At 60.6% G+C, this 124,709-nt stretch overlaps 2 protein-coding genes across 3 annotated transcripts in view; one reads left to right on the top strand and one right to left on the bottom strand.

The window, feature by feature from the left end:
- The first annotated feature begins 11,283 nt into the window (after positions 1-11,283).
- PPP2R2C (protein phosphatase 2 regulatory subunit Bgamma) lies at positions 11,284-88,090 on the top strand. Its single transcript, XM_090267099.1, has 9 exons — positions 11,284-11,465; positions 58,470-58,567; positions 60,602-60,767; positions 61,889-62,001; positions 62,471-62,650; positions 72,270-72,432; positions 80,881-81,050; positions 82,117-82,208; positions 86,829-88,090. Exons 1-9 carry the CDS (start codon positions 11,396-11,398, stop codon positions 87,118-87,120), a joined length of 1,344 nt encoding a protein of 447 aa, XP_090123225.1. The 5' UTR covers positions 11,284-11,395; the 3' UTR covers positions 87,121-88,090.
- A 21,244-nt stretch (positions 88,091-109,334) lies between these two features.
- WFS1 (wolframin ER transmembrane glycoprotein) overlaps positions 109,335-124,709 on the bottom strand; it is a 16,635-nt gene continuing 1,260 nt past the window's right edge. The window contains exons 2-9 of one of the 2 annotated variants that reach the window (XM_090267097.1): positions 124,559-124,629; positions 121,545-121,777; positions 118,965-119,047; positions 118,239-118,383; positions 117,141-117,311; positions 116,293-116,373; positions 115,101-115,246; positions 109,335-111,242 (exon numbers count right to left, since the gene is read on the bottom strand). In XM_090267097.1, the coding sequence (XP_090123223.1) occupies positions 109,437-111,242; positions 115,101-115,246; positions 116,293-116,373; positions 117,141-117,311; positions 118,239-118,383; positions 118,965-119,047; positions 121,545-121,776 (2,664 nt within the window). In that variant the 5' untranslated portion in view covers position 121,777; positions 124,559-124,629 and the 3' untranslated portion in view covers positions 109,335-109,436. The remainder of the gene's footprint in view (positions 111,243-115,100; positions 115,247-116,292; positions 116,374-117,140; positions 117,312-118,238; positions 118,384-118,964; positions 119,048-121,544; positions 121,778-124,558; positions 124,630-124,709) is intronic. The other variant, XM_090267098.1, reaches the window with a different exon arrangement.

Below are 124,709 nucleotides of genomic sequence, written 5' to 3'. Positions count from 1 at the left end.
CCTTATCTGGACCCTGGGTCTTTGCTGATGTCATTAAATGAAAGGATCTCAAGGTGAGCTCATGCTGGATGTAGGGGGCCATAAATCCAGCGACAGGTGTCCTTCCAAGAGAAAGGGGGGGGGGGCTGGGGAGAGACAGAGAAGGCTGGACTCAGACTGATGTGTCTATAAGCCAAGGGACCCCAAGGATCGTGGCAGCCACTGGAGCCAGGAGAGAGGCGGGGAACGGAGACTCCCCTGAAACTTCTGGAAGGAAGCAGTCCTGCCAACCCCTCGATTCTGGCCCGTAAGCCCCACTTTGGCCGTCCGGCCTCCGGGAGCAGGAGAGAACAAGTTCTGCTGTTTGAAGCCGCCGGGTCTGTGGCAGCTTGTTCTGGTCACCCCAGGTCACGGGTACACTGCGTGGAGATTACCCGGAAGGACAAAGTGAGCCTAGTCACCTCTCTGTCCACCCGGGAAGCTTTCATTTTAAAGCCTTGGACACCCTCTCCTCTGGCTGATGTTCCCCATGGCCGGGGATGAGCCCAGATGGGACCTTGTGCCTGTCCCTCACTGGGAGGACAAGGGGGCAGGCAGGACGTTGCTCAGCCCAAATGGGATCAGCCATCACTCAGTGCCACGCCCTCAGTCCCTACCACGTACCAGCACCCCACGCGGCACGGTCCCTTCTCTGATCCTTCAGACTCAGCGCAGGTGACCCCTCCTCCAAGAAGGCCTCTCTATCCTGGCCTTTGTGGTCTCATGGCCTTTCTCTGGCCTGGTCTACGACCCCACAGACTCACGTGGACGGAGCAGCTTGGAGCACTGCGTGCTTCCTGGACCCCCAGCTGCCACTGCTGGGGGCTGTGTGCGTCTGGAGCTCGGGACTGGGTCACCCCATTGCCTCTTGCAGCCTGAGTGGCAGCACCGAGTCTGGCCTCGGTCTGGGGTTGAGACGCTTTTGTGTCGCTGTGTTCTGGGCCGCTCCTCCGCACTGGAACACCGACTCTCTGAGGGCCCGAGGTCAGTCCTCGCTGCCTGCAGGGCCCGGCACCGGGAAGTGCTCTGCTGTTTGTTGAATGACTGAATGATTGAGTGAATGAGTAAGAGAGTGCAGGACAGGCTCCAAGGCAAGGACACCTAGGGAAAGGACGTCTCCCTCCATATTGGCCACCCAGGGCACTATGTCGCTGGGCTGTTTGCAAGGCTCCCCGCTCCACACGGCTGACCCAGGGCCCCTGGCTGGAGGGCTGACGCGGAAGCCTCCAGGCTCATGGACCCACCTGTCCCTGTCCCTGGGGGCTGGCCAGGGTGCTGAGAAACCAGATTCGTGCTGAAAAAGCCAACAGGCCTTAAGGTAACTTAAAACTGCAGGCCCCAGGTGGTCTGTGGAGCTGCTGCGGGGACAGGTGACTACAGGTGATACCTGGGGGCAAATGCACCCTCCGGGGTAAAAAAGGCCGAAGCGTCCGACAGCCAGGGGTCTCTGCTGTAGCCTTCCAGCAGGTTCTGTTGATGTGTGGTTGCTGCTGGAAACAGAGCACACTAGGCGGCTGTGAGTCTAAAGCTGCGAGCACCACCCGACCACAGTCACAGAAAGAGAAAACCAGTAAGTGGGCGGGGGGCGGGGGGCTGGGCGCAGGTTTCAGTGCAGCCCCGAGGATGGGCGCTGCTAGAAGCACCCAGAGGACGCTCGCCGCTGAAGGTGCCGCTCCTCCGCCTTTGCTTTCGCGGTCCTCGCACTGCCAGCCCGAGCCGCCGTGGACATGGCTTCTCCTGCAGCCAGAACCGCGTGAATTTATCTTTTATTTTGCAGTGAATGGACCGACACGTGTCAGGTTCTAACGCAGCGCTGCTAGCGTGCCACGTAAGGTCCACGGTGTGTCATCTTGACGGGCAGCATTAATTGTCTTCATTTTCTGTTACAAACGGTTCCCGCCTCCCGCCAGCGCCATTCATGTGCTGAACACACCCTGATACCTACTGCGTGCCCCCCGGGGCTCCAGTGTGACAAAACAGAAGTCCTCCCCTCACGACGCCGACATTCGGACTGGGGGAGACAGACACTAAATAACAGTCATCATGAGGAAGTGAATTATACCTTATGTGAAAAAGCAGAAAGAAAAAGCAAAGCTGAGTACAGGGACTGGGAGTGGAGGTGTGTGTGGGGGGCTCATTGCCATTGTCAACAGGGGTCCTGACTGGCCTCATTGAGGTGACATTTGAGCAATGTTTTGAAGTGAGGGACTGAGCCTTGAAGATGTCCAAGGAAAAAGTGACCAAGGTGTAGGACTAAGTTAGCAGGTGCAAAGGCCCTGAGGCAAGTTGGAAAAAGAGTGGGACGCCGTGTGGCCGGAGTGGAGTGAACTTGGGCAGTGGGGAGGGAGCAGCAGGCTGCGGAGGGTCCTCAGGCCGCTGGGGCACTCGGTGCGGGGAGGGAGCCACCACTCCCTGGGCGGTTCCGTGCCAGGAACTGTGCTGGGGCGCGTGCACCCGAGAGGTGTGTGCGCACCCACCCAGTGCACGGATGGCAGGCTGAAGCCCCTGGGGGCAGGCGGCATGCGGGGCAACGGTTGCTGACTGGCTGAGCCTGGGTTCAGGCCTTTACCTGTTTGTTCCTTACCTGCAGGATCCTGACCTGCCGGCCAGTACCACACGGGGTGGGACATGTGGGGACACAGGGTGACAGGGCACGGGCATCAGGGACAGGCAGCTCGGGGCAGCTGCTGACCCTTCTCAGGGCTTCCCTGTGTGACTGGGGCTGTAACTCCATCGCCCTGTCCCTTATTTTCCGCCCCTTTCCTCGCAGACACAAACACAGTTACTGAAGGAGGCCAGCAAGTCTGGGGCAGGGCAGGGAACGGACAGTCGTGGAATACACTCCTTCCCGTTCGCACGCGCACCAAGTGTGCGTTGGCCAGTGCGATTCTGTTTGCAGGGTGATGAGTCTGGAGGCAGGCCGAGGTGCCCACCACCTGCCGCTGGGTTCACTGTGCCCCGTTCTGTGCTCCCCCAGGCCCCTGCATAAGCTGGATGAATACAGCGGGCCTCTAAGATTCCCTGCCCACCTCTCCCTGGGGACTGCAGTTTCTTTGGGACCTTGAGGGCAGGAATGTGTGTTATTCACTGGTTTCTGCCCCATGTCCACTGCAGGCCTGATCCTTGAGGGTGATCGATAATTTCTAATTAAATTAATGAATGCTGAATCGATGCTCTTAAGGACTTAGCGATGACCTCAAGCACTGAAGTCATCGAGAAAGGCTCCATGGAAGAGGTGTCATGAGAGGAGGGCTTGAGCTGCTGGCAGAGAAGAAGAATGCCGTCTCTCTGGAGCAGGCTGGGTCCCTCACTTCCGCTGTGGTCCCCCCTTTACGGATGAAGAATGTGTGTCCCTGCAGGAGAGGCTGGTTCTGGCCGCTGCACTGAGCTCCTGGGAGCCTGTCCTCGGGAGGCTGGGGGTCTCCTTCCCCTGCCATCGCCAGGCCCAGGAGAGAAGTGGCCGCGAGCATCGGGCCTCCTGGGCCCTGTCACAGGGGCAGGGCCAGCTGGACGGAGAGATGGATGAGCGGAGGCCGCACACTCGGTCGGCAGCCTGCGAATCATTGATCAGCAGAGTAACACGCGGGCGAGGCCACTTCACGCTCAGGCCACACTCGATCCTGCTTCATTGCCTGTTTTCCAGATTTCCCCAGGGCTTAGCTCTGTGCCCACTGATTTTGCTAGAATCCAGTCTATGGGTGAGAAAGGGGTGCCACCCATGGGTCTTTGGTGTTAAGTTCACAGACTGCGTGGGATGAATTCAGGTGCTCGCTGACAGGGAGCTCCTGTCCCACCTGGCATCACAGAGGGGTGCGTGTTCGTGCTCCCCCCACCCCCAGACTTGGCTGACTTGTCTGAGTGGTGCGCGGGCAGAGCCTGAGGATGAGGGGCAGCGCCTGGGACGCGCCAGGCTCTGTGCACGTCACCGCCTTTCGTTCTCACCCAGAGGTCCCAACAGGACAAACACAGCACAGCCCAGTGGGGAACCAGATGAAGAAACAAATTCTCAAAGGAAAATGTCAGAAGCCAGTTGCAAGGACTCTTCCACCCCTACCGCCCTGTGGGCAGGGAAGCGTAGGGTGGGGGATGAAAGGGCGCTGCTCCCCGAGCGCTGTGCTGGGGCTCCTCCCTGCGGGGGGGGTGGTGTTGGGGCCGAAGGGGAGGTGCTTGCCTGTGCTCTGCAGCCCACATGGATGGATGACTCAGCGCTTCCAGCCAAGACGGACTAAAAGGGACCAGGTTCACCTGCCCACCTGCAACGATTCAGAGGACAGAACACAAAACAACTCCAAGAGGTCGGACGTCAGGTGTTGAGGGATGTAAACAAACAGGTGAGATCACAGATCACTCCAGCGCGTGCCTGGGGAGCGTCTGTCCCAGCCGCACCTGGTTGGATCACCCAGCTGAGGACACGAGCCCGGAGGGGCCGCCTGAGAGCTCAGCTGGGGACTGACCGGCCCGTGCGTGGAGCAGTCACCCACCGGCAGGGGACGGGCCCCCAGGAGGACAGGGGAACGGCGCTTTGAGCGCACACAGGGTTAAGAACAGTGCCTGCTCTCACCAGCCAGCCTGGAAAAACCCACAATTCATGGGGTGCTGGGGGTGCTACTCAGGAAAGTCTTGCTTCAGGAGCCGAGGATCATTCGTCCTAGATCAAGAGCTGCTCCAAACACGCTCCGCGCACCACCAGGGCCAGACTCGAAAGGGCCCAACTGTTTCTGAGTTACTACAACCCAAGACAAAGCTCAGGAACGTGGGGCGGATACGAACGTGCCCAGCTCCCCACGAGGTAAAGGCCACAGGGCCCGGCACCTGGAAATAAATCACTCGCCGTGCAAGAAGCGAGAAAATACACCCCTTAATGAGGGGGGAAGTCAACGCACTGAAACTGACCCAGAAGGGACAGAGGCTCGCGTCCGCAGACAGAGGTGCCCGACCACGGACGACCCGGCCGGTGGGGACGCGCTCCGAGAAACGCCTCCTTAGCGGGCCCTGCTGCGGCGCACGCACCACGGAGCGCGCTCACTCCCGCCGCGACGCCCGGCCGCTTGCTCCCGGGCCGCGGGCCTGTTCCCTGAACAACACGGGCCCGAATCGGGGCGAGAGCAGACACGGCGAGCAGGGCGTGAGGCTGCTGCTGGCGGGACAGGCAGGCTGTCTGGCGGCGAACTTCTTTACAAGTAGAAAGAGGGACCCCAAATAGGGACCAAAGGCACAGTATGGTAAAGGCATAAAGCAGCCCCACAGGCGCCATCGTCACTTCCGAGCATCACGTGCTGCGCAGGACGGGTGCGGTCCTTCCACGTGACCGGCAGCGCCGCAGGTTGGTCACACCAGCACCGTCAGGGGAGCCCCTCGCTGCAGGCGGAGAGTTCAATAACCACCTTTTAATAAGTGGCAAAACAAGGGGACCGAAAATGTGTGAAGAAATAGAAAACATGAACAACGCGATCCATCGACTGGGCTTAGTTTCCGTTTCTAGAACACTCCACCCGACAGGGGCAGAATACACTCTTTTCAAGTGCAGACCACGAACACTTACCAAAATAGACCCTATCCTGGGCCACAAAACGCATTTCCATAAGTGTAAAGGGACTCAAGTTACAGAAAGGATGTCCTCCGCTATAACTGAATTGAATCGGAATCACTAAGAGAAGATGCTCTGGACAATCTCCAGATAGTGGAGGTATCGGTGTAATGATATGTCTGTGGAATTCATGCATCCAGCAAGAGACCAACAGAGAAATGAGAAAATATTTTTACCTCAACCAAAATGAAAACATAGTGTTTCACAGTCTGGGACATGTCACTAAAATAATAGCTAGAGGGAACTTTGTAGCATAAAACATCTATATCAGGAAAAAATTCTCAAATAAATTAAGGTTCCCCCTTAAGGAATTAGAAAAATAGGAGCAAATTAAACCCAAGGTAATCAGAAGAAAGGAAATAATAAGAAGCAGACCACAAGTTAACAAAACATAAAACAAAAATAATAGAGAAAAGCAATAAAGCCAAAAACGGATTCCTGGAGCTTTTTACCAACAAAATTGATAAAGCTCTTGCCAGGCTGCCCGGGGCAACAGGAGAAAAGGTGAGGTTCCAATATCAAGAATCAGAGGGTGATGGTACGACAGGTCCTACAGATAGTAAAAGAACAATAAGGGAATATTATGGACCACTTTTTGCCAATAAATCAAACCACTTAGATGGAACTTACGAAGTACTTGAAAGTCATAAGCTACCAGAGCTCACTCGAGAAGAAAAAGATATCCTGAGTAGTCCTCTAACTATTAAAGAAATTGGATTGATAATTCAGAACCTTTCCACGAAGAAAGCGCCAGGCCCAGATGACTTCACCGATGATTTTTACCAAACATTGAAGACATAAATAAGTGCCAGTTCTACACAAGCGCTTCCAGAAAGTTTAAGAAAAGAAGACACTTCCCAAGCCGTCGCTGTTCTGTGTGGCAGCATCGCCCTGGTATTAGGACCAGACACAGACGCGGTGAGAAGAGAAAACGGCGGACCAAACCAATGTTCCTCACGGGCATTGCTACAGACAGACTTAACAAGTCTAGTTCAGCAACCCGGAGAGTGGGCGGCACACCCCGACCAAGCGGGGTTATCCCCGGCATGCGGGGTGGGCTTCCCATCTGAAAATGGATCCATGGGAGTCACCATATTAACAATAAAAAGACCTGTACAATCACCTTCATAGACACATAAAAAATATTTGACATAAGCCAACCTCTCTTTCTGATCAAAATGTCTCACTAAACTAGGAACAGAAATGACCTTCCTCAATTTCATAAAGAACATCTCTGAATGCTTCCCTCGAGACTGGGGACAGGCGAGGATGGCCACGTGTGCCATGACAGTTCTGCATCCTGCCGGAGGTTACAGCCAGCATAGTAACGCAACAGAGAACAGATGGCATGCAGATCAGAAAGGAAGACGTAAAATTGTCTTCACTTACAGGCGACAGGACTGTCCGCGTAGAAGTCTGATCAGATCTACAGAAAAGCTCTGAGAATCAATAATGATTTTAGCAAGTTTGCAGGATATAAGATTGATCAGAAACGAACATTAAAAAATACCATGTACAATATGAGCTAAGGGAGGAATGAATCTTGCAACAGACGTGAAACACTTGCATACCAGAGGAGACCTAAGTAAGTGGGGAGGTGTACTATGTTCATGGGTTGGAAGACGCAATATTGCTCAGATGATATTTCTCCATAATTTGATCTATAGATTCAACACGATCCGATTAAAATCTCAACAAGCTTTTTTGGGGGGGAAACTGATAAACTAATTCTAGAATTCATATGGAAATACAAAGGACCTAAGATAGAACAACTTTGAGAGAAAAGAACAAATTTGGAGAACTAAGATGATCTAATTTCAAGAACTTATTATATAGCTTCAGTAACTGGTACAGGTGGTATTTGTGTCAAGATAAACAAATATATCAATGGAACAGAACAGAGAATCCAGAAATCGACTCGCACAGATCTGGAACTTGGTAGGAAGAGACCTGGCATTATAACCAAGTGGGAGAAGAGCAGGCTCTTCCACGGATGATTTGGATTTTAGGTTATTTATGGGGAAAGTGTATCATTAGATCTCGACTTCACCCCAAACAGAACAGGATGCTCTAGATGGGCTAGATTTAAAGGAAAAGACAGACATTCCATAGCCCTTCTCTATGACTCAGGAGGTAGAGAAGGATTTATCGCACAGGACGCAAAAGGCAAAATACTTAAAGAAAAATACTGATAAACTTCTCTACATCCAAAGCAGTGACTTCTGTAGGAAAAGAGTACGTACCATAAACAAAGCTAAGAGAAAAGTGACAAATTAGAAGAGAATATTTGCAACACACAGAAGCAGACAGAGGATGGGTAGTAAAATTATTTAAGAAGCTCCAGGAGATCAGCAAGAAAAAGCCAAATAACCTCACGGCGAAATGGGCAAAGGAAAGAACAGGCCGTTCACAGAACGGAAGTGCCGATGGCCAAATGGAAAGCCTGCCAACCCCACTAGGAATCAGCAATGCAAGGGAAGCGATCCTCGTAGAGCGCAGAGCGGCTTGCCCGTGAACTTGCCATGCACTTGAGTCAATTCCGAGCGTTACTCAGTACGTGACACACTATTCTCGGTGCTAGGACTCAGCGGGGTGGTGCTGGGGTGGCCTCCGAGGCTGACTGTGTCCCTTTTCCTACTGTGGGCGGCAGTGGTACAGCGGTTACTCCGTGAGGCGTCCAACATCTCCCTTCTGTGCACTTTTCTGCACACGGATGTCACGCCAGTTAAAACGACGTTGGGCAAATGGCTGCTGATGGAGACACAGCATTTCAGGGTCCATGAGAAAATGCGTGACTTACAGCGTTTCAGGGTCCACGAGAAAACGTGTGACTTACAAACTAGCTGAGCCCCGGTGGCTGCCGTGGGAGTGAAGGGAAGGAGCGGTGGGGTGGCCCACAGGGTGGCCACTGCTGGGCCAGCAGCTAAAGGAGGAGGCCAGCGACCCGTCCACTGTCAGGAACAGGAAAGTCATCGCCCATACCAGGGGGACCAGCGTCTTTTCGGGGAGGAGGGGTGGGTGGTGGTAAGAAGTCAGGCTGGTGGGGCTCCGGGAGGGGGAGGCATGGGAGGGGGAAGAGAGCAAGGCGAGTGTCGTGTCCCTGTGACACTGGTCGGGCCGGGGAGGCGAGCCCTATGCTGGCAGCTGGAAGGGGACGTGGAATCAGGCTTTGCCATGGGGAGCCCCGGAGGGATGCTGACGAGTTTCACCACAGCACAGAGACCTCTCCCTCACCTTCAGACACAGACCGCCCCCCGCCACCACCCCACCCCTGCACCCCACTCTCTCTCCTCACCCCCATGACCTCCAGGCTCCACGTTCATTCGCATGATCTGTGGCTCTCGCCCCATGAGGAGGTCAACCCCACCAAGTGGGGGTTCTGTCTGTTTGGTTCTGCTCTCTACTCCTGTGTTGGGAGCGTGTCTGCACATAATAGATGCTCAACAAACATTTGTCATGAAGGAGTGAAGGAAAGGGGAGGAGTCTGTACAGAGAGAGGCTGAGGATGGAGGACAGAGGGGTGGGATCAGGAGCTCAGCCTGGTGCCCGGATGGCAGGGACAACGCAGAGACTGAGGAAGCGATAGATGGCAGGAGGTTGGGAGGGGGCAGGAGGTCGAGGTAGGGGTCTTGGTTCTGATGGAAGGGGCGCTTCAGGAGAACGGGGGAGACTGCATGGGGCGTGGGTAGGGGGAGTCGGGGCAGGGCTGCCCAGCGAGGTGGGGGATCACCAACTCCAGGGTGTACCGCCTGGCTCAGAGGCCGACTCGGGGGTGGACTGCTGTGCTGGGTCAGGGCTGGCCCCTCTCACTGAGGCCCAGGGCCTCCCAGAAGGTGGGTGGTGTTTCAGCAGAACTGACAGGTGGAGAACATGGGTCTCCCTAAGATTGGAGAGGAGGGGTGAAGGACCTGCATGAGGGCGAGGCCCAGTGCTGTGACAACTCGGAGCATTCTGGGCACCGGCAAGGCCAGCTTCTGCTAAGCCTGAACTGGCCACGCCAGCCTGGGGAGGCAACTCCTGCGCTCACCTGCGTTTCGCAGGTGACTCCGTGCTGGCCCGGCCCCCTTGTTAGCAGCACTTGGACCCAGCCTGCCTGTCTTCCCAAGGCTGAAGTCGTTTTGCTCTCCTGAGCTAAGGAGGCGAGGAGGGTACGAGGAGGGGGTGGAGGAGGGGGTGTGGGGAACCTGAGCAGCCCAGGTGCGGCGAGAGAAGACGTGGACGCCAGCTGCCTTCACTCCCGACGGGGCCCTGTGCTCACCTGCTCCTTGCACGGAGCCTGCGCCCCCAGTGTAGTTTGGAGAACTGCCTGACGAGCCAATTAAGCAAAGAGCATCCCAGAATTGCGGATCTCGGGGAGAAGGGTTCCACCTCCCACCTGGGGTTTCAGCCCCTAACGTCTTGGCCCCCTCGGTTTCCCCTCCCAAAGGGTACCTTCCTCCCCTCCCCTTCCAAAGAGGGTTTGCTAAGCACCTAGGAAAATACTGCGTGGGTTGATCCATTCCTTCCCCAACACCTCTAAAGCCTCCACCTGTGCGTGTGTTCCATGCAGGGGACCCTATTCAGCAGGCAGGGGGTCAGCCTGGAGGAGGCAGCCAATCAATGAAAGGGGGACGACTATTTTAGAGGGCCTGTTCTGTGCCAGGCACTGTGTACCCTGTGACTCAGGTTACAGCCATGACAAGGGAGGGCAGGCGGGGAGGTCCCTGCCTGGATGGGGAGGAGGAGGGACCCCCATATTTACAGTCTGATTTTTGGAGTGTACCCAGGGCTGTTTCAACACTTCCTCATGAGTCAGTAGAAAGGTGAGCATGAGGAGAGATCATGGAGCTCTGCCTGGAGGAGGCCAACCACCCCAGCCAACTCATCCAGAGCTTTCTTTTCTCTACCTTGTAGAGTGCTGACCGTCCCCGTTCCCCTCCCAGCTTCGTACCTCGGCTCCGGTTTTGCGCTCCCGAAAGCCCTCGGAACGTGTCCTCCTCACCCTCTTCTACCAGTGAAGGGGACCCTATATTCCCCCTCCCTGTCCTCCCAGTCGCTGCTCTCCGCGCGCGTGAGCGGCCCACCTGCCCTCCCCTCTCCTAATCCCCCTCCATTGGCCATCTCCCCCATAATCGCAGCACCTGGACGCTCAAGGTGTCCGCTCAAAGCGCAGCTGACCGGCGCCCCCTCCCCAGCCTGGCCTCCCCTTCTTCCCCCCTCCGCTAGCGCACCCGGGCACCAAAGGTGCCCACCCGTGAGGGTCGGAGTGCCGAGGTGCCGCCTCCGCCGGGGCGCGGCTCCACCTGCAGGGTGCGGGGCGGCGGGCGCGCGGCGGGCGGCGGGGCCGCGGGGGCGGAGGAGCGGGCGGCGTGAGGGAGGGGCCTGCGACAGCGGCAGCCGCGGCGGCCCCAGCCCGCGCAGCCCAGCTCGGCCCCGGCTCGGTCGGCACAGCGCCGCGCGCGTCCCCTCCCGCCGCCGCCGCCGCCGCCGCAGCCAGGCGCCCCGACACCAGGCCGCCGCCGCCGGGCGCAAGGACGCAGCGCGCACCGGCCGGGATGCGCGCCCGGGCCCCGGCGCGCCCCCACCCGCGGCCGCCGCCCGCCCGCCGCGCGCTCGCCTGACCGCGGCGCCCGCCCGGCCGCCCCCGCCTGTGCCCGGCCGCCCCCGACCGCGATGCCCGCCCCCCGGGGCCCCGGCGGCCCGCGCCCTTGCTAGGCTGCGGCGGCATGGCCCGCGCGCCCGGCGCGACCTCTGCGGATTGCATCGGTGAGCGGCGGCGGGGCATGCCCAGGGCACCGGGCACGGCCTTCAATGGGCGAAGACACGGACACGCGGAAAATTAACCACAGCTTCCTGCGGGACCACAGCTATGTGACCGAAGGTAACGTACGTGTTGTCCGAGGCCCCCTCCGGCCGCGGCGCGGGCCCGCCGTCGCACCGAATGCCCTCCGAAGGTTTGGACCGCGCGCTGTGTGTCGTGTCCCCCCGCCCCGCCCCGGCCCGGACCCACGAGGGAGGGAGCCCCAGGCCCTGGCCGCCGCTGCCTGGCCGCCCGAGAGGGCAGCGCCCTCCTCCGCGTCGCCCTCCGGCTTTCCGCCCCCGGGCCTGGTGGCATTCTGAACCTGCCCTGGCCATCAGTTTTAAAAAGGCCATCCCTGCGGTTAATCTGGGGAAGAAATCCCGGGGAAATTTAATGGCTTAGAACCCCGGATTTGCTATTTCAGCCCTGCCCAGAGCCCGCAGAATTTTCTAGGCTGTTCACTCCCCAGAGACGAAGAGGGACCCAGAAAAAGACAGACATTGCCGGATTCCCCGGAGAGGCCCTGTCCTCGCCCCGCCCTGTGCCTCCAGAGACTGGGCCGGGCCCCAGTGGGTGGGAGAAGGTGGCTGGTTTGGGGTTGGTCTTTTATTCCTGGTGAATTATCCTGAGATAGAAGCAGCTGGCCCCAAACTGTCAGAATTTGCCAAAATAAAGTGGGACGTGCCACCCCAAAGGGGCCCTGCCTTTGAATTCCCCTAAATTGCCTCTACACGCCCAAGCCCAACCCGCCCAGAGGTGGTGGCAATTGGAGGGTGAACGTCTCTCTCTCAGAGGCCAGAACTTCCAGGGGTCCCCTCTGCCCACCTCCAGCGTGTGGGGGGAACGGTGGGGAGGGCCGCTGAGTGGCTGCCAGGGGCCTGCGGAGTGAAGCCCGGTTTGGGATGGGGAGCGCTAGCGCGAGGCGTCAGCTTGCTGCGGTAGGGACACGTGCCGGAGACCTTCCGGGGCTTAGGGACCCTGGGGGCTGCTGGGCTAGCTGCAGACAAGTGTTTGTGGATTTTTGGCAAGAGGTCCTCACGGATGCTCCAGGCCCTGAGCATGGCGTCCGTGGGGCTGGTGCGCGTGGGTGCCTGTGTTGGGGAACCTGTGTGGTCTCCGCACCCGCGGTGACGGTCACTCCCGGGTGGTGTCCCGCCGCGTTGTTGCCTGGCTCGGCCGGAAACGAAGCCGCGGGTCTCGGATCCCCTCGGAGGCCGGGGTAGCGCGCTCCCAGGGTGCCCTGACCCAGAGTGCAGAGGCTGGGTGTGTAACCTGGGCCCGGGAATGCTGCTCCCTAGAGGAGAACCGTTGAGTCATGCTTTGCTGCTGGGCGTGCGAGGAGAGGGGGCTGGGCAGCCGGGGGCCAGGGGCGGGCTCTGCCCCAGAGCTAGGGCTTTCTGGAGCCCAGGGAGCCGGAAGCGGCCCTTTGTCCCTAGCCTGGGCGAGGTTGAGGAGAGATCAGCGAGTGTGGCGAGTGTTCCCTGAATGGCAGAGGGCGAAAGGCCTCTGGGTCGCTGGCAGGTGCCTCTGTGGTCTGGCGCTGGCCAAGGGCATCTTGGCAGGCCGCTCTGGTCTGGCTTTCTGAAGGAAGCCTCCGTGGTCCCGTCCCACGGGGAGCGTGACAGGACAGTGCACAGGGCTTAGTGATGAAGAGTAACAGCCCCCTGCCCGACCCACAGGAGACACGTGCCAACATTAAGTCCTTCTTCACCCCACCTGCCCCCCTTCTATCATTCACTCGCCAGCTCTTGGCAGGGGCACGTGCAGAGTTAGAGTGGAGGTGACGATTTTTAATTCCTCTTTATTCAGGCAGCAGCTGGTTCCTGAGCACCGACTGGGTGCCAGTCACGGTTTTAGCCCCGGGGCCTGGACGGGGATCCTGCCCTCGGGCAGCCTGTGCTCTAGAAGGGAGTCCTGGGGTATTCAGGAGACTGCTCACCTCCTCAGCGTCCCCATCTGTAAAATGGGCGTGACCGAAACCATCCTGCCTACGGGTCTGCGGGTTTCTGTGAGGGTCAGAGAGACGGTGGGTGAAGGAGCCGCCTGGAGATTACAAATGGCTAACTGGCAGCTGAAGTGTGTTGAGCTCCCACGGTGCTCTGGAGCCTCACACAACGTCCACATGCCCCTCATCCCCATTTTATAGATGAAGAAACTGAGGCTTGGCCGTGGTCTGCACCCCAGACTGAGCTCCAGCTGTTTTAGGGCCCAGGGCCCAGGTGCTAGGGGTGCAGAGAGGGACAAGAGCAGGAGCCTGGTAGAGGAAGGTCTAGTAGAGGGAGCAATAGCGATAATTATTAGAATTAGAATTAGAATCAGATGAGATTTCTGTCCCCGCCTCCCAACCCCCGCCCCCCGCATGAAAGCAGATGTTCACGCTGGTGCATCTTGCCTGCAGTTTGTGCTCAGAGCACAGGGCAGTCACGGGTTTGGAGGTCAGAGGGAGCAGTGTTCAAATTCTGCTTCTGAGGCTTCCCGTGCTGGGCACCCTTGGACAAGTTACTAGATCTTTCTGAGCTTCACTTTCTTCCTTTGTAAAACTTCCAAGGTTGTCGGGACAGCCGGCGATTATGCCAATATGGAAAGCATTCAACCCGGCGCTTGGTTTCATAGAAGCATCGAATGCACCGTGCTATTAGAACCTAAAAGTCTGGTTCCTGTAAGAGCTTCGTGAGCAAATAGTGGATGCTGGGGGCTGGCAGAAGACCCAGTTGTACAGCTGCCTGTCCCACCTGGTCATCTGGTCCACAGACACGCCTTCAGTGCCCTCAGGGGCCCCGACCCGCTTCCTTTCCCTGGAGCAGGCCTTCCCTTATGTCCCGGCTTGGTGCCCTCTACCTCTTGCTCCTCTCATGGCTGACTCATTCTCAGCCTTTAGGTCTCAAGTTCAATGCCATCTCCTCCAGTGGGAGTCCCGCTGGAGCTTCTGAGGCTCTTGTGAACCCTCAAATACCTTGCGAAGGGCTTGGCTGTCCTTCGTCATCCACACCTCGGTGTGAATTAGAGCAGTATTTTGTTTTTGTTTTGTTTCCCCAACTCTAGGCTCAGCTCAGCGGACTGAGCATTGAGAGTTGGGCGCGGGTGCAGGACACCTTGGAGCACCGGGGACTTTGCAAGGATGGGTGGGTGCCGGGGAGAGGCTTGCATTTGAGGCTCCCAGGGCAGGAGAAGGACCTGGGTCTTCAGGGGGCCCCAGGGCTGGGAGAAAGCCAGGAAGCAGCTGTGGGTTCAGACTTTTATCAAGAGTCAGACACGGCCCCAGGAAAGACTCGTGGCTCTGCTCTCTGGCCGCCAGCCCCGGACTGGCTGTGGGGTGTTTGAACTAGGCGCTCCTGGGCTAGGTTGGATTTCCAGCATCTCTCCGTCCTGCACACAGCAGCGCTTGCCCCGCACAGCTTCCTCTGGGTCTGGCACTGGGCAGGCGGTGATGGACCAGATGCAGCTCACAGCCAGGGAGGTGGCAGGTGGCTCAATCCCTTTGGGGAGAAACGGTCACTCCAACGCCTGACGGGTAACACCTTTGGGGCATGCTCTTCTGTGGGGGACCACCCCACCCCCCCGCTCTCCTTCCATCTAGCCTCTCTGCCCTTAAACTCCATCCTGTGCACATGCCTCTTCATGTGTGGAAGGAGATGTTCCTCTGTTTCTCTAGCCCCGTGTCCTTGCAGCCCTTGTGTGCCCCGTGTGACTTCAGAGTAGTCGTTCATCTCTCCGGAGTTGTCCTGATTTTGCAGTTGGGGACGCGGAGGGGGAGCTCCGAGGAGGGGAGTGACTTGTTTAAGAGTTGGTAAGGTCAGGGTGGGGGGCACAGGCCTCTCTGCGTCCCGCATTTGGGGAGTCTCTATCGCATAGAATTGTCTCCATGTTTGGAGCTCATGCCTCGGAGACCGTCAGCGTTCTGCCCTGGCCTAAACCACCCTGGAGAGGGGCTGCAGCCTGTGGGGAGCCCCAGCATTCAGCCAAATTTGCTCCCGGTGGAGGGTATTGTGGCTGATCTCCCAACCGTTAGTGCTTCTCGCCCCACTGAGAACTCGGGGCATTCCCAGCAAGAGATCTGTGGCTGTGGCCTGGGCCAGTGTGGCCAAGGGTCACGTCGCCCCCTTGCATGGACTGATTCTAGCAGGGACATGGCTGTCGTTCTGGAGGTCGGGTGGAGTGTAGAGAGGGCCGCAGGAAGCCAAGCCTGTCCTGCGATGGCACGTGGAAGCCCTGCTGCTGCCATCAGCTACCTTGAGACCATGAAGGCAGCCAGTCTTAAGCCAACAGCACTGTCAGTGGCGGGCAGAGCGTGATGAGCCCCGGGGATGCTGGTGGCATCTGAGACTTCCCGGTGAGCCAGGTCTGAGGTCCACCCAGCCCCGATGCACCTGTTCCGTGCGCTGGTGCATTTCAGACCTTCCGCTGAGTCTCTGCCCCTTGCAGGCAGCGGCCTCCCCCTTGCACAGCCTTGACCGGTTCCCCGGGAACTCAGGCAGCTCCTGTCCCTTGCCACTAGGATCGGAGCCACAGAAATCCTAGAAGGATTTGGATTGTTTGCTTTCTGTCGTAGGAATCGCCTTTGATCTCGTTTATTGGATTCCAATCAAAGCTTCCAGTCCTGGGGGCTGAGGAGCTGTGTTTCCAACCAGAGGAGATAGCCAAGGTCTGGAGCCAGGAGACCCATGCTCAGTGGCGTCTGGCCCAGTCCCTCATCCGGGGCGGCCACGCAGTCTCTCTGAGCCCTGGCTTCTGCTGTGGGTTATGGCTTAGGTCACTTGAAACGAGGAATGCCCAGTTGTTTGATGCTGGACCCTGTTCTCCCTGACCCCCCCACCCCCGCTCCAGGGAAGCAGCGCTCACAGTGAACTCGGCAGTTAATGGCTCGGTGTCTGTGAACGCGTCCCCCTACCTCCCACGCCCGGGCCTGGGGCACAGTCAGCATTTAATAAATATTGTCCACGACCAATGATGTCCGCTCTTCAGGGGTCGGAGTCAGACCAGCCCTTAGAGCTGTGCTCAGACGGGCCACCCGACCCCGTCCCCACCCCCCCGGGAAGCCACAGCTGGGAGGGGGAGCCCCCGGTGGCAGGGGCCTAAGGCCAGCTGGGAGGGGGAGCCGGGAGAGCTGACCTTTGATTTTTGAAAATCAGATCTTGGTCCCCTTTGCTTCGGTTTAGGAATGTTATTTGCATAAGCTTGCCTGGAATTTTACAAATGTCTATTGTCTCCATTTCAGTGGAGGGGGAGGCACGGAGGTTGCGATGGGGCACCTTTGGGTGCTCTCCGCTGAAGCACATCGCCTCTCTGAGCCTCAGTTTCCCTACACTCTTCCTGCCCCGGGTTGTCACGAGCTCTGTGGAGCGAAGGCCTTGCGGACTCCGAGGTCTGCCCTGCAGAGGGGTCCCTGTTGCCGCACCCCCTCTGTCAGCCACATACCTGCTGACTTCGTTCTCCCTCCCGGGGAGGCTGGCGCACCCCCCAGAGTTGGGTTTTGCTCCTTTTCTTTCTGCGGGGCTGACGTCAAATTCTAGTACCTGGTTCCACATCATCTCCTGGTGGTTCATACTTGCCCCAGCTTTTGGTTTCCGTCCTTCCATCTCGCAGAACTAAGGGGTGTTTTTGTAAGAGGTGTTGGAGGTCTTGGGGAGACGCCAGGGCTTCAGGGCGGGGGTTCCGGGGCAGCCTCCGGCCCCTTGCAGAGGTCCATGGGAGCTGCTTGGGACCGTTCCTGCCCGTGTTCGTTTCAGCGCCCACACCCGCCTTTCAGAAAAGCTGCCATCTCTCCACGTAAACCACTTCGAAGGCTACTTTTCAAATTAAGCCCGAGGGTGTAAGGATTTCCCAGTGCCTCGCTCCGGGGCTGGCTTCTCGGTGTGCAGCCGTGCCCTGAGAGAGAACCCCACGTTCGGAAGGACCCTGCGCTGGGTTAGGTGCTCTGCTCTTCCCATCTTGAAATTTCTAGCAATTGTACCGTGGAGCCCATGTCTTGTAAGTGGCGCCTGATGGGGCAGCGGAGTGTGCGTGTGGGCGGAGGTGACACGTGCCGCAGGCGTTTCCTCAGTTCCCCGCTTACCTCGTGTTCATTCGGAGGGCGGCCGAGCTCCCATGCACGGTGGGGTCCTTGGGGGCGGCCACGCTGCTCTCTGGGTGAACCAGAGCTCGTTCTGAACGCGCAGAGGAGGCAGGGACATTCTGAACGGCGCCAAGCACCGAGGACCCTGACTGATCCCTTCCTGCTCGGGCCACTTCCCTGCGGTAGCTGATCACTGATGCTGACAGCAGTGTCACCGTAGGACGGGAGGCACAGGACAGCCACGGCCCCTCCTCGCTCGGCCGTCTCCACCGCTGCGTGCAGACCGGGCCGCGTCCACAGGTGGCCCAGGGGCCGAGGGGCTGGCTTCTGGCCGCCTCCCCGCCGGTCTGGGAAGAACAAAGCGCAGATGCGTGTACAGCTCCCAGCACGAACTGCGTGTGTCAGTGATCCTGCATTCCGGCTCACAGTGCTTCCATGTGGGTTTTACACTAGGCTGCACCACGGAATGATGAGTGATGCAACTCATGCCCATAATTTCAACGTTTTTCTTTATTCCGACTGCCATTAAATAGCAAATAGCTGACACCATGACAGGTCATGGCGAACGGAAAGGCTTTCTCTTTCAGTACCTTTGAAGGACACTTTTCCCCTGCTCGTTGAGCAAGGGGCTCTTGTTCCGGTCCCCACAAACGACATAGGTGGGCCTACTATGCGGGCAGGTGGGGGAAGGCTGGACGTCCTGGGAAGGGGGCGACCTTGGCCTGCCTCCCACCCCCTTGGCTTTTGTGATTGATGGAAATGGTGAGAGCCTGTCGCCCATTGGACAGCTTTTCCCTCTTGGGCGGGGTTATAGTATTTAAGGGACCCCTCACCCCACCGGCTGTTCAAGAAGAGGCCATGGGCGCTGTCATTTCGGAGTCCACCCTTCACACCTCTCTCCCCTCACAGGCCTGAGGGGAGGGGCAGCGGAGTGGGAGTCCCCTCAGCCCCTGCCCCCCAATTCCTTCAACGGCTGCGCACTCTTCCTGTGATAGACGTGCCGTGGTTCAGTTCATCACCCCTGATTGCTGGGTACTGAGGGTTTTTTTTTTCCTTTTATAACCAACACCAAGTGAGTGAACACGGTTTGAGCATGAAGCCTCCCTGCTCCCATCCCTCCCCCACAGTTTGGAATAATTTTCTTACGAGAGAGCCCTGTGCGTGCAATTTTCTGTAAAAATTATGCCTGTGTTTAACGTTCCTGACATGTAGTGCCAAATTATTCTCCAGAAAGTTTCTCTCTTCCACCACATGGTGATCAGCATTAGGTATTCTAATTTGTTTGACCTTTGCAAATATCATGGATGGAAAATATTTGTTTTATTTCCTGTCTGAATACCGATGAGGCTGAACATTCTTTTCACTTTTGTTCAACAGACTTTAGTGGTTTCCCGTGTCTGCCAAGGGGGATGCTAGATTCTGGACGCGCCCCGCTGAGGGGCAAGGTCATTGCTGTCATTCACTCATTCATTCACTCACTCACTCACTCATTCACTCACTCACTCACTCACTCATTCACTCACTCACTCATTCACTCACTCATTCCCTCACTCATTCACTCACTCATTCACTCACTCACTCACTCATTCACTCACTCATTCACTCACTCATTCACTCACTCACTTATTCACTCACTTATTCACTCACTCATTCACTCACTCATTCACTCACTCACTCATTCACTCACTCATTCACTCACTCACTCATTCACTCACTCACTCATTCACTCACTCACTCATTCACTCACTCATTCACTCATTCACTCACTCATTCACTCACTCATTCACTCATTCACTCATTCACTCATTCACTCACTCACTTATTCACTCACTTATTCACTCATTCACTCACTCATTCACTCACTCATTCACTCATTCACTCACTCACTCACTCATTCACTCATTCACTCACTCACTCATTCACTCATTCACTCACTCATTCACTCATTCACTCATTCAATCACTCACTCATTCACTCACTCATTTGCTCACTCATTCACTCATTCATTCACTCACTCACTCACTCATTCACTCATTCATTCAGCAATTACTTCTGGAGCACCCACTCTGTGCTAGGCAGAAAAGTGAGTGGGAAGAGCTGAGTCCAGAGGCCCCAGGTTCACCAACATCTAAGGGACACAACGTTCTAGTATATTCCAGGCAGGAGGAACAGCATTTGCAAAGTGCTGTGTGCTGGTTCCTGGCAGCCCCCAGGCTCCCCTGCCTGAGCCCAGCAGGCACTTGCCAGCCTGCCTGGGGAGCAGGGCCCACCTGGGACCCGCTGTGCTGCCCCGGACAGACGCAGCTTCTGTACACAGTGGGGACCTTTGTCCTCCAGAGCCCTGGGCTGAATGGGCCCATTGAGGCAGAACAAAGGCGGCTCAGAGGTCCCGGCTGCCCCAGGCAGGGATGGGATCTCCAATGGCAGGCCCAGGGCCACCTCTGGGCGGGCCTGGCCGCCTGCTTCCCCCGTCCCGAAGCGGCTGCGGCCCTGCCACCTGGAGCTGTGTCCTGAGGCGGCCGGGAGACTAAGCAGGTGCTTCAGCCTCTGACTCAGCTTCCCCCTCCCTCCATAAGGCAGGGATGGGACTGCCGGCCACACGAGCTTTGGTACTGAGTGAAATAATGCACATACTGTGCAGACATCTCAATAAAAGGGAGCTACTTTCATCGTCACTGCCAGCTTTTGAATTTTTGTAATTTCACAAACATCTTATGAACTTGTTGGAAATGTACAAACGTCGAGGAAATGAGCTGTTGAGTGCCCCCCCCTCTCCAGCTGCCCCAAGATTTCGCTGTTCTTGCTTCACTTACTGTCCCTCCTTTTCGCTGAAGGGTTTTAAGGCAAACTCAGGGCCTCCGTCCTTCACCAGCACACACCTCTGAGAGGCAGGGGCACTCCCTGCAGAGCTGGGCGCCACCCCCTCACAAAGTGGGGACAGGTTCCCGTCCTCTGAGCTCCGGCCCGCCTCAGCACCGCCCTCAGTTGTCTCTCCAAACCGGCTTTTCTTGGCTGGTGGGTTGGGCCCGGACCCAGAGTCCTGCACCTGCACTTGGCTGTTCTGTCTCCCCCGTCGCTTCGCATCAGGCCCATCCATCCCATTTCGGACCCTGGCTGCTGAAGGCATTCACTGCTGCTCTGGAAGGATTAGGGTTTCCCCCGCACTGTCTGGTTCCGGTTACCTGGGGAGGTTGCCTAGGACCTAGGAAGCAGCCCCTGGGGCGCCTTCTCTCCTTATAGAAGCCCCCCTCACTGCTCACCAAGACCCACCCAGACTGCAGGCTCATGAGCAGCAGAAATGGCTTGTTTTAAGCCTTCAAGCTTTGAGGTGACTTGTTGCACCACAACAGATACATGTAACAGTTGGGGGTTCCTGAAACAGAACCCCCAGTCCTGCCCAGCTTCTGCTCTGAGGTCCCTGGTCCCGCTACTGTGCCCGTGCCCCCAGTCTGTGGCTCCTCTAGAGCCCCCCAGTAACTTCCTTCTTGCTTACAGTAGCCTGCGCCAGCCGTTGCCTGAGCTGAAGAACCCAGTCCCAGCCGGGACGGGTGCCCAGCTCAGATCCTAAGGCAGGGCTGGACCCCAGGCCTTTCTGACGCAGGGGACTGGAGCCCTGTCCCATGCAGCCTCAGTAGACACATACCGGGGACCTGTCTGCTCTGCACACAGCTCAGTACCTGGTCCCCACCAGGCGCTGGGCGTGTGTGTGAGTGACTGAGTGGACAGATGCTCCGCCTTCCAGTCTGACCTCAGAGCAGTCCAGAGCCTTTTTTTTTTTGAACCAAAGACCACACCTTCCCTGGCCGGACTCCCTGAGTAGAAGCACTCTTCACTCTGCACAGGTCCAGCAGGTGCAGATCTCAGCCACCCCTGTGCAGGTAAATAACACCGGTCCCCCAACCACACAGTCCCAGTTGCAGCTGCCTGCGTGAGGGAGTAATTGCCCGAAGCGCAAACCTCGCCCGAGTCCTTCAGTCCACAAGTCACTGACCAAGGAACCGACTGCATCATGTGATCCGTGACCCAGTCCCCTTTTGCCACGTCCGTCCCTGGCTGGTCACCGTGCTTCTGTTAGTTCCCCTGCAGACAGCGAAGCACCCAATGACGTTGCCTCCTGGCCTCTCCGTGATAAACCCACGCGGCGTTTTACAGAAACGCAAGACCCAGAGAGAGACTGGCCCACAGAGTGCACGTTCAGCACGGACGTGAAGGTCACGCTGCCGGAAGAGAGGTCCGCATGGAAGGCCAGCGGGAGAAATCGCAGACCCTGGATGGAAGCCGCTGCTGTTCGGGACACTCAGGGCGCCAGAGGGCCGAGACTGAGGGAACGTGGACCTCCAGGCGGAGTCAGGAGCGTGGCCGAGACGGGAAGAGTGATGGTGCCAGAGGAAGTGACACCGGAAAAGAGCACCTCACGCCAAGACACTCTCTCGAAGGCAGGTCGGGATGTTGAAAGTACAAAGAGTAAAACCTTGGAGCTGATCTTGGCTTAGAAAGACGATCCTCAGAGGCGTGGGGCAGAGGTCGCCCACCATCGAAGTGACGTGACGAGCGGAAGAAGCCGGCGCCGTTCACGCTCCTCTGGGTGTGTGGTACAGGAAGCAGTGAGATACGTGAATTCTCGCCCTGGCTGCTGTGGCTCAGTGGATTGAGCGCCAGGCCTGCGAACCAAAAGGTCACAGGTTCGCTTCCCAGTCAGGGCACAGGCCTGGGTTGCGGGCCGGGTCCCCAGTTGGGGGCGTGTGAGAGGCAGCCACACAGTGATCTTTCCCTCCTTCTCTTTCTCTCTCCCTTCCCCTCTCTCTAAAAATAAATAAAATCTTAAAAAAACAAATAAACAAAAAAATGTGGATTCTCTGTGTGTCTAATGTTTTAAATCAATCTGCAAAAAGGACATGACACAATGCTCCATCAATCTCAACACATGGGAAGTTCAAGCAGACGACCGCCTAGCCTGGAGGCTCGCGGTCAGGCAAGGTACGTCACGGGCAGAGGCTGCGCGCAACGAGGAGGCGATCCAGAAAAGATCGAGGCGGAAGCAGCGTCAGCAGCAGCAACAACAGCCATCTGCCTTCACCTGTAACAAGTGCGGCAGGGATTGTCACTCCCGAGTCGGACTGCACAGCCATTCTCGGCGGTGCAGATAGACTCTCGGGAAGCTACGCCATCGTCTCTCGAGACGGACGGCTGCCGACGACGACTGAGTAAATACTGGCTTTACTGTTTTTATTTTTCATCCATTTATAACCATCAGTAAGGGAGTTTTTAATGTCTCGGAAAAAACGTCCAGGCCACGGAACGTTTGTAGTGTCGCATTGACTGCTAGTATCTTTCTGAGTGGTTTTGGTGCACGGTCACGCCTGTGCCACGCGAGAACTCCCAGTGCTGATGCTGACGGGCGGTGTCCATGCTGCGTGGCCTGTCCACATGTCAAGGTGATGTTTAAACCCTGGCAGGGGAGGGAAGTCAGTGTTCTCTGTTTTGAAGGTGACAGTTCCAGAATGTTAAACACCTCCAGTTCCTCACTGCAGAGGGGGTTGGGTAGCCCATGGGTCACTGAGTGAGGGACACGTGCCTCCGTTCTCTGTTCACCGTGCACACCCCAGCTGGCTCGTCTGCTTGGGGACCCATCCATCACAGGATGAACGGGCTGCAGGAGTCAGGGCCTGAGCCCTGGGGGTTCCTCCCTTGGCTTTGATGCGGAAGGTGGTAAAATGACCCTGAACCGTTTGTAACCCCGAGGACAGGTCAGGCCCTTTGTGAAGCTGCGCAGACTTGCTCCGCCATTGATGTGGCCTGTGTGTCAGGCTCGGAGCCTCGCTGTGTATGGATGCTCCTCGTGCGGAGGTTTTGATTTTATTTCTGTATTTTATCTCATTACAGAAGCGTTTGGAAACACAGCAGTAGACAAAAGAGGGGAAAGATAACATCCTGATTTCACTGCCCCTGAAACTTTGCTTCAGTTTTGGGATATTTCCTTCTTACCAAGCCCTTGTCAGTTGTCACAGAAACATAGTTTTGTATCCTTTAAGTATTCAACACACTGGAAACCGTCCCCTTGTTATCACACGCGCTGAGTAAATACTTTTTTATGGCTGCATAGTAGTCCGTCGTGGATATAATTACTGATTCAGTGACGGCGTGTGGATCTGCCTGTCAGACTGCGGCTGAGTGCCCGCGGTGGGTGTGTTGGTGTGAGGGTGTGTGAGTGGGGAGGGGGTAAGAACAGAACCTCCGGAGCCGGGGAAATATCAGCAGGTGCTCGTAACCCCGTGTGGCAGGAGCTGGGGCGCGGCGGGGCCGTGTCAGAGCCTGGGAGCAGGTGGGCAGAGAGCTGAGTCTGGAGCAGGGAGCAGCCGGGCCCGCACTGCAGGGGGTGGGGGAAGCACAGGGGTGAGAAACGGCGCGGCTCCAGGGTGCTGGGCTGTTGCCTGGCGGGTCTTGGAGCTCCTGGCAGGCTCTGCGGGTAAACGGACAAAACAGGCTGCTGGCGGGGGAGGCTGTGGAGGCCGAGGTTTCCCGGGACAGCCAAGGCACGTGGTGTGGTGGCGGACGGAAGGCTGAGCTTCGTCCACGGGCTTCGGTCAACCCAAGAGCCTGTCAGAGGCTGGCAGGCGCAGGTGCCAGTGAGTAGCGGGGTACACCGCGCCCCCTACTTTTTCGCACCAGAGGCACCAACATTGAGTGTTTTAAGACGTGAGCAGCATCCTCGTGAATGTACGTTTTCCTGTATTTCTGGTTATTCCCATCTCTGGCTCTCCAAGACACGGTTTCCTGGTGAAAGGGTAGGGCTGGTCTTAAGGGCTTGACCAGAGAGTCTAATACCTTGTTGTCTACGAAACTAACAATTACCCAGTCTTTTAGTTTGTGTGATCTTTCAAAGAGTGAGACCACGGATGTCATGCAGCCGGGACTCGTCTGTGGGTCACGGCAAACCCATCCGTCTCAGCCCCCCTGGCTTTTACAGAAAGAGAAAGGATCAAGCTCAGCTCCAGCGCATGGTGACGGGAGTCTGTGTTCATGGTTCCTTGGTGTGCCTGCCGGGAGGTGCCTTGGCTGTGCCACTGAGGACTGCCTGAGTGGCCTTCACGGGGAAATATAATGACACTGACCATGACGAGGGCGGCTACCCCTCCTGGACGGCTACTGTGTATCATCATGACGTCCCTGGTCTCGCTGGAAGGGTCTACCCGCTCCGGGAGGCGTGGAGATGACCCCTTCTCTGGGTCAGGAAAGAGAGCTGCAGGGAGGGGGTCGTCCCGTGTCCAAAGTCACACGGTGAGTGATATGGTTACTATTACTGGGTCACTAACCACTCTGCATCTCAGAGACTTAAGACAAGAAGCATTTCACTATGACCTCTGGGTTCTGTGGGTCAAGAACTCAGGCAGGGCTGCTCTGTAGGGTAAGTGCTGAGACTCCCTTTCAAGCTGGGGGGTGGGGGTGGTCAGAGGGTCGTGCTGCTGGGAGGTGATTTCCTCCGAAGGTCAGTGGGCGTGGGATCGAATGCGCCGCATGTGGACCGCGGTTAATGCGACATTGTATACTTGAAAGCGGCTGAGGAAACAGATCTTAAATAGTCTCCCCACCAAAGGGAAATGGTCATCTGCAACCTGATGGAGCTGTTCGCTAACCCTAAGGTGGTGATCTTCTTGTAACACGTAAGTGTGTGAAATGGACACGTTGTACACCTTAATTGGATACGATGTTCCATGTCAATTGCAGCGCGAGGGAGAAATAGTACAGAAGACAAGAGGAGAGGCAGGTCTTCCTTCAGGGGTGGACTGGCTTCCTGCAGCCTGGCCTCCCTGCGCGTGGGCCTCGCGAGGTTATCCACTCTGCAGAGGTCAGCTGGGGGGTGGCCAGCCTCTGGCCCCCGACTCCTCCTCTGCAGGTTTGCTGTGAGGAGCCCCCGCTGCGGATGGCGGCCCCTTCGGTAGGTGTAGGGCTGCAGAGGGGACACAGGTGGGCTGGCCGGTGCCTCTGCTCCGCCGACTCTGTGCATTTGGCTCCGAGGCCGCGCTGACCTCCTGGATCATCGCGTTGGCTCAGCCTCGTGGAACAGCTGTGTCAGAATCCACTGTGGCCCTTAGCACCCGTGACACCCACCCATGGGTGACAGGGACCTCTCTCTGAGTGACTGTGCCAGGAGGGAAGGAAGCCACCCTGCTGTTTAGTGGGAGCACACGTGTCCCTGCCCTGGGCAGGTGGGCAGGGCCCAGACATTGTCCCTAGGGGATGTTGTCATTGTCCCCATTCAATAGACCTGGAGCCAGGAGCTCACCCAGGAGAAGGGACCCGCTGGTCTCAGGGAGTTAGGGGAGGAGCTGGGGCTGTCTGTTCCGGCCTTGTTCTGAATGAGAGGTGAGCCTTGGCACGAGAATCATCGCTGCGAGTCCCAGGCAGTGACCTGCAGGCCCTTCCCTTTGGAGGGGGGCATGGACCCACACTGGAGGCTCCCCTGGCCCCGGCCCCTGGCCTCAGAGTACACGGGGGCCCTTTGCTCAGGGTGTCGGCAGAGCTAATGGAAGTCTGCCCCCCCAGGGTGCGGCCGTGGGGCAGGCAGGTGCGCGGGGTGTGGCCAAGCGGATCCCAGCCCACTGCACCAGTACCCGGCCCTGGCGGAGGCCCTGTGGCAGGTCCCCACACCTCTAGGTTTCCCTAAAACCCAGGTTTATTAAAGCTATAATTCACATACCATTCACCTGTTTAAAGTGCACGACTCAGTGGGTTTTTGATATATCACATAATTAATTTTCTAAAGATTGCAGTAAAATCTATATATAACATCAAATTTGTGCACTTGACTGTTTTTAAGGGACCCCTTAGCGGCACGAATTGTGTTCTGCATGGGTGCGGCCTCAGCGCCGTGCAGTTCATTCCAAAACTCATTGCTCCAGACAGAAGCTCTGTGTCCCTGGAACGAGGCCCCTCCCCCATGCCTTGTCCTGGGCGCTTGGGCCTCTGCAGGGTGGGGGCACCGAGGGGGACCCGGTCACCCTGCGCCTGCCTTCCTCTGCGTCCGCTGCCCTGTGAGCGGTTGGCCTCTCGCTGCCTCCGTATCCTCAGCTCTAAATCGGATCAGAAGACGGTCCCCTTGGGTCTCTTCAAGGGCGGACTGTGATAAAGCATTAGGTGTACCTGATACTCCGAAGGTCATTCGGATGCTCGTCTTTCTGCTGACGGTGGAACCGTGGACGGCGGAAGCCACAGCCGTCCCACTCACGCTTGTCAGCATCCCTGGGGAAGATACCACAGGGTGACTCTGATGCCTTGACCCTCCCCTTTGACCCACCTCAGTCCCGGCCCCCCCTTAACCACGGAGGGCAGCCTGCAGTTCAGCCCAGAGGAGCTGGAGCCAGGGATTGGGGGGCAGCGTGTGGGGGAGGGCAGTGTGGGGGCGTGGCTTGGGGGGCCTGGCTCAGGGCCCACTGCTGTGTTTCCAGGAGGGCCCAGTACTATGCCGGGCCGCAGGGAGACCGCTGGGCTGGGGCGTCCAGCTGGGACCCGGGACCCCTGTGAGCTTCACAACAAGGACTCAGTGGTGATGTTGCTTTCAGGTGACTCCCTGAGTATCAGGCTTGGGAACGTTTGGGGTGGAGCTGGGGACCCTCAGGTCCACCCTGTGACTCCGGGCACACCTTTACGATGGTACCTTCCTTGCAGGTGACCCAATTTTCAAAACCTCAAACTGGGACATTTGTTCAGGTACAGGTGCACGTCCATATGGGGACAGTGGGGTGACAGGTGATAAATTGGCCCAGTGGCTGAAAATGTGGGGGTTGGGGTTGCTGTAGCTGCATGTTCGTGAGGAGCCATGCTATGTGGTGACAGGTGGTGATGGTGGCCCGGAGACCCCCGGGCAGGTCCAGGCAGAGCTTGTGCCCAGCTGTGTGACGCTGGACCAGCCGCTCGGCCTCTGTGGGCCTCAGTTTCCCCATTTGTACAATGAAGGCCCCACCTTGGACAGAAGCGTTCAGGTGTTGTCTGAAGCAAGGGTGTCTGCAGAAGGAACCACACTGGGGTATGAGGCCTGCCCCCGGGAGCAGGACCCATGCCATCCCGGGGGGACGTGGACAGGACGAGGGTGAACCCGGGTCCCTCAGAGCTACATCGGTGCCTACCCATCTGGGCTCTGAGCAGGGACGGCAAAATGATTCTGAAGGGATGCAAGCCCCCCGGCCAGAGGGAAGCGGCCGGGCTTATTTACGAATGGGAGGAAGGCAGTCTGCTCTGTCAGCGAAGTGGGCCTGGTCCCTCCTGTCTGCCTGGCCGCTGCTGCGGGCCCTGTCCCCAGCCCTCATCCTGTGGGATGAGCCTCCTGCCCTAACCACCCCTCCCACCCCCGGCCAGGCTGCCCCAGGGACAGAGGGCTGCTCTGATTTGTGGGTTTGGGACAAGGTGGACGTGAGGGCATGGGCCCACAGTTGGGTGGGGTAGGGATGGGGTGATGAGGTCAGCTCTGGGTCCTGCTGGTGTGAGGCTTATATCCCACCCTCCCTGGGGACCTTCCTCAGGAGCCCTGCGCTCTGCCGAGCCCAGCTCTGCACGGACCTAACTCTCGTCGTCCCCTTGGGTGAGTCCAAATGTAGGCAGGAGCAGGGGTGCTATTTATTGGGCCCGAAGATACCCCAGCCAAGTCCCTGAGAGGACTGAGGCCTAGAGGAGGGGGAAGTGATGGACACTCAGGGTGCCCCCTCCCCCGCTTTCCTGGCTCAGGGGTCGGCTGGGACTGAGGGTGGCTGAGTGTTAATTGTGCTGCCGCTGTGTAATCAGGGGCTTGGAAAGCCTCTTAGTGCCCAGCACTGCCCCAGGCTGGATGGATAACCCAGCCCCTTCCCGGGGCTGCCCCCGCCAGCACCCCCCAAAGCCCGCCCTCCTGGTCTGGAAGCACAGAACACAGGGAGCAGAGAAGAACGCACACCAGGCTTCACGTTTTAGATGGAATCGGTCACTGTAAGAAGTCAGATTGAATTGGGAGCATGGGGTGTTTAGGGGAGGAAGGAGCCGGAGGGGTAGGGAGACAGACCCATGCTGAGAGGCCTGGCTGTGAAGGGGAGAAGGGGGCTAACGTGTTTGGGAGAATTTTCCTGAGGTGTCTCATGTGTTGATGCCCCTCGACTGCCCACAGTTTATTGAGCACCTACTGTGTGTTGGGTGCTTTGCTGGGTGGGGGTAGGGAATATGGCTGACAAGGTCCATACTCCAGAAGCCCCAGAACAGTCTAGATGGACAGGGGACCAGCGCTGGGGCCGTGGTGGGGAGCACCTCTGGGCTGCCCAGAGGAGGGCCGGGTGGTGGGAAGTCAGGGAGGGCTTCCTGGAAGAGGTGAATTCATTCAGCACGTATTTATCGGGGCCTGCTATGTGTGGACATGGAGATTGGTGTTGGGGTTACAGGAGACACAGAGCCCTGAGGGAGTTCTAGGATCTAAGGAGAAGCAGGAGTTGGGTGGAGGGAAAGGGGAGGAGGATCCCAGAGCCAGGCAGTGTGGAGGTGCAGGCAGGAGCTGGTCAGCAACGCCTGGGGGGTCCGGCTCAAGACCCTCTGTGGCTCGTGGAATTGTTGTCTCCAATTGACAGACAAGAAGGAGGAGGCAGGGGTTTCACAGCTTGTAGTGGATGGGCTGGGATTTGAACCCAGGCCTGCAGAGGCCAAATCCAGCCCTTGCTCAGGTCTGCAGAGACCGCCTTACACCTCAGGGCTGTGGGGCGGGTACTGTGTCGGGGGTGACTCGGGGCCCCTGGCCGGCTCCCCCGCCCGCCTGCCCTCATTACTGGCTGGGACGCTTCGCGCACCCTGAGGCCTGAAGGGCCGGAATCCCCCGAGCTGACCCGCTGTGCGGTCATCTGGCGCTTCCCGTCCAGCACCTGGCGAGCTTGGAGAGGGCGGCGGAGCCGTTGCTTGACTTTTCTCTGACCCAGATGGAGAAGCGCGTGGCCATTCTCCTGACTCCACAGACCCTGCCTGGGTTCAAGGTGAAAATGGGAGCACGGGTGGCCGGCGAGGGGAGGCTGGTGTCTGCGGAATAGATGTCGTGAAACGGGCCAGATACAGGCCTCATCGTAGGACCCACCTGCAGTGGGTGCTGGGACCCCTCAACCCCTCATGCCCCACAGCAGCTGAGAAACCTGAGGCTTGGTGGGGCCAGGCTCCTTGCCCCAGCATTGCGGCAGCAGGGTGGTGGGATTGGGGTTCCACCCGGCTTTGCCTGACCCCATGGGGAGCACTATTTCCACCCCAGCCGGGGTCCCCCAGAGCTAGTTCTGTGGCTGCAGGAACTCCACCCCGCAGAGCTTCCTGGGATAGGGACCCCATGAAAGAGAATTAAGTGCCAGCCCTAGAAGGACGGGGCTGGCAGCTCTCCCCGCAGCCTGCACCTTCCTCCGCCCTCGCGTGTCCCCGGGAAGCCTTGTTCCCGCACCTGGGAGCGTCACCAACACCTGGCTTCCGGAGGAAGGGGAAGAGCAGATTCTGGTTGCTCAGCCCAGGCCTTTGTGGGGGATGAAGCCCGGTTTCTGGAACTCTCAGGCAGGGGCCGGAGGGAGCCTGGGTGGCCCGCGTCCCAGGACTTGGGGATTTGCTTCCCTGCTGAATGTCCTGCTGTCCTGCTGAGTGCACGCACCTGCTGTCCCCACAGGGAGTCCCTTCTTACAGACACCAGGCAGGGGACGCCGAGGGGGTGCAGGGCCATCTGATGGATGGGGTTCCTTATGTCTCGTATCTCTATAATTCTGTATTTTCACTTCTCTCAAATACATATTTTTGGGGGATTTTATCAATTGCTTTTATAGTCATTGAAAACCAAACTCACTTTACTTTTTATTTAATTATAATTAAATTTATTTATTTTTAGAGACGGCCACCCAGCTGTCTAAGAACAAGAGACAATGACTGTCACTGCACACAAAGGCACAGCTTCCTAAGTGGGCTGGGGAGGCTGCAAAGTTCAAGATTTAAGAAAAAATGGAGTTTGGAATGAGTCGCTTTCACTAACCCGAGTGGCTCAAGAGGCCATTGTAAGCATGAAAGCCCCCACTTGCTCCAAGCGTCCTCACACCCATGTGATGTCCTGAAGGAAGTGCTGGGACCCCCAACCTCGGGTCCCCAGGTGTGACTCTGAGACAGGAGTCAGTCTGGTTTCTGGGCCTGGGAGACTCTCTCTGGTCGGCGTGGCGCACTCAGTAGGGATCTGTACAGCTCGTCTCTCTCTGTCCATTATTATGTTCTGGGCTGTAGACTTTCTAGCCTGTCAGCTCTTTCCTCATCAGGTGTGTGACCCGGTGGGGTTCCAGACTCAGTCCCAGGCAAAGGCCTGCAGGCAGCTCCCGTCATGACCGGGGCGGGTGGCTTGCGCTGCTGCTGTGCTGGGCAGGCCTGACACCCGCCTCGTCATGCTGCCTGCACGCCTGCGTGGGCTGAACCAGGCAGCGGCAGGATGTGCCCAGGAGCCATCTGTCGGCAGCCCTGGGACCAGATGGCCTGCAAGGACTCCTGGGGTGGGGCAGTGGGGAGGGAACACATTTGCTGAGCACCCCGCTTCTGCCAGGGCCTCTCACAGCCCAGGAACATGGGGCTCAGAGTGGCCAAGCTGCCGGTGAATGTCACGCAGCCAGGAAGTGGCGGATGGGATTTGAACCCAGGGCTTCCTGACCTCTTAGCTCCCGTTCTGCCCACTAGACTCTGAGGTTCACGGTCATCGTTCCAGCTGAGTGCCATGGCGGTGACCTACAGAAATATTCCTAAGTAGGGGTCACTCGTGCAGGAGTGAGCTGAATCCTCTGCCAGTGACTGACGACCTCCAGGTCTGGGGGCGTCCTCAGGGTTTTGCATGCCAGTTGGGGCCGCTTCCTGGAGCATTGTGGGACAGCCAGCAGCGAAGCTTTGGTCTGTGTGTCATCAGATACCGTTTGCCTGTAGGATGCTTTCTAATAAATTCAGTGGAAGATGGATGAGTTTTGGGGCTGACACGGACCCTGTTAGGGTGGAGCAGGCTGGAGCGCGTGTGGAGCTAATCCTGCTGGATGGCTGCGGGATGGCTGGCTGGGATCCTCAGGAGAGCAAGGCCGAGGAGGAGAGAGGGAGAGCCTCACTGCCTCTGGAAGTTTACACACTGGGATGCCCCGTTAGGGCTTTGGGGCCTCCAGTGGAGAACAGGTTCCCCACAATGCGTGGGAATGAGTGGTGGAATGGAGGTAACCAAGCGGATCATGACCTTCGGAGCTCAGCCGACTCAAGGTCAAGTCCTCTGTGTGGCCCCGGGCTGTGACAGGAGGAATCCAGGTGCCTCCCGGGGGTGGGAGGGTGGGGATTCTGGGGACCCAGAGCTCCCTGTGGAGCATGCTGGGCCCACCCTCACACTAGCCTCTGCTCCGTGCTGGGGCAGCACCAAGAGCCTAGACTCTGGAGTCAGACCATGTGCATCCAAATCCTCACTCCTCTTACTGGCTGTGTGGCCTGGGGGGAGTTGCTCAGCCTCTCTGTGCCTCGCTTTCTTCATCTGTAAAATGGGATTGTTGGAAGCCTAAGGGAGTTAACTTATGTAAAACACTGGGTGAATGCGGAGGACACAGCTAGGGCTCAGTTTATCTTGGCGGCTCTGGTTACGGCCGCGGTCACTGTCATCCTCCCCACGTCCTCTCCCAGCCCCCTGGAGCCACGCTGTGTGCGGCGCGCAGTGGGGCTGATGCCGCCGAAACTAACCAAATGGCTAGCAGAACGTCACGATCATGGACGGGTGGCTCCAGGGCTGAAGCAGGTGGCCGAAGGCGGGTTTGCTTCTCTGTGTGGGCTCCGGAGTATCTAAGGAGATTGGTCCTGAGCCCGGACTTCTGCCCACTCGCCCACCTTCCTGCCAAGAGCAGGCGGGAGCTGACGCTGCCCTCCAGGCGGAAGGATCATCTGCAGCCCCAGGCTCGGCGGGGAGCGTAGGCCTTCCGCCGGCGGGGACAGATGGCCAGGAGGGGCAGGCCAGGTGCTGGGAACCAGTGCGGGAGATGGCGCGTTAGACAGTCCGGTGGCCTCCTTACCCTGGGCCCGCCCCAGCCGCTGGCAGTTCCATTGCTCTCCAAGATGCCACATGTCACAGCCTTTGGAGTGACATCAGAATGTGACAGCCCGAGCTCAGCAGCTCAAGGAACAGGATGCATCTGAGGACGAGGGGGTCATCTTCGCCAGCTGGCCTCTGCCACCCACGGTCAGTGTTTGGCTCCGGTAGGCCGTGTGCTGGGCCATGACCCAGGTGTCGGGGGGCTCCTGCCGTGGCCCGTGAGCTGTGCGTGGAGGGTGGAGGAGGAAGGGGCCGTGAGGGGCTGAGCGCTGCAGGCGCCAGACCCTTAATTCTGGCGGCAGCCCTAGTGGGAGGGTCTGCGACCTGAGTTACAGACAGAGCTGCTGAGACTCAGGGGCTGGGTCCCTGTCCAGAGACACATGGTGGCACCGCCATCTCGCGTGGGTGGGGGCCCACCCACTCTCTTTCCACGGCACCACCACCCCTCTGTTAGGACCCCGTTCACCGCGAGGTCCCTGCCTTCCTCTCTGGGCTGGTGACCCGGGGAGCAGAGGCCTGGGCGTGGGCGAGGGCGGGGGCCGGGGCGCTCAGTGGAAGGAGACATGAGCCAGGCTGTGGACCGCAGCGTGGGGCCGAGGGCTGCCGTGTGGGGCCTTGCAGGGCGGCGAGGACACGGGGCCGTCCCTGCAGCGGGTGGGCCCGGAAGGGCGTGGGGCCCAGGGGTGAGCAGGGTTGGTGCAGGGGCTTGAAGGTGCGGACGCAGGAGGCAGGGCCGGGTCGATGCTGCGGAGGTCTGCCGCGTCCGCTCAGACCCCTGCGCGTGTTCATACACGAGGACCCCCGGGGTGCTTTCTCTTCCCAGAGCCTTGCCCGGGTCTCCCTCGGGCTCCCGGCATGCCCTGTGCCCGTCCTGGGGGAACTGGGAGTCCCTGGAATCTATGTCGTCTGAGGGGCGGCCCTCACCCAGTGGCAGACGTGTGTGGTGGTCCAAATACCCCCCCCTCGCTCCCGATCAGGACACCCTGAGGGGTGACCAACACTGTCCCCAGAGCTCCCCACAGTCCTTGGTCCCACGCCCTACGGCTTCCCGGGTTTTTCTGGGAGCAGTTCCGCTGACATCCGTGCGTCAGGGTCTGCTTCTGGACCCAGCCTCACACAGCAGCGAAGGGAAGAGGCCGAAGAGCTTGCTCAGAAGGAAGCGCAGGGACGTACGATGATGAGTCGGGGCCCAGGCCGAGGCGTCAGCCTGGCCCGGAGGCTCTGGGGCCACCCAGACGGGAGGGAGGCACGGCGGCCGGAGGAGGAGCCGGAGTCTGGGGCTCAGCACCATGGACAGCGCCAGCGACGCTCCCTGGTTGCTGCCCGTCTCCCCACTGGCTGGGCTCCAAGGACCACAGCGAGCCTGTGTCCCCTCTGCTGGAAGCCTGGTCCCTCTGTGGTCCGTGCCCCGGTGCCTGGGGTGTGGCCTCCCTCAGGGAGCTGGTGACCCACCCTCTCACACCCACCCTGCAGGTCCTCGGCCCAGGGCGGACAGGGTGGGACAAGACCGGGTTTCCTTGTTCCTGCTTTTCCTGGCCCTGGGATTGGGATTCTGGCCTGAGCTCGCCAGGACATGGGACTGGTGGTTCAGGCACGAAGCTCTAAAGGTAGATGCCTTCTGGGACTCCCCGGAACCTGAATCCATGCAGTGTGTGGTCCGTCTACCTCCCCCGGCCCCCATACAGTGTGGTTCGCTTTCCAGTTGTTTGTCGCCCCCATGCCAGGCCCTGGGGACCTAGAGATGGCTAGGGTGCCCTTGGTCATGCTCTGGGGAGGGAGAGACAGTTGTCCCAGAGACGACTGCAGGGTCATTTTGACAAGTCCTAGGAAAGGGGGAGCTGTGAGCCCCTCTGGGTGGTGAGGGAGGGGCGGAGAGCGGGGACAATGTTCCTCGAGCTGCTGTGAAGAGATTAGCCATTTTCCAGGCAGTGAGGTGGACGTGATGGGCAGCTGGTGGAGGCACTGAAAGCGCGCTGCGCAAACGCAGGGCGTGGTTTAGACCCGCACTGGCCAAGACGGGGCCGACCCGCGCACGCAGTCAGTAAGGACTCCGGGAAGTGGGCCGGGCGCTGAGGCTACCCCCGGGGGGCCCAGCCGTCCCGCAGAGGTCTTTAACCTGGAGTGTGGGGCAGCCAGGTTCTTAGCTGAGGAAGGTCTGTCGACCTGGCAGGGAGAGTGGACAAGATGGGGAACCTCGAGGGGGGCGGGCAGTGGGGGAGACGTTCCCAGGAAGGGGCACAGCTGGCCGCTGGGCCTCGCTGTGAGAGGTTGTGACCAGAAGCGTCCGTGAGCCCAGACCACGTCTCCCCAACTTAGAAAAAAAGGAGAGGGAAGATGCTTCTCGTCTCTGCTCTTCTGGGATAGAAACGGGCTGTTCTGAACCAAGCTAAAGTTAGGTTTCTAAACTCCTTTTAATCTGTGTCTGATTTCGGGCCGTAGGAGCTGAAAAGGCAGCCCCGTGTGAGCGTGGTGCCATAAATGAGCGCGCGTCACAGGCTGCAGAACAGGCCGTCTCTATAAGCGCGCACGTCCTTGCACTTGTAATAAATCTAAGTTTTTATCTTTTTAGGCTCCAGACGAGAGTAATTAGTCATTTCTGCTGATAGCGGCAGAGCAACGCCTGTGCAGGGTTAACGGGACGCAAATCCACTAGAACGGCCTTTGCTGTCACTCGGAATGTCCCCGTGGGCCCTTCTGCCTGTTTCTGGAGAGGAGACGTCCTGTTGATTTCTTTGTTGCTGTTTCTAGAAATAGGGTGGCAATAATAGCAACAAACAACACTCCTTGAGTTCATACCACCCCCGGGCGCTGTTCGAGGATTCAGTGTGAGATTCAGCATGTTGGTCTAGTGCCATCTGTCCCGTGTGTTCTGACTCCTTGGTCGACCTCTTTGCAAGCTCTGTTCACGCGGGGCCCACACTATGTCGTGGGTCAGGGACCACCTGGCTACCCTCATATTATTATTTACTTAATATTTTTCTTTAAAAGTTGGCTCTCTACCATAAATGGAGAACCAGCCCCCGCCACGCCCCAGTAACTGTAAAGAGCAGTGCAGGTGGGTTAGCTTGAAGGGGTTACGTGCGTTCCTGAGAAATGCCTTAATCTGCCAAATGGCAGATTAACAGCGTCCAGGCTGACGGACGGGATGAGGCCAGGCAGACCCCTGGCAGCCTGGGCAGTGTCACCAAAACAATACAGAAATGCTAACAATCCTGTAGGAATTGAGCATGGTTTAAAAAAAGCATGTCCCATTCCTAAAGAATAGTTCAGAAATTGCAGAATTTTATCTTAGAAGAAAGGGTGAGCGTTGTTTGAAGGGAGGGACTGTAAGGAAGGGAGCAAAGTCCGGATGGAGACAAGTCCCAAGTGCAGGCGAGAGCCTCACCACCAGCCACCTCCTGCTGCGCCAAGGGACGCGGTGGGCGGCGTCCTGGGCTGCGTTCCCTGGTGATGGCTGCGTTCGGCCGTTGGTGCTGATGCAGTCTGTGTGCAGCCGCTTCCGTGGCTGGCGCAGAACAGGCACACCCCGAGAAAAGTTGCACTGGAACCTGACTTCCACATGACACTGATGTCACGCATGGCCGAACTCGCTTTGCCAAAGCAGCCGTGCTAGCAGGATGGACTGCACCATGGCCAGAGGCGTCATTAAATGCGGGCCCCACACTGCTGTCAGGGGGCTGCGGTCAGGGACGGTGAATCCGGTTGCCGGGGTGGACGGGGGCAGGAAGGGCCGGTTCACGCCAGGCCTGGCCCAGACCGGAGCTGTGCGCTCCGATCAGCCTTCCGGAAAAGCTAGGAAACCTGCGACGAAGCCAACAGCAGCGGCGTTTGCGGGTGGGTCCAGAAGACGGGAAGAAGAAAAACCAGCTAGTAAACTATTTCTGTCCCGTCCATCACGAGGGCCCACAGCCCTGTCATGGTGAGGACACTGACGTACAGAGGCAGCAGAGAGCCGCCCGCTCACGCAGACCTGAATGCGGTTCTTCCAGGCTCGGGCTTGGCGTGAGGGTCAGGCGAGATGAGGGGTGGGAGAGCAGACAGCGGAGCAGGTGACGGCACCGCGGGCTAAAGAGGATGTCCTCGCACCGCGTTGGGGGCGCCAGCAGTCGCCTGTGCCAGAGGTGGAGTGAGGGTACCACCCGGTGTCGGCTGCTGCGCCGTGCTCCGTGTGCCAAGTTCCCTGGCGTATCTGTGAGTCTTTACAAGGACATGGCAGCAAGCACAGGAGTCAGATGGCACAGCGTGGCTCCTCCTGCTCTTCCTCTTTGCCTGGGTTGAGTGCGGTTTTGCAGGTGATGGCCCTAGCGGACGTGTCAGTGATAGCGTCCTGGATGCAGACACAGCTGATGAGAGCCCTGTCCCCAGCTTCCTCTGGCTCTGGTCTAGTCACACCCCTCTCTGGGCCCCAGCTCCCCGACTTAGAAAGCGAGGGGCTGCGTCAGGTGGCCTTATGTCTCGGCTCCCCTGTTGCGAGCAGGACAAAGGGGTGGTGTAGGCCGGGATGGAATTTACTCCCAAGCACTTCCAGTCATCTGTCTTGATGTCCACACCTCGCACTTTACCGGGTTTTTAATGAAGACATGGAACAAGACACTTGTCCTTCTTTTTGGTGACCATAAACTTGGATGTGCAAAGAAGCCAGGCAGGTTGTGTCAGGGAGAAAAGTGAAAAATGTATAAGGAAGGCACAGTGCAGAGTGATGCCGAGAGTGGCCAAGTGACATTCCGTCGGGGCATTAGGGAGTGGTGGGGACTGTGGCGTGCTGGCAAGCATAGCTCTGTGGGACTCCAGCGGGGCCAGCTCTTACCATTTCTGAAAAGAAATCAGAATTTTTGGTTTTCATGTCAAGTTTTCCATTTTAAAATGTTCACCGAGAAGTTTTAGAATATCATTTGGGCCGAAGCACAGCTGTGGGCTGAGTTGCCCTAAGACAAGTTGGGCATTTGCGCTCCGTTGACCTCTGCTTTTCAGTCTGAACTAGGGTTGGTAAACCATGGCCCACGAGCCCAGGTGCACAGCCTCCTGCTCCGAGCGTGAGGTCTGGGTGGAATGCTGTCACGCCATTGGCTGGCTGCTCCAGGCCACAGCAGGGCTGAGCGGGGTGACAGAGACAGCGTGGCCTGCAAAGCCTCAAGTAGTCACTGTCCGATCCTTTCCAGAAACTGTGTGCTGACCCCTGACCTACATCGATGAACCATTGAGAGGCAGGGAAAACATGGTGGATGTGGGGCCAGAGGGACCCAAGTCAGAGCCTGGCTCCGGGAATTCCAGGTTTAAAAGCAGAGGCAGGGTTTTTCGCCTCTCTCCTTTTGGAAATTATCTTGAAGTCACAGAAGGCACACGCGGAAATCAAATGCCATCCCCACCTCATGGGTGGGAAGTTCAGTAAAGGTCAGAGGTGGGTGCAGGGGGCTCCTGAGGGAGACGGGATGCCCAGGCTGCAGAGCGCAGAGAGAGCCGGCAGCATAGAAGTGCACGCGCGGCCGCCAGGCAGGGAGGCCCATAGCAGGGAGGGGGTCGTGGCGGGGGCGGGAGCCCTCCCAGAGAGAGTTGTTGTTTTTAACGGACATATCGACATGTGACGTTGGTTCCAGGTGTACAGCACAATGCTTCGCACCTTGTGTGTGTCTCCTGCGACCGCAGCATGTCTAGGTCACGCCTGTAACCTCACGTCGTCACAAACGGCTCTTTCTTGGGATGAGAACTTTGACGATCTCTCGGCAACTTTCAAACACACGACAGTGCAGTGTTGTTGGCTGGAGTCTCCGTGCTGCGCGCGGCTTCCCTGTGACTTAGGCGTTTTGTAACTGGATGTTTGTACTTCTTGACCCGTTTGCTCATTTCAGCCCCCTCTGGCGAGCACCCCTCTGTTCTCCGTATCTCTGAGCTTGTTTTTGTTCTTTTAGAGTCCACACATAAGTGAGATAAGCCAGTGTTGGTCTTTCTCTGACTGGCTTATTTCACTCAGCACAGTGCCCTCCGGGTCCACCCATGCTGCCGCAAACGGCGGGATTTTCTTCTTTTTGACGGCTGTGTAATATTCCAATGCCTGTACATTTTCTTTATCCACTCATCTATGCGACCTGGTTTTCTATGAAGTTTTATTTTGTCTAGTCTGGGCTGAACGTGGTCTCACACGGACACACCGTATTTTTATGGACCCGTCTCCTGGTGGGGGGCAGGGCGGAGGAGGGAAGCTCTGGGTGGGGTGCAGCCTGTGGCCTCTGGCCTTTGCCCAGGAAAGCTTCAAGTAAAGGCCAGAAGAACTGACCCTCACGCACAGCTGCGTCTTAAGAACTGTGTCACTTTTTGGACTGTCTTGCCTGTGTCTCTTGTATATACATTGATGGGTCAGGAAGAACTCACCTCATGCTAAGATAATAACACTAATCAGTAAGAACCAGCATGTTATTCTAAAAAAACAGGGAACTCCCAGGTGAAGAACAGGCAAGAGAAAACAGTTGCCGTAACAGGGACGAAGATTTCCACTATACAGGAAGTCCTGAATGAAGGACAAATTACTGGGGTCAGCCCCGACCCCAGGCTCTGCCCTCGGTCCCCTCAGGGACACAGACTAGAGTGGGCGGGGTGGACACCAGGGGGGGAGTGTGGCCTAGCCTCGGGGGCTGCAGGGCCCTGGGCGCGGCTCAGCCAGCTCTGCCTCAGGGTGGTTTTGTGAGCCGGTCCTCAGCTTGCTCGCGCTGGCATGGGCCACGGTAGGAGTCCTTACACCGCGGATACTGGCAGACGCTACCGTGGGGGCCTCCCCGACCCGCAGGCAGTTGTAAAGCCTCAGCGCGCATCGCCCAAGCCTCGGTGACCGCCCCTCCTTGACTCCCTCCCCCTTTTCTGGGTTACGCTGACCCCGGAGTTTGAAAACACAACACTGTCCATCATCTGGAGTCCTCTCAGGCACCCTCCCCCATGAGTGGGTCCCCCAAGGTCGTGCTTCTCAAACAGGGGGCAGGTGGCAGAGTGCCTGGGGCCATAAACATCCCCCTCTTCTCATCCTGACATGAAAACCGATGAGAAGCAAGGAACAGTGGCGACATCGGCCTGGGTTTCCTAAGTGATCACGTCACAGGCATTGACGCTGGCAGAGGCCACTCTTGCCGCATCCCTGCCGGCGGGTCCACTCTGAGGGTAGGACTCTGAAAGCCAGGTGTCAGCAGCACCCCGAGGGGAGGGTGGTCCTCTCTGCCCGACCTGTGACCTCTGTGACATTTCACGGATCCGCCGCGTGGAGGGCAAGCAGAGGAAGCGTGGACTTCGTAGCCGGATGACTGGTGTGGGCCGGGTGACCTCGGGGAATGTGCTCCCCCTCCCTGGGCTCGGCGTCCTTCTGGGAAATCCGGATGATCCTCGCGGACCCTGCAGGGTTTTGAGGGGGTCAGGTGAGACCGTGCAGGTGGCGGCCGGGTGGCACCATGCCGCACATCGGGGACATCGTTGTGGCAGTGCTCACTGAATTGGGTGCTGGGGACAGGGCAGCTTCCCACGGAAAAGGGAATGGATTCCCGTGGCCACGTCTTAAGGAGAAGTTCCGTCCCCAAGTTTGCTCTTGGCCCAGATACAAGGTGATATGAGCCGTTGAGCCGGGGGTAGCAGCCCAAGATGGTGGAACTGGAACATTCAGGTGGGGACGAGGCCCCTGCGGTGCGTGGGTGACCTCGGGCAAGGCATGTGGCCTCGCTGGGCCTCGGTGTCCTCCATGCGCCCTGTCCTGGGAGGAGCAGGCCATCTCCAGGGAGGGTCCTCAGGCCTTCCTGGGTGCCTTGGGGCCGGCTGGCCCATCCACGGCGCGCTTCCCAGGGGCCGCCTGCGCTCAGACCCTTCCTTCTAGGGCACGACTGGGCGTTTGTGTTCCCCCGGCAGCAGATGCCGTTCCATCAGGGGTTGACGGCCATGGTTCTAGCGCGCGGTAAAGCTCCGGAGCTGCAGAAACAGGACGACGCGGGTCATCCCTGTCAGAGCTTCTTCCTGCAGGGCTTGGGGGCGGGACGGAGTGGCATGGAGACCGCAGAGGGGGGTTCGGAGCCGCCGCCCGGCTGGTGAGACCCGCGTGCTGTCGGGGCACGCACTGGACAGAGCTGGGCTTTCCGTGATCGTACCTGACTGCTTCGTTTGGGCTTTCCTTTTAGAGTTCGTTGTTGGTTTTTTTGACATTTTTCTTTGTGTCCTTCAATTAAAATACATCTTAGCGAGGCCTTGGATCTTCGTTATTGTCTTTCTACCAGGTACGGGGGCCTGAGCATCTCTATTGATTGATTGCTGGTTATCCAGTTTGATCCATACAATGATTTTTAAAAGGGGTATGAAAAATAGACTTAGAAATGAAGACAGGAATGTGGTGTTTAAGCTACAAAGGCAATGCCACGGTCAGCAGTGAAAGCCGCTCCTGCAGTGTCGCGCGGTGCAGAGCCGGGGTCGGCCGCCGCAGGCTGGGGGCCAGCCCCACCCCCACCCCCGCTTTTGTAAATAAAGTTTTACTGGAAGACAGCGACCTGTTCATTTGCAGTCTCTGCGGCTGCCTGTGCGCTGCGGCGGCAGAGGTCCTGGGGTCCCTGCGCCTTCCGTACTGGCCACCTGGTTCTTACTGACAGACAGCCACAGGGACAGCAGGCGCCCACCCCGGCGTGCCCCACGTTGTGCAGAGGGACAGGGAGGAGGTCCGACTGGAGAGCTGTGCTCTGTCAGGAGATGCTGCAAGTGTGGACTTTGGAGCCAGACCACGGGTATAGGCTGGGTGCTTGGGTTATGCCTCGTGCCCTTCGTCCCAGTGATCCTGCTCCCGGGAAGACCCTCTGTCCACTTCGGGGCCCAGCCCCTGCACGGCCTCTGCACAGAGCGCTCCACCGAAGGCAGCAGCAGCCTCCCCCCAAGGCGGGCAGAGGGGCTGAGCAATGGGGAGGCTTTGCAAACAGATGATGGCGCTGCCCTGACCCAGACAGTGCATCGGGAGCACGCAGCACACGGTTAGCGCCCGGGCATACAGCGCAGTCCTGGCCCCAGGCACGCCGTGACCGTCAGATGTGTGTTCGCGCCCCCATTGCACTGTGTGGCCACGCCCTCTTGTGTCACCAACCACCTGGTCCTGGGCAGCCGTTCCTGTTTATACTCTGTTAATGCCATCTACAGGGCCCCAGTATCCTCTGTTAATGCCATCTACAGGGCCCCAGTATCCTCTGTTAATGCCATCTACAGGGCCCCAGAACCATCACTCCGTCAGCTTGCTCTGGGGTCGGCTGGAGAGCACTGTGACCAAGTCATGGGTGACCGTGTCCCTGGGAGATCATAGGTACTCAGCCACCAACGATCCCCTCTGCAGACCTCAGCAGGTGACAGTGTGGAGTGGGCGGAGGGAAGCAGTGAGGGTGCCTGTCCCTGGGGCTCACAGGCGGGGCCCCGGGACTGGCGCGGAGTGCGCAGCTCGGCATCCCAGGCGTGCCGGGGAGAGAGAGCCCAGCCGCTGCTCGGCCAGGGGGAGCCGGGGACGCTCCTGGGCCACGCACAGGGAGTGAGCCTTTTCCCACCTTTGTCCCTGGTGCCTCCTTCTCGAGCAAGGAGACACGGGCAGTGGGGCTTGGCGAGAAACAAGCTATTTGTCGTGGCGGGGTGCCAGCCCACGTGCTGTGGCGCAGCCTGTCCCTGGGACGTCTTGCCCGCCTGTCACTTGGAGTGGAATCTGTGTGAGAGGCGGAAGTGCCCGCATCCCTGGTAACGCAGTGAGGGCTCCGGGGGGTGCAGCGTTAAATTGGGGGCTCCAGAGAGTAGTGGGTAGAACAATGTCCTTCCAAATTCACGTCCACCCAGAGCCTCTGAATACGGCCTTATTGGAAATAGGACCCTGGCAGATGTACTGACCTAGGAGGAGGGCATGCTGGGTGGGGTGGGCCCGGACCAGGTGGTGTCCGTATGAGAAAGAGACCAGCACACAGAGACATACGGGGGAGTGCCAGGTGGAGACTAAGGCAGAGACCGAGTGATGCACCTGCAAACCATGGAACGTGCGGGGTGGCTGACACACCTGTGGCTGGAGGAGAGAGGCAGAGGACAGGCTGCCCTCAGAGCCTCCGGGAGGAACTCGCCGAGCCCTTGACTTTGAACTTCCAGCCAGCAGAACCGAGAGAGTGCAGTTCTGCTGTCCTCAGCCTGCCCTCCTGGGGTGGAGGAGGAGATGGGGTGCAGACCCAGCCTAGCCCCTAGCTCTGTGACCCCAGTTTCCCCCTCTGCAAGGGAGGGGGGGCTAGATCAGAGACAGGGTTCCGTACACTGTCAGACGGGGAGCATTTCAGGCTTTGCGGGCCGCCTGCAGCATCTCTTGCCTGTTTCTCTTCGCTTTGTTGTCACTGACCTTGGGCTGGATTAGTCCGCTCGCTGTGGTTTGCCAGCCCCTGGCCTCGGGCCTTTAATTCTGTCTGCGGGAGCCCCGGCCACACACACCAGGCCAGATGCTCCCAGGTTCTGCGGGGGAAGTGGGTCTAGAGCCCCCAGGCTTTGGCGCTCTCACCTGCCTGAAGGAACGTGCCTGGTTTTCCCGTGGGAGGCGGCGTGTGCCTCCCGGCCATCACGCCGCGCCTGCCTGTCCCGGCTCCACTCCGCGGGCCGGGCACAGCGCCGGGCACAGGGCAGCGGCGCAGGGGCACGCGTTTGTTTGAAGAATGAAGGAACCTTTCTGGAAGCCCTCTCGGGGTCGGGAAGTCTCTGGGTCCCCTCTGTCACAACGGTGACTCCTGTGGTGTCAGTGACCCTTTGGGAGGGCGGGTGCTCTGCCAAGCCACCCTGCACGGGGCTTGATGACAGAAGGAGAAGCCAGCCCAAGTGGGGCGTGTCCGGCTGGCGGGACGGTTGGAGGGCGGGAGGGCTGGGCCCGGGTCGTCCCGGGGGTGCGGGGCTGGGGGGAGACAGAAATGGCCCTGAAAACAGCTCGAGCTGGTGAATTCTGGCTTTGCCGCTTGGCAGCGGCGTGGGCCCGAGGGAGGGCTGGCCTTGCTGGGCCTCAGCCTGCCCCCAGGGGGCTCCGCACGCCCTCCCGCAGGCGCGCCGGGGACAGGTGAGGTGGGCGCTCCGTGCAGGGCTGTGTTCTCAGCTACAGCCCTGGGGTTCAGCGGCTGGGGTGTTGGTCTAGTCCTCTCTCCGTCCAGAGTGGGCTCCTGTCCCCGTCCCTTGAGTGCTTCCCATCCTGGCACTGCCGAGGGTCGCCCCATTCACAGATGAGGACACAGAAGCTGAGTGAGGCAGGACCGGCCTTCTCCCCGGCCCTCCGGTCACTGCTCGCTCAGGGCCTTGTCCCAGCTGGCCACGTTGGCCAGAGCAGAGGGAGACCTCCGCCATCTCCAATCATTGGATTGAATGGCACAAACCTTCCGGGACCGCCGTCACTTGAGGTGCGGTGACCCCCTGAGCACCTCCCTGGTGACCGCTCCCTGCACCGCCGCCCACCCCCTTCCTGGGGGGCGTGCATATGGGGGCCTGGACCCCACCCTCAGTCAGGTCCTCTGGCCGCAGGCAGACTCCTTCCCAGGAAGGCCTGTTTGATCGCCCTGGGCTGGGTGGCATCTTTGAACTATTGTGCAAGGCCAAGGCCATGGGCGAAGGTCCTGGGGGCCCCCTTACCTCAGAGCCTCCGAGAGCCTCTGCAGGAGAATGTTTGCCAAGAAGCGGAGCCGCGCGTCCAGAGGGAGCCTGGCAGGCTGGGCCCTGGAAACAACTGTCCCCAGTTGGTTGCCCCTGGGATCTAGGAACAGGGGGAGAGGGGAGGGGGACAAAGCAAGGTCACAGAGAGGAGGAGCCAGGAGCCTCAGAAAGGGGGGGTGCTTCTCATCAGAGGATTCCTGAGGCCAACAGGCAGTGGGGGTGGGGGGAGGGCCCCGCTCCGACTTAATGCAACTTAGAGGAGGAGCCTATGGAAAGCTAGTCCATGGGGCTGGGGTCTCCATGCTCCCCTGGTTTTCTTCCCCGTTTTCTCAGGGGCGTTCCCGCCCCCATCACCCCCGACCTTGGCCCTTTGCACTCCCTCCCTCCCCCGCCTCATCCTTTATGGTGTCCTTCCAGGGTGCCTGAGGGACGAAGCTCAGGCTCTGACCCCGTGGTGACATCGGCTAAGGGGGCGGGCTGGAGCAGCAGGAGGCTCTGGCAGCGCTGTGAGTGTGCAGCCCCCGGCTGCCGTGTCGGCCGGAGCGGCTTCCCAGTAGTGAAGCCCAGGGTTGGGCTGGCATCCCCGCCCATTGCCCACCGCGGGGCTCTCCCTGGCAGGCGTGCAGGGCGGAGCATCGTGGGCTCCCGGGCACTGGGCGCCCCGAGTCGGGGGCTGGCCTCTCCTGCCCAGCCCTCCTTCCAGAGGCTGGAAGTCACCCGCCCGCCCGAGAGGCCAGGAGCATGCACTGGGGAGAGCCTCCCATGGGAAGTTCTCCAATGCCCCAGCCCCCCAATCCTGACAGATGGTCCCCGCCATCCTTGGGGCTGGTGACAGTGGGGTCCTGGGGTGGGAGCCCAAATCTTGAGAAACAGAAGGATCTGGATTCTGAGCCCAGCTCTGCCACTTGGCATCTGTGCAGCTAGAGGGCGTGTTGGCAGCCCAGGCCTGGCCAGCAGGCCGGTGTGATGGAGCAGAGGGGGCGGAGGTGTGGGGAGAAGGCCAGGGGAGAAGCCTGGGCGGGGTGCCCGGGCTGGAGGGGGGCGGGGGAGGAAGCCTGGGGGCAGCAGTGCTGAGCCGGACAGAGGCGGCGGGGTCCCAGAGAGCACACTTGAGCCTCCGGTTGGACGAGCGTATTGAGGTGTTTTCTTTTTTTAAAGCAGAAACAATACACCAGGCACACAGATTTGCCTTTAAAATAAGATGCTGTGTGGCCGCCAAATGCAAATGGATTTTAACATCTGGAAGCCTGACCTTGAGAGGCGCCCTTGGTCCTTTCAGAGAGGCGCAGAGCCCCCACGTGGCCTGTGATGGCAGCCAGGCGGGCACTGACGGGGTCTGGCCCGTGAATACCCACCAGAATTCCCACCTTGTGTGCGGACAGAGCAGTGGCACCCCCAGATCAGGGTGAAAGAAACACCGAGGGCTTCTGAATAAACTGGGCCTGCCCCGCCTCCCGCTGTCGCTTACCAGCTCTAGCCAGCTCTAGCTCCGGCCAGCAGCTGGGAAACGAGGCAGAATTTTGCTTCTTTGAATATGTATTTATCTGATAAAACACACTAAACACACAGACCCATGTGCACACACACACACACACACACACACACACTATCTGTGTCGTCCAGAGCGTAACCCTGTAGCTCTAGCTTGGGCCCCGTTGACCTGTTACTGGCCATGACTGGCAGCGCCAGGGCGCATGTGCAGAGCCGCCGGCGAGGATCTGGTGCTGATGCGGGAGTGTAGCCAGGGCTGGAGGGTCAAGCCCAGGGACGGGAGGAGGGCTTGGTGAGCAGGGGTTTCCGGGGGTGGCGGTGGGCTGGGAGCTGGCTGGCACTGGGTGGGGACCTCAGCTCTGTTACTTCCTAGCTGTGATCTCAAGCCAGTCGCTCTGCTCCCTGGGGCCCCCGTTTCTGCACCTGCAGTGAGAGGGCTATTGGGGTGTCCGACTGTGAAGATGCAGGTCACACACTGGCTGGCGGTGGAGACCTGCCTCAGCTCCTGCCATCATTGCAGGAAACAAGGCTTGTGCCCTGGCAAGGCCGGGAAGGCAGCAGGGTCTCCTCGGGTGGCCCTGGACGGCCCTTGAGGTTCTCCATCCTGCATCTGTCTGATGGAAGCTCACTCCCACCTCCCCCGAAGCCTCCTCCGGTTGCGGAGTTTAGGGAAATCTCTCGAGAAGCTCTTTATAGCAAGGAGCCAGCCTGGTGTCCCCATCTAAACACAACCTGTGTCCCTCAGATGCCCTTAATTAAACAGAGGGCCCAGCTCTGCCCCCAGCAAGCTGGCAAGGGAGGGTCATGCCTACTTAGAATTGGCGGTAGCCCGCCTGGTGCCTGGCCAAGCTCATGCGCGTGAGCTGTAATGACACCTGCTCAGGAGCCTGGCGCGGGGGGTGGCAGGAGCACAGCAGGCTGGGCGCGCTCACTCACGCGGGGCCGGACGAAACCTCTCCTGTCCTGCAGCCCTGCGCTCCGGGGACACCCTTATCACCCACGTCGAGCGAGGCAGGAGACCCTGACCCAACGTGGGGAGCAGCAGGGACTTAATAACCAGGATGTGCGCTCATGTGCCAGCCATGGGGTCTGGATGGAGGCCAGATTTACATGGGAGATAAAACACCAGAAAGATAAGGGGGCATTCCCGGTGACAGGTACTGTTGTGGGGCAGGGGCAGGAGGTGTCTGACATGTGAAGGAAGGGGCCATCGAGGAGGGCATTCTCGCTAGTTCATGGCCAGGGCCTGGTTGAACATAAGGTCGCCTGGCACCTGCCACTCCCCACCCAAGTCTGGCAAGTCACCCCCTTTTCAGATACTCTTATGCAGGGTTTGAGTCCTTCACTGGCATGTCACGTGATTCTCACTAGCTTCTCACAACGGCCCCGTGGAGCCGGCACTTCCGTGACCCCCTTTTTAATGACAAGGCGTCTGAGGATCAGAGAGGGCAACTGAGGAGCTCCCCATCACAGAGCAAGTGGTGAGGCCAGACTGCCAGCCCAGTAATCTCGGACTTGCGGCATTCTCTAAATCAGCGCTGAGTCTGAGCAAAGTAAGGGGAGTCACGTGTGTAATTATAAATTTTCTAGTAGCCACATGGCACAAGTAGCAAGAATAGGTGCGATTCATTGTATGATGCAATTATAGATCCAAAATAAGATCAATATATAATCAGTACTGAAATTTGTAATGAGATAGTTCACATTGTGTTTTTCACACCAACTCTTTGAAATCCGGTGTGTATTTTATGCTCATGGTCCCTCTCAGTTCAGCCTAGCCATGTTTTAGGGGCCCCAGCGCCCCATGTGGCTGGTGGCCTTGGTACTGGGCGCATGGCTCTGAATGGTGACTCTGCTTTACATCCTTTTCAGTGTATTTTGTACGCACTTTTGAATAGTTTAAAATAGCTTAAGGACTTTTCAGTTTATTGTCTATGAGTCCCTGACTTAAAAATGTTGGGTTTCCAGTAATAAATGCGCATCACGTATGCTGGAGTTTTGGAGGGTTAAGTCCCTCGGTCCTGACTGTCTGGGTCCTGTCTTTGCTGGTCCTTGCTCACCAGGCTGGGTAGGCCGTCCTCAGTGTTCCTTTCTGAGTAGTGAGTGCCTGCGTTTTCTCTGACTGCCATGACCTTGTACCTCAGACGCAGTGACCTCAAACAACAGAAGTTAATTTTATCACAGTTCTGCAGCCAGAGGCCTGAAGGCCCGGGGAGGGGCGGGGGCGGCGCGGGCTGCATTCCCCCTGGAGCCCCTAGGGAAGAATCTGTCCTCGCTCCTCCCGGCCTCACGGCTGCCCGCACTCCTTGGCTTGTGGCTGCATCTCTAATTTCTGCCTTCCTTGGCACTTTGCCCCAGCCTCAGCGTGTCCCTTATGAGGACATGTCACTGGATTTAGGGCCCACTCAGATTGTCGCGGGTGATCCCATCTCGAGACCCTTCCCTGTATGACATCTGCAAAGACCCTCTTTACAAATAAGTCACGTTTACAGGTTCTGGGGACTAGAATGGGGACATATCTTTTGCAGGCCTGCATTTAGCCCTCACAGTAAAACATCGGTGTCTTGACAGTAAGAATGAAGACGTGAGGACGATGTGACAGTTGTATTTTTTTACTGGTATGAAATACACCCAATAATAGTGGGCCATAAGAGGCAAACTGGTACTCAGCGCCGCCTCTCAGCGTAACGGGCACCGCTGGCCCACGGCGGCTGGGGCTGCTGAGATCGCTTTGGCCAGGTCTGGATGCGCTTCGCTTGATGACATGTATGTCAGCTGCACTCTGGAAGGCAAACCAAAGGACCACAGAAAGCCAAGACTGTCTTCGATTGTTCCAGCATAACTCTGGGAACACTTCTAACATGCCCTGAACAGGCCGGGCCCGGCGCTGCGCTGATGGCTGCTAAGGTTCACCATCGGGATTGTAATGATGCTTGTGTATTCGTATGCCTGTTGCCTGCTTCTGTTATTAATGAGGAGGAGGGTGGGTAAACTAAAGGAGATGGTACAGAGACTGGAGCGGCACCCACACGTGACCCAGTGGGTTCCGATGACGGAAACCTTCCTGACGTGTCCTCGGGGCTCCTGGTTAGGCCATTACTGTGGCCCCGCTTGTTCAGGGCTCGCGTCATGGGCCGGACTTCTTTCATATGATCATCAGGATGGTGCTAATGGGGTTCGCAGACGAGGTTTTCTTGATGTTGTCATGTCAGCATCTGGAGTCGGGGCGCACGCTGCTTCCCAGACCGGGACGCTCCCCCAGCTCCCCGCCCCCAGGAGTCTGGGGGTTTGCTGATGAGCCCGGGAAGCCATGAACAGTAATGAAAGTGTTTAGTTCCCGCTGGCATGGAACCACCCTCGGGGTCCTGTCCCGTCATTAAATTGGGGGTACGCCTTCTGCTTCTGAGCTCGGAGGAGGCTTTTCCTCCCGGTGACGTCCCTTCATTCCTTCTCCCCTGTTCATTTGTTCATTTACTGATTTACCCGTTCATTTGTTCATTGATTTACTTACTCATTCATGTGTTCAGCAAACCACTATCGAATGTCTGCCAGGAGCCGGTTTTCAGCACTGCTGCGCCGGGCGCAGAGGAGGGAGAGGAAAGAGGGCCGGGGGTCGCCATGACCATCTCTCCTCGAAGCGCTGAAGGAACTGAAGGGCTCTAACTGCCCTGCGGGTCTCATCAGCCCAAGGTGGCTCCTCTGGCCTCCCAGTTTCCAGCTGGTCCCAGAAGCCATGTGTTACTCCAGAGACTGAGGGGACGCACGCGTCTCCTTGCTTGAGTTGAGCCCTGGAGAGGGGAGCCCAGGGAGGCTGGGACTCGCTGCCACCAGGAAGCAAGGCAGGAGCCTGGTGACCTAAGGCGCTCCCGCCGGTGAACGGGGTCCCTGGAGAGCAGGGCCTCTGAGCCAGGTGGGCAGCCAGGCTGGGCCCCGTGCTGAGCCTTTGCCTGCTGCACCCCACTTCACAGTGACCGCCATGTGGGAGCTGCCCGTGAGGGAGCCGAGCCTTACGGAGCTGCAGGGCCCCGCCTGTCCACTGCCAGGCCCATGCCCTCACCCTCTGTTGCCCTTGGATGTCCCTGATGATGGGCTGCCACTGCTGTTCCAGCCCCTCTTGCGGGGGGTGTCCTGGACACTTCCCACACCCCCCCGCCAGCCCTCCACCAGACTGCCACCCAGAGGCTGGGGCACGGGGCCTTTCCACTAGGAAGGGGGCGGGGAGGCGCCTGGCTCCACGTGTACAACATACAGTTTGCTCAGTGGGGGGCGGGGGGCTGCACAGTGCCTGCTTGGCCGCCTCTGAGCTCTGGTTGCCTAATACAGGGTCTGGCACTTAGTAGGTGCTCAGTAAATACTCACTGAATGAATCAATGGCCCGGTTTGGGGAACTGCAGAAAGTCTGGGCTGGCTCAAGGGGAGGGTTGTGTTGGGAGCGAGGGCTGGAGAGGGCAGTGGGGAGCCATGGGAGGGTTTGGGGGGCTCCTGATAGGATGAGGTTACATGTCAGAAGAGTCCCCCTGGCCTCTGGGAGCCCTGGGCCTGGACAAAGGCAGGAGAGTCAAAGAGGAGGCGGCCCGTCTCCCAGGAGAGAGGTGACGGTAGCCTGGGCCAGGCACAGGCAGGGCAGGCTGACGGGCTCTGCTGGCTTCGCCAGCTGTGACCTCAGCACGCAGCTCTGTGCCTGAACCCCATCTGCCCCCCCCCGAACGTCACAGGCTTGGCGAGGGGCCTGATGCGCATGCTGATGTGATGAGGCCTGAAGGTGGCTTCTCCTCAGGCCATTTGGCCCCACCGCCCACCTGCCGGGTCTGAGGAGCTGGGCGCAGCCGGAGCAGGGGACGCGGCCTCCGGGAGCCGGGGCGGGGACGACCGAAGCCCACCCAGGCCAGCTGCCCAGACCCGGGCGATCTGTCGGGGTTACACCAGACCTCCACGCTCCTCCCCATGGCGGCTCCTGGTGCGGGACAGCATTTTACGAGCGGCTCCTATCGTCACAGCTACCCCAGGGGGGAAACTGAGTCTCAGAGGCGCGAAGTGACAGCCGGGAGAGGGTGGGTTTCAACCAGGGCCTGAAGGCAAGGTCACTGCGTCTCACAGCCTCTCTGCCTCCGTCTCGTGTGTCAGTTCCTGCCCCTGCTTCTTCCACTGTCCACGCGGTCCTGCGACTAGATTTGCACGCGTCGTGATGGTGACGGAGGACTACGTGCAGGGACTGTTTTGAGCGGCTTTCCAGTGCCAGGCGCCTGGATCTCTGTTGCCTCCTTACACCCTCGCAGGCCTGAAACCGTGTGCTGCCCACTTCAGAGAGCAGGAGGGCTCAGGGGACGTCGGTGCCTTGCTGAGGAGCAGGTGGCTGTTCGAGCGGGGTCTCCCTGTCCCAGCCCGGGCAGCGCTGGATGGTGGCTCTGCAGCTCCAGCGCTCCCAGGGGACTTTGTCAAAGGCAGATTTCAGGTGCCAGCGATTCTGAGCTGGGGGGTCCGGGCGGGACCCCAGGAGCGGAGCCCAGGTGACTGGGCTGTGGGACTCTCAGGGGCTCGTGCTGCAAGGAAACAGCAGGCGGGTGCGCCTCTCAGTCCCCTTCACCCCGACCCTGTCGCTGCTGCCTCAGGCCACCTGCCCCCCTGGACGGCCCACGGGGGTCTGAGTGTGGGGTGGCACCTGGAGGGCTGGGCTGGAGTCCGATCTGGGTGTCACCCCTGCTGGGGACACAATGAGACCTGGCCTGCGATCCAGCCCAGCAGGCTGACCAGGTCCTGCTGACCACAGGCAAACCCACAGCTGCTCGGTCCCCTGTCCTCAAGCCCATCTGCCTGTGCGCCGGCCAGGCCCACAGCTGCTCAGCAGGGGCCGTCTGGCCCGGCAGGGGGCAGCTGGCAGCCACTGCCCGGCCTCCTGGCACCCACCCAAGGGGGTGGCACTGGTCCCCGCTCGCTCTTGCTCCTGCTTTGGCTCAACCACGGTCAGGGGTGCAGGGCCATGCCTGGCCCCCCCCCCCCAGGCCCTCTCCCAGGGACTGGATTTCTGCTCGAAGGGACTGGGGCCTGTCTGTAAAGCCATTGTGATCCCCACGGAATGTTCTTCAGCTGTCTAAAGGACCGTTGTGCTGACGGCGTCTGCAGCCTGGGTGGCCCTGTCACGTGGTGCAGGGTGGAAGAAGCCAGACACACGAGGCCACAGGTTGGATGACCCCATTTCTGTGAGAAGTCTGAAGAGGCAGATCCACAGTGGCTGGGGAGGGGCATGGGGGTGACTGCTGAGGTGCAGGATTTCTTTTCGGGGTGATGGGAACGTGTAGAAGTAGTGAATATACTGAAGACCGCTGAAGCTACGCTGTCCATGGTATCAGGGACTGCCCAGGGGGCTGTTACCGTTGCCGGTTCTGGTCCAAGGTGTCCCCAAGTCCTGGAGCAGGTTCTGTGGGCTACACACCGTCCTGGCGGTCAGGACACACTCGGACCCCTGCCCTATGGTGCCTCCACTTAAGCGGGGGTACAAGGAGCCCCGTTTTAGCCTCCTGCCCTGTTTGTTAACCCTGTCCTCACCACGGCCTGCGTGAGCCCGGAGAGACTGTCTCTATTTTACAGGCAGGAAATGGGGTCTCGGGGAGATGGGGCTTGCTCCAGGCCACACGATCTGTGACCCGGGGTGCTGGGCCTTGAGCCGGCGTCTGCTGTGGTCAGGGCCTCTGTCCTCTTGCTGCCTCACACTGTCTCTGTCCCCAGGGGCTGTCACAGGTGTGACAGGAGGCGCTGTGAGGCAAAGGAACTAAACGCTGGCACGGAGGACCTGGCGGCTTCCCTGGGGGAGGGGCAGTTGGGTGAAACCTGAAGGGTGATCGGAACTGTCCGGGTGACCTGTGAAGGGGGCAGTGTGGTCCTCACAGTGTAGACGAGGCCCCTTGTGTGTGTTGGGGGCGGGAGGTGCACTCCAGACTGCAAAGCTAGACTGTAGCTGAAGCGCTTTCTCTGGTCAGGAAAGTCTCTCTCTTTAAATGACGTCCCCACCTCTACAACAAGGTAGTCACCTACAAAGCAGAGGCGGGTGTGGTGGCCACGCTTTGCGCTCCAGGCTCTGTGACGCGCTGTGCATGGCAGCCGCTCTGTCTCAGTCAGCTGCTGCTGCATAACAAACTACCCGGAGCTTGGAGGGTTCAGACTGCACATTTACTTCTGCTCCCACGTCTGTGGGCCAGGAAGGTGTCTCAGCCGGTCTTGCTGGGCTCTGTCCCATTTGGGGGACTGGCTGACTGCAGCGTGGCCTGGGGCACGTCAGCTTCGGTGGCTTCTCTCTGCTCCCTGTGGCCTCCCATCATCCAGCAGGCAAGCCGGGGGTTGTCTTCCTGGCAGAGCAGGCGCCCGACAGAGGGCAGACACTTGGGCCTCTTACTTCCTTCACCATCTGTCCGCTAAGGCGCATCCCAGGCCAGGACAGGGTCAAGGGTGGGCAGTCGGCTCTGCCTCTGATGAGAGGGGCTGCGCAGTCACCCGGTGCAGGGTGTGGCCACAGGGAGCCACTGGTTAGGGCCACCGTTCCCTGCTCCTCCAGACCCCACTCCCGTGTTACTGTCTCCAGGAGGCCCTATTGCCTCCCCGCCCTGAAGGAGTCATTTCCCCGGCCACCTCTTCACCTCCGACATGCGTCAGCCCAGACCCAGAGCACCCTTGCGGGCCGGCTTTCTTGTGTCCCCTCCCCTGGGGTCCTGCCTGGCTGCTCCTCGCGTGGGAGCCAGGGAGGGTGCTGAGTCCCAGCCCAGGCGGCTGCCTGGCTCCCACGCCTCCCGCGTGTCAGTCACCACGCCTTCATTCAGCAGCGGCCCACCCCCTCCTCTCCCACCTCCCTCCTCGTCGGCCCTGAGGCCGCTGACATTATGAACTACATACAACACTCGCCCTGGAAGGGTCGGGCTGCGCTTTCTGAGTCCCCACCTCCCCACCGTGAGCTCTGATGTCTGATGCCTCATTAATGGCACCGACAGCACTTACTGTGACGGACAGAGACAGACCCGCAGGCAGCGCTCACCCGACGGGCATCTTAATCTGCCCTCCTGCTTGCAGGCCTCTGTGCGAGCTTCCAGGGAACCCGCCAGTCCACAGGTCACGTGAATGTCACAGAAACCCTAGGAGGACTGTGGCCAGGCAGGGATGACAGTTCCCATGTCAACAATGTGACGATCGGGGCTCAGAGGGTGAGTGATGTGGCTGAGGTCGTGTAGCTGCCATGTGCCAAGCCTGGGACTGGAGTACCTTCCTCTTGAGGACAGGCACCGTGGGCGTCTGTCCCCACGCAGCGGAGCAGGCGCCACAGCCCGGGGTGCGGCTGGGTCCCTTGGGGCTGGTGCCAGCACAGCCTCGGCACAGCTCTGTCCTCTCCGTGGGTGGCTGGGTGGGCCAGGGCCGCTGCGGCAAATGCCTACACCCTCACCTGACCTAAAGCAACAGAGGTGTGTTTGCTCCCGGCTCTGGAGGTTGGAAGTCTGAAATCATGGTGTCCGGGGACGAATCCGCCCCAGGCCTCGTCCGGCTGCTGCTGGTGGCCAGCACGCTTTGGCTGGTTGTGTGACAGTGGGGACTGTAACGGCGGGGAACTGTAACGGCGGGGAACTGTAATGGGGGGGAATTGGAACCCACCCACCATCCTTTTGACATTATTTCTGTAAGTGCCGACTCTGACTAATATGTAGCTTGTAGATACACAGCATATTTGTGTAAGAATCCTAGCAACTAACTTCAGAAGATACAGGCTCTGACCTTCATGTGTCTCAGCTCTGGGACATTTGCTGACCTTCAACCATGGAGCCAGGATGACGTGAAGTCAGGGTGACATGAAGCCAGGGTGACTAAGCCAGGATGACGCACACACGGGACCATCACCTGCCTCATCGGAGTGGACTGTGCTCGTCTGCATGTTGAGAACTTTGCAAGCCCCTCCCCTGATCTCTTTGTTCTGTTCCCCTCTCCCTCCTTATAAAAACCTCTGCCTCTGCTGAGGGGAGGAGACGGGCTTTGTGACCTGAGTCCCCCCTCTGGCGCGTAGCCAGCATCTGAATAAACCACTTTCCTTTACCCCAGCACCTGCCTCTTGAATATCGGCTTTCGTAGCGCAGGCAGTCGGACCTGTGTTTGGTGACGGTGGCGTATCACTCCAGTCCCTGCCTCTGTTGTCACGTGGTCTTCTCCAGGTGTGTGTGTGTCCCTGTGTCTTCACATGGCCTTCTCGTCAGGATGCCAGCCATTGGTGTGGGGCCCACTGCTGTCCAGCTCAGCTCAGTCACCTGCAAGGATCCTATTTCCAAATAGGTCCAGGCCATGGGGGCTGCGGGTTAGACTTCAGCATGTATTCTGGGGGACATAATTCAACCCACAGCTGCGTCTTTGACTTCCTGGCTCTGGCTGTAGCTCCCTCTGTGGGCCTGTCACTGGCCTGGTCGCTTGGGACAGCACTTCTGACTTCCTCCTGGGCTACACTGGTCCTCAGGGTGGCTGTCCGGCTCCCTGCCCAGGTGTCCTCACAGGTAGGGCTGGCAGTGCCCAGTCCCAGGGGGTGGCTGGTGCCTCTGGTCCGGCGTCCATCCTGCCTCCTCCAGCTCTGCCATGCCACACGGGGGAGTCCCCAGAGCTGCAGCAGAGGAGAGGGGACCTCACAGTGCAGGGACAGCAAAGGGTTTCATGGGGCGTGTCCCGGGGAGACACTGGCTGTGACTGGGAAGGGTTACACACCCTGTGCCCCAGGGCCCGAAGAAGCGACGGCCGGGCCTGCGGCAGAAGTCGCTCCATAAGCGTTTTGCAGGACGGACTTGGGGTGGGGCTTGTGGTCTGGACCCCCAAAGCTGCACGGCGAGGTTGAGTCACTGCGTCATCGCTCGTGCCTCTGAGCTGCCGCCGGGAATTCCGCGGAGGCCGGAAGGGAAGGTGAGAAAGGACCCCAGCTTTCCGGTCAGTAAATGGTGGTGGCTCCTCAGAGTTGTGGTTCTTCCTCCCCCGCCCTCTGGCCTCCCCTGCCTCACTGGGGCCCCTAATCCTGGGCAGGTGCAGCTCCGCCCATGCTCCAGATGACAAAGCTGAGTCTCGGAGAAGAGGTATGACCAACCCATGGCCGCACAGCCGGGACACTGGGGCCCAGTCCAGCCCAGGACGTCTGACGGGTGCACACAGCTCAGGGGGATGTCGCCAGGTGGGGCCCCCATCTCTGCAGCCGCGGACAGAAACGGGGGTCACGCCTCCTTCAGGGGCTGGGAGGGGGCTGGGAGGGTCAGAGGAGGCAGGGAGTGTGAAGCGGACGTAAACTGTAAATTGCCCGCAGACGTTAGTGTCCGTTACTGTGGCAACCGCCCAGCACTTACGGACCACATTGGCTCTGGGTACCAGGGGTTACACTGCCATTTTAATTTAATAGCATTGTTATTATCCATCGTAAAAATAATATAAATTATGCATACGTCCAATCTCATCAAACCATATATGTTAAATGCGTGCATTTTCGCATATCCATTGTACTTCATACATTTTCATATGTATGAAAATATACATGCAGTACAGAAAAATCTAGAAAGCAGAAAAGTAGAAAAATTAGCGAAAGGCAAAGACCATATGATCTCTCTTACAACTGGATCTCATGAACAAAATAAACGAACGGGGAAAATAAACCAGAGCCATGGAAACATGGAGCAGACTGACCGGGTAGGAGGGGAGGGGGATGAGGGGCGGAGGGGAGCAGAAGGGACTAGTCAGAGGACATGTATGAGTGACCCACAGACATGGGCAGTGCGGTGGGGACTGACTGTGGGCCGGAAGGACGGGCTAGGTGGAGGGGAGCAAAAGGGAAAGAAACTGGGACGACTGTAGTAGAATAAACAATAAACCATTTTTAAAAAGAAAAGTAGAGCAAGAAGAAAGAATCTTTTATTCCAGTCCTTGCAGCAACCTTTGCACTCATGACAGAAAATTCCCTTCCAGCTCTTTCCTCTCTGCCTGTTCAGTTTGCTGTTGAACGTGGCTGTGATCACTGGTCTATATAATTGAAAACATTTTATATACAATTTTATAGCCTGCTCTTTCCCCCTTAGGGGTCCCTGATAGAGAATAGCAGGCACCAGAACCACGTCCGGGAACCCCAGCGCAGCTGGGCTGCGGCTCTGGCTGGCGGCCGTCCCGTGTCCCTGGGCCGGGACGGAGGGCAGCGTCAGGCGGTCCCCGCTCACTGAGCCTTTCCCACAGGGTGGCTGTCCTTGTCCTGTCTTTTTAAATGTAACGAGATGTGCTTTGCTCTTGACTGGTGACTACATCCCGATGTCACCTGCTTCGAAACTCCTCCTTCCTCTATTCTTTGCTGTCAGAGCTGGCGTTTACCTGTGGCTCTGAAGGCCCACGGTGGCCAGGGGCCACCTCCGACAGCCGCTGATTGGAAAAGAAAAATGCATTTGTTGAGCAAGAGTGGGAGAAGCACCTGAGGCCGAGGGGACAGCTCTGGAGACGAGAGGTGGCCGGTACTTCTGAGAAAAGCAGGGAGCCCAGAGTAGGAGAGGACCTATCAGGGGTGGGGCGTGGGGACAGGTGAGGCTGGGAGAGGGGCGCCGGTTACCTTTCACCGAGACAGAAACATGGAACTCCCCGGCATTCAACATGAAGTATGTGTAACCACCCGTCTGCTGACTCTGCGGATGGGGGCTTGTCTGGGTCCCATGGACCCTGCCTGGGGCGGGCTTGGCGGAGGCGGGGTGGGCTCTCTCACAGACAAGAGCTCCATCCTCTTCCTCCGCCGGGACCGATGGGACAGTCTGGGTGGGTCCTCCTCCTGGAAGTGGCAGAGACCCAGGTCAGTGGCTTGTCTGCCGGTGTCCCACCGGCCCAAGGAGGTCCCAGGGCCCAGCCCAGAGTTGAGGGTGGGGGCAGGTCAGCCATGCTGGCTGGGTTCCACGTGCAGGCGCAGGAGAGGCGGGGATTTGGGCTCCTGATGTGCTCCGCCTCCAGGGACTGCAGGCCTCAAACAGCCTTATACACGCGGGGACCTTTGCTTTACTCGAGATAAGATGGGGAGCCACTGGCGGCTTTGGGGCGGGCTCCCTCTCGCCTCCGCGCCGTCGAGGCCAGTCGTGGCTGGGCAGAGGGGACACGAGGATGCCACAGGAGCTGCACAGCCATGCATCTGGGGAGAGGCATCCCGGAACCAGCCAGGAGGATGAGAGGGAGAAGGGGCGGTGGCGTCAGGGTGACTCCCAGCCTTGGGCCCAGACGATGGAGGGTCAGGGTTGGGTGTGGGGACCGTGGAGGGATTTGAGCAGAGACACTTGCTGTCACCCTGGCAGCTGTAAGAAGAAAGCAGGGGGCGGGGCCCGCCGAGTACCCACCTGGGTCCTCGGGGAGGTGGCTCAGATCGGCACTTTGTTTGAAAGTAGATCCGGTGGTTCAAGTCGGATGAGAGCCCTCGTGCCTACAAAGGCTGACCAGGGGCGTGAAGACCACGTGTGTGGCGTCCGTGGGGAGCTGTGGGGGCCGGGCAGGAGGAAGGGTGTGGCTGGCCTCCGTGACCCCCAGGGTTGGGCCTGTAAGGGTCAGGTTTTCATCCCAGTCACCTGGTTGGCACAGGAGGGGCGCCTCACCTGCTCTGGAAGGAAGCACGGAGGCAGGACGGGGGCAGAGTACAGCTTGCCCGAGAACCGGTCCCTGTTCTGCAGCCAGCGGGGAGCGGGCGAGGGGCAGATGGACCCTGGTCAGGGCTCCCCACCCCTCGCGCTCCCTCCGCGGGCGATGGCCTGGCTTAGGGGCGCGGGGCCCCTGGGGGTGGGGTGGGCGCAGTCCTGGCGAACCGCACAGGACGGGGGTGCTAACGAGCCCCGCCTTCCTGTCTCCCCTCCCCCAGCTGATATCATCTCTACTGTCGAGTTCAACCACACGGGAGAGCTGCTGGCCACCGGCGACAAGGGTGGCCGGGTCGTCATCTTCCAGCGGGAACCAGAGGTGCGGCGGGGCCTGGTGGGTGGGGGGCTTCATCCTGCAGGGTGCCACCCTGCCTCCACCAGTGTGGGTCCCTGGGGAAGCTCGCCTGCCTTCAGGCAGGATCCCAGGGCTGGACGGAAAGGGTGCGCTGGGGTGCGGGGAGGGCACCCGGCAGGTCTGGGCAGGGCGCCCACTGGGTCCACTCGGCAGATGCTTGTGGATTGTTCACTGTGTCCTGGCTCCCGGGGAACTAGGACCAGCAGAGCCAGCCGCTGCCCGGGGACAGGCCTCCAGTTAAACTGCCCCGTGCCTGGGGGAGCTGGCGCTGTCCCTGCCCCGGCCCGGCGGGGAGGACAGGAGGGGCCTTCCTGCAGCTGTGGGGCCTGCCTTGGGGCTGGGTTGGTGGTTGTGCTTGGCCCTGGGTCCTTCTCCGGTGGCCGTTGTGGTCCAGCAGAACTCGGGTAAGACGGGGGTGGCCTGGAATACCCCCCCAGGGGCACTGTTTCTGAACCCCTGAAAGGCTCCCATTTGTTGAGCACCTACTATGTGCAGACACCTTGCTACATTCTCTATGCACTTTCCTCATTTACTCTCATTCCCCACCTCAAAGGCGGGGATTGACACCCCATTTCACAGATGAGGACACTTGGTGAAGTCACCCCAGCTAGTGAGCAAACTCCAGGCATTGAAACCAAGACCGAGAGGACATGGCTCGGGCCTCAGACACGGGCTGGGATTGTGGGCTGGGTGTGAGGGCGGGGTGGGGGGAGGGGGAGGGAAGAGGGGCGTCACACTCGGTCCCTGAGCGTCACCCCCAGAGCTGGCATTCCTTGATGTCTGACTTGACCTGTGTTTGCTCCTGGCCCCTCCCTCACGACGGCCCGAGTGGTGCCATTGTCACCTGCACTTTGCAGATGGGACACTGGAGCTCGGGGGCTCAGGGGCAGCGTAGTGAGGACACACGGCCAGACGGCCGACGGCGGAATCGTTGCCCAGACGCGGGCCTGTGGCTGGAGCGCGTTGATCCGTGAGAAGGGTCAGCGAGTCCCACCAGGGATTGCAGAGCCAACACTTCTTTTTGCCAAACTACAGAAAAAAGGGAAGAGAGTGATGCCAGATCCCTGGTTTGCAAGTCTTCTGCTTTAATTTTTCCTTAATCCCAGTCCGGCTGACCTCTGCCATAGCCGGTGCTCCGGGGGGATGTAGCAAATGAGAGGCAACAATACTGAAGAAATGTCAAGCTTTCTAGAAGCAAGGCACGTAAAAAAATGTAACAGTAGGTACTTTTTAAGAAATGAATATAACTTGACATCATGCTTGGCTGAATGTCTTGGATTTGCTCCCAGGCGACTATGTTTCTGGTTCTAGTGTGTGTTGTCATGTGAACCTGAATTGTCCACTGGGAATGTGGTCCCTGGTGCCCGTGATGGACTCCCCGCCTGCTGATTGGGGGCTCCATCAGGAGGGTGCTGCCCACACCGGGATGGGACCTGCCCACCGAGGAAAGCCGGGGAACAAGATTCCATCTCAGGTCTGACGTTACAGGACGTTCTGCCCCAGGGGAAAAATCTGCTTTAAAACACATTCATGCCTCTGCCAGGCCCCAGCTGGGCGCTTGGACGTGAGGGACAGGTCAGACCCCGGCGGAGTGCGTTACACTTAGTGGACATGTGGTTTTGGCAGGTCCAAACACCCTTGAGCCTCCACCTGTAAAATGGGGAGTCATGGCGCCCACACAGAGGGGCCCCGAGGGAAGATGAGGCATGAGACACACTTAGCTCGGTGTCTGGCACATAGTAGGTGCTCAGTAAACACGAGCCAGCTCTGTTGCTGTTGTCCTTACTTATTGGGCCCAGGAAGAGCTGGGGCTTGGCCGCAGCACGCAGCCGGGGCTTCCTGTGACCCTTGGCTGCCTCCAGGGGTGCTGCTGGATGCCCAGTGGCCGTGGCCTTCGGGCCTGCGCGGGTGTGTCCCACCCACCCGGCTCCAGCCCCGCCCTGTTCCCCGCCAGCCCTGCCGTCCTGGAGCTCAGGCCCCGTCTGGGTTTCCTTGCAGAGCAAGAGTGCGCCTCACAGCCAGGGCGAGTATGACGTCTACAGCACTTTCCAGAGCCACGAGCCGGAGTTCGACTATCTCAAGAGCCTGGAGATAGAGGAGAAAATCAACAAGATCAAATGGCTCCCGCAGCAAAACGCCGCCCACTCGCTCCTGTCCACCAACGGTGGGGCGGCGTGCCCTCGCGCGCGCGTGTGTGTGTGTGCACCTCGGGGCCCTCGCATGTGTGTGCATGTGTGTGCGCCTCAGTGCCTGAGCGTGTGTGCGTGCAGGTGTGGGCATGGGATGGAGCAACTGACCGCCAAGCGCTGTTTCTCATCTCCCTCACACGGGAGCCTTTCTCTCGGCCTGTGGCGCTCCTAACCAGCAGCATCTGAGCGGCATGTCAGTTCCATGCGTGAGTGTGTCGTCACGCCTGTTTACCGTGTTGGACACAGCTGTCCCCACGGTTATACATGGCAGAGCCGGGAGCTTCATTGGGAATACTTCCCTCTGGGGTGGAGGGTTGATACTCCCAATGAAGGAGGCCAGGCCAGGGAACGGGGACACCTGGGCAAACCTAACTCTTCCCCCGAACCCCGGATCCCCAGGCTGCCCAGAGTGGGGGTCATCTCTAGGTGGTGTGACCCCGCACGGGTTTGGGAACCTGGCTGGCCCTTTGCCATGGAGGCCCCTGAGGAGGCGCCCGGCTGGACTCCTGCTTCACCAGGGCCCACTCTGGGGGTGCGGCCCCCGGGGCCATCCTGCCTCGGCTGGTGCTGGGCCTGGGGCCGGAGACTGCGCACCCCGTGCTCTGCCTTCTGCTCACCCCCATCCTCTCAACCCCGCCATCAGAGCTGCCTGGGGGCACCGGCGGACCGGCCTGGGCTCTGTCCCAGCCCTGTGACCTTGGGAAGCACCCCAAGCCTCAGTTTCCTCGTTTGTGCACTGGGGTGGACACAGCTCTCTCTGGGTTGCGGTCAAAGGGCAGTGAGGTGACAGGAGTCCCGTCTTTCTGGAAGTCGGTGTCGGGACGGATAAGCGCCCTTAACTGTGTCATGCCCTTTGACCCTGCACTGTCGCCGCTGGGCTCAATTGTGAGGAGCTAGAGAAGGAAGGCGGGGGTCCCGTATGCAAAGGTGTTCGCTGCATCCATTTACACGGGAGGAAATCAGGAAGAACCTACGTGTCTAAGTGCAGGTGATGGCTGAGTAGTTTCTGGACGGTGCGTCTGTATCTAGTGGACCAGGGCGATGCTCCATTCTCTGTGCTAATCATCGGTCTTGTTTCATTTCCTTATCTTTAAAGACAAAACTATCAAACTGTGGAAGATTACCGAGCGAGATAAGAGGCCCGAGGGCTATAACCTGAAGGATGAGGAAGGGAAGCTTAAGGACCTGTCCACGGTGACGTCACTGCAGGTACGGGGTGGACCTCGGAAGAGTCTGGCCGACGGGAAGCACAGCTGTGGTTCTTTTACTAAATGATGAGGATTTTGGGACGCGACAGGCCCCTGAGATTTGAGCCATGGTTGGGTTCAGGTCCTGGCTGAGCTCCTCTTCCTGCTCTGTGCCTCAGTTTCCTTAGCTGCCAAGTGTGGGGGGGGGCATCTTTCCCGGGGGAGAGAGGGCTTGTGAGGATGAGGTGAGGGGCTATGAGTTCAGCCTTTCAGCCCCACCTGAGGTTGGAGCAAGTCCTATAACCTTCGTTACATAGAGGGAAACCGAGGCCCAGAGAGAGGCGGGAAGTGCCCGGGAGTTCGCGCGAAGGAAGCGGGCTCTCCTGCAGTGCTGGTGGCAGTGCACACGGGCCACGTGGCCCTGCGTGGCTGCAGGTCCCCGGGGCCGGCCCCGGCCAACGGCCCTGCTCTGACCGCCCCCTGCCCTGTAGGTGCCTGTGCTGAAGCCCATGGACCTGATGGTGGAGGTGAGCCCGCGCAGAGTCTTCGCCAACGGCCACACCTACCACATCAACTCCATCTCCGTCAACAGCGACTGTGAGACGTACATGTCCGCCGATGACCTGCGCATCAACCTCTGGCACCTGGCCATCACCGACAGGAGCTTCAGTATCCTTTCCCGCTGCAGCCCCGCCAGCGGCCCGTGTAGTGGCATCTGTGTGGGGTCGGCTGGCTGGCTGGCTGGTAAGGGAGCCGGCGTGGGGGCTTCTGCTTTGCTCCGCTTTTGGTGAGCCCACGGTGTGCGAATGAGATCATGCGGAGCTTATTTATGAGCACTTGAAAACCCTGGCTGTGAAGGTTACAGGCGACTCCTCACCACCTCCAGGGAGCCCACCAGGGATGGAGGAGGAGGTGAGGGTCTTGGAGTCAGCCCTCCTGGGGGAGGAATGGCTGACCCACCTGAGACCATAAACCAAGGCTCCTCTGCAGTTCCTTCCCTGGGGTCCCACCCAGGGCTCAGAGTGACAACCAGGGTGTCTGAAGCCCAGCCAGATGGAGTTGAGGGGGACCCTGCTCGGGGGCCCCCTGTGTTTGGACAAGCTAGGGGCCCTAGCACTGACTGCAGCCCCCACCAACTGGTGAGGAACGAACCCTTGATGAACTGTCGTGAGCCTGGGGAAGGCTGAGACCTGGCCCAGCAGGGGACGGAGACGGCAGGCTGCTACGCTGTCCCTGTTCTGAGGGTTAATGGTGATAGTCATAATTACAGCGCAGCTCTCGCCTCACATTAACGTGTTAATATGAACTCATTTTATCCTCACGAGAACCCTGTGTCGTAGGGACTGCCATGGCCCTCCTTTACATATGAGGAAACTGAGTCACAGGGAGCCCGGGTAACTTGCTCAGAGCTCCTTCCTGGCCAGTGTCACCCCTCCAGTCCCAAGTCCGCATTTCCAGCTGTGACACCAGACGGTGCTTTGGAGATGCATGTGAAGGAGGCCTCGCTCCCAATGCCTGAATCAGAAAAAGGCCCCGCCCTCCCGGAGCAGCCAGACCGTAAACCGTTACTACAAGACCCCGTCACACGTCCAGCACGCACACAGGCGGTCCGTGCTGGGAGAGTGTGGGGGCAGCCTGTTTCCCCGGCCCCGATCGTCTGAGTCCGCGGCCCGGGGCGGGTGGGAGGGAGCCCGGGCGGTGGTTTTGCCAAGAGAATGAGCAGTCCCGGGGCTGCCGGTGTACACAAGGGAGAGGAAGTAACGGTTGACCCAAGGATCTAAGCTAGGCGAGGAGGAGGCGAGGCCCAGCGACAGGAGGGGAGCAGTTGTGGATTCGGGGTCCCCCTGGGAACCAGGGGCTCCCCTGGCTGCAGATCCTGCCTGTGTGTAGCCTCCAGTTTTGTGAAAATGAATTGGTAGTTGATCGACTATAAAAGCATCCCGGCCCTTAGAGGAGGCGGTGTGTGTATTACTCTGCTGAAGGTGGCAGAAAGGGGGGGTCCCCATGGCCCTCGCCTGTGGAACCCAAGTGCCCACTGAGCAGACGGAAGGAGCGAGCGGGGTCTCCGGGGTCTGGGGTGGCTTGCAGACCTGCCCCGATTAGACCGGTTCATCAGAGAATCACGCTGCATGTGGCCCTCCACCTGGCCTGCTTGGCCACCAGAGTGACAAAACGGGGGGAGACCTGGCGCCCATCCTGCGGGGTCCAGCCTCCGCTGGCAGGGGAGCTGACCGGCCTGTGGTCGCAGGCGCGGTGACGGGCGACACCCGCCGAGTGATGAGAAGAGGTGTTTCATTTCCAGGGCGGGAGGAGGCGGGGAGCTGTGACTGACGCTGAGCTGCAGAGTGGCTGTGAATCTGACGCCCTTTGAGCAAGGACCTCCCCGGGGACTTGGGACCCCGGGGTTCCATTCCTTCCACCCTGGCTCTCCGGTGTCTTCACTTGTCCCGATGCCGCTGTTCAGTCGAGGCTGCTGGGAATTTTCCGTGTTACCGTCTCCTTGTGTCCAGGCAGGAACCCTTTCCACGTAAGCAGAATAAGCAGAATTGCTTTTTAGAGAAGCTTTTAAAGAGAAAGGAAGGCAGGCTTTTTTTAATAAGGGAGAAACATGGGTGTGGTTTTGACTACTGGGCAGGAGAAAAGCTGACTTGGAGGCCCTTCCTGTGGCTAATTGCAGAACTGGTGGCTCTGAACGGAGGGAGGGGCACCCAGGACTTCCTGAGCCTCTCCTCCGCGTGACACACAGAGCTGCAGGGCCTTACTCGGTCTGCCACCAAGGCTCAACATGGGGGCCCCAGCCTCCCTCTCCCTCGCCCGCAGGATGGAAAGAGGTGCCAGGCCCTTCCATGCTCCTCTGGTGGCTCAGGTGTCATGTCTTCCTCTCTGTCCCCGTCAGAGGCTCAGCTCTGCCACCCTGTTCCTGCCTGGCCCGTTGCCTGAATCCCACCTTGCCCAGCCAGCCAGCCAGCCCCCCACCAAGCCGGGACAGTGGCTCATCGGACCCTCTGGTCTGACCACATCCGTCCCCATCAGCTTCTGGATAAAGTCCGAGTCCCTCCACAGTGTCCTGTGACCCTTGGTGCCGGCCCTGCCTGTCCCGCCGGGGTCCCCTGCATCAGGCTTACCCACACCTCAGGCCACTGGGTGTCCCTTTGTGTCACAGTGCGGGGCCCGGGCTCTGCCTTCTGCTGCCCCTTCTCTGGTCATCCAGTCATAGGCAGGCTGGCTCCCGTTGGCCCCTGCACTCGGTCACCGGTGCTGTGTCTACTCTGCGCCCCTCCCGGGCAGGTCAGAGTCCCTCTGGGCACACACTCCCTGTCACATGGGCTTTCCTCATCTGTTAACATGACCGCCTCCCCCGTGTTCTGGCAAAATGCCCAAGATTAGGAACCCAATGTGCGCCCTCTCTGTATCCAACACGTGACTCAGGGCCCGGCACATAGTAGGCCCTTGTGAGTGGCTGTGGTTAGTGGCTCTGGGGTGAGGAGGCTCACAGTCCCCATGCGGTCCCAGGACGTAGACACCTCCCTGTACATGTGGGCCCCAGGGCGCTGCGGTCCCAGAGCAGTGGTCTGGGCGCCAGGTCTGGGAGACCTGGCATCAGATTCCCTGCCTCACTTCCTGGCCAGCGACTTCCATGAATGCACACTGGGCCAGATCCCTCAAGGGAAGGACACATGTAAGGAGTAAAGAAACGGAGCACACAGGGGGCCTGGTGCAGCCCCTTGAACATGTTAATCTATTTAATCTTCTGGGCAACACCGTGGAGTTGCCATCACAATGTGCCCCCTTTACAGGAGGAAGCTGAGCCACAGAAAGGCACGTGACCTACCCAGAGCCACCCAGCTGGGAAGTGGCAGGGCCTGGTGGGCAGGCTCCCAGCCTCTCGGTGGGAGGTGCGGTCATCCTCTCCCCCAGAGACACGCTCTGAGAGGCGCGGCACCTGCCACAGCCCCTCCCCATCCTGGGCACTCGCCTGCCCATCCAGCCGCATCTGTGGATACGGTTCCCTGGCTCTTGCTTGAGACCCGAAGGGAAGGCAGGTGTTTTTCACACTGTGTGCAGCACAGGCGGCCGGATGCATGAGCTCTGGCAGGTGCGTGTCTCTAAAGTTTCCCCTAACGGTCTGGACCTGCCGCTCCGTGGGGATCCCACCCCTTCCTGACAGACCCCCAGGCAGTTCTGTAACAAGCTCCTGATGAGAACCCCGTGGACCCCAGGCCGCAGCCCCGCTCCCTTCCTCTGCCTGCCTCCAGGACCGCGACCGCGGCCTCTCGCAGCTTCTCATCTGACATGTCCCCTTCACATGGAGCACACCCCGCTCCCGGCCCTCCGCCCAGATGACTCCTGCCTGCTCTCAGAGGACCCTTCCCCGACTCTCCAGACCACCTCAGAGACCGGTTCTAAACCCCATCGCATGCGCCCTGGATGTCCCTCCTGCAGCACCACCCATGCGGCTGATGTCTGCTGTGCTCCTGGGCTAGGAGCCCCGGGAAGTGGGGGCGGGGTCTGGCTTGCCCCTTTGTGAGCCAGGAGAAGCAGCCCTCTGGGAGTGTGTCCCAGCTCTGTGCTTCCACCCGGGCTTCCCTGCAGGCTACAGAGACCCAGACACACAGCTCAGCCCGGAGCCTCACAGGGTCGGGCACAGCAGCTTCTGCAACCTGCTTGCACCCATGTTTTTTCAGAGGAAGAGAACGGCTCTGATTCTGACTTAACTGACTCAATTATTGCTGAAAGTACTACCCATTTGCTGGGCCTTTGACATACAGCATCGCATTAAGTCCTTCTGACAGCCCCACAGGGCAGGTATCACCAACCCATTGTGCAGATGAGAAGAGCAAGGCGCAGAGAGGCTGCGGGGGTTTCCGCGAGTCCCACGGCTGTCACACGGTGGGGTTGGACTGTCAGGCCCGGGCTTTGTGACCCAGAGCTCAGTGCTTGCCTTCCTGTCTGAGTATTGGGGAGCCGCGTAACCCGACCTGCGGTAGGGATGTGTAGACGGGCTCACCGCACAGAGAAAACACGCAAGGGCTCCCGGGGGCTGTGCAGTGAGCAGTGACGCAGAAGGGCCCCTCCCCCGTGGTCCCGCCTGCCCCCGGCCATCTGGGGTCTTCTTCCTGAGCACACGGCACCGTCATATTCCAGGTTCCCAGCAGAGGAGGGAAGGAGGCGGTCATGGGCTGAACTGTGACCCCCAAAAGCTGTGTGTTGAAGTCCTCGCCCCCAGGACATCGGAATGTGACTGCAGGGAGGTACGATCTTTATAGACATGATTACAGTAAAGTGAGGCCATCCATGGGCCCTGATCCAATAGGACTGGTGTCCTTGTAAGAAGAGGCGATTTGGACACAGGGGAGAAAGGACCACGCGGAGACACAGCAAGAAGGTGGCCGTGTGCAGGCCGAAGAGAGAGGCCTCCGAGAAGCCAGCTCCGCTGCCACCTTGGTATTGGACTTCCGGTGTCCAGAACTGAGAGTCATTTTCTCCTGTTGCAGCCCCACGGTGGCGTCCTGCTACGGCAGCCCATGGAAGCTGACGCAGAGGCAGGTGCCAGGAGCCCTCCGATCGATCCGACGGGGCTTGGCCTGAGTGCTCCCAGCCGATGCTGGCAACCGGTTCAGCTTTTGGAGAAAATTTGCTGGAAAGAAAGCCGCTTTGCTGGCTGCGCCCCAGGGAGACCGCCCCCGTGTGCGGGAGGTTTCCGGGGCACCGGTGTCCCTGGGGGTCTGTGTGGGAGGCCCCTCGTGGCCCTTGGCAGAGCTGCCTCCATCCTCACTCCTCGGCGGCTCTGTCACCATGGTAACAGCCTCTCCCATCCTGAGAGCGTGCTCCTGCCAGATAAAAGCTCGCTTTGCTCAGTGAAATCGATGGAGCCCAAGGCCCCGTCCTTCTCCCCACTGCGCCCCCGCCCACTCTCAGCATCGGCCTTGTGGAGCCCAGCCGCAGCACCCCCGGGGGTGCTGACCCCGTGGGGGAGCTGCATGTCGCGGAGATGCAGTCACTTCCGAACAGGGGGGCAGCGAGAAGAGCTGGGTCTGTCCCTGCTCTGCCACCTGCGTGCGCAGCGCAGGGGCAGTCCTTCCTGGGGGAGGAGTGGGGGGCCCTTCCTGCAGGGCACTGTCCTCACTGGCCCCTGGGGGACTGATTATGTTCCCAAGGAGTTGCCGTGTCTGCAGTGACCTGCAGAGGTGTCACAACTAAAGCCCGTCACGACAGCAGCCGCTGATTGTGTGCCTCCCGGCGTGTGGAACTGCCCCCATCCCGCGTGTCACGTGAGCTGCTCACCGCACAGCACACACCAGCCACGCCTGTGTGTTTCATGAGCTCAACTCCTCTTACGGTCGGGAGAGGCTGGCCCCGTGGGCGAGCGATGGCCGTTTGCCCCTGTGCCCCATGTAGGTGAGGCACCGAGGTGCACAGGGGGGCAGCTCAGTGGGACGAGGGCCCCTGGAGGTCCAGTGGCCGCCCGTCTGACGTTCCCCGTGGGGTCCGCCCAGCTGCGGCCTGAGGGCCGGCGACAGGGCATGGTGCTGGTGTGATCCCAGCGGCTTCCGGACGTCGGGTGCTGCCCTTGGCAGTCAGAGGTGACGGAGTTTCTATAAAAATCTCTGCAGATGTGATGACTGTGCAGAAGGCCTGCCTGACGTCCGTTCCATTCCGTCCCTGCGTCCTTGCAGGAAGAGTCCCAGACTTCTCTCTGGGGCAGGCCAGACTCCTGCTTCTGAGCTTCCCTGAGTCCCCGGGGTGCAGCCTGAGCTATGAGCAGGTGATCATGACGGGTCTTGTAGGCCCGGCGGGGTGCCCGCGAGGAGGCCACCAAGCAGGGCGGTGGGAACCCCACCCCTCCTTTTGGGAGTGCACTCTGGCTGAGGCTGGGAGGGCGGCCAGAGGCAGGGGCCCTCAGGCGGAGGCGCCCCAGGACTTGGCGGCCGTAGGATATGGTGAAGGAGGAAGAGGGAGGAGGGATGAGAAGCCACCCTGCTTCCTGGCTTGGTGTCTCGGGGCTGGGGGGCTAAACCGGAACTCCAGGGGAAGAAGCAGTCTAGGAGGGGCACAGAGAAATCTATCCATGGTGCCGGCATTGCGCCCCTGCTGTTGCTCCCCGCTCCCGGGATGCAGCTGGGGGTCTGAGTTTCCTGGGACCACCATAACCGATTTTTACAAACACGGCGCTTAACACAACGGAAATGTGTTCCAGTTCTGGAGGCTGGACGTCTGAAACGAAGGTGGGGGCAGGGCTGCGCCCCCTCTGGAGGCCCCAGGGGAGGGTCCTTCCTGCCTCTCCGGGCTCCCGCTGGCCCAGGCAGTCTTTGTAGCTGCTCTGCCCCAGTCTCCTCCTCTGGTATCCTCTGTCTTCTCCGCCGGGTGCCTCTTATAAGGACACTTGTCGCTGGATTTAGGGCCCACCCAAACCCAGGATGACCTCATCTTCAGGTCCTTGACTATAACAGCAGGGGTCCTCTTTCTAAATGGTCGAGTTCACAGTCTCTGCGGGTTAGGAGGGGGAGTGTATCGGTTCTTGGGGGACGTCACCCCACCCACTGCACTGGAGAAAGACGCCTTGTGCTCCGTGGGGGGCTGTGGCACTGGAGTGAGTTTCCCTTCCCTCCTTTCGGCGCCCCTCGTGACCCGCTCCTCTGTCCGCCCACCTGCGTCTGCCAAACTTTCCTTGCAGGGAAAACCCTTCCCAGCTGCCATCCCCGGGTTGGAAGTTTAGCAGCTGGAGGGCACTGAGATGGAAGAGCAGAGTGTGACTAATTTATGTGGCTCTGCCCGGGGAGGGGCTCATCAATGAGCCTCATCTTGTTCCTTCTCACGGGAGGTTGGTCCTGCCCTGAGCCTTGCATAGCATCCCCGACAGGTGGGCTCATGAAGCTGGTCGGGAAAGGGGGAGAGGTTACCTGGGGGTGCTTCCTCAGAATGGAAGGGCAGCTGGGGTCGTGCCCAACCCCTCCTTCTGCAAATGAGGGAAGTCGAGGCCTGCAGAATGGGAAGGACTTTTGCACACGGCATTGACATTCCAGAGAGAGCCACGCCCAGACACCCAGGCCAAAGCCCATGGCTTCCAGGCCAGCACTGGTCACTGCCAAAGTCAAAGCCACTGCTCATGGTCTCTGTGGGGCCAGGTGTCTCAGCATTCGCAGGCAGGTGGCCGCAGGGGTGTGGGCCCAGGCGGAGGTTTGCGGGGTCCCTTTGGGGCAGTCGCCGTGCTACGTACGAGGCTTCCTCCACACCCGCCCCCCCCTTGCCAGGAGTCTGGCTTCAGCCCCCTGCTTTATGATATGACTAAGGGGACTCAACAGGGACAGCCCCACTCAGGAACTAACCCCCTTCACACACCTGAGGCACCAGGGAGCACGAGGCGGCAGGCCCGGGCAGGTCCTCCGTGAGCTGAGCCAGGGGTCTCAGAGAGGCCGCCGGGGAGCAGGGGGCCAGGGCCCGGATAGACGGCCGTGCCCTGGGGTGCTGGGCGTGGCTCTGGATCATGGGATTCAGAGACAAACGCTGACCGGGCCTATGGCCCTGTGTCCCTCCACCAGGGGCACGAGGACAGGAAGGCTCTGTCCCCGCCGCCTGGGCCGTGAGGACCTCAGCCCTGGGCTGCCGGGCGGGGCGGGGAGTGAGGGGTGACTGCAAGGCTGGTGGTGGTGGCATCAGTGTCACAGGCGTCTCGGCTTTTCTCATTTTCCACGATTTCGTCTCTGCTCCGTGTTGCACCAGGAAGCCACGGTTTCCAGGGAGACCATTTCAGGCACTGGTGACGTAGCCCTTGTCCGCTCCTTATGTCTTGATGTGATTCCGAGTTGCTGGTTACGAGGGGCTCCTAGGAAGCGAGATGGGGGTGTGAGCAGAGACCCTCCTCTGTGCTTCTGACTGCACAGAGTCAACATCTCTTCTGATATTTTATAAACTCCCTTGTTGACAGACATTTACAGAAAATGCCTCTTTCTCTCGGGGGAGACAGCAGCCTGGGCTGGGCGGGGGAGGGGCTGATGGGAGGGGATCAGCTCTGAGGGGCATCGGGCGGGGTGCCCAGGCTGTGCTCCTTCTCGTCTCCACAGCGGACCTGAGCTTAGGACTGTCGACCCATTTTACAGATGAGGAAACTGAGGCATGGGGAACTGGGGAGCTCACCCCCGGTCACGCAGCCGGGAGCTGGCCGAGCTGGGATTCAAACTCCAGGCTCCTACTGCAGGGCCCCGTGCACGTGCAGAGGGAGGGGTGGGTCCAATTGGAGGGACCGGCTGTGCGGAGCCCCAGGCAGGGCTGGGAGGACCAGAGGCCAAGGTCGTCATCGGTGTTGGGGGTGGGGAGGCCTGGAGGGCAAATCACTAGTAGCATCTGAAGCCAGAAGGATCCATGAAGAGGCGGGTGTGGGCGCGGCCTTGAATGCCACACCAGGGGTCCCAGTTTGCTGTCACAGCAACAGGGAGTGGACGGGACTGCAGCCTTGCCACTCACTGAGCCAGGTGGACAAGCTGCCTGCCCCTCTGGGGGCCAGTGTGTCTGTCAGGGCTGCTGCCTTTGCAGGCGACAGCATTCTCAGCCCTGAGCAGGGTACAGACTCAGGGGCTCCCGTATTTAACAGTCCGGGGGCGTGGCTTCAGGTGCAGCTTGATGCAGGGTTCAAGAGGTCTGGCTGGATCCTCTAGTCCCCCCTCAGCTCCAGCGCTGTCTGCCCTACCCACAGGCTCCCCGGCTTCCCTTCGTCATAGTCGCAGATACAAGCCCCTCCACCCTACCCACCCCCCCCAACCCCCAGCAAAGGGACAGAGCAGCCCCGCAGCACTCCCTGTATGCCAGGTCCTGGGTCCCTGCATGGCCACAGCCCACACCGTATGCAGAAGGAGGGGGCCCCCAGCAGCCGCAGGCTCAGCCCAGCCAGTTCACAGGGGGCCCAGCCTGCAGCAGCGCTCCGTGGATGCTCCTGCCCTCATGTTGGGCTCTTGACGGGGAAGGTGCACAGAGTGGGGAGGCCTCAGGGGTTCTCCTGGTGGGGGGGGCTGGGCAGCGGGTGGGCACGGGCTGTGGAGAGGGCACAGGTCAGGAGGGAGGTGGCACGTCCAGCCTTTGGGGGACCCTGGATGGGCACCCAGATGGGGCCACCAGCAGGAGGTTCAACACGCAGGCCCGCAGCTTAGGGTCTCTCTGGGGCCGGGGTTGGTCCCAGAGTCTGGGGAACGCAGAGGCAGCTTAGCCAGGTGGGCACGTCGGGGGGAGGGGGGGCCCCGAGGGTCCCCGGGCTCGGGAAGGCAGAGCAGCCGGCGCCCTTCCTTGACCGGGCCGGACATCGTGGACATCAAACCGGCCAACATGGAGGAGCTCACGGAGGTGATCACGGCGTCCGAGTTCCACCCGCACCACTGCAACCTCTTCGTCTACAGCAGCAGCAAGGGCTCCCTGCGCCTCTGTGACATGCGGGCCGCCGCGCTGTGCGACAAGCACTCCAAACGTAAGTGCCCGCGGCGCGGGGAGCTGGCGGAGGGCCCGGGCCGGGCTGCGCCCCAGAGATGCGTATCTGGGAAGGGGGTGACTGCAGAGGGCCCCCGCGGAGCAGGGGTGGGCGCTCGCAGGAGACGACACGCTGGGTGGACCCCAGGGTGGGACGGCAGCGGCCGGAGACGGGACGGCACGGCTGGGTGTCCTTTGACGGCTGAGACGCAGGCTTTGCCGAGTGGGACGGGACCAGGGTGACTCAGTTTGGTTTGTGTCCTGGGGTGAAGGTGGGGTGCTTTGCTGGGACAGGCACACGGCTGGTGGGGGGGGGCAGGCTTGCTTGGGACACGGGCCGTGTGAGAGCCTTTGTACTGGGCTCCAAGGAGGGGTCAGAAGACAGCGGTGTCTGCAGGGCGGGGGCTTGCGGGAGAGGGTGGTGTGGGCATTGGACGGGGGCCCAGGGGCCGCCCAGGCTTCCCTGGGGCGAGAGGGTGTGCGTGGCCGGCCCCACGCCAGCCCCCAGGCTGCGTCCCGGCGCCGCCCTAGCAGATGACCAGATGCAGTGGCTTCAAACACCACTTCTTGTCTCAGGGTTCTGCGGTTCGGAAGTCTGACGAGCTCTCACCAGACAATAAGCGAGGTGGTGTCTGCGGGCTGGGTCCTTTCTGGAAGTTCCGGGGAGCGCCCCTGCATTCCCTCCCCCCGCCTTCTAGGGCCGCCTGCCTTTCTGGGCTCGGGGCCTCTTCCCCCCCTTCCAGGCCAGGCACGGCCGCTCAGGTGTCTCCTGCACTGGCTGACTCTGCTGCCTCCCCCTCACTTCTGAGGGCGCTTGAGATGCCATTGGGCTCACCCGGGGAACCCAGGAGACCCTCCCCCCTCCTCAAGGTCAGCGGGTCACCAGCCTCCAGTCCCCCTTAGCCGCGAGCATAACGTACGCACAGGTCAGTGATTCGGACACAGGCCACCTCGCACGGGACACCCCCGGCCACCTTCTCATGCCGCCACCCGTGACCCCGCTCCCGGTCCAGCCCTGCCCCTCGGGGAGCCCGTGGGAGGAAGGGTGAGACATCACGGTACCTCCTCGTGTCTAGGGGCCAGAGGTCAGAAACATGCTGAATGTCCTCCAGAGCTGAAGACAATGACGTCTGTGTAACAGAACACTGTTCGGTTTCAGATATTGATCTAGAAGGTTATCAATGACACAGAAAATGGTTACGTTACCGAATCCCGTAGGGAAAAGCACAGAAAAGCACAGCCGTGACTGTCTGACCAAAACAACCGGAAACAGAAAACCCTGGAAAGAAATATGCCAAGAAAGGGCGTCTGAGGGAAGAAGTGGCTGCTCCTTGCCTCTCGACACGTGTCCCTGTGCTTGTACCTGAGCTGTGGGTGCCAGCTTCAAGTCAGGGACACACGTGTGCGGGCCCGGCCGTGTTTAGGGGGCTAGAGAGGAACGGCTTTGTGAACCCCATGGTGTTTGAATGATGCTCTTCGGGGGGCTGGGGTGGACGTCTCAGCCCCCCATCCCGGGCCTCTGTAATGTCCTCATCCTGTTCCCGAGGGGGTCTGAGTGCGCAGAGCGCCCCTCCCCAGGCAGCGGCACCTGGACCTTTCCCAAGCAGGCACACCTGCCCGGAGTCCCAGCACGTCATTGTCACAGGCCAGGCGGTGTACGAGCTGCATGCGTGCGAACCAGCCCAGACTCACGTGCGAGACCTCTGACTTCACTTTCAGTGACTCACCGCCCCCGCCCCCCAGGGCTGCGTGAGCATTAATTACCCTCAGGGCCGCGCAGAGTCACGGGGCACCCATGAGGTTCCAGAAGGCCTCGGCAGGGCCAAGGTATGAAGGGAGGGACATCACGGCTTCAGGCCACCGCGGGCTTTTGCTGCCCGGTGACGCTGGGGTCAGCGCTTTTGCATAAACGATTAGAGGGGAAGTTGGTCTTGGTCTTTCTGTGCTCTCTGTGCAGTGTTACGAAGACTGGTCCACTCTGGTGAAATGCGCTGGGCCTGTTTTTCTCTTACCCAGAAACAGTTAATGTAATACACTGAAGTCTTAGTAAACCTCACGTGTAAATCTTATTGTTGGTTTATACCGGTTATCGGAGTTCATTTTGTATTTTAAAGTTTCCTAGATGTTTCTCATCCTCAAACTCGATATCCTGGGCAGGAGCTCCCCCTGGAGCGCAGCGGCTGGTGCCCGCCAGCTTGTCCCGCCTCCGCAGCTTCCATTTCCAGCAGCGAGTGGCCGCCCGTCTGTCCTTCATGGACTTTGTCCAGATCTTGTTCGCCCTTGGTTCTTGTGAGTGACTGAGCCAGCCGCCGCCCGCCACGCCGCGGGTGGTGCTGGGGTTTTGAACACAAATGATTGCTATTTGAGCTAGATTTTTTCAAAGAGGCTTGGAGATGAGAACCCTTTCTTTACCTCTCAGTCCATCCCCTCACCCAGCTACTGTCCCAGCTCGGGGACCGGCTGAGAGGGACATCCCGGGATGGGTGCTCACGTCATCCCCTTCCCAGTAGGGGACACGGTGGTTGCTGAGCACTGAGTGAAGGGGGTCCTGGATCACAGGTGGACATTGGTGCCTCCTCTGGGCAGGTGAGGAAACCGAGGCTCAGAGAAGAGCCGTGGCTTCCCCAGGCCTCCTTGGGCAGAGCTGGGGTGCCCCTCCCTGCCCCCGCCCCGGCCAGCACTGCCGGCCCAGAGCTGCCTGTCCTTCTACAACACAGTATCCAGCACAGAAGAAATCAAGGTCTTTTGTCTGCTAGTCATCGTGACAGCGTAACCATGGAAACGACTGTACATGAGTCCTCAAAATAGACAGTTATTTCTGCTTTTACCAGCAGAGTCTGCCAGAAGGAAGGGCGGTGCTGGAGCACAGAGCCGTCTTAGACTAGGTGCTAATGACAGTGGCCTCCCCTGCTGGGACCCCCACTACGTGCTGTCCCTGTGCCGGGTGAAGTCATAACCACAGCAAGCGCCTGCTGCCCGTCTGGCGTTGTGACATCTCGTTAGATCCTCCGAGCTGCCCTGGGACGGGGGGCTGATTGTCCTCACTTCACAGACTGAGTGCATTCGCTCCCGTGGCTGCCGTAACACGTCGCCACTCGCTTGGTGGCTTAAAACAACGCAGGCATGTCCTTGTGCAACTCTGGGGCTCAGAGGCCTAAAATCCAGGCGTTGATAGGGCTGTGTTCCTTCTGGAAGCTTCAGGGGAGAATCTTCTAGAGGCTGCCTGCAGTCCTCCTCCGTCTTCAAAGTGCGGCACTCCAACCTCCACTTCCATCACCTTGTCTCCTCTCCTGCCTTGACCCTGTCCCCCTCTCCAGACCGCTGTGGTCACAGCAGGCCCCCTGGAGAGACCAGGACAGTCTCCACCACTCAGGACCCTTAGTCACATTTGCAGAGTCTTTTTCCATGTGAGGCAGCAAACGCCAGGTTCCAAGGATTAGGATGTGCACATCTCAAGGGGCCACTGTTGTTGACTACACGGAGGCATAGAGAGGCTAAGACATTTCCCCAAGGTCACGCAGCTAGGTAGAACCAAGAGGGAGGCTTCGACAGTCTCTGCCTGTCAACCTGTGCTCTTTCTTACTTCCTCTCACAGAAGCCTTGAGAACTAAGAACTCTTGGGGGAATTGTGGGTGAGCCTGGTTCATTGAAAGGGGCCGGGTGGGGTACTTGCAGGCCTCACCCTGCTGGGGAGGCTCCAGATACTTGGACACAGAGCCAGGGCAAAATCTGCCAACAAAGGGAATGGCCAGTGGCTGTGCAGGTAGGAGAGAGGGGCTTTTGGGCAGGGGGGACCTGGCCTGGCTGTGTGTTAACAGGGTCCCTCTGGCTGCTCTGTGGGGGTGGGGCAGAGGCGTGAAGGAGGTCAGGTCCCACACTGAATGGCGGGCGATTGGGCAGCCTGGGTGGATACGGTCTCGGGGCTGAGAGGGGGAGCTGGCCTTTATGGAGCAAGTGGGCTGATTAATAAGTGGGAGCATTCAAGGGGGGAGGCTTTCTGAAGACGTCTGTCCATCTGTCTGTTGTGGCTGCTCTGATGCACTTGGCTCTTAATTAAGGTGCCTAGCGGAGGCCCCTCTGCTCCTTGAGGCGTGAAGAAGAGCACAACAAGGCAGGGATGGGAAGCCGGGGAGCCTGGCTGCGGGGGAAGAAGGGGCAGGCTTCGGGGGCAGAGGCCGAGGCGGGGAGCAGAACCCCGGCTGGCATGGGGCCTGACACCCGGGGCTGAGCAGGGCACAGGTACAAGCCGAGAACTGCCCGCCGCCTGTAGCGATGCTGTATCCCACCCGCTCTGCACAGCCTCAGCCTTCCCGCTGTATGTGTGCAGCGGGGGCAGGGTGGCAGCCGCGCAAGAGGCCTGCGCCCCAACGCTGGGAACCCTGTGACCCACACCCCAACTCCTCCTTTTACTGCTGTGTAGCCCCCCACCCCCCACCCCCCATAACCCCTCCCAGAGCTCTGCCTGAGGGGCTAGCCTGGGCTTCTCCTGGAGCCCGGCAGGGGCAGCCTGGACGCGCGTGCCCATCCTTCCAGGGGATGTCCTTGCAGAATATCGGCGCAGAGGCGGGACCTGTTGCCAGGGCAACCGGGAGCAGCAGCCAGGCAGGACTCCCCGGGATCCTGGGCCGGCCTCTTGTGTTCTCCTGTTCCACGCACTGCAGGCCCCTGACCTCTGCTGTCTGTCTGTCTGTCCCTCCCAGTCCTCACTGACCCGCACCCTTGTCCTTGAATGTGTGGCTCAAGCCAATGCAATTCTGCCATCTAATCCTGATGCCCCTTCACCCCGGCCCCAGCTGATCAATTCTGCCGGCTCAGTTTAACCCCCTCCTCCCCATCCTGCCCAGAGAAGACCATCCACACACTGGTGACAGCGGTAGCGCATAGCGGGTGCCACTGAGAGGGACACAGCAAGAGCCATGGGCACTCAGGGGCCGCTCTAGGCGTCCCTGCTGGGCCTAGACACGGAAGGGGACTTGTGCCAGGCTGGGGCTGAAACTTGTCAGCCGCGGTGCAGAGAAGAGGCGGCATCGGCAGGCGGCACCCGCGGATTCTGCTCCGTGAGTGGCACTGGGCTCCAGGCTGGGCAGGAGGCCAAGGTGACGGATGACGGAGGGCAGACCCCTGACCCAAGGGAGCACTCAGCCCCACGAGGTGGCCACACACCTCTGCTGGTGCCGTGCAAGAGGGTGAGCATTTGATTTCTTTGCAGCATCTGGACGACATGCGGGGAGGCCTGGGCATTTGAGTTGAGGCTCAAAAGGGAGCACAGAGGTTTGTAGGGAAGACTGGGGTTCTGGATGGGAAAGGCCATTTCAGGGACAGAACGTGTGAGAAAATAACTGCAGGGGGAGAGTCACGCAGCCTCAGTAAGTGGCAGCCCCCAGCCCCCCGCAGGGCCGGGGCCTCCAAGTCTGACCTCCGCCAGGCGAGGGAACCGCCAGGGCACCGGGCAACGCCCCGCTGCCTGGCAGGTGGCAGGGTACGCGCTGGGAGGCCCCGCAGGAAGTGACCCCGAGAGAGCGGCCCAGTGTGGTGCTGCGCTACAGGCGCTGCCTGCCCCCCGCCCCGCCCCCCGTTGGAGGCTCTGGGACTCTAGCTGGAAAGGGGTTGGCATGTGGCTGCAGGAGGTTGGACCTGTGGAGGTGAGGCTGGAGCAGCGAGCCAGGGGGCCTGGTTCAGAAGGAGCCTCTCAGCCACACGTCAGAGCTTGCCCCTCGATCCTGTGGGCACTGGGAGCCGCGCAGCGTTCTCAGCAAGGAGGGCGGCCGGCGGAGCTGTGTGCGGGGCTGAGAGGGCGGCGGGCGCCGGCCCCGGGCGTCCCCTGTGTCCCCTGAGAGGCACAGGTGCTCCGGAGCCTTGGCTGGGCTCCCCCGGGGCCCCTTTGCGTCACTTTGGCTCTGGGGAGCGTGCTTCTCACCTGTCTCCTGAGTGTGTGATGGTAGTGAGACCACGAGACACCCAGAGAAGAGGGCATGGCTGTCAGGGAACCAGCAAGGGCCAGGAGGCCTTAATTAGGCAAAACCATGGAAAAGCAGTAGGGTGGAGATCTCTGCGGACTTGGAGCCCTCCAGCCTCAAAATGATGAGGGTGGGGGAGGGGCGGTGGGACTGAGCCGGGGGCAAGGGACAGGGGATCAGGGAGGGCGCCTTAAACTCTCTGCAGCAGTGATGACCGTGAAATGTTCTCAGCGGATCCATCAATTAGCGGGGGACCCCCTGTGTCTCTTACTCATGCCTGGGAGGCATGCTGTTGTGCGTGATGGGGGAGGGGCGGGGGAAGGGCTGATATGGGGGAGGGCCTAGCAGACTGCTGTCCTTTGATTAAAAAATTATCATTATCAAAACTTGCCTAGAAATGTTTCAAAAGAAAAATAAGAACTTCTAGTTCAGGCTTGTTAAAATCCCTTCCCATTAATCATTTTCAGTTCTGATCCTTTTGCGTTTAAAAATCCATCCCACATGCCAAGTACAGCCAGAACTGAGGTTCCAGTGGGCTGCGTGGGGTCTGTTTTCAACTATTGATTAGATCTTCCTAGTGACCTCTCGCCTTTGCGGTTTGCTGAGCCTTGGAGCAGCAGAAGATGCCGTCCGGGGCCCTGTGACATCCTGTGTGGGTACACCCCCCTCTGCGATCTGGTCCCCTAACCACACGAGGGCATGTGGGTGGGGTCAGCAGGACGGGCCCCACTGGTTTAGGTGGGGTCTGGCCAGAGAAAACCACCGAGGATGAGGGGGTGCAAAAGATCCTCTCCCAGTTGGGGTGCAAGAGGCAGACCCGGCTTTATGTTTTTGTACCTCACCTTCTGTTCTGACCCCTAGCGGCAGAAATGCACGTTTAGTCAAGAGGGGGTTCCTTGCCGCAGGGTACCTGGGACGGTGCTGGGCCTGTCTGCGTCCCTGCTGAGAGTTTGGGGTCCCTCTTCCCTCAAACCCTCTGCCCCCTTCCTTCCAAATATCAGGTCTATATCGCTGTTCATTTTATTAAAGAAATGCAGTGTTATTATGTTTTCTTCACTGCAGGCTTCTGGGAGGAAAGGAACGTGCCACTGATCCCTTTCTGACTTGTCAGAGGAAATCTATGAATGTCTGTAGATACAGAAGTAAGGGGGCTGTGTAATTGTCAGGGGGACCCGGGCACAGAACATGGTTTTCTGAGATGACCAGTCAGAATTCAGAGGTTATAGAGGCCAATGGTGACCGGCCAGGAGGCCCCCTGAGGGGCATCCCAGAGAAGCTGGCACCTCACCATGCCCTCCCTCCACGCTCTTCCGTGGCTCCCCATTGCCTAGGGCATGGACTCCTTCCCTTGGTGTCCAGAGCCTTGCCCACTCCCGTCCTCCGTCTGCGTGGCCTTCAGCTTGTGTCTGTCTCAGGACGTTTGCACGGCCGCCCCTTCTGCCTGGAGGGCTCCGCCACCTCACTTCATGCAGCCTCTGCTCACATGGCGCCTGCCCCAGAGGCCCCCCCCCCAGTCCTCATCAGTGGCACCACCCCTCTGTCTCCTCACCGCTCTGTGTTGCCCCCCGGGGTTGGTCACTGCCTGACAGAAGAGCCTGTCCCTGAGCGTCATTGGGCGTCTCTGCGGGGGGCGTGTGGGCTCCAGGAGAGCCTCGTGTTGCTCCGGGCAGCTCCCGGTCCCTGCACAGGGCGGACGCCCCGTATGGACTGGGTGGCCGAGAGAAGGAATGAGTGAATGAGCCGGAGAGTGATTGCAAGCGGGCGTCGGACCAGTGTCGGGTGATCCCCGCCGCCCTGCAGAGGGGAGCCAGGGGCAGGCCTGTATTTCTGGGAACAGCATTTACTTGGCAGGTGGAGAGAGAAAGTGGGACTTGAGATCCATCTGGGGGCGCGGAGACTTGACTGGGCTCCAGCCCCTGTGGCAGCCAGGCAGAGCGCGCCTGCCAGCGGGCTCGGCCACGAGCGCCTAGCATCCCGTGGACAGAGGCCCCAGGGCCGCCGGGCAGAGCCCCAGGCAGTGCCCCGCCTGCTCCAGGACGCAGTCCGGCACCAAGAGGAGGCCGGGACACCTCACGGCCCGGGCCTTCAGTGTCACCGCCAGGAGGCAGGAGAGGGCAGCAAGCCAGCGCAGTGCCGCTCAAACTCAACTCCACACGTTCTTCCAGCTCTGAGACGGCGGGCCAGGGTGTCAGCCCTCTGTGCCTCAGTTTCCTGGGTTCTAGTGTGGGAATAAAAATGCTATTTTTATCAGGGATTAGATGCAGTAATGCACAGAAAGGGCTCAGAGTCAGTGCTTAGTAAACATGGCTGGTGCCTCCCGCTCTGCAGGGTCCGTCATGGGCCGATGCCTGACAGGTATTCCGTTACAGGTTTGCTGAACGACTGAATGACCGTACAGCACGCACGCAGGGTGGAAACAGAGCCGTGTGGTGCCGAGGCCGTGGGCAGGCGCGGCTGGTGACGCCGTCTCTTCTGTCGGTTTGTCTCTGCAGTCTTCGAAGAGCCTGAGGACCCCAGCAACCGCTCCTTCTTCTCAGAAATCATCTCTTCTGTGTCCGACGTGAAGTTCAGCCACAGCGGCCGGTACATGCTCACCAGGGACTATCTCACGGTCAAGGTCTGGGACCTGAACATGGAAGCGAGGCCCATCGAGACCTACCAGGTGGGCTGGGGTGTGGGCGACCGTGGAGCCGTCTGCTGGCGGGAGACCCCCATGCTTTCCTGTGCTGAGAACTCCCACGGAGGGGCTTTCCCACGTGTAGGGGGCTTTCCTAGGCCCGTGTCGCAGGTGGAGACACAGGCTCAGGAGATGAAGCTGACACAGTGTGTGGCCAAGGGGGCTGCTCAGCCCAGCCTCGCAGGGAGCTAGCTGTATGTCCTCTGCTTGGGGGCTCCTGTCGCAAGGCTGGGCTGTGACCGGCGTGTGGTCCAGGCCCCAGGGCAACAAGATGAGCACTAGTCTGGGTGCAGACGATGAGGGTGCACATGATTAAGGTGCAGACGGCGGCATCCCTCCCCAGAAGCTGGCGTCCATGGTCCTGCCGTCAGGACAGCAGGCTTTGCCCTCTCGGGGAGCACCCTTGGCGCACGCGCTGATGAAGGGGGAGCGTTGCATGTCTGAGTCCTCGGCACAGACCTTGTTAGCCAGGCCTGTGGGGGGAGCATGTGGCACATTCCTGGAAAGTCCCTACGATTTATTCTTCTTATGTTACGATTCATCCAGACATACTAGGGAGTAGGAAACAAAATTCAGGAGACTTGAAAGAAATATTGGACGGCTATAAAATTGCTTTGAAGTTGTTTCCATTTATGCCTTTAGCTGGGGAGATCAGGGAGGCTTCCTGGAGGAGGTGATGTTTCTGCTGGACCTTTTAGAATGCGTAGGATTGGGTTATGCAGATGTGAACGGGATAACACCCCCTCCACCCTGAGAAGCCCCAGCAAACCCTCATGGTGTCACCAAGGTGAACACGGGGTTCCACCCACTTGACACTTGTTATCTCTACTCCTCACCGTCCCTGGGAAGGGGTGCCATCAGTCCCATTTTGCAGAAGGGGAAGCTGGGGTTCTGAGAGGTTAGGATATGTGGAGGCTGCCTCACAGCTGAGCAGTGGCAGATTCAGAGCCCATGTTGGAGCGTTGTACCTCCCTTCTCTGTCTTCCCTGCGTGGCGGGGATGGTCAGGTGTCCTCCCCCTGCTGACTCACCTAGCCCCCTTCTCGCGCCAGGTTCACGATTACCTGCGGAGCAAGCTCTGTTCCCTGTATGAGAATGACTGCATTTTCGACAAGTTTGAATGTGCCTGGAACGGGAGCGACAGGTAACCTCAGGCCTTGGGCCGGGCGGGGCCACCAGGAAGCCGTAGGGCCCCAAGGCGGGTAAAGCCAGATGCTCAGGAGTGGAGTCTCCTGCAGCTGCTGCTGACACCCTGGGGCCCACCAGGCCTGTGCGGGCCTCTGAGCAGGGCTGTGCTCTGTGGCAGAGGGACCAGCCTGGAGGTGAAAGGGGGCCACTTCAGGATGCAGAGAAAGCCGGACGGAGGCGCCAGCCTGAGCCTGGGTGAGGGGACACCTGGCACTCCCTCCAGGCACCTGCACCCAGGATGACCCCAGACGTGCTCAGTGAGGGCAGGCTGCTGGGGTACCCACCTGAGTTGTAGGCCCTAACACATTGGGGGTCCCCTGGCAAACACTGCCAATGGGTTGTGGGGTGGGGGTTCTGTTCTTAATGCCGGCAAAAGGTAAATACCTCCAAGCCTCCAAGACCCAGCTTAAATACCACCTCCTCTAGGAAGCTCTCCTTGATCTGCCTGGGAGAGGGGGATTTGTGTCAGCAAAGCATCTTCCAGCTGCAAGAGTCAGACAAGCCGGGGCTGGTTCTGAGCAGTTGCAGGCATGGCTACCCCAGCACTCACGCTGTGTCTTTGGGGCCATCTCCTCTGCATCCATTCTCACCTCTGCCCCTCCCTGCTTTTCCTTACACTCTGCCTCATCATCTCCTACTGTAGACATCTCCCCCTTGCTGCTGGGATGGTGACCCCATACCGGGCCCCCTCCCTTGTCCTCACAACCCCTACCAGGGCCTATGAAAAACTCCCAGGGCAGGATCTGATTGGCTTTGTTTGGGTCACATGCTTACTCTTTGAGCCAATCAGCGGGTGGCCAACAGGGGACAGATGGAGTGCTTGATTGATAAACCCTCCAGAACCACAGGGATGGGGCAGGAGCCTTTCCCAGTGGAACGAGTGGAGCTGGGGCACAGGAGTGGCCCACTGATCCCACATGCAGCTGAGGAAAACGAGGCCAGCAGAGGGCGAGCACCTGGCCCAGATGCAAGCCAGGGCAGGGGCTGCCCTGTGCCCTGTTCAGAGAACCTCCTGGCATGTAAGAGAGCATTTAAGGATGTGAGCAATGGGCCATTGTGTCCTGGCCTGTCGTGGTTTGCACGGGGCTGGGACCTGGTGTTCCCAGGTGGGAGTCCCTCTCCCTGCAGGTGGGGAGGAGACTCTGTCTGCCGTGGAGGTGCCGGTGGGGCCTGCCCCTTAATAGAGCCAGGGTCAGCAACTGTGGGTGCAGCTGCCTTCGGCGACCTGATCCCCTCCCCTCATGGTCAGGAAAAGAGTGGGTGTTGTGTGAAAGCCCCCACTGGGTGTGGCGTGTGTCCTAAGGAACAAAGGAGAGTTGCCTCTGTGGAGGAGGGATGTGGCCCTCCGGGAAGGCAGGGCCCTGCCCTGGAAACCTCCCCTCTGCTTCCCCAGTCTGGGTTGGGGCTCAGAAGAAGCAGGCGGGGCTTCAGACCCCGAGGACTGGAATGAGAGGCACCTGTTGGCAGTTGGGAGGTGGGGTCTCCAGAGCCCAGCTCCTTTCTAGGTGCCTGACTGTGTCACCTAGCCCACACTCAGGGGGGCTGGGGTCCCTGGGCTGTCCCATTTTACAGGTGGGAAAGCAGAGCGGGGAGTGGACCCAGGTGGGCCGGCCAGAGCCCAGCGCCTGCCCACACTGCCGGGGCCTGGGAGCGAGCCTTTGCCTTTTAGGCCCAGTAACTCGGGTGGGGAGAGCAAGGCCTCCGTGCCCGTCCCTCCAGGGAGGCCAGTGACCGACCCCAGAGCACCCAGCACCGGGGGCCGCCCTGCCTGCGCCCTGACCCCAGCCCGAGCTCCCGGCAGCTGCTCTGGCCTAGCTCCCTGCCCAGCACGCCTGTTTGAGGACCATGGCGGCCCCCGCCCCCCCGCTGCTGAGTCCACCCCGGCGAGGCCGCTGTGGGCACCGATGGGCTCTCCAGGCGGGGAGCAGGCCCCCGGGGGCGCCTCTGGCTCGCAGGCTCTGGGCACTGACCGCCTAAGAGGGCGGCCCGGGCTGGGGTGGAGGTCACAGGGCGCGGTCTGAGGGCGGGGGTGGGCGGCCCGGCTCTCCCCGGGGGAAGGAGAGAACCCACCTTCCCTTGCTGTTGCCTCAGCCACGTCATTCAGGGTCCCCAGGTCGGCACCACAGGGACCAGCAGGGGGCGGGAAGGGGGCGGGAAGGGGGGAAGGCAGGAGCCACCTCGGAAAAGCATGGCCTGCGGGCATCCCGCTCCTCAGCGCTGGCTTCCTGTGGGTCCTGGCGGGTGTCACCCAACCTGACCCCGCCCTGACGCCGTGGATGCCTTCCAGGGCCACAGGCGTGTCCCCCCTTGTTGTCTGGGGAAGCCAGGCCTGATGGGGGTGCAGCCCTGGGTCGGGGGGTCAGAGTAGCTGCTAGCGCGTGCATACCACGCCCCCCGCCCCCGCATGCTCCCGCGACCCTTTGCACGCTATTCAGGGCGTGGTTCCTCTGTCACCACGGCTGCACGGGGACCCGTGTCAGTGGACAGGCCAGAGTTGCCCCCGAGGGCCCACTCGTTATGGCCAGCGTTAACCCTAAGTCCCCGTCCCCCCCACCCCCCGGCCTGAGGACACTTGGGCCCCGGGGACAGTGTGGCCTCTCTTCCTTCTGCAGCCTTGGCCACAACCAGGTCCCCAGCTCTGTCCTCTGGTGTGGCCCGTCTCGTCTGGGCCGCAGAAACCCCCGGGAAGATGTCCCCAGGCCTTGAGTGGGCTCTCAGCAGGGCCTCGTGCTGGGGTGCCTTCTAGGAGGCCCGCTCTGGGTCGGGGACTTCGCTGCCATGCCTTCCTTCCAGCCTGGCCTCTGTTCCGGGCCCCCAGTTAAGGTCGAGGACGCTCCCGGAGAGGACCTGGCTGAGGGTCACACACCGGTGGCCTCCTCTTGGCTAAGACCGGGCACGGGGCCGCTGAGGGGCAGCCGCTGGCTCTCCCCCTCTTACAGTGACTGAGTCGCCAGACTTTCTCTGGTTCTGGGGTGTTTTCAGGCTCAGCAGGCTCCCTGCTCCCACACTGGGGGGTCCCAAGGCTGGGAGGTCCCCGGGTCATGACTGAGGGGACATTAGAGCCAGTCCAGCGTGTCCTTGGGAGCGAAGAGGGGCTTCTTCAGGCTGGTTGGAGGCGGCAGGCGCTCTCCTCACCCGAGCAGCTGGGTGGGCTCCACACTCCCACGGGCGCCCCCACACCCGTCATTGAATTGTCTCAACCACAAACCATTCTGGTCACACAAATTAAGGTTTTAGAGGCAGAGCTTTAGAACAGAAGAGAATAGAGCCAGAAAATATATTCAGATTCCCCACCCACCCTCCCTTCATCTCCGGAGATGACAAATCTCTTAAAAAGGCAGAACATTCTGACTGGCCCCCTCCCCAGGCATGGGCCCACCCCCACCGCTCCCCAGGGAGCTTCAGGGAGGCCCTTCCACTCACCACACAGAAGAATGGCTGCCCATGAGCCCCACCTGGGCCCACCGGGGTCCACCTGGCCACCCCAGAACACCCACGGAAAAGCCTGTTTACAGAGGGGCTTTAGCCCCCCTATTGCCCCCAAACACGAGGCCAGAGAAGACAGTTTGGGGTCAAGGGCAGGTGCCTGCAAACACTGACCCAGTGCATGGTGGGCTCCGGCCAAGCCCCGCTTCGGGGGCGCCTGGCCACCTCCAGGCACCGCACGGCCGGTGGAGCCCCAAAGCCGAGGACAGGAACCAAAAGGAGTTCTCGGCCCACATGGGCCAGGCCCTGAGCCGAGGACTGTGCTTCCTCTGTAGGGTCAGAACTCGGGGGGGCTGACTTACTCGGGGGAAGGAGAGAGGAGAGTCCCCTTGTTTTCCTTCTTTTGTAAAGATTTTATTTTTAGAGAGGGGCGGGGAGTGAGAAAGAGGGAGAGAAACATCGACCAATGGTTGCCTCTTGCACCCGCCCCGACGGGACCAAACCCGCAACCCAGGCCTGTTCCCTGACCAGGAGTCACACCGGAGACCGGTCACTTTGTGGGATGATGCCCCACCCACTGAGCGACGCCAGCCAGGCAGACCCCTCGTTTCCCTAATGGATGGACAGACAGAAAATTCTCCCTAGCGGGGCGGGGCAGGTCTGTGAACTTCTGCACATCAGCTGCGTGCGAACAGCGTTCATGGACACAACTGCGCAGAGAACAGGGGTCCCAGGGCCCTGCGGGAAGGGCGGGGCGGGCCTGCCCTTGGTCACGCCCCGCGTGTACAGCCCAGCGTCTTCTGTGTTTGGTCCCTTGGCTCCACTCTGCTGCGGCCTCGTCTCCTGAAAGTCTAGGGCTCTCGCTCCCGGAGCAAAGCGGAAGGTGCAGAAGTCCGTGGTGTTTGGGACGGAGCATTAACGGGGTCTTAGTTCTGGCCTTGAAATCTGAGGATGAGACCCCGAGGGGGAGGTGTCACTGGGGTAGGCCTGGCCCCCCATCCCGTCCCCTCCCGTGGGCTCCCTTTCCCGGGACCGTTGGCTCTGCAGCTGCGCCCCCCACCCCCACGCCAAGCCTGGGTTTGTGTTTTAAGAAGGGGCGGCCCTCCCTTTCCCACGTCCTCCCCACCTGACGCCTCTCCTCCTCCGCCAGCGTCATCATGACCGGGGCCTACAACAACTTCTTCCGCATGTTCGACCGGAACACCAAGCGGGACGTGACCCTGGAGGCCTCCAGGGAGAGCAGCAAGCCCCGCGCGGTGCTCAAGCCGCGGCGTGTGTGCGTGGGCGGCAAACGCCGACGGGATGACATCAGCGTGGACAGCCTGGACTTCACCAAGAAGATCCTGCACACGGCCTGGCACCCGGCCGAGAACATCATCGCCATCGCGGCCACCAACAACCTGTACATCTTCCAAGACAAGGTCAACTCCGAGATGCACTAGGTGTGTGCAGCGCCCGACCCCGGGAGCCCGCCTTGGTGGCATCCCGCACGTGATGGCCGGACGGCCACTGGAGGGGAGGCGACGGCCTTGTGGGGCAGTCGGTCCCGTGGGCCCCACCCCAGGCTTCCCTAGGCCCGGCCGCCCTTGCTGGTAATTGATTAAAAGGAGGAAAACAGAGGATTCACAGCTGCAGATGGTAAAGCGGACAGTGGTCGCCCGGGAAGTTCAGGGTCCTTTCGTTCCCTGCTTGACCTGCCTGTGGTCTTTCTCACCTTGTTAGGGTTTTACACCTCCGGGGTAACTTCTCACTCCAGCGGTTCCTTTCAGGGGAAGCAGAGCGAGGGGAGCTGTCCCTCTTACACATCTCAGTGGCCCCAGGTCAGGGCTCTGGGGACAGATAATGAGGCTCAGACAAGCCAGCCCGGGTCCTCTGATTACAAAGGAGAGATTCCCACGGTCTCAGAGCCAAGGCCCTCACCTGGGCGTCTGGGCTGTGAGTTCATGCAGAGACTTTGGGGCTGCAAGCCCATCTTTTAGGTTCTTTCCGTGTTTTTCAGTATCCCAGGTCTGTGAGGTTTCCGAGGGGGAGGGGGAGGGGATCGCCCTGTGTGCGCACCTGTAACTCCCCTGGTTTAACCAGCCTTTGCTGCGGTGGCGGCGGCCGTGTGCCAGACACGGCCCGCGGTCCTTCAGGGGCGTTGACTTAAACCCCGGGGACTGTCATTGCTCACCGGTCACTGGGCGCCTGGGGGGAACGGACACTGGCTCTGTCCTCGACCTTCTGGAACCCTCCTCGCGCACGCCGGCTGCTGGCCAAGGGCCAGGCTCTGGGTGAGGTGCCGGGGTGAGCAGGTGGACAGTTCAGCAGACGGGGGTCCCGGGACGGTCGACAGTTGGCACAAAGCGTGCGCCAACCAGGCGGGGGCATCAGGGACCCATCGGGTCTTCACGGGGCGCTTTCCTACCCGTGCCGTGTGGTGGCTCACATTGAAACCAGCGTCTCACCTGGAAGGCGGTCTTCACCTGTGAAGCAGGACAGAGCAGGTGGGGCAGTGACAGGGTCCCGGGAGAGCCAAGGTGCAGGATGGAGAGTGGAGAAGACCCCGGGGCTCCTCACTCCTCTTGGTGGCACCAGAGTCCGGCCCTCCCCCGTTGTCCCCCTCCCCCCGCGCTGCACCCCGGCTCCTTTCCCCAAGCACTGAACTGCCTCCCACAGAAAATTGCATGTTATCACCAGTTTAGGGTACCTTTTCTTCACTGACCACGCAGTCTCGGACACTTCCCCCGGGGCCACAGAGGTCAAGGCCAGCCCCGCCCAGCCTGCCGCCCACCCACCCACCTGCCCTCTTTGCCCAGCAAGGGCGGAGGGACAGGGCTATGCATTTCGATTCAGAAAGCAGCCTGCACAGGGTCCACCCACTCAACCCTGTTTTACAAGAGGTAACCTGGCCCAGGAAACAGACCCACGCAAGACGTTCTCCGTGGGCGCTGGGCTGCCTTTGTGTGTGTCAGAGCACAAAACGCACGAGCACTCACTTCCGGCCCTTCGGTATTTCCACAAGGAAATGGGTCCCTTGACTTTCTTTTTCTTTTTAATCAACATGAATGAAGAATGTTTGTTTATATCCCTGTCAAACCCAGGTCATCTGGACAGTATTATATGTACATACCTATTCTCATTAAGATGAACAGTCTCGGGACTGGATTCCTTTACTCCCCTTTGTAAAGAGGTTCAAGAATGTGGTACATTGTATAGAAATCTCGTCGAAGCCCAAATCCAGCTCTGAGGGCCTTACCCCCTCCCGGGACATTTGGCACAATCCACGTCCCTCTGTAATTCAGATGCTGAGCGCTGGCAGGTGGAGGTGACTGTCAGGTCAGGTAGCACCGCCGATTTTCCGCGTCCCTTCTACCAAGTGCGCATCTTAGGCTGGATTCAAGAGCGGGTCTTCATACAGCTCCTAGTTCCTGACATCTGATTTAAGCCTTGGATACCAAACAAGAAGAAAAAAAGAAAGAGAAAGAAAACGATCTTTTCAGTAGAAACGCCTATCTTTGCACCCCTGGGAAGCAGAGTCCAAGGGGGACGTGAGCAATGAAACGCGCGCTGAGGACAGGTGTGGCGGGGAAGGGGCGCACCCGGCGGGGGAGGGGCGCACCCGGCGGCGGCGGCAGCGCCGGAAAATGGTCCCAGCCCGCGCGTCCCTCCTGTTTCAGATCCTCCGCTTCTGTGGTCTGTGTGGGCACTCCCGTGTCCGTGGGAAGTGCCCGGTGGTTTTGCGTTAGTTTCAGCCTTTCTCTCGGGGGGCGGAGCCTGCGCTGGTGGAGGGGCGGACCCGCGCCTTTCGGACTCTGACTCACAGGTGCAATCGATTCCTTTGGTGTCTCTCAAAGTATCCAGCTGTTGAATACAATTATAAATATGTGAATACCAGCTTTTTCCAATAAAATAACAGATGCTGCATCGACCATGAGGCTCAGCATGGTGCTTGTGTTCAAGGAGGCCCAGCCCCGGGGCGGTGGGAAGCCTGGGCCACCCCAGGCTTGGCCTCCCTCAGCTCCGAGCGCAGCTCTCGGTCTTCCCCAGCGCTGACGTCATTACCAAGGACCCCGTCATTCTGGGCTGCGACGGGATCACCTGGGTAAGGCCTTGGAGCCCAGCGCCTGGCACTCAAGTCCCCGACATACGGTGGTTTGTTCGCAGCCAGTGAGCGTAACCCTGACCCTGGTTTGCAGATACCCTCACGCTCTCCCACGATCTTTTCGGACCCTCACACGCAACACGAGAATACGGCACAGGTGAGGCCACTGAGGTTCGGCGAGGTTAAGGAATTTACTGGAGGCCACACACCTGGCGCGCATAGGTGACCTTGGGCTGACTGACTCCTAATCCAGGGCTCACCTGAGACCACCACCCTGTGCCTCTGTGTCCCAGGGAAAGGGACCCCAAGAGGACAGAAACCACAAAGTGTGAGGATTAGTTCTGGAAGCCAGAGAGGCCCCGCCCTGCCTGCTGCGGAGGCTGAGATGAACAAGGACATGGGGGGAGCGTGGTGCACCCCTCCACGGAGCCCCAGCCTCGCCCCTCCACGATCAAGGGGGCGCTTTACACGCCAGGCCCGGCGGGAGGGAGGCAGGGGCTGTTCCGGAGGGTCTGCCGGCGGGGCTTTCATGGGCTCAGCTCTCCATCAACCACACAGGCCTCGGGACAGAGCATAAAGTTGGAGAAAGCCACGTCCAGGCTGTGTGACCTTGGACGTGTGGCTAACCTCTCTGAGCTGCACCTGCAGGAGAGAAGGCAATGGTACCACTGTGGGGATGTGCGTGTGATGTGTCATGTCATTTAGGCTTCACGTTATCCCTTTTGAGGTGGGATTCAGCTTTGAGACCCTGAGGTGGGGAGAGTAGCTGGGGGTGCTTAGGGGGATGTCCTGCCCCAAGCGCCCTGGAAAGGAGAGCACCCCCACTGGCTGTGCTCAGAGGGAGTGGCACCAAGAGGAGAAGGGCCGGGGAGGTTGGACTGAGGCCCCGCCTGCTGTTGCTGGCTGGGAAGATGGAGGGAGGGACACAGGCCGGGGCCAGGGCTGCTCCGGGAGCTAGAAGAGTCCTCCAGAAGGGACCAGCCCTGTCCACACTGTGACTTTAGCCCAGGGAGTCCCAGGGAAGACTTCTGACCACAGATTGTAAGCGAGTAAGTGTGGGTGGCGCTGAGTCATTGTTTGTGGTGATTTGTTGCAGCGGCCTCACAGCTGAGGACCCTCAGACACGTCCAACCATTGCCTGGGTCACGCACGTGAAGGACGCCATGTTGCCCTTTGTGAGAGTGGCGGGGAGGGACCCTGCTGGGGAGCTCCCGCTGGACTGAGGCGGCTTGCAGCCTGGTGGTGACACAGAGGGGCAGGCAGGGGCTCCAAGAAGGCCAGGACTGTGGCCTCCCTCCTGAACTTTTCCCCGGCTCCTGAGCCCCTTTTCCTCCTGAGGCACGAAGGCATCAGGGAGGGAGCGGAGGCCACGGTTCTGGGAGGGCCTGGCAGGGAGAGGCCAGGGGAGGTCATGGCCCGTGGGAGGCCAGCAGGATGGGACGTGGAGGGCACAGCCGTGACCGAGGGTGGGGGCTGCGGCCGCTGCAGGTGCTGAGGTCTGTGAGTCCTCATGGCCTCTGGCAGCTCCTGAGCCCGTAGCTTCTCTGACCCAGCCCTGTGATTCATGCCTCATGGTGGCCTTCAAGGGGGGCTCCCAGCCAGGGACAGACTGTCAAGGCTGTGTGGCAACAAGACCGGCGCCCTCGACACAAGTGGCTGGGCAGGGGTTGGGGGCGGGGGTTGTAGCAGAAATGGGGAAGCGGGGTCCTCCTGCCAGGCCAGCGGGAGAGCCGGCGCCTGGGACTGTGGCCCGGTCACAGAGAAGCTGGCCCCAGACACGAGCAGCCCCTCCTTCCTAAGGACTTAATTTCCCTGCTGTCGGCGCCTCTGTTGGGGGCTGCTCACTCACCACCCCCTCAGAGGCACCGGTCATCGAGTCCTTCACCGCAGCCCTGAGGACAGCCTCATGGGGCGGGCCCGGACCAGGAAGAAGTGGACCCCAGACCAGGCTCCCACTGCTCAGGGTCCTCACCTGGCCTCTCACGGGACAGGCTGATGGTTAAGGTTCGTCTTTGGAGCCAGACTGCCCGGGACCTCATGACCCTGTGTGGCCTGGCCCTTCCTCCGTGGGGGCTGCAGGTTCCCCACCGGTGAGATGGTAGTCAGAGGTCATGACCTGACATCACTCTGTCCCTGCAACTGCCCCTGGGAACCTCAAACAGAAGCGGAGGGGAGCTGCTATTGAGGGGGTGGCTGGGCAGCAGGACAGCTAGTGGAGGGATTCAGGAGCCCCCCACCCCCACATCACCTGTCCCCCCACAGGCCGGCAGCTACATGGCCTGCACACTGCTCCCACTTCCAACAGCCACAATTCCTGGTCCCCAAGTAAGAAGTGAGCAAAAGCTCAGACTCCAGGAGCTAACATTGCCGGGGCAGGCACAGGCCCGGATGGGAGACCCCGGCCGCACCAGAAGCAGCAGCAGGATCAACGGGCCACCAGGGGCCACAGGGCTGGCGGGCGGGGACACGGGACAGGAGGCACATCCTACAGCAAATGACATCTGCAGTCAGGACCCTCTCCCCCCATGAGGCTGCTCACAGAGCGGTAACTGCACCTCTGAACTGAAAAGAGTAAAAAGATTTTTTCATTTGTGAATTTATTTATTGGAGATGTCCTAAAGAGGTTTGAGGAATCATATGTTCGTGAATCAGTTTTATGATAAAAGTGAAATTTTATGAGATCGGAACCATGTGCCGTGCACCCCTCTGTGGCCCTGGGTGGGCCTGGGTCTCAGGGGTGGGGCCGAGAGCGGCTGGGACACAGGCAGGTGCAGAAGGACAGCACTGGGTTTCGGAAGATACTAAGAGCCGTGAAGAAAACAGGCTTAGGCGATGTGACAGGGAGTGCTGGGGACCACAGTGGTTTTCTACTGCGGCCCCAACACAGGGCCTCAGACACAGCGGCCACACCGCAGAGCGTGCGCCGCATCGCAGGTGCCGTGACGGGTCAGAGAGCCGAGGCGGGCTCATCGGGTGCGCTCCGCCCCGGAGGCACACTGACGGGAGAGTTCCCTCCCAGGTCCCTGCCAAAGCCACTCCTGGCTTCCAGGGGCCACCCAAAACCTCGGCTCCCGGTCCCTCCATTCAGCCTCAACGGCTGACCTTTGCCCGCCCCCCGCCCCACGCCCACCCCCGGCTCACCTCCAATGGTTGCCATGATACCTCTATGACCCGTCTTAAGAGTCTTAGATCTGTGACCCGTGCTCACAGCGCCGGGTTGGGACCTCCGCAGGCACTCCCCAGCAGGGGCAGGGAAGGGCTCCCCAAGATCTTGTCCTAATGAAACACAGACTTGGCTGTTGGGACACAACTGGCCCCACGGAGGACGGGGGGGAAGCCACCTCCAAAGGACAGCAAGTTCCCCCAGGGCACAGACCGCCGGGCTGGCTGGGGGGCAGGGCAGGGCCAGTGGGCAGACACAGGGCCCTCGGGTGGGCACGAGAATGGCATGATGTGATGGATAGTTTTTAAAGATCCCGCTGTGATTTGACATTGGAAATCACATCTGACACGGGGCCCGAGAGCACAGGTAGGATTCAGACCTATGAAGAGGGAGAGACATGTGCTTCAGGTACAGAGAAGCGGGCACGCGGCCCGGAGGCGGGAGACGTGAAGGCGGGGCCGGGACGCACGCCCCGAAGAGACCAGTGAGTGATGGGACGGGGCAAGGGGGGCAGGAGACCCTCTGCGGAAGAACAGACGGGACAGCGGGGAGGGGGACCCTCTGCAGAGGAACCTTGGCATGGGGCACAGAAGACCCAGATGGAGCAGTTCAGAGCAGAGGGGACAGGGGACAAGCAGGCGGAGTCGTGGGAAGAGGGGGGACAGGAGACACTGGGAAGCAGGAAAGGGGAAACCTAGGGCCCCTCCATGAAGGGAATAGGGCAGAGCGGGGAGGGGACCCTCCATGGAGGGTCAGGGCAGAAGGGGGAGGGGACCCTCCATGGAAGGTCAGGGCAGAAGGGGGAGGGGACCCCCCATGGAGGGTCAGGGCAGAGAGGGGAGGGGACCCTCCATGGAGGGGGAAGGGCAGAAGGGGGAGGGGACCCTCCATGGAAGGTCAGGGCAGAAGGGGGAGGGGACCCTCCATGGAAGGTCAGGGCAGAGCGGGGAGGGGACCCTCCATGGAGGGTCAGGACAGAGCAGGGAGGGGACCCTCCATAGAGGGTCAAGGCCGAGCGGGGCAGGGACCCTCCATGGAAGGTCAGGGCAGAGCGGGGAGGGGACCCTCCATGGAGGGTCAGGACAGAGCAGGGAGGGGACCCTCCATGGAGGGTCAGGGCAGAGCGGGGAGGGGACCCTCCATGGAGGGTCAGGGCAGAGCGGGGAGGGGACGCTCCATGGAGGGTCAGGGCAGAGCGGGGAGGGGACCCTCCATGGAGGGTCAGGGCAGAGTGGGGAGGGGCCCCTCCATAGAGAGAACAGGGCAGAGCGGGGAGGGGACCCTCCATGGAGGGTCAGGGCAGAGCGGGGAGGGGCCCCTCCATAGAGGGAACAGGGCAGAGCGGGGAGGGGACCCTCCATGGAGGGTCAGGGCAGAGCGGGGAGGGGACCCTCCATAGAGGGAACAGGGTAGAGCGGGGAGGGGACCCTCCATGGAGGGTCCGGCAGATCGGGGAGGGGACCCTCCATGGAGGGCGTAGGGCAGAGCGGGGAGGGGACCCTCCATGGAGGGGGTAGGGCAGAGCGGGGAGGGGACCCTCCAAGGAGGGTCAGGGCAGAGCGGGGAGGGGACCCTCCATGGAGGGGGAAGGGCAGAAGGGGGAGGGGACCCTCCATGGAAGGTCAGGGCAGAAGGGGGCGGGGACCCTCCATGGAAGGTCAGGGCAGAGCGGGGAGGGGACCCTCCATGGAGGGTCAGGGCAGAGCATGGAGGGGACCCTCCATAGAGGGAACAGGGCAGAGCGGGGAGGGGACTCTCCATGGAGGGTCAGGGCAGAGCATGGAGGGGACCCTCCATAGAGGGTCAGGGCAGAGCATGGAGGGGACCCTCCATAGAGGGAACAGGGCAGAGCGGGGCGGGGACCCTCCATGGAGGGTCAGGGCAGAGCGGGGAGGGGACCCTCCATAGAGGGAACAGGGCAGAGCGGGGAGGGGACCCTCCATGGAGGGTCAGGGCAGAGCGGGGAGGGGACCCTCCATGGAGGGAACAGGGCAGAGCAGGGAGGGGACCCTCCATGGAGGGTCAGGGCAGAGCGGGGAGGGGACCCTCCATGGAGGGTCAGGGCAGAGCGGGGCGGGGACCCTCCATGGAGGGAACAGGGCAGAGCGGGGAGGGGACCCTCCATGGAGGGTCAGGGCAGAGCGGGGCGGGGACCCTCCATGGAGGGTCAGGGCAGAGCGGGGAGGGGACCCTCCATGGAGGGTCAGGGCAGAGTGGGGCGGGGACCCTCCATGGAGGGTCAGGGCAGAGCGGGGAGGGGACCCTCCAAAGAGGGAACAGGGCAGAGCGGGGAGGGGACACTCCATAGAGGGAACAGGGCAGAGATGAGAAGGGGCCCTTTAGAGAGGGGGCAGGGCAGAGGGCATTGGGGACCCTCCATAGCGGGGTCAGAAGAGAGGGGGTAAGGGACCCTTCCTATGGGTGTTAGGACAGAGGGCGTAGGGGACCCGCCGTGGAGGGAGAAGACAGAGAGGTTAGGGGACCCTCCGTGGACGGAACGAGGCAGGTGGGGGAGGGGACCCTCAGTGGAGGGGGCCCGGGGAGAGGGCGACTCGGACTTTCCGTGGAAGGGGGAGGGCAGGCGCAGTGGGCACCCCGTACTGAGGGAGCACACGAGAGGAGGGTGGGACCCCCTCCACTGAGGGGGGCAGGGCAGAGGGGGAGGGGAACTCTCCATGGAGGAGGCAGGGCGGGGGGCAGGGGACCTTCCATGAGGGACAGGTGACGGGGGTACTGCGCCCCCTCTATGGACGGTCCCCTTATTCCCCTTCCCTGCTTCTCTCCTGGGTCCCCCGTCCTCCCTGTCCCCACGGCTCGCCCTGCCCTGCCCTTCGCAGGGTCCCCCGTCCTCTCCGCTCCGCTCCATCTGGGCCTTCTGCCCCGCCTCCTCTGTGGACGTGCCCCTGGCCCCCGCACCGTCCTTCTACCCCGAGGGCCTTCGGGTCCCCCACCCTGTCCACTCACTCACGGGCCTCAGAGGGGCGGGTGGCCCCGGTCTGCGGCCTTCGTGTCTCCCGCCTCCTTGGCTGCGCGGCCGCCCTCTGGGCCTGAAGCACACCTCGCCCTCTTCATGGGACGCGAGGGGCCATTTTCACCCGGGGCGCCACGCGGATGTTTAGAACACGCAACACCTGCCCGTTCAGTCAGGGGACCGACCCCTTCCCTTAGGTGGTCCCATTTAAAAACTGACCACCTCGTTTCAAGCAGGGGCCCAGACAGAGGGCTCTCCTCGGTCTGTCGGCCGTGTCGGCACAGCCGACGGGACGGTCAATTCACGGGAAACATCTAAGAAAACAGAAAACAGGGAGAGAAAAAGGAGGAATCGGGAAAAGAAAGCGAGGACGGCCTTGAAGACAGACCAGCGCCCCTGACTGAACGGTCACAGGCCGCGTGTTCTCCGAGTCCTCGCAGCCCACCGGCGAGGCGCGGCCCCCGGGTGAAAATCGCAGGTCTGAGTCCTACGCGCTCTCGGGACACACCTCACGTGTCATTTCCAATGTCAAATCACAGAGGGGTCTCAGGGGGGTCGGGGGTGTGGGGAGGGAGGAAGGGGACCGTGGGAGGGTGGGGGTCGGGGGTGGGGGGAGGGGCGATGAATGGGGACGGAAGAGGGTCGGGTGGCGAACTCACAGCACACAGACGACGCGGGACGGGGCTGTGCCCCTGCAACCTAGAGAACCGGGTCAACCGGTAGGGTGCCAATAAATTCAAAGACAATTAGATAAGGGGTGGGGGGCCCTCTTGAATGGGATGAATACCCTTTTAAAGGAGACCCCGTCCCAGACTTTTCGGGGGGGCTGCTTTGTCAGTGACACCAATGTCTAACCACTAGGCCGTACGCCTGAGACTAATATTGAAGGTCAACTCTAACGCAAAATTTCAAAACATTATTAATATCAGAAACCTAAGTGAGATAAGTAACATTTAAAATCCATAAATAAAAGAGGTAACTCGGGGTGATCTTTAAAACACACAAATCACATCATGTCATTCTCGCGTCCAAAGGCCTTCCCGGGCCCGGCAGCGGTCCGCTGGGCACACGCCCGGCCCGGGAGGAGTCACACTGCCGGGAGGGGAGCGACCTGTCTCCTCCTCCAGGGGCCTCCGTCACTGCTCTGGTGGCACCTGGCAGTGCTGCAGGACGGACCCCGGCTTCCTTGACAGTGGGCTAAGCATTCGCTTTGGCGGCTTAGTTCTCGCGTGGGAGAAGACACACGCGTGCATTTTTTTTTTTTAAAGCCTTCATGGTTGCGGTAGCATTTTCAACCCACCCGAGAAAGCTTCATGCGCCCCCAACGCCCACCCTCCCCGGCGCCCCCGCCAGCCTGGCTCACCCAGCCCTGGGGGCAGAGGGCCAGGGCGGTGCTGCCCAAGCGGCCGGTCAACGGGCACCCGGTCGCGCGTCTGAACAGAACTGCAGCGCTCGCAGAAGGCAACGGAGGGAGGCCAAGGCTAGGATCGGCCACGAGCCGGGGGGACTGATCTTTCACCACGCAGGGGTGCGATGGCAGCCGCGTGACCCCACCACGCTCTCAGAACTCCATCGCCACCTCCCGGGGACCCGTGAATCGCCCACGGCAGGAAGCGGCTCCCCGGCTTCTGAGGACCCACGGGCCCTCTGCGGAGCCCTTCAGCTCACGCGGCTCGTCTCAGCCTGCGGACGGACACAGGACACCTCAGGTCCCGGGATGCGGTCTGTTTTGAGTTCTGAGTTTCGCCTTGACAAGAAAGCCAGGTCTGGGGCCCTCGTAAGACCGCTGCCGCGGCGGTTGAGACAAAGAGTGCGCGATTCCTCAGGAAAACGAACCATCGAACAAACAGAAACAAGAACCGCCACGTGCTCCGGCGGCCCCACCGACGGGGGTTTGCTCAGAGAGCTCAGGGAGGGTCTTGGAGAGACATGCGCACAGCAGGCCGACCTCAGAGAACAAGAGAAATCTCCAAGAAACACTCTTAACTCTCTACGTAAAGGATCTAAAAAAAAGAACAACAAACAAGCCCAGAGGAGTAGAGGAAAGGAAATCATCAGGATCAGGCCAGAAACAGATAGATGGTCTTTAAAAAAAAAAAAAAGGAAAGAACAATACAAAGCACCTGCAACCGAAAGGTGGCCCTTTGAAAAAACAAACAAAAGCGACAAACCTTTCTCCAGGCTCATCCAGAGAAGAAGGGAGCCCTGGCCAGAGAGCCCATCGGTGAGAGCGGCGTCCCAGTCCTCCAAGGGCGCGGGTTCCACCTCGGGTCAGGGCACGGACGAGAGGCGCCGCCTGTGAGTGTGTAAGAGAGTGCAACAGTAAATTGATGTTTCCCCCTCTCCCCCCCACCCCTCCTTCTCTATCTAAAAGGCAATGAAATAATAAATAAAGAGACAGGATCCCCCCATCATTAAAATCAGAAACGAGAGGAGCAGTAACAACGAACCCCACGGAAGCGCTAGGGACGGTAAGAACACATCGCCAACGACCACACGCCGACACGCTGGACGGTCTGGACGCCACGGACACGTTCCTAGACACGCGCCGCCTTCCAGACCCCACCAGGAAGAAGCAGAAAACCTGAAGAGACCGATCACGACGAATGAAATTGAAGCGGTCATCAAAAACTCCCAAGAAACAAAAGTCCCGAACCGGATGGCTCACAGGTGAATTTTACCAAACATTCAAAGAAGAACTAACACTCATCTTTCTCGAACTCGTCCAAAAAATCAAGAGACAAGAAGTCTCCCAAGCTCCTCTCACAAGTCTGGAATCATCCTCTTTCCCAAACCACATAAAGACACTAGAAAGGAAGACGATTAGAGGCAATATCCCTGAGGAACGTAGATGCTACAATCCTCAGCAAAATTTTAGCAAACCAGACCCAGCAATACCTTGAAGAGATTATCAACAACGAAAAAAAAAAAAAAAAATATCATGCGCCATAATGAGACAGCAGGGCGTTATTATCTCACTATCCCAGGGATGCAAGGTCGGTACAGGAGCTGCAAACCAAGAAACGCGATGCGCCACAGAAACAGCATCAAGTGTGAAATCACATGATCCCATCAACAGGTGAAGGAAAAGTGTTTAATAAAACACAGCGCCCGGTGAGGAGAACACGTCTCAGCAAAGGGCTACGAAAGGGAACACACCTCGGCATGAAGGCCACACGTGACCAGCTCACAACCAGTAACACACTCGGTGGCGACAACCCGAAGCGTCTCCCTGCAGAGCGGGAGCAGGACGGGGGTGTCCGCTCTCACCGCTCCCATCCGACACGGCACCGGCCGTCCTGGCCGCAGCGACCGGGCGAGGAGAAGAGACCAAAGGCACCCGCATTGGGCGGGAGGAGGTGACGCGGTGGCTATTCGCAGATTCTGTGCACAGAGTCGCGACATGTCTCCCAACACTGCCGGGGCTGACGGGCGCATCCAGTACAGGAGCCGGACACGAACCAAAGGGCCGGCCGGAAATCGGTCGCATCTCTAGGCACCAACGACGAACTACCAGAAAGGGAAACCGAGAGGACGACCCCACTGACAACTGCGTCAAAAGACAACAGCAAACCCAGGAAGAAACCTCACCAAGGACGCAGAAGGCCTTGTCGGCGCCAAGGCCGGGTCCCGGCGGCTCCGGGCACCGAGCCCGTGAGCGGCGCTGCTCCAGGGCTCGCGGTCCTCCGACGGGAGCGGCACCACCTGCACGTCACAGCCACACGGACGGTACTTACGCTCGGTCTAAGGTGAGAGACGGTTCATGACTTCTCTCTGTGTACTGGGCGGAACGGTGCTCAAAACTGTGGTCATAACGCCTCGTCTCCATACGCGCCCTCCTTCCAGAGACGCTCCGGTTCCTCTCTCCACTGGGCGGCGAGAAGGATGACGAAGGCCAGAGTGTGAAACCAACAAGCCGCGTCAGGCGGGGGCGAGACGAACCTGAGAGACAGAACGTGACTCGTCCAAAGTCCAACACTTCCTCAGCCGTCAAGCCAGAGGGAGTCTCGCTTCCCATCCGAGGCTTCATGGGTGAGGGTGACAACGCCAGGCCGTGACGGCGGGCTTTCAGTGTCCGAACCCAGTGAAATCTCCCTGCTCCGCGTGTCCCACGATGCGGGCCAGGGAGCCCCCGCAGCTCATCCTCTCTCTCTCCACACAGTGACTCGGGGACCCAGGGCTTCTCGGCTCTGCGGCTGCACCGAGGGCCCCGGAGGCCGGCTGCCCCTCCACGCTCAGCTGGCGAGGCCCACGGACCAGCGGCACGCAGGACCCACGGACCGGCAGTGGGAGGAGGGCCCGGGAGGGCCGCTCCCTCCGGTCCCGCCTCTGGCCGGACCTGGACCGCAGGGCGGGAGGGCTGGGAGACGCAGGACAGCGCGACCCCCGTGCATTGCGCACCCGGGACGGCCGCCCGCCTCCCTGTCCCCAGCATGTGCAGCCGACTCTGCCCACCGTCTCCAAGAGGAGTGACCGGGGAGAGGACTGAAAGAACGGGACGTCACGCCAACCAACGCAGCCCCTCCGAGGCCCGTGAGTAAAGACGACACTGTCCACTCGTTCCCAGAGACAGTCGGCTCGCGGTCCAGACTCACTTTCTCCTCCCCCCCCTTTTCTTCTTCTTGACGACAGAGAACACGTCATTCTGGAGCCACCAACGTGGAGCGGGTCCTCGGCCAGCCGTCCCTCCTCTGATGAGCACCACGAGCTCGGGACAGAACGCGGAAGCCGGTGTCCCCGCATTCGGGAAGGAAGCAGCAGTGTGGTGACTGGGAACGGAAGTCAGAACTGGAAAGGTGACCCGCACGGCGGTGTGCGGGTGGGTTTCCTGCGTGCGTTTCGGCTCCGTCCTGAAGGCGGTGAGTCTCAGCAGGGCTCCGCTGCCGGGACAGGACGGGCTCAGAGAGCGGGATGGGAGAGGGGCTGTCGGAGCCAGAGGGGTGGCTCCTGGGGACCCTTCCCTCTCCTCTCCCCTCCGTGCTCCTCTCTCGACCCTGCTCCTACCCTGACACTGTAGCCATGGCCGCCGGGTCAGCTCCTGAACTGCGGAGGAAACACCCGTCTCTGGCTGGCGGGGACCTCCGTGCTCCACCACGTGGGGGAAGCCGGCTCACTTTTTCTCTTTTTGGCCTCTCACCAGTTTGCCCTGAAAACCACCTCACTCTGGGAAGCTTCCACACAGTGCACGGGGGGAGAGGAACCTAAGATCTCAGAGAAACCAGAGCTTGTAGCCGAAGGACCGGGGAAGGTGGCGGAGAGTCCAGGAGAAGACGCGCTGAGGGTGAGCGGGGCTCCGGCTCCGCCACGCCGGTGCTGAGGTCACCGCCGAGACAGACCTGCGCCACCGTCATCACAGACTTACCCGGCGGTCTCCCGACCTCTGCTGCCCGGCGGTGGGAAGACAGACCGTGGAACCCCGTTTAGTAAGGGAGTCGGCGCGGCACGTCCATCGGTGGCATCGTCCCAAGTCTGGAGGGAGAAAGTCCCGGGACTAGAACGGGCACAGGGCTCCGTGGGAGGAGGCCGGAGCTGCGGAGCACCAGCCCGCAGACCCGCCGCGCCCTCGATTCTATTTCTGAGAACAGGTTCATTTTTACAAATAAATCTATTTTTCATTCACGTTTCCAGTGGTTTCCTATGGGAAAGACTCAATTTCTCGCCCGAAAGGTACACCTAAGCAGCAAAGAGCAGCTTTCAGCCCTCGCGTGGCGTGGGGGTGGGAGGGGCTGATTCACTGAGTTTCTTTTACTCCTTCCCCCACCCACCCGCCCCCCCGCCCACTCGCCTATTTATGAACAAAGCGGACCCAGCTGACGTCCTGTGGACATTCTAGCACAAGGGCCGCCGCAGCCTCTGGGCCAGAGAAGGAGCAGCCGTTCTGGTCCCGCTGCTGCAGCCAGCCCCATGGAGCCCCACAGACGCGGTGGCCCTGAGACACAGGCCAGCAGGGGCGGAGCGGGACCCCTGGGGAGCAGAGTCCTGCTTCTGCCCTGGCCACAGCCTGCTCACCGCCCTGAGAGTGGGGAAGCGTCCCGCTGAGGGAAGCCTGGCCCCGCAGCGGGGGCACCCAGGCCCCAGTTAGGGGGAGCGCACGAAAGCAGGGTGTCCTCCATTTTTCCCCTTGTACAGACGAGGAAACTGAGGCGCAGAGACCAAAGGTGCCTGGCCCAGAGGCGCATGGAGTCCATACGGACCAGGACTCTGGAAGGGGAGAGAGGAAAGGGAGGAGAGAAGGAGGGAAGAGGGAAGGAGGACCCTGGAGCCCGGGCTGGCGCGGGCAGCAGGAGCGGGGAGATGCCCAGCCCCTGCCCCTGGCCTGCCTCTGTCCCCAGGCCTGGAGGTGGGGCGCCCCGGGGAGCCACCCCGGCCACTTCTCCCTGGGCCCTGACCCCGGCCTGGGCTGCTGTGCGCGCCTGCCCTCTGGTGGCAGGATCTGGAAGCGCTTCTCCACTGCACATCCCAGGCCCGGCCCAGCCCAGCCCAGCCCAGCCCCACCCCCACTTCTCAGGGAACCCGTGGGTGTCAGGTCAGCAAGGCACCCACTGTGCACCAGGGCCTGAGCCGGAGATCAGAAAGGAAGGAAACGACCCTGTTTCCGAGAGCGCACGGCTCAGGGGGAAGGCGGAGGAGGGGACCGACCACGGCCATCTCAGGAGGTGGGGCTTGGCCGGGGGAGCTCAGGTGGCACATAGTAGGGCCGGTTTAAGGCAGGGCAGCCACAAATCAGGGGCTGGAGAGGCCCAAGGCTGCTCTCCCACGCTGGCCTGTCTACGGACACAGCCCCTGAGCAGAGGGGACTTGGTTGGTTTGCAGCTGTGACTGCAGAGGAGCCTCGGGGCTGGGGCGGAGGGGCGGACAGGCTCCCACTGCTCAGGGTCCTCACCTGGCCTCTCACGGGACAGGCTGATGGTTAAAGTTCGGCTTTGGAGCCAGACTGCCCGGGACCTCACGACCCTGTGTGGCCTGGCCCTTCCTCCGTGGGGGCCGCAGGTTCCCCACCGGTGAGATGGTAAAAAGACGTCATGACCTGACATCACTGTCCCTGCAACTGTCCCTGGGAACCTCGAACAGAAGCAGAGGGGAGCTGCTGTTGAGGGGGTGGCTGGGCAGCAGGACAGCTAGTGGGGGGATTCAGGAGCCCCCCCCCCCTTCCTGCCCCTGTGCAGGCTGACAGCCACACAGCATCTGATGGATGTCTCAGGCCAAGGTCATAGTTCCTGCTGGTCCTCTTCTGGAACTAAGTCCACACCCCACCCCCACCCCGACTGCCGACCTGGAGCCGGCCCCCCTCCCCCACGCTGGGCCGGGGCCTGCACAGGTTCCACCACCTGATGAAAATGTGACCAAAGCTCACCAACTTCTGGGGGACGGGTTTCCTAGCAACCGAGAAGCACTGAGAGCAGCTGAGAATAATCGCCTGAGTTGTGACTCATCTCAAGCACCTCGGTCCTTTTGTGAAAAACAAAGCTCCATGATCTCCACCTGGAGACCGTCAGCAGGCGGCCCACACAGGCAAACGACACCGTAGCTTTCAGGAAGGGACCGGAACATCGGACGGGGGCAGCAACCTCGGGACAAAAGGAGGACTGGGGCCGTGAACTGTTCCCGTGAGGCCTCCGCCCAGCCTGCCGGAGGTGCAGGTGACCGTATCATTTACAAATGTGCCAGAGAAGAACTGACTTCCTCATGGAAGGACCACCAGTTATTCTGGCCAAGCTGCTTACCATTCATTATTCACTCTGCAAACGCTTCCCGTGAGCAGCACTGAGGCCTGTGGCGTCCCTGTCCCGGCTTTGATGGTGGCTGTGGGTCTTGGGGACGTGACCTGTGCCTGCTGTGCCTGTCGTCTCATCTGCAGTGTGTGGACACTGGCAGGACCCACCTGCAGGGCTTGGGGGCTAAACCAGATCTTTCTGTAAGTGGTCAGCACCGAGCCTGCCCCCTCCCCCAAGCCCGTAAACAACCTCATTGCTATTCCCGTTAACCGCCCCTAAGTGTTAGTGAAGACTTGCTACATCCTGCCACTGGGTCCTAGCCACCCTGGGGACATTGGGATGGTCTGGCTCCACGCTGAGAAAGAAGATGCCTCGCTGAGGACCGCAGTCTGTAGGGGGGAGGGGGCGCTGGGTGAGGCAGGGTGGGCAGGAGGAGGGGGTTTGCTGGAACCTGGAGCCAGCAGGCTGGCCGAGGCCACTGACACCAGCTGGCATGGTCTAGGGGTCCGCGTGCTTCCTGCGGCCCCGCACTGCTGCCCAGAATCTGTACCTCCTACAGCCAGGCAGTGGGGGACAGGGGGCACTCACCCCTCTGCCCCGTGTGGGCAGCTGGGAAGTAGTCAGTCCAAGGGTCCTGCCCCCGCTCGTCACGGGGTCTGTGTGTGGCCCAGGTGAGGCCAGTGCAGCACTCTGCCCTGACTGTCAGAGCCAGGAGATGCTCTCTGAGGCCTCATGCGATAGGGACCCCATCATGGTGCGGTTTCTGACGCGACGGGCAGAGCCAGGATGGTGGTTTCCTGCCCAAGGCTGGCGGAAAGGGAAGGACACGCGGGATGTGCCTGTCTGCTGAGGAGGTGGCCCTATATCCCTTCCAGTGACGCTCCCTCTGTACTGGCCAGAAACTGGGCGCCTGGCAGGTGAGATGGGGAACAGGGTTTCCGTGGGCATCCAGAGACCCAGCTCCAGCCAGGGCTTCCCCCAGAGAAGGCACTTGGGGGGCAGAGAGTTGTTGGTGCCACAGACAGAACAGTGGGGGGCTGCTCTATCTTCCCAGGACTCACGCCAGGCTGCTCCCCGAGAAGTCCTTGTTTTTGCCCTTCCAATAGGGCTCTTCTGCCAGTCAGCGGGAGTGATTTCTGTGGCTTGTCCCCCAGCAATTCCAGTGACAGAGAGGTCTGTGCCCACCCAGCATGCCTGCTATAGTGTAGGGGGGGCTGCTTCTGGCGCCTGGCGTGATTCACCCCCAGACAGCTACACCCTCGGGACAGAAAATAATGACTTGGTGATGGTGCGCATCAGCAGGCAGGTCCCTGAGGGAAACCAAGGGGAGGGGGGCCAGGGAAGGTCCCAGCTGGCACGTCCCGGGTGGGCTGGCGCAGGTGGGGCCACGGGGGCGCGGAAGACACTGCCCGGGCAGAGCAGGGTCCTAGGTCGCAGGCATAAGACCCGAATTCTGGGAACCCAGGCCCGGTTTTAGCAAAGCCCCCGCAGTGACTGCTGGGGTCGGGGGCTGCCTCACCCGCAGTGACTGCTGATGCCAGTGTCCTGTGTCCTGCAAAGACCGCGTGGCCTGCTGGCAAGAACGCAGTGACCTCTCTGTTTTGGGAAGCCTCTCTGTTCCCAGGCCAACGCCCCCAAAGCCGTCAGCAGAGAGTCCCTTCAACTCCCTCCCCGCTTCCCCCTCGAAAAACCCCTGCCTTTCTCTAGCGGCTGCTGACACCTCAGGGTCTCAGCCCGCCTGTCAAAGGGGCCAGATAAACGCTTTAGACTCGTGGCCTGTTCTCTGTCATTTCTCCTCACTCCCGCCGGACCTAGCGCTAAGACAGGGTGGCTTTACCCCGAGCTGCCAACCTCCGAGTGGCTCTCGGGACCCGTGGGTGCCCGTGACTGCCCGGTGGGGGCAGGGACCCTCAGGGGGCCGAGTGGGAGATGAGGGGCTTTGGTTAAAAATCAAAGCCCACTTTCAGGCCTGTCTTCGTTAGAGCAACAGGCAGAGAAGGTGTTTATTGAACGCCGACACCCCAACCTGCTGACCAGGACTTGGGACGGCAGAAGGGCTGTCGTCAGGCGGCAGAAGCGAGAAAGGAAGGTCCTGGGTCATGGACGGCTTTGCGGGAACTTGGGGTTTGCCACTTGAGAGCGTGGTCACGGGGGGTGGGATTGGGACACAGGAGCATAGCAGAGGAGACAGAGAGCCGCGCTCAAATAACTGAACCCCGAATGGTTGGTCTGCAGCCGCCGCAGTGGCCGGTCAGCAGGGAGGCCGGGCGGTCCTGCTGGTGCCGTTTCCTGCCACCCCAGGGGGTTGGCGGTGCGGACCCCGTGAAGGAACGACCCTCTGGGGTGCTCGATGGGGCGGGTGTCTCCCGAGCTCCCCTGGACTCTGGCATCAAACCCTCTCCGCGGTGCCACCCAGCTGGGTCTTCTGGGAGCAGCTCCAATGCTGCCACCGCTTTGTGGGACCCTGTGAGACCCCCAATGCCCTGCAGACCCTCCTGGGCCCCACGGCTGGTGAGGGGCGGTGAAGGCCCAGCCCTGAGCTGGCAACCGGACATGCCATCGACCATTGGCTGCCCTGTGGCCGGCACAGTCCCTCCCAGCCGGTCCGGGCGACGGCTCCATGGGCTGTGCTCTGCAGAGGGCACTGCAGACCCAGGAAATGGCTGGTTTCTTCACGGCTCAGTGAGAAGGACAGGCATGGCTCTGCCGTGTGACCTGGGCAACTCGTCCAGCCTCTGCGTTCTCACGGAAAATGTAGGCGGAGGGAGGGACGGGCCCAGCTGCAGGACCAAATGACCTCGGATAGCGGTGCCTGACCCACACGGCGCTCAGAAACCGAGGCTGCCCCCTTGAGGAGGGCAGGGCGGGTCCTAGAAGCAGGAGCCTTTGTCCCTAGCAGTCTGGCTTCACCAGTCCCTCCGTGCACCGACACCCGGTCCTGGGCTGCATGCAGCAGCCTGGTTATCCACAGGAAAGGGGGGTGGTGAGGTGTTCTGCTGTCTACGGTTCCATGGAAGCCATCTGGTCTCCAGGACCAGAGGACCACCGTGGCCAGGTCTGCAGAGGAGGACGGCCTTTTGCTGTCTATTCTTCTCCACACTGGGCCTCAGTGTACCCCGGCCCCATCTTCCAGAGCTCAGCCTGACCTCCCCAGCTTCAGAGCCGAGAGGGGCTACAGCTGCTTGCAGGCCAAGGGCCCACTCCCAACCTGGCCTTGACCTCAAGTTCCGTCCTTCAGACCCGGCTGGCGTCCAGCCATGCCTGGACCTCCCAGGGATGCCCTGACGGTTGGATAGTCTCCTCGGGCCTTGCCACATCGTTCCTCCCCTTGCTCTCAAAGTGGGCTAACCCCATGTCCTCCCAGAAGCCTCCTGACCAGTCTACCCCCCACCCCGGGGGCTGGAGGTGCCGCCCTCTGGGCCCCCCCGGCCCTTCCTGCTCTGAATTGGGGCCCCTCACATCTGACGTGGGTGAGTTTCCGGAAGGCGGGATCTGGGTTTGACGCACACTGTGGAATGGCCGCTCTGCTCAGTGTCACCTTGCAGTAAATATTTGCTCGAGGGTGGCAGCCGGTGCGCTCAAGGTTCATTAGTTACGTTAAATCGTGTTTTAGGTGTAAGTCACAGCGACCGGCTGAGTTCTTCCGGGTGTGTAGTTGTGGGGAATTAAGCCCGTGATGCGGGATGCGGGGACAGAGGCAGGGCGTGCCTCCCGGGGCGTGGGGCGCGGGGCGGACCGAGCACCCTCTGGATCAGGCTGCTCTCATCAGCTCCAGTCTAAACAGTTATTGTCACAACATCTACGTTTTTAAAAAGCCAGAAGGGACAATGCATCTGGTTCTGAAGTTCTGTGAGTACTTAACTCCTCCTCCAAAAATCACAAATATTTAGTGAGCATTTCCTAATGCCTGACCCTATTCAACCACCTTGCAAGAAAATGAACTCATGTAAGCCCAGAAATAACGAACGAGGTAGGTCCTGTTATAGCCCCAATTCACAGAAGAGGAAACTGAGGCCTGGAGAGCATGAACTTGGCCAAGCCCCGAGCTGGAGGCCCTGCGTGGGATTTGGATGAAGCAGCGGCCTCCTGTTCCCATCTGCTGTGTCTGTTGCACTGAACCACAGACTCTCACTGCGCTTCAGCCTGGAGTCCTGCGCGTCATTTAGTTTATAAAAAGGGTGTCATCACTAAGAGGTTTTGAAAACCGCTGACCGACCTCAGACTTTGTTTCACAGACGGGGTCACTGAGGCCCAGGGTTGGACTGAGTGGCTCCTTGTCATGTTGGGGGTTTGTGATGGAGGCAGAAGGATAAGCCGGGGTCCAAAGGCCACTCTGGGGCAATCCTAAAGGGACCAGCAGCCCCCTGCTCCAAGCAGGCGGTTCTGCTGGGTGCCTGCTGAGCACAGAGCGGTGGCCCGGGGCCCAGGGGACAGGCAGACCTCGCCCGGTCCTGGCTCTGCTGCTAGTATCTGGTGTGACTGCGTCCCTGAACCAATTTCTGCAGTTCTGTGGTTTGGGGCTGTCACGGGGCCCCCTCATGCTGAGTTGGAATTAGATGCCACCTTGTTTGCTCAGAAAGCACCAGTGGCCACCCCACCCCCCATTAGTGGTGAGTCTGGGGGTAGCAACGCTGAAGTGTGATGCATTTTGTGGATCAGTGAGGGGGGATGGGGCTGACCTTTAACCCCAGGATGCGGGTGGCAGGCAGAGCATGGACAGGACTGGCGAACAGGGAGGCAGGTAGCAAACCAGGGGTAACTGCTGCCGTACCCTTTCACCGGGGATCTGCGTTTCCCACACAGTCATGCCCGTGAGCACGTCAGACGTGGTCAGACCGAGTGGACGCTGGGCAGTTGTGGCCGACGGTGCAGGGAACCCTGGCCTGGAGGTGGTGCCTGGTCCCCTGCTGGCAGGCGGCCTGTCAGCTCCTGAGAATGTCAGTTCTGCTCCTGGTAGTGCAGACTGCGCTCGTACGGAATTCAGCACGAGGGTATGTACCTGTTGATCCTCAGGCACGTGTGACTGAGGACTTCTTTTAAAGAAGGAAAAGAAGACTGCAGGTTCCGCCACAGGCTTTTATTTCAGCTGTTCTCTGACCTTGCCTTTCTGCTCTCTCTGTTATGAAACACGGCACGCTTTTCCAAGGGCCGGAAGGGACACCCCAGGTTCTGTGTCCTAGTCCTGGTGGACTCAGGAGACCCTCACAGACTCCCCCACTACCCAGGAGACGGGAGACATGGGAGGCAAGCTGCAGACCCAGGGCTCGGCGTGGACACGCTGTGCCCAGTGCCACCGCTGCCCTGGCCTCCGCTCTGGAAGGAACCAGGCGGGGCCCGGACCGTGTGACCGCTCAGGGGGGCCTGCAGAGCGCTCGCCCGCAGGACCGGCAGACAGCTGTCAAGGCTTAGCAGCAACCAAATAAATAAGAAGTGTTATGTTGTGTTCACACAGCAGCATAATCAAAAAACAAACCCGACACAGAAGTGAGGAAGGGGCCGGAGTGCTTGGAGGGGGGTGGGGCAGGGAGAACGTCACTGCAAAGTGCTTTTCAGGGCAGGAATCCGGTCTCATCTGGCACGCCAGCTGCACTCTGAAAGGTTAGGAGAGGGGCCAAGTCTGTGCATGCAGTTTCCAATGACGCCGGGCATTCCGAGTGACAGAGCTACAGCAGCCAGCCATTCGCGGAGGGAGCAGCCGCACGTGCACACACACAGAGACACACGCACACTCAGCATTAGTGTTGTGCCAGGCGGCTGGGTGGCCACGCGGAAGGAAGGTCCCGACAGTGGCGTGCCCGACGCCCCCCCTGGCTGGCGACGCGCCCTCACACGGCCGACAGGAAGGGGAAGAAGAAGAAGTCGAAGGCAAACTTCATGGCGTTGTGCACAGAGCTGCGCCAGTCCTGCTCGATCTTCACATGCCGCTGGGCGGGCGACAGCTGGGCCATGCAGTTGAGGCAGCTGATGGCCTTGAGCTCGAAGACGGGCCACTTGCTGCCCAGGCGGCCCTCTAGGACGGTGCTGAACTCGACGAGGCTGCCCTGGCGCAGGCGGAGGAGCACGTCCTTGAACTCGCTGCTGGCCCGCAGCACGATGTCCTTGGTGACGTCGTCCTCCTCGGGGCCGCGGGGGCCGCTGGCGCCGAAGGGCATGCCCACGGTGATCTCGAACTTGTAGCGGTCGAACTTCTTCATGTGGCAGGGGTGCTTGGCCAGCAGCTTGAGCCGGCAGAGCTCCTCCTCGGCCGTGGCGGTGGGGCCGGCGCTGCAGGCCGGGTAGGCCTCGCCATACAGGCAGCGCAGCCAGTCGCCCAGCAGCAGCGGGAGCATGTTGACGGCGGACTCGGCGCTGTTGTCGATGTCCGTCACCCGCACGTACTTGAAGCGGCCTGTCCAGGTGACCCTGTGGCCCTCCAGGTGGCTGCACAGGATCTGGGTGCGCGCCATGTTGGTCTCCTTCCAGGCCCGCGGCCCGCACAGCGCGCCGTACTGCGGCCAGGTCAGCGTGGAGTTGTACACCTTCATGCCCTCCGAGCGGTACACGTAGACCCAGCAGAAGAGCAGGACCGCCGACACCCACACCAGGATGAGCTTGACCATGGAGCTCCGCGTCAGCGACCGGACCATCGCCACCGCCGAGAAGCGGGCCTTGGTCCACCAGCGGAACAGCAGGGGCACGCTGCACACCGCCATGGTGACCGCGATCTTGGTGAGCTCCAGGGACACGAACCAGCGGGCAAACTGCACCAGGCCCATGAGCGCCAGGCCGGTCACCAGGATCGGGAGGGCGAAGAGGAAGAGGAAGTAGCCGATAGACGCGCGCACCAGCCCCAGGCCGGTGGACTCGAGCAGGATGGCCACCGACAGCTCGCACCACATGAAGCAGACCAGGTAGGGGACCAGGTAGCAGTAGGTGCCCTTGAAGTTGCGCAGCTGGGCCATGCGGAAGAAGAGGAAGAGCAGGTAGACGTAGAGCAGGCAGGGCACGCTGACGTTCAGGACCACCAGGTGGCCGACCGGCACGGTGAAGAAGGTCTGGCCCAGCAGCTTCAGGCAGCGCCAGTCGTAGGGCAGGGTGGGCAGCAGGGAGAGCAGGCCGGCGGCCACCTCGGTGGCCAGGGCCCGCCGGGTGTAGGGCTCGGCAGAGGCGCTCAGGCTCATGTAGCTGCTGACGGTGAAGAAGACGCACACCACGGCCAGCTCCGAGCAGGGGACGCAGTCCTTGCTGGCGACGGGGAAGGAGAAGATGACGAAGAGGGCGGACAGCAGGAAGTGGGCGTAGGGCTCCAGGTGGTTCCAGCCGAAGTTGCCCTCAGCCTGCTCCACGTCCAGGCCGGGCTCGAAGCGCAGCAGCAGGCTGGTGAGCGCGCGGAAGCTCTCCCAGGCCTTGCTGTCCTGGAACACCTTGAGGGTGCAGATGACCATGGAGAGGAAGGACAGGTAGAAGACCACCAGGGGCACCGCGAAGGCGAAGAAGTCGATGGTCAGGTTGCTGATGATGAAGAAGAAGACGAGGGCGTTGATGTGGTGGGTGGGGACGATGGTGGACAGCCAGTGCATGCCCGCCCGGGAGGCCATTTCGATCAGGTATTCTTTGATTTCCATGATGGCGTGCAAGGGGTACTTGACCACCTGTGGCGGGGGTGGGGGGGCGGAAGAGGGGTGTTGGAGCCGGGACAGGAGCGCCGCTCGCCGTCACCTCGTTACTCCCGGGAGTCACCACCCCAGCTCTGGGCCTTCCCGCTGTGCCCTGCGGTCCCTTCCTGTGCTCCTCTCCTCTGGGCCCCTGGAGCCCGGCCCGCCACTGCGCTCCTGCCCTGCGCCTGATCGTCACCTCCTGCCACGACTTCCAGACTCACGCATGCTGGTCTCCCGGTGAGACCGCGAGCGCCTGGAGGAACCTGCCCAGTGCCCTTGTCCCTCCCCAGGGGGCCTCGTGACGCGCCGTGCCGTACACACGACACAGCCCCGGCTGCCAGGCTTGGTTCTCGGCTCCCTCCTGCGGTGAGGACTTCACCTCCCACGCCCCTGCTCCCCATCCCCTCGGGGCAGCGCCGGTACTCCACAAGCCCACGCTGGGCTCCCAGCGGTCCCGGCGCGGCAGTGGGAGCGGGGACTCCAGAAAAGAGAGTTGCGTGTGACTGTGAAGAGCAGAGGCCTGGCCCGCCTTCATCGACTGCAATGGGGCAGAATGAGACCCATTCATTCACTAGTGTCAGGAGACCCCAAGAACAAGCCGCCTGCCACCCGCACCCCATACTGCTTCAAACAGACACACGACCCCACATGACCACACTGAAATGCAGCCCCTTCCCTGCCTTGGGTCCCACTCCCCCAAGCGGCACCCAGTGCAAAGGGCGGAGGGAAGCCTTGGCCTTGGCCACAGCGAAGGATGGAGGGCTGTGGGGGAGGTGAGTTGAGGAGCAGCCTCAGGAAGGAGACAGGGGGGCGATTCTGTCATCCAGGGTGGACCCCCACACCGGCCTGGTTTTCTGTGCAGAATCCCCAGAAGCTGGTGGTTCAGCCAGAGCTCAGGGGAGATGGGAGTGAGGCTGGAGGGAGGGACAGGAGAGTGGCCGTGGACAGTGCCCATCCCCATGCAGTGGGGCGTGGGGGAGGCCAGGGGGCTGCATGTCTCTGCAGGGGCAAGGGAAGCCTGGCGCGTGCCCACGGCCCAACTGAGGGAGGCTGCATCGGCGCCCAGGTGAGGTGGGCAGCACCCCCTCCACACCCACCCTCAGGACTGACCCTCTGCCCTCCCCACTGGAGGGTGATGGAGGAGGGACCCTGGGTGAGCATATCTGCCCAAGAGCCTCGGCTATCGAGCCAAGATGATCAAGACACCTGCAAGCAAGCAACCAGGTGCGTGAGCTCTCCAGGGCCGGGACGGGCGTGGGCTCCCGAAGGAGACAGCATAGACGCGCGCGCGCACACACACACACACACACACACACACACACACACACACGGGCGCATGTGTCTGTGACAGCCGCCTACTCTCTGTTCTGTAACTAACAGGTCAAGGCACAAAGGAATGAACCAGCCGACGCGGCCCCCGCTCTCTGGGCCTTCCACAGGAACAGGCGCGGCGCACCCCTGCGGGGATGGACAGTGGGGTGCACGGGCAACGCTACGTTAGTCTCGGGGGGATTTCAGATGCTTGCCAGGGAGCAAACGAGCATCTGTGAAAAGGAACCTTCTCCAGGCTTCCTCTGGGCAGGGCCCCTGCGGCACGGAGCCCGACCCGCCGGCCAAGTCAACAGCTGCTGAATGAACCCACGTGGGCCTCCCGTGAGGTGGACCTCGAAACGGCACGACAGGCCCAAGGCATCCCCAGGCCTCCTGCCGGCGGCCACTATTCTGAGACCGGCCAGCACCGGCGGCACCGAGGCGAGGGACGCGCGTGCCCCTGGCACCTCGCCACTCATCTGGAATCCTAAGGCTCAGGGCCAGTCCTGCGCTTCTGTTCTGTTTTCTGCCCGTGATACCACACGACACGGGGCTGAGAGAACTTTTAAAAGACAGCGAAACTTCTAGAACCGGTGGTCCCATGGTGACTGGCCTCTGCCTGCACACGGGGGAGTCTGGGCCCCTGAACGAGGGGGCTCTCCTTGTCGGGTCCCGACTCTGCCACCTGAGCGCCCGCCTGGCTCTACTCCTCGCGACCCCACCGAACTGCGAGACTGAGAACGTTTTCCACAGAGAAAACCCAAGCAAGGAAAACAGACTCCGACCAGGAAAGAAATGTTTCAGAACGAGTAGGGAGTCAGGCTCTATTAAAGGGTGGCTGAGAGTGGTCCACTCGGGTCTGAGGGTGCAAGCCGTTCTCCTGACACGAGAAACCGGGGCCACAGGACGCTACAGCCGGGCAGCTGCGCAAAAAGGCCACCTCAAACTGCCAGTTCCGGGTGAGTCACACAGACAAGATGCCGCCAGCCCAGGGCGCAAACGTTCTCATGCTGCACTTTGCAACCATTCGATGCAAAAACGGTTCAGATTTTAAAATATTACTCCATCTATTTTCAAGTGGGTCTCGTCTGTCACGAAAGGCTGGAACATTCTGTGGGAGTTGCATCAGCTCACAGAGGCGCCTGTCACCATTTGCTTCGGGGGCGACGACCCCCCTGCCCCCGCCCCGAGCACGCGGCCCTCTCTCTGCTCTCCGAGGGGCTATTAAAAGCTGGAACAGCTTTCAGTCTTAGGAGACACCTGCTATGATTCACTCGCTCTCTTTTGCAAGACTTTTAATGAGAAAACTTGAGAAGGAACAAAGTGCTCTGACAGTTTCAACAGAGAGCTTTGTTTATTTCCTGTCAGGATGCTGAGTTTCTCCTCCCCAGCGAGGACCCGCAGACACTCTACGGCGCTGAGCTGGAGGGGGACGTGAGTTACTGTCGCTCAACCACGGGCCTGGGGGGTGCTGCCTGAACCTCGCCTCGCACCCTCACTGGCACCTGGGGAGGGCCCCCCCCTTCCTTTTCGAGGGCACCCCTCTGTGAGCAGCGTGGCCCCGGCCAGCCTCCACGCGGACCTCCGCGGTCCAGCTCCTCAGCCGTCCTCGCCCTGCCTCTCAGAACCGTCCCCTTAGACAGGCCACCTGGCCTGGGGGGACTCTCGGCTCGTCGGTCACGAGCGTGGTTGCCGTGCCCGTCAGCCTGGGACGCGGTCTGTGTCTGCCTCCCACGTGGGGGGTGGCCTGGCCTGAGCCCCACAGCCGGGCTCCCAGCAGTGCTAATGCTGAGCTGTCCACTCGGGGGACTTCAGCCGACTTTTGTCCCCTCCACACCCACCCTCTGGGCTGAGCGGTCAGTCCCCTGCCCTGACCCTGACTCATTTAGCCCTTCTACCACATGGAGGGGCGTCACTCACATCCTGGTCAGCTGAGATGTGCAGACCCCGAGGGACCCTTGGGTGACGAACGCCAGGCTCTGTGACAGTTCACTGTCGGAGGCCCCTGTGCTGAGGGGCCCGTGGGCCGGGCAGCCAACCTCCTGGAAACCTGGTGCTCTCTGCCAAGTGGGAAACGGGCCCCAGGAATGCAGCCCCGTGAACTGAACGGGGGTAAATTTGCAAGAGGACAGTGTGGCCACCTGGTGTGTCTCTAACTGGAGGCTCAGCCACGCGGCCAGGAAAGCAAAGGCTGTCGCCCCAGGGGCCTGACCCGTCACTCCCGGCGCCCCGTCCTTGCCGTCGGGTGGCAAGAGGCTGCTCCCTCCCTGCAGACTGGCCTGCGGTCACCCCCTCGTCCCTCTCCCACCAGCCCCGCCCTCCCCGAGCCCTCGCAGGTCCGATACGCCAGCTCCCCTGCAGGCCCCCGGTCTCCTGGGCACCAGCACTTCGCGTTGGGGGGCAGGTTTCTCTGAGGGACCGACCTCCCTTCGGTTCCGTAAACGAACCGCGTTTTAGACGACAAAGCTGGACCGCGGCGCGCAGCACCTGCTCCTGCACAGCGCGCTGCGGGGAAAGGCAAGGGGTGGCTGCGGCGCTCACCTTCAGGCGCAGGGGCAGGTCCTCGGGGCTGCGTCCGGCCAGCTCGTCGTCGTCCTCGTCCTGCAGGAACAGGTTGGTGGGGATGATGCCCTTGGCGTACTTCTTGGTGACCTCTACGAAGTCGTCCAGCGCGACGTAGGTCTTGGCTAGAGCACAAGAGAGGAGGCACGGGGCCCGCCCATGCTGTGAGCACACGGTCCCCCGTGTGGCTGGGGCCCGGCTGAGTGTGGGGCTGAGGAACCCATCTCTGTCCAGGACAGTGGGAGGGGTGGGGAGGAAGCAGAGGGAGCTCACTGATAAGGGGGGTGGAAGGGGTCATTATGAGAGGGGACCTGCTGGGTGGGGCTGTGTGGCTGGTGACACTCAGGAGGGGACCACGCAGCAAGGACACCGGGAGGAACAGTGCTGCCCTGCCCCCGCCACACAGAGAGCGCAGTCTGTGCGTCCGTCTGCCACGGCCTCCAGAGGCCCCTGCCCCAGTGTTTGACCTGTGCCCGGCGCCAGCACTTGCCAGATTGGCCTCCTTCCAGCGCAGCGGGAAAGTGGGCGCTGCCCCTCGGTGTGACGCCCCCCAACCCTGGTGGAACAGAACCCTAGGACGGCGGGGCCCCCGGCCCTCGGAGGTGGCCGTCGTGGCAAGAAGGGGGCTCAGACCAAGAGGAAAGCGAGACCGGCCTGACGTCCCGTGAGTGGGGGCCGACCTGGCGGGGACCCTCCCACCAGTGCCTGGCAGTCCTAGCTCCTCCCACCCATTGCGTCCCCTCCGGGTGGGACCCTGGGGAACTGAGACCAAGGGTCCACCCGTGTGGTGGGCGCTGCACCCGGAGGACCTAGAGGTGTCTTCTCAATGGCACCCCAACTCCGAGTCCCCCGTCATCCTCCCCCTCTACACACTCTGCTCTGTACCCCACTCTTCCTGCTGGGTGCACCCTGCTCCCTCCACCTGCAGCCCACACTGCCCTTCGCCTGCTAGCTGCTGACCCTCAGGAACCTCCAATGCACCCACACCCCCGTGTCTCCACCCCTGCCTGTCTTCCTGCGAAGACGGGGGCTCCCAACAGGCAGGGTCCAGGTCCCAGCGCCTCAAACCCTGGGAGCCCACCCAGCCTGGAGGCCACAGGGCGGAGTGGATGTGGGACACGGAGGGACCATGGGGAGTGGCCTCGGGCGGAGGACCGGTGGCTGTGCTCACATTCGCTGCTGACCAAGCGCTCCAGCACCCGCCTCTGCTTCTGCAGCGACTTGGGGACGGGGCCTGGCTGTGCCCCTCCGTCTGCAGGGAACAGGATGGATTGAGGATCAAGGTAGCAAGGTAGGCTGACTGTCCCCTCGTGTTCTGCAGCCCTCCACAAACCAGCCGGGTACTCCTGGGGAGCCCCGAACTCTGGAGACCACAGGGCCTGCAGCCCCCACAGGAAGGGCTGCTCCTCTGGGTGGCCGCTGCTCTGCCTCCGCCAACGGGATGACTCAGAGCCCCTGTGGGCACAGCCCACCCCCTCTCTAGAGGCACCCGAGACCTCTGGTCAGCATCACCTGACCCCAGGCTCCTTTGCTGGCCTTGTCCCTTGCTATGACTTTCCCCCGGAGTGGACTATGAGCTCCCAGGGGCAAGGGCCAGGCCGTTCCGGGGGGTCCCCAGCCCTGTCGCTGAAGGGGCTCCAGCGAATCTGTTGAAGAGTGAGCACAGCAGGGACTGAGACCCCCGCCCTCCTGTCAGCATCTGCCCACCTGCCACACCGCACCTGGGCAGGGGGCCCCAGCATGTCTTTGCAGGGGCTGCTCAGGCAGGAGCCCAGCCGGAGGGCAGGCGGCAGTGGGCGGGGGCTGGGCTGTGCCCCTGCAGGGGATTCTGGGGCTCCATGGGGCGCTGCAGCTGTCACAGCAAGCAGGCCTTTCTGGGGCACCACCCCAGCCCCAGGAAGGGGCCCCCAAGAATTGGGGCTATCCCCAGAAGGACCCTCCCTAGGCCTTCCAGGAGACCCACGGGAGCCCCCAGAAGGTCCCCAGGGGAAGCCGAGACGTCCCCTGGGAGGTGCGCACCATGCTCGTTGACCTGACCCACGTTCTCCAGCAGCTCGGACACAGCCACCTGCTTCTTCTTCTTGGGGTTGAGCTTCCAGTACATGACCAGGGCCGCCTTGCGCACGGCCCGCTCCAGGTCGGTCTCGGAGGACAGCTGCTTCACCTCCTGCTCGTTCTCAGAAGTGATGCCTGAGGGACGGGGGGTGTTAGGGGCCCCGTCCTGCCGCCGGGGGGCCCTCCGTGACACCCAAGCCCTGGCCAGCTCGGCCTGAGGGGGTCTGGGAAAGGACTGGTGCGAGAGGCTTTCCAGGCACCTTTGGTCACCAGCGCAGAAAAGGACATCCGGCCAAAAAGGCCGCTGGGCCTACGCCCCGGCCGGCGCCCATGCTCCAGGTCAGAGGCCCACCTGGCCCCCAGCGCACTCCTCGCGTGGGTGTGGTGGGCGCTGCCCGAGGCCCTCCTGCCCTCCTGCATGTCTGTGTGATGCTTGTAACTCAAACACATGACACAGAACCACGAGGGGCTGGAGCAAACTCGGGGTGCTCCTCCTGGGTGTCAGGCTGTGGGTAACGTGCATCTTTACGTTTCCTACCTAGTCCAGGTTTTCTACGATAAGCATAAAATACTTTTATGATCTGAAAGGAGACCATTAAAGACCACTTATGACCCACACTTTCATCTCCCTCTGGGGTTTGAGCCGTTGGGGAGCGCGCTCCCCCGCGACACCAGGGCCCAGCAGTCTCCCCAGGCAGGGCAAGGGGACAGCGACACCCCCCTGCCATCGCCCCCCACTCCGTGGCAGCGAGTGTGTCTCAGGGGTGCTTGCTTCCCTGCCTACCCCCTCGGCTGTGGTGAGGCCGACCTGCACTGGCTGCATGTGGGGTCCGCTCCCCAGTCCGATGGGAGCCTGGTGGTATCACTGGGAGACACGGATGCGTGAGGAACGGGCTTTCCCGGCCAGACGCATCGCGAGCTCTGGAGGCCACTGCCGGACGGAAACCGGTCTCTCTCTCAACAGTGTGGCCCCCGCTGGGGTCTCTTGTTGCTCCCGCCTCAGCTGTGACTGACCAGCCAGCACGCGCCCCGCGGGCCCTGCTCCGAGCCTTGCGCACCCACCTTTCCTGTCTGCCAGGCAGCGGCGGAGCAGCTTGACGGCCTCGCGGCGGCCCTGCTTGGCGGCCAGGGTCAGCCAGTCCACGGCCGTGCAGTTGTTGAGCTCCTCGTCCGCGTCGCCGGCCAGCTGCAGGTAGTGCTTCCCCACCTGCGGGGCACCGCCGGTCAGGCCGGGCTCCGCCGCGGCCTCCAGGCAACGTGGGTTCCGGCTCCTCGTCCTGGCCCCTGGCTTCATACCGCAGCCGCACCACCCTGGGCTTCTTGGACCCTCCCCCTCCCCACGTTCTGGGCCAGGCAGCCTCCTCCGTCACCCAGGCCAAGAAGAAAAGTGGCAGGAACGGGTCCCACTAGTACCCCCACTAGGCTGGGCCTGCGGACCCTCGGGGCACTGTGAGGACACAGACCTGAGCAGGTGTGGCACCCCGTGCACAGATGCAGTGAGAATGGGGGTAGGGCACCAAGGACAGGCAGGAATCAGGGAAGGCATCCTGGAGGAGGCGATGCCCAAGACCAGCTGTGAGCAGGCCACAGGAGAGTAAATGTGAGCTCCCCAGAGGGGTGGCACAACCCAAGGGGCCAGGTACATGGCAGGTGCAGTCCTGCCGACACTGCTCCCTGTTCACATGGCACTGACCCCCATCGCTGGCCTCCGTGGGCCTCGGAGTCCTTGTCCAGCTCACTGTTCTATGGGCCCCGGCGTGAGCCCCCACCAGACACCACGGCCCTCACCTCCGTCTGTGCCTTGGGGTCCCCGGCCTTGGCCTTCTCCAGGATTTCTTCAAAGGGGATTTCCATGTCTCCTTTCATGGGCCCTTGAACATGGAAAGAACAGTCAGATGTCACAAAGCTGGTCCTTGTCACTGGTCAGAGGCCTGGAGAGGGCAGCAGGCATGGGCTTTAGGCCTGGAGCAGCTTCCCACATGAAGACCCAGGTCAGGAATGTGGGAGGAGACGCAGAGAGAACTCCCCATGGAGGCCCCTCCAGGGAGCGAGGACAGCAGATTCCCGCGGGGTGGGGGGCAGTTTTCAGCAGCAGCTCGGTCTCTCTGGCGGGCGTGTGGGAAGGACGAGGGGCACAGACTGGAGTCCCGGCACCGCCCCTCAGCTCACTGTCTCGGAGCAGCAGAGCGCAGGCCTGCCTGAACCGCAGCTCTAGAGAGCTCCTGACCCGAAGGAAGAAACCTGCACCCCGATGCCCAGCCTCCCAACAAACAAACCAGATCTGTGTCTTCTCAGACTGCAGTCTATACACGCGTGAGTTTTAGAGGCCATAATCAGTGCACGTGCACTTTGCGAAGTATGTATCTGTAACAGTGATTTACACCCCACTTCCCACATTGCCCTGTGGTGAAACTGACCATTTCAATGGCTCAGAACTTCCACTGAGGGGACCCAGTCGGGTGCTGGGCCCCTCACCCCGCCGGCCGTTAGGGTGTTCCCAGAATGCCTTACTTTTATAACGGGGTGCCGCGCACCGTGCTGCGTGCAGTTTTTCTTTGGGGGGTTATGCTCCTAGCATACATCCTTCAGTGGGATTACTAGGCCCAGGGGTCCAAGAGTCACGCGGCTCGTGCTAAACTTTCGCTTCCTGAGAAGTGAGCCCGATTCACAAAAGCATCTTGTTCACTGTACCAGCTTCACTAGAACTCACCGGCAGCGGGGGGCCCACCAGTCAAGGTTCTGAGAACATCACTTCTCACCCGCCCCTCCCTCTGACCTGCACAGCCACTGTTCGGGGCCAGGCCCGGCTCTGCACCCACCCCCTCCATTGCCACACCCCACTCGTGGTAGCAAAACACCTCGCAGGGACACAGGACGCGGCTGCACGTTGCCGACCACGTAGTGGGTACTTACTAGACATGAGCACACCTCCCCCCTCTAGATGTTTCTGGAAACAGAAGGCAGACTTAAAGGAAGCAAGAGCAGTCCTCACTAATACTGCCCCACGTCCAGCCTCCCGCCAGACTCAGGGCCAGCTCTGTGGCAATGATGCCTCCGGCCCTGTGTTTAGGGCACCCAAGTCAACACTGCACCCTGGCTCAGTGCCAACAGCCGGAGGCCTCGGGGACTCGGCAGCCCCTGTGACCCCCCGAGGGTGGCGGAAGGGGCGCCTCGTACACCACGGGCCCCACGCAGTGCTCACCCCCAGGACAGTGACTCGTGCATGCAGTGTCCCCACCCAAGGCCCTGGAGGGCCCTTACTTGACCTCTCCCCGGGGCTTTCCCATCTGAAAAATGTTGAAGTGAGTGGATGAGGATAACGACTCAGGTGGGGCCTGCCACGGAGCGTGAATATTAATGAATATTCACTCTCGCTGTGACCTGTCGGTACTTAGCTGATGCTCCTTACACCTGTGCTAGATGGGCAGGTGAGTTAATTAATGAGCACTGACCTGGAAAGCCACTCCCAGCAGATGTTCTCTGACCTGTGCAGGGGCTGCACGGCGGGGCGTGCTGAGTCCACGTTAGTGACCGGTGACAACACAGAGTAGCCGGGAAGGTGCCGGCACAGCCCAGACGTGGGGGGCTGGGAGCCTGAGCTGCCCACCTGCCCTGGCCTTGCTCTCCCCCTCTCCCCCTCCCCACCCCCTGCCTCCTCTCAGGGGCAGAACCAAACAGAAACCACATCTGTTTCCTGACTCTTCTTATCTGAAACTTGCAGTCGTGACTATCCTCCCAGGGCTGCTGTGCATCAGCCAGACAGAAACCAAGCCCAGGCCTGGGCCCTGGATGTGGCCGGGCTGAGATTCCGGGCTCAGGCCCTGACCTGCCCAGAGACTGGGGGATAAAAGCAGAGAAGGCGGAAATCTCTGCAGGAGACTGAAGGTCAGAAGCCCTCAGCAGCGCAGCGCAGCCTGGGATGGATGACAGTGGTCAGAGCCTGCGGAGCCCTGAGGGGAATGGCCACAGGGCCCTGGACCAAGCAGAGCTGCTGACCACGTGGCCCGAGGAGTGGCCACACTGGAGAGGGGCTTCCCGGAGCGCTGCGTGGGACCAGCGCTGGCGGCGGGGAAGGCTTTCTCCCGCTTCATCGTCACGGTAGCTGTGCGGAACCACCCGGTAGCCAGAGAGCGGAACCGGAGCCACTTGATTACAAATAAAATAAGAAAATGTGACATCTGCTGCACCCGGAGTCTGTCAACTTAGGAGCCAAGCCTGCTGTGCAGGTGAGGGCCGAGAGGGCCTGGGTGGGGGGCTGGGCCCTGAACCGCAGGAGGGACCCCGAGGGGTGCCAGGACCACGTGCGAGGGCTCGGTGCTCACCCCACAACCACGGAGCAGCCCAGTTTCCCGGGCCCCATCCCCTTACCGGTTCCGTCTGCTCTTTCTCGGCTCCGGGCGCGAGGGGCCTGGGGCGCCGCTGGGGCCTCTGCGTCTCCCACATCTGGTCCACGTCCAGGCTGGGGCCCAGGAGCTTGGGGCACCCCACTCTTCTCCTGTCTGGCTGAGGAAGTGCCATTGAGCCGCGAGCGGGCCTGGGGCAGCGGGGGCAGCGGAGGCTGTGGCCTGGAGGGGCTCGGAGGGGGCGCGCTGGGGTCCATCCTGCCAGCGAGAAAAGCTGCGGTCAGACAGCCCAGGAGTGGCCGAGCCCAGCCTGCTCTGGCTCTAGTCCTTGGTAAAGATGGGGGGGGCGCGAAGGGGGGTAAGGGGACACAGGGCGGACGCTGCCCAGCATTCTCTATGTGACCTCATGCGTCTCACAACAGCCCTGAGACCATTTCACTTTACAGACGAGGAAATCGAGGGAGGAAACGCACTCACGGCCACCGGCTCAGCAGGTCCCAGGAGCCAGGCGCCCAGACGCTAACACCCGAGGCCTCGCGTCCCGCCTCACGGGGCATGAGCCACACGGCCTGGGGGACAAACTGAAGCAAGGCGGCCACAGACATCCCACACGGAGCACCGGGCCATGCCCGGCCGTGGTGGACTGAGTGGCAGCCCGCACATGCCGTCCGCCCCGCACCCGTGAGTGTGCCCTGGCTTGGAGCCAGGGGTCTCTGCAGATAAAACTAAAGGTCTGCAGGTGAGGCCCTCCCGGTTCGGGTGAGCCCTAATCCAATGACTGGTGCCTTACAAGGACAAGAGGGAACCGAGAGACACAGAGAGACCACGTGAGGAAAGACAGAGGCAGAGACCAGTGATGTAACTGTGACCCACGGGACGTCCGTGTCACCAGCAGCCACCAGAAGCTGGAGGCCAGCAAGGGTTTGCCCTCAGAGCCCCCCCGAAGGAGTGGAGGGCGGGGACAGGGGCAGGGGACCACAGTGGGCGGGACCAGGATGTAGTCAGATCTGCCCCACTCCAGGCCAGACCACAGGACAAAAATCTCAGAACTCGACTGTCACCAGAGGAGCCCACACTGAAAAGCAGTGACTAGGCCATGTGGTAGCGTGTGAAAGCAGACGCTGGGAGCACCCAGACTTTGGGACTGTCTTGTGATGAGGGAAGGGGCCACCCAGGCTGTCTGCAACAGGGACACACACACCACTGACAGGCCAAGGCCGCCGCGGGCCACAGGGCTGAGCTGGACCTCGCCCCTGACATTGCTGGGGCCGCATGCGCATGAAGTGGGGTCCTGGGCCTGGGAGGCTCTCTCTCAGACTCCCGAAGGGTGCCACGCCCCTCCCCAGACCCAGGGCTCTGCAGCCCGACCCCCACACTTCGTCTTCCCTGGTCCCCTCTCTCCCAAAATACGGTGTTTCTCCGATCCACCTGCAACCCCCGACTGCCACACCTTCGCCCTCAGAGACCCTTCCTGGTGTCCGTCACAGCCCTCCTGCCCAGCGCCGCCCAGAGGGGCCGCGTGAATGTTACAGCCCTCCAGACGGCTGCTACACGAGACAGCGGTTAATGTGACCTTGCATACAGACATTAAAGACAAGGGACATGTGTGTACAACACTGTTGAGCAGGATTTAAAGCAACATGAGACATTAGCCTGAGTCTATTTAGGACGACAACAAAATTTACCTGCCGAGAAAGATGGAAGAAAATGTCTCCAAAAAAGTAAATACTGCCTATCTTTGGGTGGAGGCATTACAAGTGTTTTTTATTTTATTCTTTCTCTAAATATAGTGCCTTAATTTTGTATAAAGAATGTGCAAGGTTTTGGAATTACAACAAAATGTTACTTTAAAACCCACCTGTGGCTGAGCCCCTAAAGGAGTGGGCCCAGGGTGTCTGCTCCAGCCCAGGCCCCTGGCATAGGGCTGCCCCTCAAGACAAGGGCACAGGCTCTGGGAGGCTCCCAGGTGCCTATTTTTGCCCCAGAGTATTAAGGGTCAAACCAAGGAACATTCCAGCTCTACCCAAATGCCATGTTCACAGGGCACAGGGGCAGTTAAGTTGGGAATGTCCGGGGCAGCGACCACGGACAGCCACCACGCCTCCCCAGGGGCCGGGCCCCACCGTACACGGGGCACCTGGTCTGAGAGGCCCGAGCCTATGCCAGGCACTTCTCGGGCCTCTGTGCCCAGAGAGAACTCCTGTGGAGTCGGCTTTCGAGAACTCTGTCTGGATGGGAAGGACAACACCCAGACAACTCCAAAGTCAGAGTGTGGGGCTGCAAGCCCAGCAGGGGGGGCCGCGCCCAGCCGTGGAAAAGGGGCAGGGCAGGCATTCTGGAAGGGAGGCCTGGACTAAGCCCTCTGGACAAGCAGGCATGAGCCAGGCGAGGGTGGAGGAAGGGATGGGTCAGGCATCCCAGCGCAGGGAGAGGGAGCCAGCAACGTGGCTGGGAAGGTGCAGGTGGCCAGGAAGTGACCTCTGGGTAGGGGACCCAGGTACGAGTGGGTGGCAGGGGCACGTCCTGAGGGCCTGAATGAATGCCAGGCTTAAGGCCAGAAGCAAGTGCAGGACGGCGCTCCGCAGGGAAGTGGCAGTTAAAGAAGCATCGGGGCTGTGTGGGGACCTGGTAGAGGGACCGGGAAAGGGGCCAGGCAGCCGTCCAGGGAGTGGCGGGGAGGCCTGGCCCAGAGCAGGCATCAGCACAGCTCTGGAGCCAGGAGAGAAAACTGAATATGGGGGGGCAGGGAAGCAGAGGGTGGCAGGGTTTGGGGCTAAGGGCCACAGAGGTAGTGCCGCTTTCCGAGGTGGGGACGTGGTGGCGGCGGGGGCGGAGGATTGTATAAAGCACCAAGCTCTCTCTGTGTTGTGATTCTCCTCATTGCCACCCCATGGGCCGGGGCTTGGTCTCTGTTCTGCAGCACAGGCATTTGGGGGGACAGGACTGGGCTGGGTTCCCCTCTGTGACCCGTCTCAAAGGCCTGTCCAGCTCTGGCCTGGGAGAGCAGAGGAAGCCTGAGTGGGGAGCCCCTCCACATACTCTTCTGTCCTGAGCAGGAAGGTGAGAGGAGGTCCCCCAGCAGCCTTCCTTGCGTCCAGTCTCAGGTCCACCTGCCAGGGGAGGACAAAAAAAAGTCCATCAAAATCCCTGGTCAGATGCCCAGGGGCTCCCGTGGGAATCACAGGAGGGG

This window comes from Furipterus horrens, unplaced genomic scaffold (genome assembly GCF_987537825.1).
Source record: "Furipterus horrens unplaced genomic scaffold, mFurHor1.1.pri manual_scaffold_2, whole genome shotgun sequence".
NCBI lineage: Eukaryota > Metazoa > Chordata > Mammalia > Chiroptera > Furipteridae > Furipterus > Furipterus horrens.
This window is presented reverse-complemented; position numbering and strand designations above follow the sequence as displayed.

What these genes read in the sequence shown, in the direction of transcription:
- PPP2R2C (XM_090267099.1), top strand. Translation starts at nt 11,396, where the DNA reads ATGGGCGAAGACACGGACACGCGGAAAATTAACCACAGCTTCCTGCGG. An exon ending in CTCGCTCCTGTCCACCAACG is followed by an intron (nt 60,768 to 61,888) that starts GTGGGGCGGCGT and finishes TTATCTTTAAAG; the next exon opens with ACAAAACTATCAAACTGTGG. An exon ending in GTGCGACAAGCACTCCAAAC is followed by an intron (nt 72,433 to 80,880) that starts GTAAGTGCCCGC and finishes TTGTCTCTGCAG; the next exon opens with TCTTCGAAGAGCCTGAGGAC.